The sequence below is a fragment of the Somniosus microcephalus genome, unplaced genomic scaffold, assembly GCF_052327205.1.
Source record: "Somniosus microcephalus isolate GS21.2 unplaced genomic scaffold, FLI_Smic_1.0 unresolved_chr1, whole genome shotgun sequence".
Lineage (NCBI taxonomy): Eukaryota > Metazoa > Chordata > Chondrichthyes > Squaliformes > Somniosidae > Somniosus > Somniosus microcephalus.
In genome coordinates, this window is record NW_028225179.1 from 154,829,263 (window position 1) to 154,958,333 (window position 129,071).

The 129,071-nt window shown below is 49.3% G+C and overlaps 1 protein-coding gene and 1 pseudogene across 1 annotated transcript; one reads left to right on the plus strand and one right to left on the minus strand.

The window, feature by feature from the left end:
• Nucleotides 1–30,106: 30,106 nt before the first annotated feature.
• Nucleotides 30,107–43,262, minus strand: LOC147096284 (E3 ubiquitin-protein ligase TRIM39-like; annotated as a pseudogene).
• A 745-nt stretch (nucleotides 43,263–44,007) lies between these two features.
• LOC147096285 (zinc-binding protein A33-like) lies at nucleotides 44,008–121,649 on the plus strand. Its single transcript, XM_085973885.1, has 7 exons — nucleotides 44,008–44,636; nucleotides 44,726–44,821; nucleotides 44,911–45,144; nucleotides 46,303–46,325; nucleotides 46,423–46,538; nucleotides 77,851–77,962; nucleotides 121,229–121,649. Exons 1-7 carry the CDS (start codon nucleotides 44,253–44,255, stop codon nucleotides 121,635–121,637), a joined length of 1,374 nt encoding a protein of 457 aa, XP_085830011.1. The 5' UTR covers nucleotides 44,008–44,252; the 3' UTR covers nucleotides 121,638–121,649.
• The last annotated feature ends 7,422 nt before the right edge of the window (nucleotides 121,650–129,071 follow it).

Sequence of the window (129,071 nt, forward strand, 5' to 3'; positions counted from 1 at the left end):
ACAGTACCTCCTGGATCCCCGTACCTGCCTCACTTCTAGTCACACCATCATGGCCCTGGCCACGGACTACATCTGAATTAATTAATCTAATTGGTGTGACTACCTCCTGATACACAGAGTCCAGGTAACTCTCCCCCTCCCTGATGTGTCTCAGTGTTTGAAGCTCAGACTCCAGCTCTTCAACACGGAGCCGGAATTCCTCGAACAGCCAACACTTACTGCAAATGTGATCACCGTGAGCATCAATGGTGTCCACCAGCTCCCACATATTGCAGCAGCAACACATCACCTGATCTCCCATTCTATGTAATTAATTAAATTTATTAATAGTATTCTTAAATACCCTCTGCCCCGATGCTAGATGATGAATATCGCACCTCAGAAACTATAAACCACAGAGTTTAAGCTTAAAAAGAGAGAAATACTCACCAATCACTTACCCGCTTTCTGGCGACGTCACACTTGGATTACTTTTTACCTCTCTCCTTCCCTCTGAGTTCCAAGATTGGAGATTGGTAAAACCTTACCTGGGTCTCGGGAGCCTTTATACAGCCGCTCAGCCCGCGATTCCCGCCGATTCTCACATTGAGGCCTTACCTGGGTCTCGGGAGCCTTTATACAGCCGCTCAGCCCGCGATTCCCGCCGATTCTCGCACTGAGGCCTTACCTGGGTCTCGGGAGCCTTTATACAGCCGCTCAGCCCGCCGATTCTCGCACTGAGGCCTTACCTGGGTCTCTGGGGCCTTTATACAGCCGCTCAGCCCGCGATTCCCGCCGATTCTCGCACTGAGGCCTTACCTGGGTCTCTGGGGCCTTTATACAGCCGCTCAGCCCACGATTCCCACTGATTCTCACACTGAGGCCTTACCTGGGTCTCTGGGGCCTTTATACAGCCGCTCAGCCCGCGATTCCCACTGATTCTCACACTGAGGCCTTACCTGGGTCTCGGGAGCCTTTATGCAGCCGCTCAGCCCGCGATTCCCGCCGATTCTCGCACTGAGGCCTTACCTGGGTCTCGGGAGCCTTTATACAGCCGCTCAGCCCACGATTCCCGCCGATTCTCGCACTGAGGCCTTACCTGGGTCTCTGGAGCCTTTATACAGCCGCTCAGCCCACGATTCCCGCCGATTCTCGCACCGAGGCCTTACCTGGGTCTCGGGAGCCTTTATACAGCCGCTCAGCCCGCGATTCCCGCCGATTCTCGCACTGAGGCCTTACCTGGGTCTCTGGAGCCTTTATACAGCCGCTCAGCCCGCGATTCCCGCCGATTCTCGCACTGAGGCCTTACCTGGGTCTCGGGAGCCTTTATACAGCCGCTCAGCCCGCGATTCCCGCCGATTCTCGCACTGAGGCCTTACGTGGGTCTCGGGAGCCTTTATACAGCCGCTCAGCCCGCCGATTCTCGCACTGAGGCCTTACCTGGGTCTCTGGGGCCTTTATACAGCCGCTCAGCCCACGATTCCCGCCCAGCTATTAATCACTCACTGCATGAAGAAGTACTTCCTGACATTGGTCCTGTACTTTCCTTTACCAGTTTGAACCGTGCCTGCAGTCATGACTTTACTTGAAATACTGCTCAATATTAACCTTTGCTATTCCACTTAATAGCTTATACATTAGAAAAGAGGAGGCGGGGGGGGGGGGGGGGGGATCCTGATAGAGGTCTTCAAAATTGAGGGGGGGGGGGGGGGGTTTGATAGGGTAGGCATAGACAAGATGTTTCCACTTGTGGGCGAGACCAGGGCTAGGAGCCGTAAATATAAGAAAGTCACTAATAAATACAATAGTAAAGAAGTTTCTCCTGAATTCCCTAAGAGTAGTGAGAATGTGGAACTCGCTACCACATAGAAACATATTAAAAATAGGAGCAGGAGTCGGCCATTCGAGCCTGCTCCGCCATTCAGTATGATCATGGCTGATCCTCTATCTCAATACCATATTCCCGCTCTCTCCCCATACCCCTTGATGCCTTTTGTGTCTAGAAATCTATCTATCTGCTTCTTAAATATATTCAGTGACTTGGCCTCCACAGCCTTCTGTGGCAGAGAATTCCACAGGCTCACCACCCTCAGAAGACATTTCTCCTCATCTCAGTCCTAAATGTCCTACCCCGTATCCTGAGACTGTGACCCCTTGTTCTAGACACCCCCCAGCCAGGGGGAACATCCTCTCTGCATCCAGTCTGTCTAGCCCTGTCAGAGTTTATACGTTTCAATGAGATCCCCTCTCATTCTTCTAAACTCTGGTGAATACAGGCCCAGTCGACCCAATCTCTCCTCATACGGTTGTGGCAAATAGCATAGATGCATTTAAGGGGAAGCTAGATAAACACTTGAGGGGGAAAAGAATAGAAGGACATGCTGATGGGGTTAGATGAAAGGTGGGATGAGACTTGTGTGGAGCATAAACACCAGCGTGGACCTGCTGGGCTGAATGGCCTGTTTCTGTGCTGTAAATACAGTGCTGTACTCATCTCCCAGCCCAACGTCACTCCCCTAACCAGAAGCCACGGCCTCCCCTCTTGCACCATATTCCTTCTCCGCCTCCAAAGTTTCTCTGCAGCACCTGGAGCTTAGACGTTGCCCTTGGATAAGCCTCGAAAAGGTTCCACGAGGACTCGAACCCAGCACTGTCGACACGGAAAGCAGACACGACTCTACACTATAGGGCCACAGAGGGGAACAGGTACAGCGTTCCTGAACTCTAGTTTTAGTACCTCAGTGACATTATCAAGGCAGCGAAGGAGATCGGTGGAATCATCCATCTCCTCCATCGTTTCACAGTCATAGAGGCAGGCAGCTGCAAAAAGAAAGGCGAGAGATTTAGACTGTTAATATTTTCATAGTGCAGGTAAATCCCCGCCCCGTGTACAACACACATTATGGCCTCACCCCACCTTATCCTTGCAACCTGTGTTCCAGCTTGCTATTTCCGTTATGTGGATAGACTGGAGAAGCTGGGAAGGTTGAGAGAAGATTTGATAGCGGTGGTCAAAATCTTGAGGGGTCCAGACAGAGTAGATAAGAGAGAAACTGTTCCCATTGGCGGAGGGGTGAAGAACCAGAGGACACAGATTTAAGGTGATTGGCAGAAGAACCAAAGGCGACATGAGGAAAAACTTTTTTCACGCAGCGAGTGGTTAGGATCTGAAATTCACTGCCTGAAAGGGTGGTGGAGGCAGACTCAATCGTGGCTTTCAAAAAAGGGAATTGGGCAAGTACCTGAAGGACAACTAATCTGCAGGGCTACGGGGAAAGGGCGGGAGAGTGGGACTCGCTGGAGTGCTTCTGCAAAGCGCCGGCACGGGCTCAAGGGGCAGAATGGCCTCCTTCCGTGCTGTAACCATTCTATGATTGTGCAGTGGATGGGGGAGGAAATCATACAATCATAGAATCATACAACACAGGGAGGCCATTCAGCCCACTGTGCATGTGCCAGCCCGTTGAAACAGCAATTCAATTAGTCCCATTCTCCTGCACTCCCCCCATAACCCTGCACATGTTTGCCCTGCAAGTATTTATCCAATTCCCTTCTGAAAGTTACTTTTGAATCCGCTTCCACCGGCCTCCCAGCAGCGGATTCCAGATCACCGCCCCTCGCTGCATAAAATGAATTCTCATCTTCCCCTCCGGTTATTTTCCAAATTATCTTCAGTCTGTCTCCTCTGGTTACTGACCCTCCTGTCAGTGGGGACACTTTCTCCTCATTTATTCTCATCAAAAACCCCTCGGGACAAAAGCATTCAGGCACCGCAGGCTGGAACACTCTTCCGAAAGCCCTCCGTCTTGCTAACTCTCTCCTGCCTTAACAAGGCTGCTCTAAACCGATTCCTTGGCCCACACTTTTCAATTATCTCCCAATTCATCTTCCACCGCCCCTCGAGACACTGAGCCACTTCCAGACAAGTTACAAAGGTCAATAGGTTCATTGTTCACCTTTCAAGGTTGGAACTGTGCAATGTTCCAAAGAGATTGGGCACAAAGTGTCTCTCACAGGCTGCACACAGGAAAACTAACCCACTGAGCCGATCCCGTATCCCCAAGCTGTCACGCATCACAAACCATGGTTACAAAACTTAATTTGCTCATGTGGAGCAAGAGAAGTAGAAAGTCTGCAGCCAAATAATTAAATAAAAGCTGGTATCATCTTGGCTGCCTGATTGCATTACACACCAAACAATTGGCTCGCTCACTCCGATGAGGATATACTTGCCATAGAGGGAGTGCAACGAAGGTTCACCAGACTGATTCCTGGGATTGGGGGATTGAGTAGACTAGGCCTATATTCTCTCGAGTTTAGAAGAATGAGAGGTGATCTCATTGAAACATACACAATTCTTACAGGGCTTGACAGGGTAGATGCAGGGAGGATGTTTCCCCTGGCTGGAGAGTCTAGAACCAGGGGTCACAGTCTCAGAATAAGGGGTCAGCCATTTAGGACTGAGATGAGGAGAAATTTCTTCACTCAGAGGGTGGTGAATCTTTGGAATTCTCTACCCCAGAGGGCTGTGGAGGCTCAGTCGTTGGGTATATTCAAGACAGAAATCGATAGGTTTTTGAATATTAAGGGAATCAAGGGATATGGGGATAGTGCAGGGAAGTGGAGATGGGGTAGAGATCAGCCATTATGTTATTGAATGGCAGAGCAGGCTCAAAGGGTCAAATGGCCGACTCCTGCTCCTATTTGTCATGAGACTGCAATGAGATTGCGTGCTAGACCTAGTCTGGACTGTTGCAGTAACTTACTCCAGTCAGTATGGGACACTAGTGAGCAGTGTAAATCCTTCTGGTGGGACAGTACAGCTTTAGGTTTCGACAGTTGATATCGTTTACTAGTCTTCTCAGTGAACAGGAAGCAATTACATTTGCTGCAGATTATGCAATACAAGTATTTATACAGCACATGTTTGGAATAACACTCCAAACTAGGGATAAACTTGAGAAAAAATAAAGACTTGCATTTCTATAGCGCCTTTCACAACCTCAGGACGTCCCAAAGCGCTTTGCAGCCAATTAAGTACTTTTGAAGAGCAGTCACTGCTGTAATGTAGGAAACGCGACAGCCAATTTGCACACAAACCGCAACGACCAGGTCATCTATTTTAGTGATGTTGGTCGAGTGATAAATATTGCCCCCTGCTCCTCTTTGAATCGTGCCCGTGGGATCTTTGACTTCCACCCGAGAGAGCAGACGTCTAACGTCTCATCTGAAAGACGGCACCTCCGACAGTCCTGGCGCTGGGAGTGTCAGTCTGGATTGTGCCCGACAGTCCTGGCACTGGGAGTGTCAGTCTGGATTGTGCCCGACAGTCCTGGCACTGGGAGTGTCAGTCTGGATTGTGCCCGACAGTCCTGGCACTGGGAGTGTCAGTCTGGATTGTGCCCGACAGTCCTGGCACTGGGAGTGTCAGTCTGGATTGTGCCCGACAGTCCTGGCACTGGGAGTGTCAGTCTGGATTGTGCCCGACAGTCCTGGCACTGGGAGTGTCAGTCTGGATTGTGCCCGACAGTCCTGGCACTGGGAGTGTCAGTCTGGATTGTGCCCGACAGTACTGGCACTGGGAGTGTGTCTGGATTGTGCCCGACAGTCCTGGCACTGGGAGTGTCAGTCTGGATTGTGCCCGACAGTACTGGCACTGGGAGTGTCAGTCTGGATTGTGCCCGACAGTACTGGCACTGGGAGTGTGTCTGGATTGTGCCCGACAGTCCTGGCGCTGGGAGTGTCAGTCTGGATTGTGCCCGACAGTGCTGGCACTGGGAGTGTCAGTCTGGATTGTGCCCGACAGTGCTGGCACTGGGAGTGTCAGTCTGGATTGTGCCCGACAGTACTGGCACTGGGAGTGTGTCTGGATTGTGCCCGACAGTCCTGGCACTGGGAGTGTGTCTGGATTGTGCCCGACAGTCCTGGCGCTGGGAGTGTCAGTCTGGATTGTGCCCGACAGTGCTGGCACTGGGAGTGTCAGTCTGGATTGTGCCCGACAGTACTGGCACTGGGAGTGTCAGTCTGGATTGTGCCCGACAGTCCTGGCACTGGGAGTGTCAGTCTGGATTGTGCCCGACAGTACTGGCACTGGGAGTGTGTCTGGATTGTGCCCGACAGTCCTGGCGCTGGGAGTGTCAGTCTGGATTGTGCCCGACAGTGCTGGCACTGGGAGTGTCAGTCTGGATTGTGCCCGACAGTCCTGGCGCTGGGAGTGTCAGTCTGGATTGTGCCCGACAGTGCTGGCACTGGGAGTGTCAGTCTGGATTGTGCCCGACAGTACTGGCGCTGGGAGTGTCAGTCTGGATTGTGTGCTCAGGTCTCTGGAGCCAGACTTGAACTCACGGCCTGTCTGACTCAGAGGCGGGAGTGCTGACCACTGGGCCACGGCGGACACTAAATGCTGGTATCGTGTTCATGACTAGGTGTTAGAGGAGAGGAGATAAAACGTTCTAGGTACCCAATGACCCGCAAACTTTAAAAGGCAGAACTGACCGGCCGCAATTCCATTTAACAAAAGAACCTGCCACACACCGTTAAACCTAACTGCGTACACCTTACAGATTCACGTCAACGGAGACACGTTTTCAAACTGTCGGCCCGACCGTCCAGACACACAAAAATAATACTGAAGGAAGAACGATTCTGATCAGGTCCTGCCAGCTCACAGCGACATTTGTTTTAATGGCAGGACAACTCAAACAGGCGAGTTGCCACAACAGCCCTCCTACATCGCAGTATTTTGCTGTCGGAGGCTGGAAATCCAAAACAACAACAGGAAACGCTGGAAAGACTCAGCAGGCCAGGCAGCATCGGTAGAGAGAGAGAGAGAGAGAAACAGAATTAACGTTTCAGGTCGAGGACCTTTCCTCAGAACTGGAAACAAGCAGGAAATGGAAAGCAAGTTTGGGGCTGGGAAAGGGGGAGGGGGTGAAAGAACAAAAGGGAAGGTCAGTGAGAGGATAGAAAGCTGGAGAGATTAAGAGACATTGAGAGATATTCAAGGCAAGGGGCAGTGGTAATGGGACAGGTTAAGGAACAAAGGATGGCTCGAGGTGAGGTGTGAATTGCGCTGGCAGAATGAAGGACAGCTGAAGGGAGGGGAGAGAAAACAATCCTTAACCTGTCCCATTACCACCTCCCCTTGCCTGGAGTGCTGGGAAATGAGATTAGAATAGACAGGGCTTGAAGGCCGACGCGGACACGATGGGCCGAAGGGCCTCTTTCTGTGCTGTATAATTCTATGCTCCTATTTCTTCTATAGATCACGGAATAACACTGAAGGGAAGCGAGATACAGAACGGCCTCCCCCAGACATTCCTTAGCCAGCAAATGTGCTCAACAAATTGAAGCTTTAAAACGGAAGAGAGTAGGCAACCTAGCTCTAGCTGTCCGATCTGTTATTTGTCCAATCGCAGCCCTGCCTTCGATCTAGTTTCTTTTCTTTCCAGTTTTGAAGAAGGGTTCGACCCGAAACGTCAACTCAAATTTCTCTCCACGGATGTTGCCTGACCTGCTGAGTTTTTCCAGCATTTTCTGTTGTTATTTTGGATTTCCAACATCTGCAGTATTTTGCTATCGTACTAGCTCTAGCTGCAGTGACTTCCCAGGGAGGTACGGGCCACTTTAATATCAAGGGCTGAGGCTACAAGCTTCGATAGTCACAGCCAAGGGGAGGGAGGGAGGGAGGGAGAGCTGGTACTCTCAGCTGATCGCCTTGCTTGGCATATATAGCACTGGAGCTACACCACAGTGGTGAAGCAAGGCTACACAAAATGAGGCTATGCCTTATTAAAAAAAAGAGGAACATAAAATGGGCATGGGGAATTAAATAGGACTTTGATATCTTCACCCAAGGAACTGCATTCTCAATATGGGGGGTGGGGGCAGTGAAAGGGGAAGTGGGTCATGCAATGAAGGTTCACTAGATTGATTCCTGGGATGAGAGGGCTGTCCTATGATGTGAGATTGTGTAGAATGGGCCGATACTCTCTGGAGTTTAGTAGAATGAGCGGTGATCTCATTGAAACATACAAGATTCTGAAGGGGATTGACAGGGTAGATGCCGAGAGGTTGTTTCCCCTGGCTGGAGAGTCTAGAACTAGGGGTCACAGTCTCAGGATAAGGGGTCGGCCATTTAAGACTGAGATGTGGAGGAATTTCATCACTGAGGGTTGTGAATCTTTGGAATTCTCTCCCCCAGAGGGCTGTGGATGCTCAGTCATTGAGTATATTCAAGACAGAGAGCGAGAGATTTTTGGACTCTGGGGGAATCAAAAGATATGGGGATCGAGCGGGAAAGTGGAGTGAGGTTGAAGATCAGCCATGATCTTATTGAATGGCGGAGCAGGCTCCAAGGGCCGTATGGCCGACACCTGCTCCTAATTCTTATGTTATGTTCTTATTTTCCCATCTAGTAGATTCTCAACTCAGAAGCAAGTCTGCACCAATATTATACACAAGAGCCATGGCTTCAACACAGCAGACACGCAGAATATATTCCCTCTGGTAAACGGTTAGTTCAAAACAAATCTGGACAAAGTGCCCGGATATTTCCATTAATTTAACATTGTCAGACACAAATGATTTTTTTTTTATTTTTTAAAACAGACCAATTATTTAGGAGAGAATCAGAAGGGCAAGAGAATATCACATTTAAACTTTCCATCACATCCACACTCCCTGTGGAACAGGTTTATTTGTGTGAACAAAACCACCTCACTCTCGGCCGATCTCACAGTCAAACAGTCCAAGTCTCCAAGAGAGGGTCAAAACTGCAGGTCTCGTGCCTCTGCTAAAATCACACAGCGAAAGCCCCGGGAGAGAGAGTCAGCAGAACTGCTTTTGTGGTGTCCTGCATGTTGTGTCAGCCGTGGCTCAGTGGGCAGCACCCTCACCTCCGAGTCAGAAGGTTGTGGGTTCAAGTCCCACTCCAGAGACTTGAGCACAAAATCTAGGCTGACACTCCCAGTGCAGTACTGAGGGAGTGCTGCACTGTCGGAGGTGCTGTCTTTCGGATGAGACTTTAAACTGAGGCTCCGTCTGCTCTCAGGTGGATGTAAAAGATCCCATGGCACTATTGTGAAGAGGAGCAGGGGAGTTATCCCCGGTGTCCTGGCCAATATTTATCTGTCGACCAACATCACATAAAACAGATTATCTGGTCATTATCACATTGCTGTTTGTGGGAGCTTGCTGTGCGCAAAGTGGCTGCCGCGTTTCCTACATTACAACAGTGACTGAACTTCAAAAGTACTTCATTGGTTGTAAAACGCTTTGGGACGTCTGGTGGTGGTGAAAAGCGCTGTATAAATGTAAGTCTTTACGTTCATTAGGGGCCCATCACCACTTTATGCTTTGCGCAGTGTTGCCAAGGTAAAAAAGCTCTTGCAAGACAGAGCACTATTTTTAAACCGTATACAGAGGAAATGACTCCTCGGTGCGGTGAAACCACCACACTCACCATTTTATTAAAATATTGATGCAGACACAAAGGTCAAGCCTGCTGCAGGTGTAATCTTTGCCCGGCAGCCAGCATGCTCGGTTAAAATAAAGCTGCAGGCTTTGAAATGGGCCTACCAAGGCAAAAATTCCAGCTTGAACCAATTTCCCAACACAAATTAAATGAGATTTAATGAGCTCGGGGGAAGAGGAAAGACTGCGCAAGTGGTAGAGCATTGATTCAGTGGCATGGTTTAGCTCACCACGCTGGAGTAAGTATTTAATACCAGACAAAAACATCAGCAAAAAAAGGCTCACATACAAGTTTAACTTGCTTGGCAAAGTGCTCGCAAATGAGACACGTGTTCCTTCTGAAATCGGGACAGAAATACAGTACTACGCATCACCTCACACTTGTACAGAGCTGCTTTTGAAATGGGCTTTGCACATCTCCCTACTACAGAGTTAGCGTAGAATTACAGCACACAAACAGGCCGCTCGGTCCAATTGGTCCGTGCCGGTGTTGATGCCCCACACGAACCTCCTCCCACCCCATTCGGCATATCCTTCTATTCCTGATGTGTCCTGGGTAATATTTACCCCTCAACCAACACCCCCAGAACTGCCCCCAACTCCTGCTGTCTATTTTTCTGGATTACCAATTTGTTTTTTTTATAAACTCAGAAGGTTGTGGGTGTGGTGTATGTAACCGTTCCACCTTTAAGAGAACAATTTTAAGAGTTGTACTACTTTATCTTGGCTGCTGTATACTGTAATACCGGTGGTGACCACACCGGTATATAAGTGCTGTGTAATGATTTATTGGGCAGTTCCGCTCTGACCTTCGACTAGTAAAGACCTGTTAAGATTTACTCTTGTGGTCTGTGTAATAATTCTCATTATAACACACGGACTTAACAGTGGCGACGAGTACGATCTTACCCTGCGGCAGAGATACATCCAAGGCAGTTTAATGGGCGTCGAGAGGAGGCATCCGCCCTCATCATTCTGCTGAGAAAAGACTCGGGTCTGCAGAGCAAAGGAAGAATTCTGACACGAAGCCTTCCATCAGCAACAGGCAGTGATCATCCCTTCTATCACGGTGGTGGGTAAGCCGATCAGCGACGAGCAGCAAGTCGGCCACGTTGGCTGTGAAGTAGGGGAGGGAAAAACGGAGGATATAAGGGCGGAGAACTCGACCACGGCCAGGGAAAAGAGCCGGACAGAAGTCGGGGCCAGAGGCGCTGACACTGGGGCAGCGTAAGGCACGGGAGCAGCGGTGAATGCAAACGCAGCCGGTGTAAAAGGCCGGGCTGCAAGCGGGCTGGGAGACGCAACAGCGTCGAGAGAGAGAGAGAGCTCAACCGCGACAAACGCAGCCGGTGTAAAAGACTGGGCTGCAAGCGGGCTGGGAGACGCAACAGCGTCGAGAGAGAGCTCGACCGCGACCGGTGAGAAAGGCCGGGCAGCTACCGAGGCCGCGAGGCGCAGCGACCGGGACAGCGTAAGGCACGGAGAAAATTTTAAAAAAACGCGGAGAACTCAGCCGCAGCCGGGGGAAAGGACCGGGCTGCAAGAGGGGCTGGGAGGCATGATTTGAAAACCGCTGGGATGGGCGAACGCAGCAATACGGCAATCGCCATTACAGCCAGCAAGGGGGGGGGGGGAGAAAGGCAAACGCGGGAAGCCGCCATTTTTGTAGGCGGGGAAGAAGACAAGCGCGGGAAACCGCCATTTTGAAAAAAAAAGTTAAAGAAAAATTTCTTTTTGTTTCTCAAGAAGATTGCGAGGATGCCTAAGCGTGGTAACATCAACGATTTCGATCCCGATGTTGAAGATTGGGCCACGTATGTAGAACGCATAGAGATATATTGTAAGGCAAATAAAATATCAGATGAAGATAAAGCACTAACCTTACTAAACTCAATGGGTGCGAAGACATACGGGCTATTGAAGCATCTTCTATCACCAGCTAAACCGGCGGATCAGGCTTTCGCTAAGATTGTTGCTGTCCTGAAGAATCATTTGAACCCCACACCGCTGATGTTAGCGGAACGATTTAAATTTTATGCGAGAACACAACTGAAAGAGGAAAGCAACACGGAGTATTTAATTGAACTGCGTAAGCTAGCGAAATACTGTCAGTTTGGGGAAAGCCTGACAGAGGCACTGAGACACAAATTCGTGTGTGGATTGTCGAAAGAAGGAACACAAAAGCGGCTGCTTGAAGAGAATGATCTTACATTTGATAAGGCTGTCACTATTGCAGCATCGCACAAAGCCGCAGCGAGAGGCACTGCGGAAATGCAGCTGAAGGCAGCGGTACTCAGCGTAGATCAAATGGCTTTGGGTACAACGAAATGTTATCGTTGTGGAAAGACAACACACGATCAGAACCAATGCTGGTTTAAAAGCCAGGAATATAGAAAATGTGGCAAGCTTGGTCACATAGCTAAAGTATGCCGGTCAGGAAAGAAGACCAGCAACAAAAAGTCACCGCAGGAAAAGTGCAGAAAGGTACATAAGGTGGCTGAGAAGAGTTCGGATGAACAGAATTCGGATTCAGACTCCAACAGCAAGGAACTGGGTAGTCTGAGAATTCACAATATGAGTAAGGAAGCTGACCGACAAACTATCTGGGTCACACTGCAGATAGCAGGAGTCCAAGTGAAGATGGAATTGGACACCGGATCGGCGTTGACGGTCATGAATAAACAAGATTACAAAAGGTTATTCAAACATATTCCCCTACGGGATACGAAGATAGTATTGCAGACATACACGGGGCAAAGAGTATACCCCATCGGAAAGATAAAAGTCAAGGTGGTACACAAGGGCAAAGAACACCAAGAATGGACTTATATGTACTACCTGAGGGAGGTCCACCACTTCTGGGACGGGAGTGGATCAGGAAAATAAATATGGACTGGCACTCCCTAAACGCAATAACGGTAGATTCCGGGAAAAAAGATGTCAAACCTGAACGATTGTCCAGAATATTGGATGAGGCTAAAGAGGTGTTCCAACAGGGACTGGGAACACAGGGGAATTAAGGCAAAAATCAAGATTGCAGAACATGCAAACCCAAAATTTTTCAAAGTCAGACCGGTACCTTATGCGATACGACCTGCTGTGGAAGCTGAGCTGGAAGGGCTAGAACGTTCAGGAGTACTGTCTAAGGTGGACTGGAGTGAGTGGCCCACGCCCATTGTTCCCGTCATGAAGCGTTCATCGAGTAACAAGCCAGGGGAACCGGGAAGGTCCGCATCTGTGGAGACTTCAAGATCACAGTTAATCCGGTGCTTCACACGGTGCAATATCCGCTTCCGCGGATTGAGGATATCTTTGCTTCATTGTCTGGCGGGAAACGCTTCACCAAGATAGACCTGGCGCAAGCGTACTTACAGATGGAAGTTGAAGAAGAGTCGCGCCAGTATCTCACAATCAACACGCACAGAGGCTTGTATCGATATAATAGACTGGTTTTTGGAGTGGCTTCGGCTCCAGCAATTTGGCAGAGGGCCATGGAGCAGGTATTACAGGGAATTCCAAGCACTCAATGTTACTTGGACGATATCCTGATTACAGGAGATGACGATGAGGAACACCTTGCAAATTTGAAACTGGTGCTCACCAGGTTGAAGGAATATGGCCTTCGAGTTAATCGCCAGAAATGTGAGTTCTTTCAGAAACGGTTCTCGTACTGTGGTCATGTCATTGACCAGGAGGGCCTGCACAAGTCACCTGACAAGATCGAAGCTGTTGTGAAGGCTCCCGCTCCGGAAAATGTATCCCAGTTGAGGTCGTTCCTAGGGTTGATTAACTATTACCATAAGTTTCTGCCAAATCTATCCACGGTGCTGCACCCGCTGAATGCTCTTTTGCAGAAAGAAGTACCATGGAAGTGGAGCGAGGACTGTAAGAAGGCCTTTCGCAAAAGCAAGGCATTGATCACCTCAGAGGAAGTGTTGGCTCACTTCAACCCAACGCTACCTATTCGTTTAGCTTGTGATGCTTCTCCTTATGGTATTGGAGCAGTACTCACACACAAGTTGCCAAATGGCTCGGAAAGGCCAGTCGCATTTGCATCCAGATCATTGACCTCCGCTGAGCGCAACTATGCTCAGATAGATAGGGAGGCTCTCAGCCTGGTGTGGGGAGTAAAGAAGTTTAATCATTACCTGCAGGGCCAGAAGTTTACACTGCTGACAGACCACCAGCCGTTGGTATCCATATTCAACCCTAAAAAGGGCGTTTCCATTATGACAGCGCAAAGGCTACAGAGGTGGTCCCTTTTCTTAGGGGCACACCAATATGACATAGAATACAAAGGATCAAAACAGCATGGGAATGCTGACGGTTTATCGCACCTACCATTGCCAACGGTAGAAGAGGCGCCTACAGTGGACCCAGTGGAGATGTTCCACTCAACCATAGTGGAATGTCTACCAGTAACAAATTCTACGATCGAAAAGGAAACAAGAAATGACCCGACTCTCTCACGAGTCTACAATTTAACGGTGAAGGGATGGCCAGCACATGGCGAACCACTGTTGCCAGCATTCTCGCAAAGAAGAGAACAGCTGTCAGTGTGCCGAGGAACTTTGATGTGTGGATCCAGAGTGGTGATTCCACCCAAACTCCAGCATAAAGTGCTAAAGGAGCTTCACGAGGGGCATCTGGGTGGAGTGAAAATGAAGAACCTAGCCAGAGCGTTTGTGTGGTGGCCAGGTATCGATGGAGACATCGAAGAAATGACCAAGAGCTGTCTAGGATGCCAGAAGGTCCAAAACGCCCCACCACAAGCCCCTCTACATCCATGGGAGTGGCCCTCATCTCCATGGCAAAGGGTACATATCGACTTTGCTGGTCCATTTATGGACTCAATGTTCTTAATAGCGGTGGATGCACACTCCAAGTGGCCGGAGGTAATAAAGATGTCCTCCACCACCACGGAAAAAACCATCACAGTATTAAGGACCATATTTGCCAGGAATGGGCTGCCGGAACAGATCTGTTCTGATAATGGACCGCAATTTGTGTCCGAAGAATTCAGGAAGTTCTTAAAAAACAATGGGGTTAAGCACTACACGTCCGCCCCATACCATCCCGCCACCAATGGATTAACTGAAAGGTTTGTCCAGACCTTCAAGAAGGCCATAAAGGCCATGGGTAATGAAGACATAAATCTACAACATAAGGTAGATAACTTCTTGTTGGCGTACAGGAATGCAACACATGTGGTTACAAACCAAACTCCCGCCATGATGTTTGTCAATAGAAGACTAAGATGTCGGCTGGATTTGATCAAGCCAAACATCAGAAGGGACGTAGAGAACGGCAATTTCAAGGCATGAATGAAAGGCCAACTAGAACCTTCCAGATAGGTCAACAAGTTTTGGCCAGGGACTACCGTACCAAGAAATGGCAGCCTGGAACTATTTGCACACGACTAGGACTGCTGATGTATACCGTGGACATTGGTGAAAGCATAATAAGGCGCCATGTTGACCAGATCATAGGGTCATCCAAAAAGGGACAACCTACTCCACAACTCTATACGCCTAATGATGAAGCAGAGATACCCATAGTATCTACCTCCGATCCGGTGATACTGGAATCAGATGAACCCGACACTGGCATTCAAGCCGAATCCACCTTGCCAAAAGAACCTACTACACCACCGAAAACTACTACACCACCGAGGCGTTATCCGGACCGAGTCAGGAAGCCTCCAGAGAGACTGAATCTGTGAACTGTTTTTACATGAAGTTATGTATATATGTTACTATGTTATGTTAATGGGGAATATATACTGTTAAGCTAAAAAGGGAGGATTGTGGTGTATGTAACCGTTCCACCTTTAAGAGAACTATTTTAAGAGTTGCACTACTTTATCTTGGCTGCTGTATGCTGTAATACCGGTGGTGACCACACCGGTATGTAAGTGCTGTGTAATGATTTATTGGGCAGTTCCGCCCTGACCTTCGACTAGTAAAGACCTGTTAAGATTTACTCTTGTGGTCTGTGTAATAATTCTCATTATAACACACGGACTTAACAGTGGGTTCAAGTCCCGCTCCAGAACCTTGAGCACAAAAGTCTGGGCCGACACTCCCAGTGCAGTACTGAGAGAGTGCTGCACTGTCGGAGGTGCCGTCTTTCAGATGAGACCTTAACCCGAGGCCCCGTCTGCTCTCAGGTGGACGTAAAAGATCCCATGGCACTATTTTGAGGAAGAGCGGGGGGAGTTATCCCCGGTGTCCTGGCCAATATTTATCCCTCAATCAACATCACTAAAACAGAGATTATCTGGTCATTATCACATTGCTGTTTGTGGGAGCTTGCTACACACAAATCGGCTCCCACTTTTCCTACATTATAAACGTGAGTACATTTCAAAAGTATGTCCAGATCACAACAATTCGCTGTGTAAAATTAAAAGTTTCATGTCATTGCAAACAAATGACTGTAACAAACATCATAAACCCTCCTCCTCCTCCTTACCCCAGTACCCCCCCCTCCTCCTCCTCCTTACCCCAGTACCTCCCTCCTCCTCCTCCTCCTCCTTACCCCAGTCCCTCCTCCTTACCCCAGTCCTCTCTGGTCAGCAGGCTATCGGTGAAGAAGCGACTGTCCAGCTCGCTCACCAAACAACAAGAATCCAAAGTTTGAAATAAACCCCCGAGTATAAAACCAGGCGGCGGCGGCCGCCGTGAGCCGCTCCAACTGGCCGAGACCAGAGACCAGAGACCAGAGACCAGCGCGGCGTCACTGCCGCTCAGCCCCAACTCACTACCCGAGCTCCGTGTCCGACTCCCACTGAGGCCCCGCCCGAGAACCCGCCCCTCACTCTGAGTGACAGGCGCTCCGACCAATCCGCTTCCCCGGCAGAGTCCCTCCCCGGAAACCCGCCCCCTCGCTCTGAGTGACAGGCGCTCTGGCCAATCCGCTTCCCCCAGGAGAGCCCAACTCCGGGAACCTTTTGAAGAAGGGTCAAACCCGAAACGTCAACTCAAATTTCTCTCCACGGATGTTGCCTGACTTGCTGAGTTTTTCCAGCATTTTCTGTTGTTATTTCCGGGAACCAGCCCCTCACTCTGCGTGACAGGCGCTCCAGCCAATCCGCTTCCCACGGGAGAGCCCCGCCCCGCAATCTGAGTGACAGTCGCTCCGGCCAATCCGCTTCACCTGGGTGAGACACGCCCCGGAAACCCGCCCCTGATTCTGAGTGACAGGCGCTCCGGCCAATCCGCGTCCCCCGTGATATCCCCGCCCCTCACTCTGAGTAACAAGCGCTCCGGCCAATCGGCTGCCCCCGGGAGCTCCACAACGAGGCGCCATTGGTCAATCAGTGCCGCCGGGAGGCGGGGTTTGCGGCGATAATTTGGGTTGACCTTTTATTTGGTATATACTTGTTACAATACATTAACTTCATAATAAATCCATTACATTCATTAACCATAATAAGGCTAACCTTAACAAAAAACAGCTTTAAGATTAACAGTACAAATAGAATAATACATTTTTTCAGGCAAATACAATGTCAACAATACAAGTACCCATAGTAAAAAACAATACATACCAGTCCTACTGGCAATCTGGTAACTCCTCATTTTTGCTTAGTATAACCTGTTAGAACATAACCCGCTCCCCATAACCCTTAATTCCCTTTACTTCTAGGAAACTGTCTATTTCTGTTTTAAATGTATGTAATGATGTAGCTTCTACAGCTTTTTGGGGCAGCATATTCCATGGACCTACCACCCTCTGAGTGAAGTAGTTCCTCCTCATCTCAGTTTTGAAAGAGCAGCCCGTAGTTCTAGTTTCACCCATCATCGGGAACATCCTCCCGCATCCACCCGATCCAACCCCTTCACAATCTTATATGTTTCAATAAGATTGCCTCTCATTCTTCTGAACTCCAATGAGTAGAGTCCCAATCTACTCAACCTCTCCTCATATGCCCATCCCCTCATCCCCGGGATTAACCGAGTGAACCTTCTTTGTACTGACTCGAGAGCAAGTATGTCCTTTCTTAAGTATGGACACCAAAACTATACGCAGTATTCCAGGTGCGGTCTCACCAATACCTTGTACAACTGAAGCAATACCTCCCTATTTTTTATATTCCATCCCCCTAGCAATGAAAGCCAACATTCCATTGGCCTTCTTAATCACTTGCTGCACCTGCATACTAACCTTTTGTGTTTCATGCACCAGGACCCCCAGATCCCTTTGTACTTCAGTACTTTCCAGTTTCTTGCCATTAAGATAATAACTTGCTCTGCGATTTTTCCTGCCAAAGTGCATAACCTCACACTTTCCAGTATTGTATTCCATCTGCCAAATCTCTGCCCACTTACTTAGCCTGTCTATGTCCCCTTGCAGGTTTTTTATGTCCTCCTCACTCACTACTTTCCCTCCCATCTTAGTATCATCTGCAAACTTTGATATGTTACACTCGGTCCCCTCCTCCAAATCGTTATTATAGATTGTAAAGAGTTGGGGACCCAGCACTGACCCCTGCGGAACACCACTAGTTACTGATTGCCAGTCTGAGAATGAACCATTTATCCCAACTCTCTGCCTTCTGTTAGATAGCCAATCATCTATCCATGCCAGAATATTACCCCCAATCCCGTGATTTTTTATCTTAAGCAATAATCTTCTGTGTGGCACCTTGTCAAATGCCTTTTGGAAGTCTAAATACACTACGTCCACTGGTTCCCCTTTATCCACCCTATATGTTACTTCCTCAAATAACTCCAGCAAATTTGTCAAACATGACTTCCCCTTCATAAAACCATGCTGACTTTGTCCTATTAAATTATGATTATCCAAATGTCCTGTTACTGTCTCCTTAATAATGGACTCCAAAATTTTACCTACCACAGATGTTAGGCTAACCGGTCTATAGTTTCCAGCCTTCTGTCTACTGCCCTTTTTAAATAAGGGTGTTACATTAGCAGTTTTCCAGTCTGCCGGGACCTTTGCCAAGTCCAGGGAGTTTTGGAAAATTATTACCAATGCATCCACAATCCCTACTGCCACTTCCCTCAAGACCCTAGGATGTAAGCCATCAGATCCAGGTGATTTATCCGCTTTGAGTCCCATTATTTTACCGAGTACCACTTCCTTAGTGATTTTGATCGTGTTTAGCTCCTCCCCCCCCTTTAGCCCCCTGTTTGTCCAGTGTTGGGATATTCTTAGTGTCTTCTACTGTCAAGACTGATACAAAATATTCATTCAGTGTTTTTGCCATCTCCATATTTCCCACCATTAATTTCCCAGTCTCATCCTCTAAGGGACCAACATTTACTTTAGCCACCTTTTTTCTTTTTATATAACTATAAAAACTCTTACTATCTGTTTTTATATTTTTTGCTAATTTACTTTCATAATCTATCTTCCCTTTCTTAATCAATCTTTTTGTTATTTTTTGCTGTCTTTTAAAGTTTTCCCAATCCTCTATCCTCCCACTAGATTTGGCAACCTTATATGCCCTTGTTTTTAGTCGAATACTATCCTTAATTTCTTTACTTAGCCACGGATGGCTGTCTTTTCTTTTACACCCTTTTCTTCTCAGTGGAATATATTTTTTTGAAAGTTGTAAAATAACTCCTTAAATGTACACCACTGATCATGTATCGTCTTACCCTTTAATCTATTTTCCCAATTCACTCTACTCAATTCCGCTCTCATACCTTCATAGTCTCCTTTATTCAAGCTTAGCACGCTTGTTTGAGATCCAACCTTCTCACCCTCTAATTGAATATGGAATTCAACCATGTTATGGTCACTCATTCCAAGGGGATCCTTTACTAGGACATTTTTAATTAATCCTGTCTCGTTACACAGGACCAGATCTAAGGTTGCTTGCCCCCTGGTCGGTTCAGTTACATACTGCTCAAGAAACCCATCCCTAATACACTCAATGAACTCATCCTCAAGGCAGCCCTTGTGGTTCTGCTTTTTAATTTGGCCCCTAGCTGCTCAAACTCCCTCAGCAGAACCTCCTTCCTTGTCCTATCTATGTCATTGGTACCAACATGGACCACGACAACTGGATCCTCCCCCTCCCACTCCAAGTTTCTCTCCAGTCCAGAGGAGATATCCTTAACCCTGGCACCGGGCAGGCAACACAGCCTTCGGGACTCTCGCTCTCGGCTGCAAAGAACTCTATCTATCCCCCTAACTATACTATCCCCTACCACTACAACATTTCTTTTAACTCCCCCCACTTGAATGGCCCCCTGCTCCACGGTGCTGTGGCCAGGTTGCTCATCCTCCCCGCAGTCCCTGTTCCCAACCTCACAGGGAGTAAGAGCCTCGAACCTGTTGGACAAGTGCAAGGGCTGCGGCTCCTCCAACACTACCTCCTGGATCCCCGTACCTGCCTCACTTCTAGTCACACCATCCTGACCCTGGCCACGGACTACATCTGAATTAATTAATCTAATTGGTGTGAATACCTCCTGATACACAGAGTCCAGGTAACTCTCCCCCTCCCTGATGTGTCTCAGTGTTTGAAGCTCGGACTCCAGCTCTTCAACACGGAGCCGGAATTCCTCGAGCAGCCAACACTTACTGCAAATGTGATCACCGTGAGCATCAATGGTGTCCACCAGCTCCCACATATTGCAGCAGCAACACATCACCTGATCTCCCATTCTACGTAATTAATTAAATTTATTATTATTCTTAAATACCCTCTGCCCCGATTCTAGATGGTGAATATCACACCTTAGAAACTATAAACCAAAGAGATTAAGCTTCAAAAGGGAGAAATACTCACCAACCAATCACTTACCCGCTTTCTGGTGACGTCACACTTGGATTACTTTTTACCTCTCTCCTTCCCTCCGAGTTCCCAGACCGGAGGCTGGTAAACCTTACCTGGTCTCTGGGACTTTTATAGCCCCGCTCTGCCGCTCAGGATTCCCGCCGACGCTGTGAGGCCTTACCTGGCCTCTGGGGCTTTTATAGCCCCACTCTGCCGCTCAGGATTCCCGCCGACGCTGTGAGGCCTTACCTGGTCTCTGGGACTTTTATAGCCCCGCTCTGCCGCTCAGGATTCCCGCCGACGCTGTGAGGCCTTACCTGGTCTCTGGGACTTTTATAGCCCCGCTCTGCCGCTCAGGATTCCCGCCGACGCTGTGAGGCCTTACCTGGTCTCTGGGACTTTTATAGCCCCGCTCTGCCGCTCAGGATTCCCGCCGACGCTGTGAGGCCTTACCTGGTCTCTGGGGACTTTTATAGCCCCGCTCTGCCGCTCAGGATTCCCGCCGACGCTGTGAGGCCTTACCTGGTCTCTGGGACTTTTATAGCCCCGCTCTGCCGCTCAGGATTCCCGCCGACGCTGTCCTTTTTTTTAAAAAAATGTAACATTCAAGTACAACAGCACTTATACAACTCATCAGTTACATAGTAAATCCATTACATTCATTGACCAATTATGGTCAACAATATAAATACAACAATAAATCTTACAGAGAAATCAATAATGTTTACAGTACAAACTGCAACTATTCAATAAACCAAGAATCCGTACACGCCAGTCCAACTGGCATTGTTCAATCATTCAGTCATTCATTCCTCCATTCGTCCGTTCGTTCGCTCAAGCGTAAGTTCCATGTGCATGACTGCGTACATGTGTGCCGTTTCTATCTGCGTGCATGCCTATGTGTTCGTTCATCTGTCCGGCAGACTTCACACTCACCAGGCGGCCTTTTCTTCACCTGGGGAGCGAGGGTCCTTCATTCGGTCGAACGTAAGTTCCATTGTGTATGCGTGCGTATCATTTGTCTACCTGTGTGCATGTGTGCGTTCGTTCATCCATCCGGCAGGCCTCACGCTCACCAAGTTTCCCCCATCCCGGGGAGCGGGCCCTTCATTCGGTCGAACGTAAGTTCCATTGTGTATGCGTGCGTGCGTGCATATATTTGTATCCGCATGCGTGCGTTCACTAGAGCGTTCGTTCGTTCGATTAAGGAAGGCTTTAACATTAAATAACACCACAATATATACAGTCCCACAACCATATCAAAAAAATCACGTCAAGTAAACTACTTTTAACCAGAACCCAAAAACTTCAACAAACAAGTAATACCAGTACAACGCCAATCCTATTGGCACTCTAATAACTCCTCGTCTTCACTTGATGTTATCCAACCATATAATGTCATAATCCTTATCCACAGTCTTCAACCTTTCCACAGAAAAGAAGCCGTCCACTTTCTCAAATCCCGTAAAAGAGGAAAACTACTACTGAAATTTCCTTCTTCTTGCTGTTATCACTCACAGGACCCAACCATCAAGACATTCGTTATTCCTTGCCAATATTACTTTGTTTTGCCTTTTATCTTTTTCACTTTTAATCCGTTCTCTTTTCCCATCTTTTGGCTGCTCAAGCACCATACTATAGATGCGAACAGTCTGTCTTTCCTCCACCAAAATGGCGGCACAAACCCGATTCCATCACCAAAACAAAGCCTCACAGCTGCCACCAGATGGAGCACAGGCGGGGCCGCTGGAACTCATTCAGGCCCGAGACTGTTCTTCGACCTTAGAAACCGTACAACATGCTCACCCACTGATGCGCTATCAATAACTCAAAAGACTGAGATTAAGCGAGTAACTAACAGGCTTTTATTAAAAAGAGAATGAAGGTGTGCCTCGAGTGGTCGACCGGTCCAGAATACAGAGGGACTGTGGAGCAGTCACCTTTATACCTGGACTCGTGGGAGGAGTCAGCCGAGACATGTACAGGCATGTACACAGTGGAATAAAAACAGTGGTTTACCACATTCACCCCTTGTTTAAAAATGAGTCCGGCGGGGTGAAGTGTATTAAAAGTTAGTGTATTGGAGTCTCTCCGGAGGTCTTGTCTGCCGCTGTGATCGACGTGGCGACGGCAGGGGTAGTGAAGCTTCCGCCGTCGAGTCCCGCGTAGGCTGGGGCACTGGTGTGTAGTCCTCGTAGGTGTCGAGCGGGTCGCAGGGCCCAGGCCCGCCGTCTGCTGGGGCTGGATATCGGGTCGTGGGGGGGGGGTGGTAGTGGGTAGTGGGTTACTGCGGCCCCCGAGGGTGCGAGGTCTCGTATGGAGACTGTGTCCTCCCGCCCGTCCGGGTACGTAATGTAAGCATACTGGGGGTTGGCGTGGAGGAGGTCGAACCTTTCGACCAGGGGGTCCGTTTTATGGGTCCTCACGTGTCTTCTCAGTAGGACCGGCCCTGGGGACGTCAGCCATGGCGGTAGCGATGTCCCCGATGTGGACTTCCTTGGGAAGACAAACATTTTCTCATGAGGGGTGGCGTTAGTGGCAGTGCAGAGCAGTGACCGAATAGAGTGGAGCGCATCGGGGAGCACCTCCTGCCAGCGGGAGGTCGGAAGGCCCCTAGACTTTAAGGCTAGCAGGGCGGCCTTCCAAACTGTCGCATTCTCTCTTTCCACCTGTCCGTTCCCCCGGGGGTTGTAACTGGTGGTCCTGCTTGTGGCAATACCCCTAGCGAGCATGTACTGACGGAGTTCGTCGCTCATAAACGATGAGCCCCGGTCGCTATGGATATAGCTGGGGAAACCGAACAGGGTGAAGAGGTCGTTCAGACATTTAATGACCGTGGCACTGGTCATGTCCGGGCAGGGGATGGCGAACGGGAAACGGGAGTACTCATCAATAATGTTGAGGAAGTACACATTGCGGTCGGAGGAGGGGAGAGGCCCTTTAAAATCAACGCTCAGGCGCTCGAAGGGGCGAGTGGATTTTATCAGGTGAGCCCTGTCTGGTCTATAAAAGTGCGGTTTGCACTCAGCACAGACTTGGCAGTTCCTGGTCATGGTCCTGACCTCCTCAATGGAGTAAGGCAGGTTGCGGGCCTTGATGAAGTGGAAGAACCTGGTGACCCCCGGGTGGCAGAGGTCATTGTGGAGGGCCCACAGTCTATCGATCTGCGCGCTGGCGCAGGTGCCACGCGATAGAGCATCCGGGGGTTCATTGAGCTTCCCGGGCCGGTACAAGATCTCGTAATTGTAGGTGGAAAGTTCGATTCTCCACCTCAAGATCTTGTCGTTTTTGATTTTGCCCCTCTGCTTGTTGTTAAACATAAAAGCAACTGAACGCTGGTCAGTGAGCAGGGTAAATCGTTTTCCGGCCAGGTAGTGCCTCCAATGGCGCACAGCCTCCACAATAGCCTGGGCCTCCTTCTCAACGGCGGAGTGTCTAGTCTCCGGGCCCTGGAGGGTTCGTGAAAAGAAGGCCACGGGTCTCCCCGCCTGATTGAGGGTAGCGGCCAGGGCAAAGTCGGACGCGTCGCTTTCCACCTGGAAGGGGATGGATTCGTCCACTGCGTGCATGGTGGCTTTGGCAATGTCTTCCTTGATACGGTGGAAGGCTAAGCGGGCCTCTGCCGTCACGGGAAAAGAGGTGGACTTGATCAGCGGACGGGCCTTGTCCGCATAGTAGGGGACCCACTGGGCGTAATAAGAGAAAAACCCTAGGCACCTCTTCAGGGCCTTGAGGCAGTGGGGCAGTGGAAGTTCCATAAGGGGACGCATCCGGTCGGGGTCGGGACCGATGACTCCGTGTTCCACAACACAGCCAAGGATGGCGAGGTGGGTTGTGCGGAATATGCACTTCTCCTTGTTATACGTCAGGTTGAGGAGTTTGGCGGTGCAGAGGAATTTTTCGAGGTTTGCGTCATGGTCCTGCAAGTCATGGCCGCAGATGGTCACATTGTCCAGATATGGGAAAGTGGCCTGCAACGCGTTTTGATCGACCATCCGGTCCATCTCCCTTTGGAAGACGGAGACCCCGTTGGTGACGCCAAAGGGAACCCTAAGGAAGTGATAGAGGCGGCCGTTTGCCTCAAAGGCAGTATACTGGCGGTCCTCAGGGCGGATAGGGAGCTGGTGGTACGCTGATTTCAGGTCAATGGCCGAGAAGACGCGGTACTGCGCGATCTGGTTGACCGTATCAGCTTTACGGGGGAGTGGGTAAGCGTCCAGCAGGGTGTAGTGATTTATTGTCTGGCTGTAGTCGATGACCAGGCGCTGCTTCTCGCCGGTCTTAACGACCACAACCTGGGCTCGCCAGAGGCTGGTGCTGCCCTCAATAATCCCCTCCTTCAGGAGCCGCTCCACTTCGGTTTTAATGAAAACCCTGTCCCCGGCACTGTATCGCCTGCTCTTTGTGGCGATGGGCTTACAGTCGGGGGTGAGGTTAGCAAACAGTGGGGGGGGGGGGTGACTCTGAGTGTGGAGAGGTTGCACCTGGTGCGCGGCGGGCAATTTGGAAGCTGCTGGCTGCGGACTGTGAGTGGGGGGAGGGGTCCACCGTACGCCATCGTAACACTTTTAAGGTGGCACTGAAAATCTAACCCCAGTAGAACGGCAGCACAGAGGTGGGGCAGGACCAGAAGTTTAAAATTATCGTACACAGTCCCGTCTACTACGAGTGTCACCACGCAGTAGCCGCCAATGTCCGCCGACTGGGACTCAGAGGCCATAGAAATCCGCTGGTGCGCAGGCAGGACTGGGAGAGAGCAACGCCGCACCGTGTCGGGGTGGATGAAGCTCTCCGTGCTCCCAGAGTCAAAAAGGCAGATTGTTTCGTGACCATTTACCTTAATGTCCATTGTGGACCGGGCCAGCTGGTGCGGTCTCGCTTGGTCCAGCGTAACGGAGGCCAGCATAGGGGTCGGTGTGTCGCAGCGGGTATCAGATGAGGCGGTGTTGGGAGCCTGCTGCGTCCAAGATGGCGGCGTCCATGATCCCCATGTGGCTGGAGGCGTCCAAAATGGCTGCTGTTCCGGTGGTTCGCACATGGCTGGGGAGGCCCAAGATGGCGGCCCGCACGGCCCACACGCGGCGCTGCTGGGGTTCGGGGTGGCTTTGGCCCTGCAGACGCTGGCATAGTGTCCTTTCTTCCCGCAGCCCGAGCAGATCGCATTTTTCGCCGGGCAGCGCGCTCTGGGGTGTTTGGCCTGGCCAGAGAAGTAGCATTTCTGGCCTTGGGGCACTGCTGTCTGGCCTTGGGACACTGCTGCGGTAGTTGGGCCGTTGCTGGGATGTGGCTGGGGTGGCACGGCGCTATGAGACGGTCCTACCGTGTCCCAGGCTGTCGTTCCCCGCGGCGTCCACGGTGCAGAGGAGTAGGCGTCCATGCCCCGGTAGGCTGCGTCCAATGATAGTGCGAGTTCAGAGGCCTTGTTGAGATCGAGGTCACTCTGCTCCAACAGTCGCTGTCGGGTGTAATTGGACCTGTGGCCCGCCACAAAAGCGTCCCGGATAAGTTCCTCTGTGTACACGGCGGCCTTTACATCCTTACAACCACAGGCCCGGCCAAGCACAGACAGTGCCTGAAGGTATTCCTCGGTCGATTCCCCAGGTTGTTGTTTACGACTCCCCAGGAGGTGCCTAGCGTACACCTCGTTCACTGGGCGCGTGTACTGGTCCTTGAGGAGCTTGATAGCATCCGCGTACGAGGTCGCGTCTTGGATGACCGAGTACACTCGGTGGTTCACTTTGGAGGTCAGGACATCCAGTTTGTCCTCGTCCGATTTGACCGTTTCAGCGGAGGCGATCAGAAATTTTTCAAAACACCTAAGCCAGTGAGTAAACTTGGTGGATGAGTCCGCCTCCCGATGGTTTAAGTCCAGGCATGCTGGTGTGAGGATCTTCTCCATTATAAAAAATCTTGTTAATAAAATTGATGCGCTATCAATAACTCAAAAGACTGAGATTAAGCGAGTAACTAACAGGCTTTTATTAACAAGAGAATGAAGGTGTGCCTCGAGTGGTCGACCGGTCCAGAATACAGAGGGACTGTGGAGCAGTCACCTTTATACCTGGACTCGTGGGTGGAGTCAGCCGAGACATGTACAGGCATGTACACAGTGGAATACAAACAGTGGTTTACCACACCCACAGCATCATCCGACTCCGCTTTTGGCGGCCAGCCGCTCCGCCCTAGGCCCCCCCGCCTGGGGTCCTCCATGCTGGGCCTCCCGCCTAGGACACCCTCCTCTGGGTCTTCCACCCTAGGCCTTCTGCACTGGGCCTTCCGCACTGGCGTTCCCCCGAGCAGCCGGGGTGTGGAGCAGCCCGTTCATCCAGCACCGAGCCGAGCCGAGCCGAGCTCGCACATGCGCACCTCACCCACCCGATGAGCTGCCACTTTCTCTCTGCGGCCCTGATTTGGGTTGAAAGAGGCTCGTGCTCGGAACTGGCCGGTTGGGTTTAAATATTTAATTTTTAAGGGGCGTCAATCTTTGTCCCTGTGAGCGGGCGAGGTGTCTCCTGCTGTGATGTGCGTGTGTACAATAGGTCAGTGTGGGAGCAATATTTGCTCAAGTTGGGCTGTTTTCTCCCGAAGCCCAGGAGCTGGAAAGTGGGATTAGGCTGGATGGATCTTTCCGGGCGGCACAGACACGATGTGTCGAAAGGCCTCCTTCTGGGCCATAAATTTTACTGATTCTATTCTCTGATGTCGGATACAGGGCATTCTTCATCTCCCGTATGGTAATAGCAAATCAAACCAAATGTCAATATCTCAGTCAGATATCCAGGCCAAAGCTTGCGGTGTAACAGCGGATATCTTGTGGGCTGCCTGTGAATTTCCTCTGCGGGCAGCACTCAATGATGGGCTCCAGGGTCTGATTAGGAGCTCCACAGTCACAGGATGGAGATGCTTTAATCTTCCATCTATGGAGAAGGTGGAAGCATCGACCATGAGCGGTTCTGGGGCGGTGGATGGTTGTCCACTGTTTGTGAGGAAGGTTTGATCTTTGGAGCTAAGGCGGGTAAATGGAGTTGAGGTGCAGATCAGCCCCGATCTCATTGAAAGGTGGAAAAACTCTCCAGGGGCTGAATGGCCCACTCCTGTTCCCACAACTCGCTCAGTTTGCTAATGGGCAGAGGGGCTGCCCTTCAGGTGAGATGTTAATCCAAGGCCGCGTCTGCCTCAAGTGGGTGATTCAGCTCCCACAGCAAAGAGGAGCCGGGGAGTTCTCCCGGTGTCCGGGCCAATATTTCATAGAACCACAGAATCACACAGCACAGGAGGAGGTCACTCGGCCCTTCGTGCCTGTGCCGGCTCTTTGAAAGAGCGAAACAATTAATCCCACTCCACTGCCCTTTCCCCACAGCCCTTCTCTAGTCTCTCCACGTAACTGAAGTCCCGCATCCCTGGTACCAGTCCAGTAAACTGTATTTCCCAGAATTGGACACAATACTCCAGCTGGGGCCGAACCAGTGATTTAGGAAGGTTCAGCATAACTTCCTTGCTATTGTAATCTATGACTCTGTTTATAAAGCTCAGGATACTGTCTATTATTTAGCAGCCATCTCACCTTGTCCTGCCACCTTCAAAGATTTCTGTACAAACACCCCCAGGTCTCTCTCTTCCTGCACCCCCTTTAAAATGTTACCGTTTATTTTATATTTGCCTCTCCCCATTCTTCCTACCGAAATGCATCATTTCACACTGTGTTGAATTGCATCTGCCATGTGTCTGCCCATTTCACCAGTCTATTTCCTCCTGAAATTTATTACTATGCTCCTCACTGTTTACTGCCTGTCCGAGTTTTGTGTCATCTGCAAACTTTGAAATGTTGCCTTTTATACCCAAGTGAAATGGAGTTAAGATGCAGACCAACCAATATCTTACAAATGGCGGAAGAGGCTCGAGGGGCTGAATGGCCTACTCCTGTTCCTGTGTTAGCCTAGAAACTGAGTGTCAGCAGGTAATGAGCTCTGGAAAACAAGCCGGACCCATTCTCAACAATGATCCACCCAATGCCAAGTCACCAGATAGCGGGAGAAACAGGCCCCCTGGCTGATCCTTCCCCACCCCGAACCCTGGTATGCTGAGGCCCATCTCTGCACCTCCACTGTCACTCTGCTTCAGATAGTGTGTCTCACCAGCAATCCAGCCTGGACCCTCCCTGGTCTGTGTGTCTCAGTAAACACACCAAGCAGCGCTCGGCAATTCTGACACCACCTTCTGATTTAGACACAGACTCTGCAGACAGATGAAGCAGATACTTTTATTTCTGTGTGCAGGGTACAAGGAGACAGCACTTTACAATTTATCAAACACTTTCAATACTTGGTTACAATGATATACTTTGTTTTCTATTAAACTCTGCAGGATACAACATTGAAAGCCACTCATCAAACTCTGAAACACAGATGCAACTTTAAAATATGAGATGATCTGAATATGAAAGACAGACAGACTTGCATTTATATAGCGCCTTTCACAGCCTCAGGCCGCCCAAACCGCTTTACAGCCAATGAGGTACTTTTGAAGCAACAACAGTAAACGCTGGAAAAACTCAGCAGGCCAGGCAACATCGTGAAGAGAGAAATAGAGACAACGTTTCGGGTCGAAGACCCTTCGTCAGAACTGAGAAAAAAAGCAGGAAATGAAACAGATTAAAAGGCCAGTTTGGGGGCTGGGAAATGGGGGAGGGGATGAAAGAACAAAAGGGAAGGTCTGGGAGGTGAAGAGACATTAAGAGATATTCAAGGCGAGACGAGATGGTAATAGGACAGGTAAAGAGACAAAGGACGGCTCTAGATGAAGTGTGAAATGCGCTGGCAGAGTGAGAGACAGCTGCCATGTGGGAGAGAAAAAAAGGTAAAGGCACAAACCAAAGGTGTGGATAAAAAATATATAAAAATATAATAGGGGCCGAGGTTATGATCATTGAGTCCGGAAGGCTGTAAAGTGCCTAATCGGAAGATGAGGTGCTGTTCCTCGAGTACTTTTGCAGTGTAGTCACTGTTGTAATGTAGGGAAACGCGACACAGTTCTTGCACAGCACGCTCCCACAAACAGCAATCTGATTTTGTTTTACTAATGCTGGTTGAGGGATAAATAAAACACTGATATACAACATGGGTTCAGCCCCAGCTGGAGCATTGGGTCCAATTCTGGGCTCCATCACTCCGGTTACACCAGGTGGGGGCTCTTAAAATCGGCCCGATCAGTTCGGGATGGGAATTGTAAGGAGCCAGAGTCTGGAGCAAGGTGTAAATAAAACAAACAACACGTTTAGTTCATGTTTCTAGGATGTAATTAAGCCCCGAATCGCTGTGTTTTTAATAAATGCCGCTTCTATTGTGCAGTTTAATAACAGCGCTTGGCAGCAGAGGTGTTGCACTAATTCATCTCAAACACCGCCATGTAGCGCCACCTTCCGCCTGTGGAGCAACATTACAGGCAGGAAGGTCACCGGGTTCCTGCAGCTCACAGCTCATTCCACCCAGTCAGTTCCTCTCTACAATTCACCATCCATTGGTTTCTTCTCTCCCCCTCCTTCTATTCCCCAGCCCTACACAGGCCCTTGCTGATCTTTCAGTTCCCAGTTCCGATGCAGGGTGTATTCCCGGAATGTTAACCTGTCTTCTCTCTCCACAGGTGATGACCTTGTCCACTCTCTATTCTAAACACTCCACACGCTTGAATGTTCTGACCATTTCCATCCCCTGGGTTTTCCCATGTTTCTGATACTCCCTCCTGTTCCCTTTTGATTTCACTTCTATCTGGTGCCCCTTTTACTTTGTCCTTCCCTCGGGTATTATTTAATTTGCCGTGTCTCGGATGGTCCCTTTGTCATGTCCTTCCCACTGGTGTTCTATCTCACCCCAGTTCCTCTCCCCTGCCCCTCTTTACCTTTAACTTCCCAGCTGGAGTCTCTGGTTCCCTTGGTGTATTTCTGCCCGTGTTTTAATTCTCCTCTGTCTCTGGGCCCCAATGATTCTCGATGTTCTTGAGGTTTTTATTTAATTTTACAGGAGTCTCTGGAGCAGTTGCCACGAGTTTGTTCCCCTGCACCGATTAAACAAACAAATCTCACCAACAAGACATTGTCACTCGGTTGTAGCCGCCCTGACCTCAGGTGACATTTGGACCATCCGCACCACCTGTGACTGAGACCGACGCCCATCAGTTTGCAGCTGGCAGGAGGCAGGGTGAAATTATGGGATGGACCTGTTAGTGACCTTTAACCCCGCAGATTGTCAGCGGGGCGGAGTTTTTCCCGTCATAATTCGATCCCGGATTGAAGATGGGAAAGATTCTCTCAGTGAAAGTGTGGGTGAAAGTGTGGAGATGGGACATGTTGTCCGCATTGTAAAATGACACCTGTCCGCCCTCATAGTCCAGGTACACCCCGATCTTCCGGGGCTCCACACTCGGGGTGAGGGTGGTCAGTGAGGGGGAGGTGAGGGCAAAATAGTCTCTTCCGGTTCCCAGCCCCACAATCCAGTATCCAGTCTCAGGGCTCGGGTCGAAAGCCCCTTTCCTCCCGGCAGAATCTCGGGCCACTCCCAGAAACCACCAAGTCATGTTCCCCACCTCCACCTCCCAGTAGTGTCTCCCAGATGTGAATCCCTCCGATCCCAGGACACAGGACCAGGAATCAAACCTCTCCGGGGTGTCAGGGAGCGGCTGCTGTTTGTCTCCGAGTCTCACACTGGTCCGGTCCTCAGACAGGATGAGCTGGGGATTCGCTGTGTTCGGATTCAGAGTCAGAGAGGCTGGAGCTGGGGGAAAGTTAAAATAACACAGTCAGTGATTTGATTTATTCAAACTTGCTTTTTAAAGTGCCCACTCGGGCTCTGGGTTGTATTCAGAGTGGAGTGAGGGGGAGAGAGAGCGGGAGACGGAGGGAAAGAGGGAGGGGCGGGGAAAGAGTTGGCAGGCGGAGAGAGGGTTAGGGGATAGAGGGTGGGGGAGGGGAGAGAGAGCGGGAGGGGGAGGGGAGAGAGAGGAGAGGGGGAAAGAGAGGGAGGGGGAAAGAGAGGGAGGGGGAAAGAGAGGGAGGGGGAAGGAGAGGGAGGGGGAAGGAGAGGGAGGGGGAAGGAGAGGGAGGGGGAAGGAGAGGGGGGAAGGAGAGGGAGGGGGAAAGAGAGGGAGGGGGAAGGAGAGGGAGGGGGAAGGAGAGGGAGGGGGAAGGAGAGGGAGGGGGAAAGAGAGGGAGGGGGAAAGAGGTGGATGGGGAGCAGAGGGAGAGAGAGAGGGGGTGGGGAGAGAAGGAGAGAAGACAAGGAGGGACAGATTGAGGGAGGGGGAGGGTGAGGGGAGGAGAGAGGGAGGGAAGGGGAGAGGAGAGAGGTGGGAGAGATAGGGGAGGGGATGGAGAGAGAGCAGGAGGTGAGTGGAGGGGATAGAGAGGGGGAGGGGAAAGAGTACTGGAGGGGGAGGGAAGAGAGAAGTGGAGGAGGTAGAGAGGGGCGGGGAGAGGAGAGACAGAGGGGCGGAGTGGGGAGAGAGCGGGAGAGGACAGGGAGAGATTGGGGGTGGGAGAGAGGGTGATGGGTGTACTGTCCGCGTATCAGTAATACACGGACTGCAGGAGAACAATAATAACAGGTATTTACTGAACAGAGGGTAAGCTTAAACTGAAAGTACAGAAGCCTGCTATGGCTTTATATACAGGTGTGGTCACTGCCGGTACTGCAGTATAAAGTCAGTTCTCTCTTAAAGGTACATACACAACAATTCCTCCCCTTTTAGATAAACAGTACATAACATTCTTTTAACAATTAAATAATAACTAATTACAATTACAATTTTCTCTGTACTATATACATCAACTGAAATAATCATTTATAAGTTCAGTCTTTGAGGAGGCTTCCTGATCCTGACTGGATGGCGCCTTTCTCGAGTATCCTGTTCTTGCAACGGAGTCGATTCTGGCTCATTGTCATTGGTTGGTTCGTCAGCTTCCAATACCACTGATTCTGAGGTAGACGCAATCTGTACTTCGGGTTCATTACCAGGTGCACATGCTCGTGGTATGGGTTTGGCTTGTTCCTGTGACTCTAGAATCTGGTCAGCATGGCGTCTCACGATGTTCTCTCCAACATCCACTGTGTACATTAGTGGTCCCTGCTGTGTGCATATTGTTCCTGGCTGCCATTTTTCTGTTCGGTAGTCGCGGGCCAAGACTGGTTGCCCTATCTTGAAGCTCCTGGTTGGCTTCTCATTGATGTGCTGGAATTGCTTATCCTCAACATCTCGTCTTATGTTTGGTTTGAGCAAATCCAGGCGACATCTTAGCCTTCGGTTGAAGAACATTATGGCTGGAGCTTGGTTGGTGACTGCATGTGTCGCATTCCGGTAAGCAAACAAGAAATTATCCACCTTGTGTTGTAGTGGTATGTCATCATTATGCATTGCCTTTAATGCCTTTTTAAAGGTCTGAACAAACCTCTCAGCCAATCCATTTGTGGCTGGATGATATGGGGAAGATGTGTAATGTTTCACCCCATTATTCCTCAGAAACCTCCGGAAATCCTCGGACACAAACTGTGGCCCATTGTCGGAGCAAATCTGTTCTGGCAAGCCATTCCTGGCGAAGATGGTCCGTAGGACTGCAATAGTTTTCTCCGTAGTGGTGGAGGACATTTTGATGACCTCTGGCCATTTCGAATGGGCATCCACGGCGATTAGAAACAATGAGTGCATAAATGGACCAGCAAAATCAATGTGTACCCGTTGCCATGCAGATGAGGGCCACTCCCATGGGTGTAGCGGGGCCTGTGGTGGAGCGTTTTGGACCTTCTGACATCCTGTGCATCTCTTGGTCATATCCTCGATTTCTTTATCGATTCCCAGCCACCACACAAACGCCCTGGCTAGGCTCTTCATTTTCACCCCTCCCAGATGACCCTCATGAAGCTCATTGAGCACTCTATCTCTCAATTTGGGTGGAATTACCACTCGGGATCCACACATCAAGGTTCCCCAGCACACTGACAGCTGTTCTCTCCTTGGCGAGAATGCTGGCAACAGTGAGTCGCCATGTGCTGGCCATCCCTTCACCGTCAAATCATAGACCCGAGAGTGTGTCGGGTCATTTCGGGTTTCATTCTCTATACTTGAGTTTGTAACAGGTAGACATTCGACTATGGTCGAATGGAATATCTCAACAGGGTCCAATGCAGGTGCTTCCTCCACCGTAGGCAACGGTAGGCGCGACAACCCATCAGCGTTTCCATGCTGTTTCGTACCTTGTACTCTATGTCGTACTGATGTGCACCTAGAAAAAGTGACCATCTTTGCAGCCGTTGCGCCGTCATCACCGGAACGCCCTTCTTTGGGTTAAAAATGGAGACCAGAGGCTGATGATCAGTCAGTAGGGTGAATTTCTGCCCGTGCAGATAGTGATTGAACTTCTTCACCCCCCACACCAGGCTGAGGGCCTCCCTGTCAATCTGGGCGTAGTTACGCTCGGCTGAGGTTAACGAGCGCGACGCAAAGGCTATTGGCCTCTCTGAACCATCAAGGAATTTGTGTGACAGCACCGCTCCAATGCCGTAGGCAGACGCATCACATGCCAACCGAATCAGTAGTGTTGGATTGTAGTGGGCCAATACTTCTTTTGAAGTGATTAGGCATTTACATTTCTGAAAGGCACGCTTACACTCATCACTCCATTTCCATGTTACTCCAGTTTGCAGCAGGGCGTTCAGTGGGTGCAGAATTGTAGATAAATTCGGCAAGAACTTATGGTAGTAGTTCACCAACCCGAGGAACGACCTCAGTTGCGACACATTTTCCGGTGCTGGAGCCTTGACTACTGCCTCAATCTTGTCTGGGGACTTATGCAACCCTTCCTCATCAATCATGTGGCCACAATACGAGATTTGTCTCCTGAAGGACTCGCATTTGGGGCGGTTGGCTCATAGCCCATATTGTTGTAATCTAGTGAGCACCTGCTCCAGGTTGGCAAGGTGTTCACTGTCATTTTCGCCCGTAACCAGGATGTCGTCCAAATAACACTGGGTCCCCGGGATCCCTTGCAGGACTTGTTCCATCGCCCTCTGCCAAATAGCCGGGGCTGATGCTACCCCGAATACCAGTCGGTTGTACTGGTAAGGACCTTTGTGAGTGTTTATCGTGAGGTATTTCCTAGGTGCTTCTTCCACCTCCATTTGTAGATACGCTTGGGCCAGATCAATCTTCGTAAAGCGTTTCCCTCCAGATAGTGAGGCGAAAATATCTTCTATCCGTGGAAGTGGATATTGAACTGTGTGCAGGACTGGGTTCACAGTTACCTTGAAGTCCCCACAGATGCGAACCTTCTTCGGCTCCCCAGGCGTGCTGTTCAATGATTTCTTCATTACAGGAACGATGGGTGTGGCCCAGTCGCTCCAGTCCACCTTGGACAGCACACCTGAACGCTCCAGACTCTCCAGCTCTGCTTCAGCGGCTGGGCGGATCGCGTACGGTACCGGTCTGGACTTAAAAAATTTTGGGTTTGCGTTTTCTTCGATTTTTATCGTTGCCGTTACTCCTTTTAGAGTCCCAAGTCCTTGTTGGAACACCTCTTTCGCGTCAGTTAGAATTTTTGACAGTCGTCCAGGTGTGACGTCGTCATCCTTTTTGTCAGTCACAGTTAGCGCCTGAATGGAATGCCAATCCAATTGTATTTTTTGGATCTATTCACGTCCCAATAATGCTGGTCCTCCATCTTGTAGTATATATAGATACAGTTTCTGTGTTTCCTTGCCGTTGTATTTAACTGGCACCCTTATTTTTCCTCTGGGGTAGACTTTTTGCCCCGTGTATTTCTTCAATACAATGGACGTGTCCTTCAAGGGTATGTGTGAGAATAGCTGCTCATAGTCTCGTCGATTCATGACAGTTAGGGCTGATCCTGTGTCCAATTCCATCTTTACTTGGGACCCTGCTATCATGAGGGTGACCCAAATGGTTCGGTGATCCTCCTTTGCGATCACGTTGTGTAACTTTAGACAACTTAGTCTCCTGCTCCCGGAGTCATTATCACTCTCCTGACCTTCTGAACTACTGTCTGTCATTTTTTTTACTTTCTTGTACTTTTCCTTAGTAGTTCTTTTAGTGTTGGTTTTCTTTCCCGACCTGCAGACTCTTGCTATGTGTCCCATTTTCCCACATTGCCTGCATACTTTGTCCTTAAACCAGCAGTCCTTCTGATCATGGGTTGTTCTGCCGCAGCGATAGCACTTTTCTGCTCCATACGCCATTTCGTTAGCGCTGTATTCTTCTGGTTTCTGTTGTATTTCCGCAGCTCCCCGTGCTGCTGCTTCATAGGATACTGCCATGCTGAAAGCCTGTTCTAGCGTCAGGTCCTTTTCCGAAAGTAGTCGTTTCTGGGTTCCTTCACTCTGGAGCCCGCAGACAAACTTATCCTTTAAGGTGTCTGCCAGTCCTGCTCCGAACTGGCAGTGCTTCGATAACTTGCGTCGTTCCGTAAGATAGTCAGCATTGCTCTCATCTTTGTGCTGGTTTCTTTTATGAAACTTGAATCTTTCTGCTATCAGCAGCAGTGTAGGGCTTAGGTGTTCCTGTAAGATATTAACAATCTCTTCAAAACTTTTCTCCATTGGTTTAGCTGGGGTAATTAAATTCTGCAATAGGCCGTACGTTCTCGCGCCCATCAAATTTAATAATACCGACGCCTTCTTTCCATCGGCCACCTCATTTGCCTTGCAGTACACTTCAATTCTTTCCACATACGTGGTCCAGTCTTCTACCTCGTTGTCGAAAGCAGTGATACTGCCACTCTTCGGCATCTTGGGTGGTTTAAAATGGCGCCTCCCGCGCTTTTTCTTCTTCCCCGATGGATTAAAATGGCGCCTCCCGTGCTTTTCCTTCTTCCCCAATGGAATAAAATGGCGCCTCCCGCGCTTTTCCTTCTTCCCCTTGCTGCTCCTAGTGTTCTACAGGGTAATGGCGGCGACCCGCGGCTTCGGCGCGTCTCACTTTTCCTTCCCCTCATTTTTATTTTCTCTACGCTGCCCAGTTCTTGAGCACCGACCGCGCCCTGTGCGCTCCACCCTCTCTCTCTCTCTTTTCCTCCCGACGACGCTGCACGGCCCCTTTGCAGAGCCGCTTGATCGAGCTCGAGCCCGCCGCAGTCCGGAAGGGTCACTACCTGCTACCAGCACGATTTGCTGGAACACCTTGACTGGGGAGCCAAGCCCAGCTCTCCACAGCCTCCCCTGCAATTCTCCGAACTCTGATGGATCCCTGGGCGGTTGCCCGCGGTCGACGCCCGTTGCTCTGACTTCGACCTCCAAGAAGCTTCTTTTCAGGGAACGATCCCCGTGAGGTGATGCAGTACTGCAGGTGAGTTCGAACCTGCTCGTCGCCAGTGTAGTGTCCGCGTATCAATAATAGACGGACTGCAGGAGAACAATAATAACAGGTATTTACTGAACAGAGGGTAAGCTTAAACTGAACGTACAGAAGCCTGCTATGGCTTTATATACAGGTGTGGTCACTGCCGGTACTACAGTATAAAGTCAGTTCTCTCTTAAAGGTACATACACAACAATGGGGAGGGAGAGTGGGTGGGGGAGGGGAGAGATTGCAGGTGGGGGTGAGAGAGATGGTGATGGGGAGGGGAGAGATTGTGGGTGGGGGATGGGAGAGACAGCGGGAGAGGGACAGGAGAGACAGCGGGAGGGGGAGAGAGAAGGGTGGGGTGGGGTGGGGAAGAGAGGAGGGGGAGGTGGGGAGGGAGGGGGGGAGAGAGGGGGAGGAGAAGGGAGAGAGAGGGGGGGAAAGGGAGGGAGAGGGGGGAAAGGGAGGGGAGAGAGGGGGAGGGGAGAGCGAAGGGAGGGGCAAAGAGAGGCTGGGAGGGGAGAGAGAGCGGGAGGGGGAGGGGAGAGAGAGCGGGGGGCAGGGGAGCGAGGGGAAGAGAGAGCGGGGAGGGGAAGGGGAAGAGAGAGCGGGTGGGAGAGGGGAGAGATGGGGGAGGGGAGGGGAGATTAGAGGGGGAAGGGAGAGGCAGAAGAGGGGGAGTGGGAGGGGAGAGTGCGTCGGAGAGACACGGGGAGTGGGAGAGAGAGAGGTGGGAGAGAGGAGCATGGGGAGGGGAGAAAGTGGGTAGGGGAAGAGAGACCGGGAGGGGGAGGGGGAGAGAGAGCGGGAGGGGAGAGAGCGCGGAGGGGGAGGGAGATAGAAGGGGCGTGGGGAGGGGAGAGAGAAAGGCAGGGGGAGGGGAGAGAGAAGGGCAGGGGGAGGGGAGAGAGAGAGGGGAGCAGAGAGAGTGGAGAGGGGCAGAGAGAGGAGCGGAGAGAGGGGAGGTGCAGAGAGGGGAGGGGGAGGAGAGAGAGAGGGGTAGGGAGAGAAAGGGGAGGGGAGAGAGAGGGGGAGGGAGGGGACATAGAGGTGGAGGGTAGGGGGGAGAGGGGGAGGGGAGAGGGAAGGGGGAGAGAGCAGAAGGGGGAGGGGAGTGAGGGGGGAGCGGCAGAGAGGGGGATGGGAGATAGATGTGGTGGGTAGAGAGAGGAGGAAGGTAGAGAAAGGGGCGGGGAGGGGAGAGGGATGAGAGAGCGGGGGGAGATAGCGAGAGGGGGAGGGAAGGGGAAGAGAGCGGGAGGGGAGAGACAGCAGGAGGGGGAGGGGAGAGAGCAGGGGAAGGGGAGAGAGGGATGGGCGGGCATAGAGAGCGGGAAAGGGAGGGGAGGGAGAGGGGGGGGGAACTGAGAGGGAGGGGAGAGAGTGAAGGTGAGAGAGAGTGGGAGGGGAATGAGAGGGGCGAGAGAGCGGGAGTGGAAGGGGAGAGAGAGAGGAGGGGAGGGGAATGAGAGCGAGGAGGAGAGAGGGGGGGAGGGGAGGAGAGAGAGTGGTGGAGGGGAGAGAGTGATAGTGAAGAGGAGAGATAAGGGGAGAGAGGGAGAGAAGGGGAGAGAGGGGAAGGGAGAGTGATCGGGAAGGTAGGGGAGCGAGGGAGGGGAGAGAGCGGGAGAGGAGCGGAGGGGAGAGAGAGCGGGAGGGGGATGGGGAATGGGAGAGAGAGGGGAGGGGAGGGGAGAAAGGAGGGCAGGGAGGGAGGGGAAAGAGAGTGGGATGGCGGGTAGAGCGAGTGGGAGGGAGGGGAGAGAGAGGTGGAGGGTTAGCATAGAGATAGATGGAGGGGAAAGAGAGCATGAGAAAGAGGTGAGAGAGAGGGGGAGGGGAGGAGAGAGCGCTGGCAGGGGGAGGGGAGAGAGAGGGGGATGGAGGGGAGAGAGAGGGGGGAGAGAGAGGGGGACAGAGGGGAGAGGGGGAGGTGAGGGTAGAGATAGGGGATGGGGAGAGAGAGCACAAGGGGAGGAAGACAGAGGGGGAAGGGGTGGGAGAAGGGAGAGTAGAAGGGGGTCAGGGGGAGGAGAGAGAGTGGGTGGGACAGAAGGGAGGAGGGGAGAGAGGGGGAGGTGATGGGAGGGGATGGGGGTGAGGGGAGGGGAGAAAGATCGTGGGGGAGAGAGATGGAGGTTGAGTGGAGGGGAGAGAGAAGGGTAGGGAGGGGGAGGGGGAAGCGAGAATGAGGGGAGAGCGAGGGGGAGGGAGGGTGAGGGTGAGGGAGGGGAGGGGAGAGAGGGGGCAGTGGGAGGGGAGAGAAAGCTGGAGGGAGAGGCGAGAGAGGGCAAGGGGCAGAAGGGGGGAGGGGAGAGAAGGGGAGGGGCAGAGAAGGGGAGAGAGTGGGGGGAGGGGAGAGAGTACACGGGGGAGAGGCACGGGTGGGGAAGGGGAGAGGGAGGAAGAGTGGGGGATAGAGGGTAGAATGGGGAGGGGAGAGAGAGCAGGAGGAGAAGTGGAGAGAGCGGGACGGGGAGGGGAGAGGGAGCAGGGGGAAGGGGTGAGAGGGGATGGGGAGAGAGAAGGGGGGGAGAGGGTGAGAAGGGGAGGGGGAGGGGAGAGAGAGGGTGAGAAGGGGAGGGGGAGTGGAGAGTGGGTGAGAAGGGGTGGAAGAGGGGGCGGGTAGGGGAGAGAGGGGGTGGGGAGAGAGACTGGGAGGGGATTGGAGTGGAGAGAGAATGGGGGGGAGGGAAGAGAGAAGGGGAGGGGAGGGGTGAGAGAGGGGGAGGGGTGCATTGAGATAGGGGGAGGGGAGAGAGGGTGAGGGGAGGTGAGAGAGAGAGAGAGAGGGAAGTGAGGAGAGAGAGAGAGAGAGAGAGGGGGGGAAACTGGGGTGAGGGGGGGAGGGGGGGAAACTGGGGTGAGGGGGGGAAACTGGGGGGAGGGGGGGAAACTGGGGTGAGGGGGGGAGGGGGGAAACTGGGGTGAGGGGGGGAAACTGGGGGGAGGGGGGAAACTGGGGTGAGGGGGCGGAAACGGGTGAGGGGGGGATGGGGGGAAACTGGGGTGAGGGGGGGAAACGGGTGAGGGGGGGAAACTGGGGTGAGGGGGGGAGGGGGCGAAACTGGGGTGAAGGGGGGGAGGGGGCGAAACTGGGGTGAGTGGGGGGGAGGGGGGAAACTGGGGTGAGGGGGGGAAACGGGTGAGGGGGGTGAGGGGGGGAAACGGGTGAGGGGGGAAACTGGGGTGAGGGGGGGAGGGGGAAACGGGTGAGGGGGGGAGGGGGGAAACTGGGGTGAGGGGGGGAAACGGGTGAGGGGGTGAGGGGGGTGAGGGGGGGAAACGGGTGAGGGGGGGAAACGGGGGAGGGGGGAAACGGGTGAGGGGGAGGGGGGGGAAACGGGGGAGGGGGGAAACGGGTGAGGGGGGGAAACTGGGGGGAGGGGGGGGAAACGGGTGAGGGGGGAGGGGGGGAAACTGGGGGGAGGGGGGAAACGGGTGAGGGGGGAAACTGGGGGGAGGGGGGGAAACTGGGGCGAGGGGGAGAAACTGGGGCGAGGGGGGGAAACTGGGGGGAGGGGGGGAAACTGGGGTGAGGGGGGGGAAACTGGGGTGAGGGGGGGAAACGGGTGAGGGGGCGGGAGGGGGGGAAACTGGGGTGAGGGGGGAAACGGGGGGGAGGGGGGGAAACTGGGGTGAGAGGGGGAGAGGGGGGGAAACGGGTGATGGGGGGTGAGGGGGGGAAACTGGGGGGAGGGGGGTAACTGGGGTGAGGGGGGGAGGGGGGAAACTGGGGGAAGGGGGAAACTGGGGGAAGGGGGGGAACGGGGGAGGGGGGAAACGGGGGGGAGGGGGGGAAACGGGTGAGGGGAGGGGGGGAATCTGGGGTGAGGGGGGGAAACTGGGGGAAGGGGGGAGGGGGGAAACTGGGGTAAGGGGGGAGGGGGGGAACTGGGGTAAGGAGGGAGGGGGAGGGGGGAACTGGGGTAAGGAGGGAGGGGGAAACTGGGGGGAGGGGGGAACTGGGGTAAGGAGGGAGGGGGGGAAACTGGGGTAAGGAGGGGGGAGGGGGGAAACTGGGGTAAGGAGGGGGAGGGGGGAAACTGGGGTAAGGGGGGAGGGGGGGAAACTGGGGTAAGGGGGGAGGGGGGGAGGAACTGGGGTAAGGGGGGGAGAAACGGGTAAGGGGGGAGGGGGGGAAACGGGTAAGGAGGGAGTGGGGGGGAAACGGGTAAGGAGGGAAGGGAGGGAGGGGGGAAACTGGGGTAAGGAGGGAGGGTGGAAACTGGGGTAAGGAGGGAGGGGGGAACTGGGGTAAGGAGGTCGGGGGAACTGGGGTAAGGAGGAGGGGGAGGGCAGCGGGGGAGAACTGGGGTAAGGAGCTGGGGGGGAGAACTGGGGTAAGGAGGGGGGGAACTGGGGTAAGGAGCTGGGGGTGAGATCTGGGGTAAGGAGGGGGGGGAACTGGGGTAAGGAGGGAGGGGGGAAACTGGGGTAAGGAGGGAGGGGGGGAACTGGGGTAAGGAGGGAGGGGGGGAACTGGGGTAAGGAGGGAGGGGGGAACTGGGGTCAGGAGGGAGGGGGTAACTGGGGTAAGGAGGGAGGGGGGGAACTGGGGTAAGGAGGGAGGGGGGAACTGAGGTAAGGAGGGAGGGGGGAACTGGGGTAAGGAGGGGGGGAACTGGGGTAAGGAGGGAGGGGGGAACTGGGGTAAGGAGGGAGGGGGGAACTGGGGTAAGGAGGGGCGGGGGGGGCTTATCAGAACAGGAGGCAATACATGCTCTTTGCAGAAGTTTTATGTAACTCAATAATTTACCGACATGATTACTATCCCATTTTATTCTGCCAACTATCTCAAATTAATAATCAGTGGCCATGACTATAAAAAGAAAGACTTGCATTTCAATAGCGCCTTTCACGACCTCAGCAAGTGCATCACAGACCTAGATCACGGAAACAACTGTCCAGTGCTGGTCAGTTCTGCAATTTGACCAGAGGAAACCCATTAATTGGGACTGTGGTTGTAAACGCTCACTGTGAAATTGCAGTGAATAGCAATGACGTTAGTGATAGACTAGTAACCAGCGCTTGGACTCCCTACTTTAGAGATTTTGCCTGACAAGACTGTTGTTTTCTTTTCATTTGCTTTATTTGAATTGTTAGATTAATGGAAGTAATAAAGATGGTGAGACTGCTCTAAAATCATGTGATCGCTGGTTGAATGCATTTTCATGAAGAACAGAAAAATCCAGGAAGGAATTCTGGGTGAAATTGGTCGTGGGCGGTAATGCAACATTTCCAGAACATTGGGCGGGTGTAAAACTGCCGATTCACCATCGCCTGTTTTATGCTCCCGCCCAAAGACCAATTTTACGTCCGTCCAGTCTGGTTTCCTGGGAGTGATGTGAACTTGAGGTGAAATTTCCAGGAGTCCCTTTCACCAATAGTTTGAAATAGAAGCAGAAAATGCAAACAAAATGCAGAGATATTCAGTATTAAAAAATGCGACATTCTACAAAAACGGTGCAGTGATGTATGTAAATATAATCAATATTATATTCTATAATAGACAGGTTAGCATTTCAGGTCCACACCCCGGAGCGGAACTGGGAGCTGAAAGATCAGCAAGGACCTCTGTAGGGCTGGGGGAAAGGAGGGGGGAGAAGAAACAAATGGTAGGAGGAATAAGGAGGCCTCAGACTCCTGGGGAATAAGAATCTAAATGGGTTCGAGGAGCAAAGGGATCTCGGGCTGCAGATTCACAAATCATTAAATGTAGCAACGCAAGTTAACAAGGCCATAAAATGCAAACACCGGGGTTCATGTCTAGAGGAATATAATTGAAAAGTAGAGAAGTTGTGTTATACTTGTATAGAAGCTTGGTTAGACCACACTTGCTGTGTACTGAGCACAGTTCTGGTCTCCATATTACAAAAAGGATACAGAGGCCCTGGAGAAATTGCAAAAAAGATTGACCCAGATTATAGCAGATCTGAGAGGTTATACCATCAGGAAAGATTAAACAGGCTGGAGCTCTTTTCTCCAGGAAAGTGAAGACTGAGAGGCGACCTGATAGAGATTGTGGTCGAGGACGCTGTGATGGTCAGTAACAGAGGGGAGGTAATGTGTGGGACTATTATTGATGGGGAATTGGGGTTGTGTTCACTGGTACCGCAGTCGGATGATTCTATCACGGGGAGCCCGGGAAGAAAGGAGCTGTCTGGGTTGCCTCATCTTCTGCTTCCTCCTACACCTCTTCCTCCTCCTCCTCAGCTGGTCGCCGTATGACTGGTGGAAAGGGCTGTGCCCTCATGATACCGAGATTGTGGAGCATGCAGAAGACCACGGCGAATCTTGAGACCCGCTCTGGTGAGTACCGCAGGGCTCCTCCAGAGCGGTCCTGACAGCGGAAGCGTTGATGAAGGACACCAATGGTCTGCTCTATCAGATTCCGTGGGGCAGCATAGCTCACATTATATACACGCTGCCCACGTGTAGCGTAGCAGAGTCAAGAGCCGGGTGTTCACTGGATAGCCCTTGTTGCCCAGTAGCCACCCTCTGGTTTGTCCTGGTGGCTCAAAGGCTGATGGTACCGCAGACTGCCGCAGAATGAAGGCAACATGGCTGCTGCCAGGATACCGAGCATTGCCTTGCATGATGCGCTGAGTATGGTCGCACACCAGCTGGATATTGAGGGAATGGTTGCGGTAAATCTCCGAATTGCGATGCGCTGCCCGCAGAGTGACGTGTGTCAGTCACTGGCACCCTGCACCATGGAGCCTGTTATCCTGGGGAAGCTGCATGCTCGCTCCGCCTGCTTCTCTCTGGAAAGACAGAATGAAATGTAACTGCCCAGCTGCGGAAACCAGCTGTGCATTCCCAGGTAGCTCCTAGGGTCGGGGAATTGATTCGGGAGGAGGGGCCAGTGATCGGGAGAGGGTCGCTTGGACACAGCACAGGAAGGAACATGTGGTGCAGTGGATCGTGCGCTGATAACAGAACCAGTCTGAGTTTCCTGCCAGTGATTTCAATAGTAATATATTTTGGGTTCCGCTTCTGCCCTCCTCCTTTTTCCCTCTCCCGATTCCCAGACTCAGTTAAAATTCCCGTTAGTCTCTCAGTCTGATGATGGGTGCAGCCCGAGACATCACAGACTGTATTTTCTCTTTGTAAATGCGATTCTATTTCATTCAGATGTGAACAGCGCTTGCAGGGACTCGAGTGATCTGTGACTGGGAACCGGGTCTGGATCCACCCACAGAACCATGACTCCAGCAGATTGAATCAGCAAGGACTGAAACTGATCGAGACAGCTCCTTGACATTTATGGCACTTTGTGTTTCAGGGTGAGCGGCTGCAATTATTAACACAATTCAGTTTATGGATCCATATCTCACACCGTCTATCACCAGAGCGAGTTTGGTCTGGATCAAAGTGCCCTGGAATCTCGATCCCCGCCCATCTCCGGCTCCTCCCTCCCTCTCTCCCTCTCCCTCCCCCCACTGCCAACGCCTCACGGACCTGCAATCTCCAGGCCAAGGTTCAATTATTCCCCTCCGCCCTCTAACACTGTTTGTCCTTTATACTGCTCTAGGTTTTACCTCCCTGTGTAAAAGTCGATTGCACAGAGACTAGTTTATATTAATAATAATTCCCTGAGTATTGCCGTGAACTTCATCGGGAAATCGCTGAACTGAGGCTGTTCGGCAGCGCAGTAAACACGGAAACGGAAAGCGATTTGAATCAGGAAGTGCTGAGGGTGAACATGGCTTCCAGACAGCAGGCCGAGAGTTGGACCGAGGAGGCAATTTGTCCCATTTGTCTGGATTTCTTCACCGATCCGGTAACACTGGACTGTGGGCACCACTTCTGCCGCTCCTGTATCACATGTTGGGAAAAGGAAGAGACAAACTCCTGCCCGGAATGTAGAGAGGAGTTTCCGGAAATAAACCTCAAGGTTAATCGGGCCTTAGCGAATCTGGCCGAGAAAGCGCGAAAATTAAAGCTGAATCACTGTGAGGAACATCAGGAAGAACTGAAGCTCTTTTGTGAAACTGACAAGAAATTGATCTGTTACACTTGTATAGATGCGCGGGAACACAGAGAGCACCGCTTCATGCCCATTAAAGAAGCTGTTGGAATCTACAAGGTAAAAGGAACAGATTTGATCACCTGATTATTTCATCACATTTTCATGGTCGAACACTTTTATTCTGTGATTTTCTCTCCCAATCCCAGGATCAGCTGAAATCTTCCTTAGATTCTCTCACAGAGAAGAAATCGGCGGCTCTAGAAACGGAGCGGCGGCAGAAACAGAAGATTTCTGAAATTAGGGTAAATCGCGCTGTGCTGATTTTCGAAGTTTGATTCGTTTCTTTTTGGTTTTAATGCGGAAAATGTATTTTTCCCATTTCATTTGGTAGGAACAGTCGAGCAGTTTGCAGACCCACATCACATCCGAGTTCGCTAAAATGCACCAGATTCTCAGTGAGAAAGAGCAGCGTTTAATCAGAGATCTCAGGGAACAAGAGGGGAAGATTCTAGAAACAATGGAGGAAAATCTTCGACAGATTCAAGAGAATTTAAATTCTATTCAGGAGAAACTCTCAAAGTTGCAGAAACAGATGGAGCAAAGAGACGAGCTGACATTTCTGAAGGTGAGGATTATATTTCAGTTTAGTTCAGTGAAAGTTCACAGTCACAAAATGACGGGCGAGAATTTTGACATAAATGCAGCATTTTCCCAATAATTCGGCACTGATTTAAACCGATCGATTGTTTTGTCTATCCGGGGCGGAGCTGCTATTGTCACCGAACTAATCGGCCTCCCACAAAATCTACAGGATCCCGGGAATACCTGCAACCTCCCCGGGAATGAGTTGCCGTGATCTTGATATTTAGTCTGTAATTATTTCTGTGGTGCCCAAGTTTAATAATCTCCTGAAACTCAGATTCCAATCCAGTTCCAGTCCCATGTTGTGAGTGTGTGGGTGTGTCTGGTAGGGTGGGTGTGAGAGGCACTGTGTCTGTGAGTGACACTGATGTTGATTTCTAGTATCTGATACTCTAATAAGATTTTTCAACTATATCCTGTTTCTATCAGAAGCATTTAATAATTGTTCGTGTAATTTCTGATGGCCTGTTTTCAAATATGCCGCTCATAGAATTACACAAAATTTTACAGCACACAGACCGGCCATTCGGCCCATCAGATCAATGTCAGTGTTTATGCTCCACACGAGCCTCCTCCCACCTTACTTCATCTCACCCTATCAATATATCCTTCTGTTCCTTTCTCCCTCATGTACTGATCTCGCTCCCTTTTAAATACATCGGTGCTATTCTCCTCAACTTGTGGTAGCGAGTTCCACATTCTAAACACTCTCTGAGTAAAGAGATTTCTCCTCAATTCTCCTTTGGATTCATTACTGACTCTCTTATATTTATGACCCCTCGCTTTAGACTCCCCACAAGTGGAAACATCTTCTCTACATCTGCCCCATCGAATCCTTTCATAATGTTAAAGACCTCGCTCAGGTCTCCTCTCAGTCTTCCCTTTTCTAGAGAATAATCTTTCCTGTTCACTCTTTCCTGTTAGTTGTACCCTCGCAGTTCTGGTATCATTCTTGTAAATCTCTTTTATACGTTCTCCTGTGCTTCTATATCCTTTTTGTAATATCCTCTTTCTACCTGTGTGTGGGCAGCAGTGAGAATTGGGAATTATCAGCAGCTTGGAACAATCTGGGTGTAATTTCTGCTGTCCGGATATAGACACTCAGTCTCTGTCAACTCAGATTGTGTTTTATTTATTTCAGGAAGAAACTCGTCAGAAGAGGAGGTAGGACATGCTCTTTACTGAAACTCTGCACAGTTTGGTGAAATAGCTCAGAAAAGTGTTTATGATCAATTTATAACCAATTGTTTGATATTTGCAGGATTAGTGAGGACGATAATACACTGACATTAGTAGATACCGCCCTGTCTATCGAAAAATTCAACGGCCCTTTACTATACGCGGTGTGCAGAGAAATGTTGGATGTCATGAACACAGGTAAAACTCATATAAGTTCCTTTGGCCTGATTTATATCTTATAATTTGATTCGTTATACATAAAAATATCATAGAAAGTATCTTTCAGTACTAAGTAGTTGCAAAGGAACGCAGTTAAAAGTGGGCCTGGATGGAGTTAAAGTGTTATTCACGCACCAAATCCATCTTCTAAAAAGCATCGACTGGTCAGCTGAAAATGTCAGCTCCCCGAACATGACCAACACAGGGACCCTCAGATGAACCACAGCCTCCAGAACCCATCGATACTTTGTACACTTCAGCAACAGGAAACACCGCCCTTCCCAGCTGAACCTTTTCTCCTCTACAATACTCATCTCCTGATCCATCTCCCTCTTGTGTGTCAAACTCATGTCCGTGACCAAGGTCAGGACAGGAAGCCTGGGAGCGAGGCTTTCTCTGCCTGTTGAGGGAGGAGTGGTGAGGGGTATAGAGTTAGCTGGTGCTCACTGTGGACCTGGGGAGCAAGCACTGGATTGCTGAAAGTGTCACCAAGGCTTATTCTCTCAATTGCCTTGAATTATTCCACTCGCCCTAGACAATTATGGCTTATACATCCAGGGAGAGTTTCAGGGTAGAGGTATGACAATGGTGCATCACATTGAATAACCGCTGGTGCTTTGCCTCCATGTGCGGCCCCGTATGAAGCCTATTTGTTTGCATGGACCAGGCCGGAGATATCTGGAGGTTATGATATTGGCCAATATTTTCTTGTCCGCATTGAGGAGGGATTTAATTTTCTACGATGAGCAATGGTGGTGACCTTTCTGCTCATATGTATTAACACGATTGTGACTAAGTTAAGTGTGTCTGTGTCCTTGTCTCCAGCACATAGTGCGGGGTTTCAGTAGCGGGAGAGCAAGTTCCGTGATTAGGACCTTGTAAAACCCGGTAGGCGAGCTATTAGTTGGTGTGGGACCAGGTCACTATTTTTCCCAGATTGCTCCAGCTGCTTGTCCTGGTGCCCTGTGTCCACTGGAAGCTTGTCCCGTTGGGAGTGAAGAGCACAGTTTAGGTCTCCACTCATGGTTACTGTGCTGTCCATACGTGGGGCGAGTGTGAGGATTGCTGGTGTGGGGAATGTGCGGACACCTCATTCAGGACACAGAACTGAAGCTTCACTTTGGGTTCTCCTGTTATTCGAGACTCTTTAGGATGGAGCGGCCTCCTTCTCCAGGAATGCGTGTCTCAGAGTAATGGGAAGGTTCCTGTTGATTAGTGTGACGATCCTCTGCTCTTGGGTCAGTAGAAGGCGGCCAGCATTGGTCCCACCCACTCACTCACAAACTTGGTGTGTTCTGAGGGTGGTGAGGAGGATCTCCTGTAGAAATGGTGCTTCCAGCTGTCCTTTTATGTCAGTCAGTTTTGTTTTGTCTGATTATGTGCTGGAGTTTGTTGAGATTCGTGGATATAATTTGATTGATGGACTGTATTCAGGGTGATGTCGGTTTGCTGTCTCCAGGGTGTCTTTTCCTCTTGGGGGTGTCTCTGAATCTGGGGCCTGCCCGATTGTACCACGTTTGTTTGAGTTCCTGTCCAGGCTGCTGTTCAGACTGATCGAGTTGTGGGCCACAGCTGCTTCATCCTCTTTTTTTCCTCTACTTTTTCCCTTGAATTATTTATTCACTGCCCTTCCTTACCTTTTCCCCTGTGGCAGCTCGTTTCCTCACTCCATCTGCGGGATGTGTTCTTCATCCAGTTAGGTGTTTGTCCCCTAATACACTAAATATACATTGGCATTTTACAGAATAATCTGCATTAAGACCCCTTTAAACGAGCTTGAAAACTAGGAAATAATGAGTGAACAGTATTAAACTGTTCAATCATATTAAACCACCCAATACATACAGTGACCGTGAGATTACTGGTACAGACAGATCATACAGTGACCGTGAGATTACTGGTACAGACAGATCATACAGTGACCGTGAGATTACTGGTGGAGACAGATCATACAGTGACCGTGAGATTACTGGTGGAGACAGATCATACAGTGACCGTGAGATTACTGGAACAGACAGATCATAGAGTGACCGTGAGATTACTGGTACAGACAGATCATACAGTGACCGTGAGATTACTGGTACAGACAGATCATAGAGTGACCGTGAGATTACTGGTACAGACAGATCATAGAGTGACCGTGAGATTACTGGTACAGACAGATCATAGAGTGACCGTGAGATTACTGGTACAGACAGATCATACAGTGACCGTGAGATTACTGGTACAGACAGATCATACAGTGACCGTGAGATTACTGGTACAGACAGATCATACAGTGACCGTGAGATTACTGATACAGACAGATCATATATTGACCGTATGATTCCTGGTACAGACAGATCACAGATTCTAGAATGGTGCCCGCGATTGGAAAGTTGCAAATGTATCCCCACTATTATAGATAGTTGGGAGAGAGAAACCTGGGAGTTACAGAAGATTTAGCCTGACGTCAGTATGAGGAAAAATGCTGGAATCTATTATAAACGATGCGGTAACGGGGCACTTAGAACATAATAATAGGATTGGGCCGAGTCAACACGGATTTATTGAAGGGAAATCGTGTTTGCCAAATCTGTTAGTGTTTTTTGATGATGTAACTAGCAGAATAGATAAGGGGGAACCAGCGGATGTGGTGTATTTGGAATTAAAAAGGCATTCGATAAGGTGCCTTAACCAAAATTAGGGCTCAAGGGATTGGGGCTAATATAGTAGCATGGATTGAGGATTGGTTTACTGGACAGAAATCAGAGAGTAGAAATAAATGGTTCATTTTCGTGTTGGCAATCTGTAACTAGTCAGGTACCGCAAGGACCAGTGCTTGGGCCTCAGCTGTTCACAATCTACATCAATGATTTGGATGAGGGGATCAAATGTAATATATCCAAGTTTGCTGATGATACAAAGCTGGGTGGGAATGTAAGTTGTGAGGAGGATGCAAGGAGGCTTTAAGTGGATATAGACAGGCTAAGTGAGTGGGCAGGAACATGGCAAATGAAATATAATGTGGACAAATGTGAAGTTTGGTAGGAAAATAGCAAAGCAGCTTATTTTATAAATGGTGAGGGATTGTGAAATGTTGGTGCTCATTGGGACCTGGGTGTCCTTGTACACGAATCACAGAAAGTTAACATGCAAGTACAGCAAGCAATTAGGAAAGCAAATGGTATGTTGGCCTTTATTACAGGAGTATTGGAGTATAAGAGTAAAGATGTCTTACTGCAATTATATAGGGCTCTAGTAAGACCACATCTGGAGTATTGCGAACAGTTCTGTTCTCCTTACCTAAGGAAAGATGTACTTGCCATAGAGGGAGTGCAACGAAGGTTCACCAGAATGGTTCCTGGGATGGGGGGATTGTCCTATGAGGAGAGGTTGAGTAGACTGGGCCTATATTCTCTAGAGTTTAGAAGAATGAGAAGTGATCTCATTGAAACATACAGAATTCTTACAGGCTTGACAGGGTAGATGCAGGGAGGATATTTCCCCTGGCTGGGGAGTCTAGAACCAGGGGTCAAAGTCTCAGAATAAGGAGATGACCATATGGAACTGAGATGAGGAGAAATTTCTTCACTCAGAGGATGGTGAAATTTTGGAATTCTCTACCCCAGAGAAATCTGGAGGCTCGGTCGTTGAATATATTCAAGACAGAGATCGATAGAGTTTTGAATATTAGGAGAATCAAGGGATATGGGGAAAGTGCAGGAAAGTGGAGAAGAGGCAGCAGATCAGCCATCATCATATTGAATGGCGGAGCAGGCTCGACTGGCCAATTGGCCGACTCCTGCTCCTATTTTGTATGTTCTTATGTTCTTAAGTTCTTATTATCATACAGTTACCGTGAGATTACTGGTATAGACAGATCATACAGTGACACTGAGATTACTGGTACAGACAGATCATACAGTGACCGTGAGATTACTGGTACAGACAGATCATACAGTGACCGTGAGATTACTGGTACAGACAGATCACACAGTGACCGTGAGATTACTGGTACAGACAGATCATACAGTGACCGTGAGATTACTGGTACAGACAGATCATAGAGTGACACTGAGATTACTGGTACAGACAGATCATACAATGACACTGAGATTACTGGTACAGACAGATCATACAGTGACACTGAGATTACTGGTACAGACAGATCATACAGTGACCGTGAGATTACTGGTACAGACAGATCATACAGTGATCGTGAGATTACTGGTACAGACAGATCGTACAGTGACACTGAGATTACTGGTACAGACAGATCATACAGTGACTGTGAGATTACTGGTACAGACAGATCATATATTTACTGAGTTTATTGATACAGACAGATCATACAGTGACCGTGAGATTACTGGTACAGACAGATCATACAGTGACCGTAAGATTACTTGTACAGACATACCATACATTTACTTCGGGTACTGGTATAGACAGATCATAGATTGATCATGATATTACTGGTACAGACAGATCATTCAATGACCGTGAGATTACTGGCACAGACAAATCATACAGTGACCATGAGATTACTGGTGTAGAAAGATCACTCTGACCATGAGATTACTGGTACAGTCAGATCATGCAAAGATCGTGAGATTACTGGTACAGACAGATCATACTGTGACTGTGAGGTTATTGGTACAGACAGATCATAGTGACCGTAAGATTACTTGTACAGACAGACCATACATTTACTTCGGGTACTGGTATAGACAGATCACAGATTGATCATGATATTACTGGTACAGACAGATCATAGAGTGACCGTGAAATTACTGGTACAGACAGTACATACACTGACCATGAGATTACTGGTACAGAGAGATCATAAAGTGACCGTGAGATTACTAGTACAGTAAGATCATATAGTGTCCATGAGATTACTGGTACAGACAGAACATACAGTGACCATGAGATTACTAGTACAGACAGATCATACAGTGACCGTGAGATTACTAGTACAGACAGATCATACAGTGACCGTGAGATTACTAGTACAGACAGATCATACAGTGACTGTGAGATTACTAGTACAGACAGATCATACAGTGACCGTGAGATTACTGGTACAGACAGATCATACAGTGATCGTGAGATTACTGGTACAGACAGATCGTACAGTGACACTGAGATTACTGGTACAGACAGATCATACAGTGACTGTGAGATTACTGGTACAGACAGATCATATATTTACTGAGTTTATTGATACAGACAGATCATACAGTGACCGTGAGATTACTGGTACAGACAGATCATACAGTGACCGTAAGATTACTTGTACAGACATACCATACATTTACTTCGGGTACTGGTATAGACAGATCATAGATTGATCATGATATTACTGGTACAGACAGATCATTCAATGACCGTGAGATTACTGGCACAGACAAATCATACAGTGACCATGAGATTACTGGTGTAGAAAGATCACTCTGACCATGAGATTACTGGTACAGTCAGATCATGCAAAGATCGTGAGATTACTGGTACAGACAGATCATACTGTGACTGTGAGGTTATTGGTACAGACAGATCATAGTGACCGTAAGATTACTTGTACAGACAGACCATACATTTACTTCGGGTACTGGTATAGACAGATCACAGATTGATCATGATATTACTGGTACAGACAGATCATAGAGTGACCGTGAAATTACTGGTACAGACAGTACATACACTGACCATGAGATTACTGGTACAGAGAGATCATAAAGTGACCGTGAGATTACTAGTACAGTAAGATCATATAGTGTCCATGAGATTACTGGTACAGACAGAACATACAGTGACCATGAGATTACTAGTACAGACAGATCATACAGTGACCGTGAGATTACTAGTACAGACAGATCATACAGTGACCGTGAGATTACTAGTACAGACAGATCATACAGTGACTGTGAGATTACTAGTACAGACAGATCATACAGTGACCGTGAGATTACTGGTACAGACAGATCATACAGTGACCGTGAGATTACTGGTACAGTCAGATCATACAGTGACCGTGAGATTACTAGTACAGACAGATCATACAGTGACCGTGAGATTACTGGGACAGACAGATTATACAGTGACTGTGAGATTACTGGGACACAGATTATACAGTGACTGTGAGATTACTGGTACAGACAGATCATACAGTGACTGTGAGATTACTGGGACAGACAGATCATACAGTGACTGTGAGATTACTGGTACAGACAGATCATACAGTGACTGTGAGATTACTGGTACAGACAGATCATACAGTGACTGTGAGATTACTGGTACAGACAGATCATAGAGTGACTGTGAGATTACTGGTACAGACAGATCATACAGTGACCGTGAGATTACTGGTACAGACAGATCATACAGTGACTGTGAGATTACTGGTACAGACAGATCATAGAGTGACCGTGAGATTACTGGTACAGACAGATCATACAGTGACTGTGAGATTACTGGTACAGACAGATCATACAGTGACCGTGAGATTACTGGTACAGACAGATCATACAGTGACCGTGAGATTACTGGTACAGACAGATCATAGAGTGACTGTGAGATTACTGGTACAGACAGATCATACAGTGACCGTGAGATTACTGGTACAGACAGATCATACAGTGACTGTGAGATTACTGGTACAGACAGATCATACAGTGACTGTGAGATTACTGGTACAGACAGATCATACAGTGACCGTGAGATTACTGGTACAGACAGATCATACAGTGACCGTGAGATTACTGGGACAGACAGATCATACAGTGACCGTGAGATTACTGGTACTGACAGATCATACAGTGACCGTGAGATTACTGGGACAGACAGAGCAAACAGTGACTGTGAGATTACTGGCACTGACAGATCATACAGTGACTGTGAGATTACTGGGACAGACAGATCATACAGTGACTGTGAGATTACTGGTACAGACAGATCATACAGTGACTGTGAGATTACTGGTACAGACAGATCATACAGTGACTGTGAGATTACTGGTACAGACAGATCATACAGTGACCGTGAGATTACTGGTACAGACAGATCATACAGTGACCGTGAGATTACTGGGACAGACAGATCATACAGTGACCGTGAGATTACTGGTACTGACAGATCATACAGTGACCGTGAGATTACTGGGACAGACAGAGCAAACAGTGACTGTGAGATTACTGGCACTGACAGATCATACAGTGACTGTGAGATTACTGGGACAGACAGATCATACAGTGACCGTGAGATTACTGGTACAGACAGATCATACAGTGACTGTGAGATTACTGGGACAGACAGATCATACAGTGACCGTGAGATTACTGGTACAGACAGATCATACAGTGACTGTGAGATTACTGGTACAGACAGATCATACAGTGACTGTGAGATTACTGGGACAGACAGATCATACAGTGACCATGATATTACTGGCACAGACAGATCATAAAGTGACTGTGAGATTACTGGCACTGACAGATCATACAGTGAACATGTGATTACTGGTACAGACAGATCATACAGTGAACATGTGATTACTGGTACAGACAGATCATATATTGACCGTGAGATTACTGGTACAGACAGATCAGACAACTTTAAGTTTCTCTTTTTTGCCTTTTGATCTGCCGTCTCAGCAGCTTTTCCTGTTTTCCCAATTCCCTGTTTATTTTGTTCCTTTGCTGAGTTCCCAGATACCTGGTTTCCAGCTGCTGGCATTCATTTTCCCTCTATTATTTTCTGCATTTCCAAATGTTTCCCTTCTCTTATTCTCTGTGCGGCTAAATGTTTTCCTTCTCTTACTTCACTACGCTGCGCACAGAAATGGGCTGCACAGCCTGACCAGTGCTCCCCTTTGTCTAATTCGACCTTTCCCAGAGTCCCTTGGCTCTGGACCCTCTCTATCACCTTCTGATATGACTCTGCTTCTTGACTCGTCAGAAACGATACTAAATCAGTTAAACATAATTTTCTCAACTCTTTATCTGTGAATTGCTCAACTTCTGTCAGCCCGTCAATTGTACTAACTTGTTGCTGTTAATACTGGTGGGTCGCAGTGTCCTAACCCCTCGAAGGTTTTCCTTCCTTAACTGACCAGGGCGCGCTAACCACGCCAGTCCTAGGATCTTGCCTGCACCGAATAGTTTATAAAGGAATCAGCTGTCAATCAACCTCCAGGCTGAGCTCGCCAATGTATAAGATTCCAGAGATGCCAGGGCAGGCGATCTATTACCGCTCCACCATGTGGGAGCTGGTGGACACCATTGAGGTCCACGGCGACCACATTTGCAGTAAGTGTTGGTTGCTCGAGGAACTTCGGCTCCGTGTTGATGAGCTGGAGTCCGAGCTTCAAACACTGAGACACATCAGGGAGGGGGCGAGTTACCTGGACGCTGTGTTCCAGGAGGCAGTCACACCCCTTAGATTAATTAATTCAAATTTGATGAGTGGTCAGTGACAGGTGGGTGTGACTACGAGCGAGGCAGGTATGGGGAACCAGGAGTTAGTGGTGGCTGAGACTCAGCTCTTGCTCTTGTCAAATAGTTACGAGTTATTACTCTCTGTGGGTGAGAGCAGGGACTGCAGTGAGGATGAGCAAACTGACCACAGCACCATGGTACAGGGAGCCATTCAAGTGGGGGGAGCAAAAAGAAATGTGCTAGTGATAGGGGACTGTATATTTAGGGGGATAAACACTGTTCTCTGCAGACAAGAGCGTGAGTCCCGAAGGCTGTGTTGCCTGCCCGCTACCACGGTAAAGGACATCTCTTCTGGGCTGGAGAGGAGGAGGGGACAGATCCAATTGTCGTGGTCCATGTAGGTACCAATGACATAGGTCGGACAAAGAAAGAGGTTCTGTTGAGGGAGTATGAGCAGCTAGGGGCTAAATTAAAAAGCAGAACCACAATGGTAATAATCTCTGGATTACTACCTGAGCCATGTGCAAATTGACACAGGGTGAATAGGATCAGAGAGATGAACGAGTGGCTTGAACATTGGTGTTGGAGAAATGGGTTTCGATTCTTGGGGCACTGGCACCAGAACTCGGATAAGTGGGAGCTGTTCTGTAGGGACGGGCTTCATTCGAACCAGGCTGGGGCCAGTGTCCTGGCGAATTGAATAACTGGGGCTGTAGGTAGGGCTTTAAACTAAATAGTGGGGGGGAGGGATATGCTGAGCGGAAATTTAAAAAGTCAAAGAAAAATGAGAAGGCAAAAGCGCAGGGTAGCGATAGGGGTAATGATAATCAGGGTGTGACAGGAAGGGACAGAGCGTATACACGAGTGCATCAGAAAGTGGGGTCAAAGTAGGGAAAAATGGAAAAAAGACAAAATTAAATGCTCTATATCTGTCCGCACGCAGCATTCGTAACAAGATAAATGAGTTGACAGAACAAATAGAAATAAATGGGTATGATCTGATAGCCATTACAGAGACGTGGTTGCAAGGTGACAAGGCTGGGAACTGAATATTCAGGGGTATTTGCCATTTCGTAAGGATAGGCAGAAAGGAAAAGGAGGTGGTGTAGCTCTGTTAATAAGGGATAAGATCAGTGCAGTAATGAGAAATGATATTGATTGGAAGATCAAGATGTAGAATCAGTTTGGGTGGAGATAAGAAATAGTAAGGGTAAGAAATCACTGGTGGCAGTGGTCTACAGGCCCTGAAACAGTAGCCACACTGTAGGACACAGTATAAGTCAAGAAATAATAGAGGCTTGTAAGAAAGTTACGGCTATAATCATGGGAGATATTAATCTTCATATTGATTGGACAAAGCAAACTGGCAACGGTAGACTTGAAGAAGAGTTCTTCGAGTGTATACGGGATGGTTTCTTGGAACAATACGTTGTGGAACTAACCAGGGAGAAGACTATTTTATATCTGGTAATGTGTAACGAGGCTAGATTAATTAATGATCTCCAAGTGAAGGATCCTCTTGGGAAGAGTGATCATAGCATCATAGAATAAGAACATAAGAAATAGGAGCAGGAGTAGGCCAATCGGCCCCTCGAGCCTGCTTCGCCATTCAATAAGATCATGGCTGATCTGATCCTAACCGCCAATCCCCTATCACAGAACCATCTCCTGAATCTAACCAAATTAGACACACGAAATAGGAGCAGGATCAGGCTACACGGCCCCTGGGCCCGCTCCGCTACCCACAGGGCCATGACCGATCCCTTAATTCCCTTTACTTCTAGGAAACTGTCTATTTCTGTTTTAAATTTATGTAATGATGTAGCTTCTACAGCTTTTTGGGGCAGCATATTCCATGGACCTACCACCCTCTGAGTGAAGTAGTTCCTCCTCATCTCAGTTTTGAAAGAGCAGCCCCTTATTCTAAGACTATGCCCCCTAGTTCTAGTTTCACCCATCATCGGGAACATCTTCCCCGCATCCACCCGATCCAACCCCTTCACAATCTTATATGTTTCAATAAGATCGCCTCTCATTCTTCTGAACTCCAATGAGTAGAGTCCCAATCTACTCAACCTCTCCTCATATGTCCATCCCCTCATCCCCGGGATTAACCGAGTGAACCTTCTCTGTACTGACTCGAGAGCAAGTATGTCCTTTCTTAAGTATGGACACAAAACTGTACGCAGTATTCCAGGTGCGGTCTCACCAATACCTTGTACAACTGAAGCAATACCTCCCTATTTTTATATTCTATCCCCCTAGCAATGAAAGCCAACATTCCATTGGCCTTCTTAATCACTTGCTGCACCTGCATACTAACCTTTTGAGTTTCGTGCACCAGGACCCCCAGATCCCTTTGTACTTTCTAGTTTCTTGCCATTAAGATAATAACTTGCTCTACGATTTTTCCTGCCAAAGTGCATAACCTCACACTTTTCAGTATTGTATTCCATCTGCCAAATCTCTGCCCACTTACTTAGCCTGTCGATGTCCCCTTGCAGGTTTTTTATGTCCTCCTCACTCACTACTTTCCCTCCCATCTTGGTATCATCTGCAAACTTTGATATGTTACACTCGGTCCCCTCCTCCAAATCGTTAATATAGATTGTAAAGAGTTGGGGACCCAGCACTGACCCCTGCGGAACACCACTAGTTACTGATTGCCAGTCTGAGAATGAACCATTTATCCCAACTCTCTGCCTTCTGTTAGATAGCCAATCCTCTATCCATGCCAGAATATTACCCCCAATCCCGTGATTTTTTTTATATTAAGCAGTAATCTTCTGTGTGGCACCTTGTCAAATGCCTTTTGGAAGTCTAAATACACTACGTCCACTGGTTCCCCTTTATCCACCCTATATGTTACTTCCTCAAATAACTCCAGCAAATTTGTCAAACATGACTTCCCCTTCATAAAACCATGCTGACTTTGTCCTATTAAATTATGATTATCCAAATGTCCTGTTACTGTCTCCTTAATGGACTCCAAAATTTTACCTACCACAGATGTTAGGCTAACCGGTCTATAGTTTCCAGCCTTCTGTCTACTGCCCTTTTTAAATAAGGGTGTTACATTAGCAGTTTTCCAGTCTGCCGGGACCTTTGCCGAGTCCAGGGAGTTTTGGAAAATTATTACCAATGCATCCACAATCCCTACCGCCACTTCCCTCAAGGCCCTAGGATGTAAGCCATCAGGTCCAGGTGATTTATCCACCTTGAGTCCCATTATTTTAACGAGTACCACTTCCTTCGTGATTTTGATCGTGTTTAGCTCCTCCCCCCCCTTTAGCCCCCCGTTTGTCCAGTGTTGGGATATTCTTAGTGTCCTCTACTGTAAAGACTGATGTAAAATATTCATTCAGTGTTTTTGCCATCTCCATATTTCCCACCATTAATTTCCCAGTCTCATCCTCTAAGGGACCAACATTTACTTTAGCCACCCTTTTTCTTTTTATATAACTATAAAAACTCTTACTATCTGTTTTTATATTTTTTTGCTAATTTATTTTCATAATCTATCTTCCCTTTCTTAATCAATCTTTTTGTTATTTTTTGCTGTCTTTTAAAGTTTTCCCAATCCTCTATCCTCCCACTAGATTTGGCTACCTTATATGCCCTTGTTTTTAGTCGAATACTATCCTTAATTTCTTTACTTAGCCACGGATGGCTGTCTTTTCTTTTACACCCTTTTCTTCTCAGTGGAATATATTTTTTTTGGAAGTTGTAAAATAACTCCTTGAATGTACACCACTGATCATGTATCGTCTTACGCTTTAATCTATTTTCCCAATCCACTCTACTCAATTCCGCTCTCATACCTCAATTTCAAATTCAATTTGACGGTGAGAAAACTAGGTCTCAAACTAGTGTCCTGAACTTAAATAAAGGTAATTACAAAGGTATGAAAGCAGACTTGGTTAAAGTGGACTGGGAAAATATATTACAGGGTAAGATTGTAGAGCAGCAGTGGCAAACATTTAAGGAGATATTTGATAACTCTCAGCAAAGATATATTCCAGTGAGAAAGAAAGACTCTAAGAGAAGGATGAACCATCCGTGGTGAACTAAGGAAGTAAAGGATGGTATCAAATTGGAAAAAAAAGCATACAATGTTGCAAAGAATAGTGGAAGGTCAGAGGTTAGGGAAATTTAAAAAAATGAGCAAAGGACAACTAAAAAGATGATAGAGAGAGAGAAGATAGCTTATGAGAGTAAGCTAGCAAGAAATATAAAAACAGACAGTAAGAGCGTCTACAGGTATATAAAAGGAAGGGAGGAGCTAAAGTAAATGTTGGTCCCCTAGAGGATGAGTCTGGGGAATTAATAATGGGAAACAGGGAAATGGCAGAGACTTTGAACCAATATTTTGTATCGGTCTTCACGGTAGAAGACACTACAAGCATCCCAATAATGGATAATCAAGGAGATATTTGGGTGGGCGGGGGACTTAAAACAATCACTATCTCTATAGAGAAAGTACTAGGCAAACTAATGGGACTAAAGGTGGACAGGTCCCCTGGACCCAATAGCCTGCATCCTAGAGTCTTAAAAGAGGTGGCTGCAGAGATAGTGGATGCATTTTTTGTAATCTACCAAAATTCCCTGGATTCTGGAGAGGTCCCAGCGGACTGAAAAACCGCAAATGTAACGCCCCTATTTAAGAAAGGAGGGAAACAGAAAACAGGCAACTATCGACCAGTTAGCCTAACATCTGTCATTGGGAATATGCTGGAGTCCATCATTAAGGAAGTGGTAACAGGACATTTAGAAAATCATGACATAGTCAAGCAGAGTCAGTATGGTTTTATGAAAGGGAAATCATGTTTGACAAATTTTCTGGAGATCTTTGAGGATGTAACGAGCAGGGTTGATAAAGGGGAACAAGTAGATCTCGTGTATTTGGATTTCCAGAAGGTGCCACATAAAAGGTTATTACATAAGATGAGAGCTCACAGGGTTGGGGGTTATATATTAACATGGATAGAGGATTGGCTAACTAACAGAAAACAGACAGTCGGGATAAATGGGTCATTTTAAGGTTGGCAAACTGTAACTAGTGGGGTGCTGCAGGGATCAGTGCTGGGGCCTCAACTATTTACAATCTATATTAATGACTTGGATGGCGGGACCGAGTGTAATGTAGCCAAATTTGCTGATGATACAAAGATAGGTGGAAAACAAATTGTGTGGAGGACGCAAAGAATCTCCAAAGGAATATAGATAGGCTAAGTGAGTGCGCAAAAATCTGGCAGATGGAGTATAATGTGGGAAAATGCGAGGTTATCCACTTTGGTAGGAAAAATAAAAAAGCACATTATTATTAAATGGGGAGAGATTACAAAATGCTGAGGTACAGAGGGATCTGGGGTCCTTGTACATGAATCACAAAAAGTTAACATGCAGATACAGCAAGTATTTAGAAAGGCAAATGGAGTGTTGGCCTTTATTGCAAAGGGAATGGTGTATACAAGTAGGGAAGTCCTGTTACAGCTGTACAGGGCATTGGTGAGACCACACCTGGAGTACTGCGTACAGTTTTGGTCTCCTTATTTAAGGAAGGATATACTTACATTGGAGGCAGTTCAGAGAAGGTTCACTCGGTTGATTCCTGAGTTGAAGGGGTTGTCTTATGAGGAAAGGTTGAGCAGGTTGGGCCTATACTAATTGGGGTTTAGAAGAATGGGAGGGGATCTTATAGAAACATATCGGCCTAGAAATTCAGTTGTTAGCGCCAGCTGCTAGCGCCTTAGGAGGAGAAGTGGGGCGCTAAGCAGCTAGCGCCCGGGCGCGGCGCGACCTGCGCCTCTCGCGAACTTCACTCAAGATTTAGTGGCGGCGCAAAACCGCAGCGCCCGCTCAGCTGCGCGCGCAGATCCTGACATCATTTCATGGTGCAACGCCCTTGGTGCGCCCCGAACCGGAACTTCAGTGGTGCCCCCCTTCTGTGCGCCTGGCGCCCCCAGCGACTGGTAGAGGGGAAAGGTTCCCAGTCGCTGCAGGGCGCGGGGGGCGATATTTAAAGGGGACTCCTCCTGCATTATAAGTGGCAGCCATTTTGTGCCAATCCTTCTGTGTGAGAGACAGATATTTGGAGAGAGACAAAGGGAGAGAGCTTTCTGCTTTGACTCAGTGCTCGCACCCTAACCTTCTCCATTGTCCTGGGCATTGAACTGTTGAAGCATCTATGGTCAGGCCTTGCTTCAGGGCTGCAGTGTGCAGGGCGTGGTAGCAAGCCAAATCAACCCTCCCCTTTAAGAGCTGACCGGCGCCAGCGTGTCTGCCTTCAATCAGCAACTCGCCGCACCTGCGCTGCGCCTGCCCTCGGTGGTAGCGCCTTATGATAGTGGTGCACTGCCTGCTTTAGCGCAGCAGCAACCTCTTAGGGCGATGCAACTCAATTTCGGCGAAGGTGGTGCAAAGTTGCGCCGGTCGCTAAATTTAGCGAATGCCCGGCTGCAGCGTCCCAAACGTGGCGATACTGAATTTATAGGCCATAAGATTCTGAAGGGGCTTGACAGGGTAGATGCAGAAAGGATGTTTCCCCTCGTGGGGGAATCTAGAACTCGGGGGCATAATTTCAGAATAAGGGGGCACCGATTTAATACTGAGATGAGAAGGAATTTCTTCTCCCAGAGGGTCGTGAATCTTTGGAATTCTCTTCCCCAGAGAGCTGTGGATGCTGGGTCATTGAATATATTTAAGGTGGAGATAGACAGATTGTTGAACGAGAAGGGAGTCAAGGGTTACGGGGAGTGAGCAGGGAAGTGGAGTTGAGGCCAAGATCAAATCAGCCACGATCTTACTGAATGGTGGAGCAGGCTCGAGGGGCCGAATGACCTCCTCCTGCTCCTATATCTTATGTTCTTATGTTATGTTCAGAGGGACCCTGGTTCCAAATGATTCGAGGTTGACCCGTATTGGGGACAGTGATTTAACTTTATTCAGCACAAGCAAGACTTCATTCACTACAGTATTCAAGCAGCAGTTACAGTGTATAATTGAGACTTATATTACCATTCATACTCTGGGTACAAGCCGCAACTGTGAGTAAGCTGCACCCTGTGTCTCTTGTCTCTCATCTCTTCTCGTCTCCCGGGTGTCTCCTTGATTCTTCCTGAAATCTTCTACTGTGCCCCTGGAGTCTCCTGCAATTTGTGGCTGTTACGAACTCCTTCTTATACCCTTACTCTGATTCAAAACCTATGGAGCCCTCCTGGACCAATGACTGACTGACACCCAAACACAAAATCCAATCATAAAGATGCCACGTTGGTAGCACCCTGGCTTACTCAGGCTTTTGGTCTGATGACACTCTTACATCATCTGTTTTTGACCATTAAGACTCTTTTTTTAAATTTGTTTATAGAAACATAGAAGATAGGAGCAGGAGGAGGCCATTCGGCCCCTCGAGCCTGCCCCGCCATTCAATGAGATCATGGCTGATCATCCAAATTCAGTACCCTGTCCCTGCCTTCTCCCCATATCCCTTGATCCCTTTAACCTTAAGAAATATATCCAACCCCTTCTTGAATATATTTAATGAACTGGCCTCTACTGCCTTCTGTGGCAGAGAATTCCACAGGTTCACCACTCTCTGGGTGAAGAAATTTCTCCTCATCTCGGTCCTAAATGGCTTACCCCTTATCCTTAGATTATGACCCCTAGTTCTGGACTCCCCGGCCATCGGGAACATCCTTCCTGCGTCTAGTCTGTCCAGGCCTGACAGAATTTTATAGGTTTCGATGAGATCCCCTCTCAATCTTCTAAACCCCAGTGAGTATAAGCCCAATCGACACAATCTCTCCTCATACGTCATTCCTGCCATCCCAGGTATCAGCCTGGTGAATCTTCGCTGCACTCCTTCCATGGCAAGAACGTCCTTCCTCAGATAAGGCGACCAAAACTGCACACAATACTCAAGGTGTGGTCTCACCAAGTCCCTGTACAACTGCAGCAAGACATCCTTGTTCCTGTACTCGAACCCTCTTGCTACGAAGGCCAACATACCATTTGCCTTCTTAACCGCCTGCTGCACCTGCATGCTTACCTTCAGCGACTGGGGCACAAGAACACCCAGGTCTCTGCACTTCCCCTTCTCCCAGTCTATTGCCATTCAAATGATAATCTGCCTTCCTGTTTTTGCCACCAAAGTGGATAACCTCACATTTACCCACATTATGGTGCATTTGCCATGTTTCTGCCCAATCACCCAACCTGTCCAAATCGTACTGGAGTTTCACGACATCCTCCTCACAGCATACCCTCCCACCCAGCTTTGTGTCGTCTGCAAATTTGGAGATATTACATCCAATTCCCTCGTCCAGATCATTAATATATATTGTGAACAGCTGGGGACCTAGGACCAATCCTTGCGGTACCCCACTAGTCACTGCCTGCCACTCGGAAAATGACCCGTTTATTCCAACTCTTTGCTTTCTATCCACCAACCAGTTCTCTATCCAAGTCAATACCTTGCCCCCAATCCCATGTGCCTTAATTTTGCACGCTAATCTCTTATGCGGGACCTTATCGAAAGCCATCTGAAAATCCAAATACACCACATCCACTGGTTCTCCCTTATCTATTTTACCAGTTACATCCTCAAAAAATTCCAGTAGATTAGTCAAGCACGATTTACCTTTTGTAAATCCATGCTGACTTTGTCCGATCCTGTCACTGCTTTCCAAGTGCTCTGCTATTACATCTTTTATAATGGACTCTAGCATTTTCCCCACTACCGATGTCAGGCTCACCGGTCTATAATTCCCCGCATTTTCTCTACCACCTTTTTTGAATAGTGGGGTAACATTAGCTACCCTCCAATCCATGGGTACTGTTCCAGATATCGAGTTCTGGAAGATGACCAGCAATGCATCTACTATTTCTAGGGCCACTTCCTTAAGTACCCTAGGATGTAGATTATCAGGCCCTGGGGATTTATCGGCCTTCAGCCCCATCAATTTTCCTAACACCATTTCCCTACAAATATGGATTTCTTTCAGTTCCACCCTTTCATCAGACCCTATGTTCCCCGGCATCTCTGGGAGGTTATTTGTGTCCTTTGTGAAGACAGAACCAAAATATGTCGTTAGTTGGTCTGCCATTTCTTTGTTCCCCATTATAAATTCCTCTGATTCTGACTGCAAGGGACCTACGCTTGACTTCACCAATCTTTTTCTCTTCACGTATCTATAAAAGCTTTTACAGTCAGTTTTTATGTTCCCTGCAAGCTTACTCTCTTATGGGATGTGGGCGTCGCTGGCTAGGCCAGCATTTATTGCCCATCCCTAATTGCCGTTGAGAAGGTGGTGGTGAGCTGCCTTCTTGCACCGCTGCAGTCCTTGGTTGGGGGAGTGAATGTTTAAAGTGTTAGAGGGGGTGCCAGGCAAGCGGGTGCTTTGTCCTGTATGGTGTCGAGCTTCTTGAGTGTTATTTGCGCTGCAGTCATCCAGGCAAGTGGAGAGTATTCCATCACACTCCTTACTTGTGCCTTGTAGATGGTAGAAAGGCTTTGGGGAGTCAGGAGGTGAGACACTCGCCACAGAATACCTAGCCTCTGACCTGCTCTTGTTGCCACAGTATTTATGTGGCTGGTCCAGTTAAGTTTCTAGTCAATGGTGACCCCCAGGATGTTGATGGTGGGGGATTCGGCAATGGGAATGCCATTGAATGTCAAGGGGCGGTGCTTAGACTCTCGGTTGTTGGAGATAGCCATTGCCTGGCACTTCTGTGGCACGAATGTTACCTGCCACTTATCAGCCCAAGCCTGAATGTCGTCCAGGTCTTGTTGCATGCGGGCATGGACTGCTTCATTATCTGAGGAGTTGTGAATGGCACTGAACACTGCAGTCATCAGCCAACATCCCCACTTCTGATCGTATCCAGTGCACACAGCCGTTTCTTGCTACCACGTGGAATGGAGTGGATTGGCTGAAGGCTGGCTTCTGTGATGGTGGGGATCTCAGGAGAAGGCTGATATGGATCATCCACTCGGCACTTCTGGCTGAAGATGGTTGAAAACGCTTCAGCCTTGTCTTTTGCACTCACGTACTGGACTCCACCATCCTTGAAGATGAGGATGTTCATGGAGCCTCCTCCTCCCGTTAGTTGTTTAATGGTCCACCACCATTCACGACTAGATGTGGCAGAACTGCAGAGCTTTGATCTCATCTGTTGATTGTGGGTTCACTTAGCACTGTCTATAGCATGCTGGTTCTGTTTTTTAACATGCAGGTAGTCCCGTGTTGCAGCTTCCCCAGGTTGGAACCTCATTTTTCGGTACGCCTAGTGCTGCTCCTAGCATGCTCTTCTACACTCCTCAGTGAACCAGGGTTGGTCTCCTGGTTTGATGGTAATGGTAGACTGAGGGATATGTCGGGCCATGAGTTTACTGATTGTGGTGGAATACAATTCTGCTGCTGCTGATGGCCCACAGCACCTCATGGATGCCCAGTTTGGAGCTGCTTGATCTGTTCTGAATCTATCCCGTTTAGCACGGTGGTAGTGCCACACAACACGACACAGGTTGTCCTCAGTGTGAAGACCGGACTTCATCTCCACAATGACTGTGCAGTGGTCACTGCTACCAATGCTGTCATGGGCAGATGCATCTGCGACAAGTAGTTTAGTGAGGACGAGGTCAAGTAGGTTTTTCCCTCATGTTGGTTCTCGCACCACATGTCACAGGCCCAGACTGGCAGCTATGTCCTTAAGGACTTGGCCAGCTCGGTCAGTAGAGGAGCTACCGAGGCATTCTTGGTGATGGACATTGAAGTCCTCCACCCAGAGTACATTCTGTGCCCTTGCTACTCTCAGTGCTTCTTCCAAGTGGTGTTCAACATGGAGGAGTACTGATTCATCAGCTGAGGGAGGGCGGTAGGTGTTAATCAGCAGGAGGTTTCCTTCACCTTGCTTTACCTAAAGCCATGAGACTTCAGGAGATCCGGAGTCAATATTGAGGACTCCCAGGACCACTCCTTCCCGACTGTATAACACTGCCGCCACTCCTGGTGGGTCTGTCCTGCCGGTGGGACAGGATCTGCCCAGGTGATGGAGGAGTTTGGGACAGTGGCTGAAAGGTATGATTCTGTGAGTATGAGTCTGTCAGGCTGTTGCTTGACTTGTCTGTGGAACAGCTCTCCCAATATTGGCACAAGTGCCCAGATGTTCGTGAGGAGGACTTTGCAGGATCGACTGGGCTGGGTGTGCCATTGTCATGTCCGTAGCTATTATGTCCGTGTGTAATTGAGACACGGACTGCAGGAGTTGGTTATAACAGGTCTTTACTGAGTGGAGACAAACGGAAACTAACTATGCAAAGTTACTACACAGGCTTATATACAGGGGTGGTCACTACTGGTACTGCAGTATACAGGGGCTGCAGAATATAGTTCCTTCTGCAAAGTACATACACTACAATTCCTCCCCTTTTAGCTAAACAGTACATAACATTCGATGAATAATTAAATAACATATTTACAATTACAGTTGCTAGATACATTAGCTGAAGTTAAGCAATTATTAGTTCAGTCTTTGAGGAGGCTTCCTGATTCTGTCTGGATAACGCCTCTTTGGGGTATCAGGTTCTTCTGGCAAAGTTGATTCGGGATCAACGTCGTTGTTGGGTTCGTCTGCTTCCAATATCACCGATTCTGAGGTAGATGCAATTGGTACTTCGGTTTCATCACCAGGTGTATCGGATCGTGGTGTGGAATTGACGTTTTCCAGTGACTCTAGAATCTGGTCAGCATGGTGTCTTACAATGCTCTCTCCAACGTCCACGGTACACATGAGAGGTCCTTGCCGTGTGCAGATCGTTCCTGGCTGCCATTTCTCTGTGCGGTAGTCCCGGGCCAAAACTGGCTGACCTATCTTAAAACTCCTGGTCGGCCTTTCATTCATATTCTGAAACTGCCTGTTCTCCACATCTCTTCTGATGTTTGGCTTAACCAAATCCAAGCGGCATCGTAGTCTTCGATTGAAGAACATCATGGCTGGAGTTTGGTTGGTAACCGCATGTGTCGCATTCCGGTAGGCAAACAAGAAGTTATCCACCTTGTGTTGTAGGGGTATGTCTTCATTACACATTGCCTTGATAGCCTTCTTGAATGTTTGAAAAAACCTCTCGGCCAATCCATTAGTGGCTGGATGATATGGGGCGGATGTGTAATGCTTAACACCATTGTTTAAGAACCTCCGGAACTCTTCAGACACAAACTGTGGTCCATTGTCGAAGCAAATCTGTTCAGGCAGCCCATTTCTGGCGAATATGGTTCGTAAGACTGTGATAGTTTTTTCTGTGGTGGTTGAGGACATTTTTATTACCTCTGGCCACTTTGAATGTGCATCCACCGCAATTAAAAACATCGAGTCCATAAAGGGACCAGCAAAATCAATGTGCACCCTTTGCCATGGAGATGAGGGCCACTCCCATGGATGTAGAGGGGCTTGTGGTGGGGCGTTTTGGACCTTCTGGCATCCTGTACAGCTCTTGGTCATCTCTTCGATTTCTCTATCGATTCCCGGCCACCACACAAACGCTCTGGCTAAGTTCTTCATTTTTACCCCTCCCAGATGACCCTCATGAAGCTCATTGAGCACTCTATCCTTCAATTTGGGTGGAATTACTACTCTGGATCCACACATCAAGGTTCCTCTGCACACTGACAGCTGTTCTCTTCTCGGCGAGAATGCTGGCAGCAGTGGTTCGCCATGTGCTGGCCATCCCTTCACCGTTAAATCATAGACCCAGGAGAGTGTCGGGTCATTTCGTGTTTCCTTTTCTATGTTTGCATTCGTCACAGGTAGACATTCGACTATGGTCGAGTGGAATATCTCCACTGGATCCACTGCAGGTGCTTCTTCCACCGTCGGCAACGGTAGGCGCGACAATCCATCAGCATTCCCATGCTGTTTAGTTCCTTTGTACTTGATGTCATATTGGTGTGCCCCTAGGAAAAGGGACCACCTCTGTAGCCGTTGTGCTGTCATTATCGGGACGCCCTTCTGAGGATTGAAAATGGAGACGAGGTTGATGATCAGTTAGTAGAGTAAATTTCTGACCGTGCAGGTAGTGATTGAACTTCTTCACCCCCCACACCAGGCTGAGGGCCTCTCTGTCAATCTGGGCGTAGTTACGCTCGGCTGAAGTTAACGAGCGTGACGCAAAAGCTATCGGCCTCTCTGAACCATCAAGGAATTTATGTGACAGTGCCGCTCCAATGCCGTAGGGAGACGCATCACACGCCAGTCTTATCGGTAGTGATGGGTTGTAGTGAGCCAATACTTCTCTTGAAGTGATTAGGTCTTTACTCTTCTGAAAGGCCCGCTGACATTCATCGCTCCATTTCCATGCTACTCCAGTTTGTAGTAGGGCGTTCAGTGGGTGCAGAATTGTGGACAAATTCGGCAAAAACTTATGGTAGTAATTCACCAATCCGAGGAATGACCTCAGTTGCGACACATTTTCAGGCGCTGGAGCCTTAACTACCGCTTCAATTTTGTCAGGGGACTTATGTAACCCCTCTTCATCAATCACGTGGCCACAATACGATATCTGTTTCTTAAAAAACTCGCACTTGGGGCGATTGGCTCGTAGCCCATGTTCTCTTAGTCTAGTGAGCACCTGCTCTAGGTTGGCAAGGTGTTCACTGTCATCTTCACCTGTCACTGGGATGTCGTCCAAGTAACACTGAGTTCCCGGAATCCCTTGCAGGACTTGTTCCATCGCTCTTTGCCATATCGCCGGAGCTGATGCTACTCCGAATACCAGTCGATTATACTGGTAAAGACCTTTGTGAGTGTTTATTGTGAGATACTTCCTAGAGGGTTCTTCAACCTCCATCTGCAAATATGCTTGTGCTAGGTCAATTTTTGTAAAACGCTTCCCTCCAGATAGTGAGGCGAAAATATCTTCTATCCTCGGGAGAGGATATTGTACTGTGTGAAGGACTGGGTTCACCGTCACCTTGAAGTCCCCACAGATGCGAACCTTCCTTGGCTCCTCAGACTTATTGTTTAACGTTTTCTTCATGACAGGAACGATGGGTGTCGCCCACTCGCTCTAGTCTACCTTAGATAACACGCCTGCATTCTCCAGATTCTCCAGCTCTGCCTCGATGGCTGGGCAAATTGCATATGGTACCGGTCTTGCTTTGAAAAACTTGGGAATTGCATTCTCTTCTATTTTTATCGAGGCGGTTACGCCTTTAAGAGTTCCCAGTTCTTGTTGAAATACCTCTTTGGCATTAGCTAAGATTTTTGACAATCGTCCAGGTGTGCCGTCGTCATCCTTTTTATCAGTCACAGTCAGTGCCTGAATGGAGTGCCAGTCTAAACTTATCTTTCTGATCCATTCACGTCCCAATAACGGTGGTCCACCATCTTGCAGTATGTACAGATACAATTTCTGTATTTCCTTGCCGTTGTATTCGACAGGCACCCTTATTTTCCCTCTGGGGTATACTTTTTGCCCCGTATACATTTTCAAGACAATGGATGTCTCTTTCAAGGGTATGTGTGAGAATAGCCGCTCGTAGTCTCGTCGATTCATGACGGTCAGGGCTGATCCTGTATCCAATTCCATTTTGACTTGGGACCCTGCTATCGTGAGGGTGACCCAAATGGTTCGGTGATCCTCTTTTGCGATTACGTTGTGAATTTTGAGACAGCTTAGTCTCTTGTTCCCGGATTCACTATCGCTCATCTGGTCTTCGGAACTACTGTCCGTCATCTTTTGTACTTTCCTGTACTGTTCCTTAGTAGCCTTTTTGTTGTCGTTAGTCTTCTTTCCAGACCTGCAAACTCGTGCAATGTGTCCCATCTTTCCGCATTGCCTGCATATTTTGTCCTTGGACCAGCAGTCCTTCTGGTCATGGGTTGTTCTGCCGCAGCGATAACATTTTTCAAATCCCAGTGTCATTTCGTGGGTGCCGTATTCCTGTGTCTTTTGCTGTATTTCCGCAGCTCCCCTTGCTGCTGCTTCGTACAATACTGCCACGCTGAAAGCCTTATCTAGCGTCAGCTCTTTCTCTGAGAGTAACCTCTTCTGGGTTCCTTCACTCAGGAGTCCACAGACAAATTTGTCCCGTAGAGTATCTGTCAGTCCTGCTCCGAACTGGCAGTGCTTTGATAGCTTGCGTAGTTCCGTAAGGTAATCAGCATTGCTCTCATCTTTGTTGATTTCTCCTGTGGAATTTAAATCTTTCTGCTATCCGCAGCGGTGTAGGATTTAGGTGTTCCTGTAGGATATCAACAATTTCGTTAAAACTCTTCGCCATTGGTTTGGCTGGAGTAATCAGGTTCCGCAATAGGCCGTACGTTCTTGCGCCCATTAAGTTTAGTAGTACCGATGCCTTTTTCTCATCAGCTATTTCCTTTGCCTCGCAATATACTTCGACTCTTTCCACATACGTGGTCCAGTCTTCTATTGCATTATCGAAGGCAGTGATATTGCCAGTCTTCGGCATCTTGGAAATCTAAAATGGCGCCTCTCGCGCTTTGCCGCCTTCTCCGCTGCTGCTAGCGCTGTTGCTGGTGTTTTTATGCCTTGATGGCGACGCCCTATGGTCTTCGCGCAGTTCCCCCCCGCGCTGCTGCTAACGCCGCTCTCCGCGGTTCCCGTGGCAAACTGCAGCTCCTCGCGGCTTTCTGTGCTTCTAATTTCTTTTTCCACGTCATCGGAGCAACCCTATGGGACACTTTCCTCCCTCTTCTCGGGTCTGTACGCTGCCCGGCTTCGTAGTACCGGCTGCGGCCTGTGTGCTCCACCCTCTATCTCTCTCCTCTTCCCGACAACGCTGCTCGGCCCCGTTGAAAAGCCACCCGATCGAGCTCTAGCCCGCCGCAGCCCAGGAAGGATCAGTGTACTACCTGCCACCAGCCCGATTAGCTGGAACACCATCGACAGGATAACCAAGCCCCGCTCTCGACAGCCTCTCCTGCAAATCTTCAACTCCGATGAATCAGAGGCGGTTGCCCACAGTCGACGCCCGTTTCTTCTGTTTGATTTTTTTTTTTCTTTCTTCCTTCTGGCCTCGACCTCTGACAACTTCGCTTCAGGGATGGATCCCCATGAGGTGGTGCAGACTGTAGGTAAGTTCGGATCTGTTCGTCGCCAGTATTATGTCCGTGTGTAATTGAGACACGGACTGCAGGAGTTGGTTATAACAGGTCTGTACTGAGTGGAGACAAACGGAAACTAACTATGCAAAGTTACTACACAGGCTTATATACAGGGGTGGTCACTACTGGTACTGCAGTATACAGGGGCTGCAGAATATAGTTCCTTCTGCAAAGTACATACACTACAGTAGCCGGTACCGATGTCAATGCTGGGTGGTCCAAGCGGTTTTATCTGGGGTATTTATGGCAATACTAAAGGAATATGTCTCCACAGGTTGAGATACGGCCCTTGCTATTGGCCTTTGTTTTTATAATTCACTGCGGATGTTCTAACATTTCAGCGCAATGGTAACTGCATCTGACCTTGGTTCCCAGGATAACTGCAGTCTATACGACCGTGACAATCTCTTTCTCACCCCAGGCTGTCTGGTTACAGCTTCCTCTCAGACTTTTGAGCATAAGAAAAAGGGTTACATGTTACACATCATTCAGGTTATCATTGCATACAGTGGATGATTACAAACTTCTACATTTAATCCTTACACACGATTATGGATCTCTTACTGACGATTATAAGATTTTATTGGTTACTAGCTGAAGTGCCCGGCGGTGCCGAGGGTCTTTTGAGGGCATATTGTTGTTGGGGGAGAGAGAGAGAGAGAGCGCGACTGGGGGGGGGGGCGGCGGGGGGAAGAGGGAGAGTGACTGGGGGGGGGGGAAGAGGGAGAGCGACTGGGGGGGGGAAGAGGGAGAGCGACTGGGGGGGAAGAGAGAGAGAGAGAGAGCGACTGGGGGGGGAAGAGAGAGAGCGACTGGGGGGGAAGAGAGAGAGCGACGGGGGGAAGAGAGAGAGAGCGAGCGACGGGGGAAGAGAGAGAGAGCGAGCGATGGGGGGAAGAGAGAGAGAGCGAGCGACGGGGGGAAGAGAGAGAGAGAGAGAGCGACGGGGGGGAAGAGAGAGAGAGAGCGACGGGGGGAAGAGAGAGAGAGCGACTGGGGGGGAAGAGAGAGAGAGAGCGACTGGGGGGGAAGAGAGAGAGAGAGCGACTGGGGGGGAAGAGAGAGAGCGACTGGGGGGGGAAGAGAGAGAGTGAGTGCGACTGGGGGGAAGAGAGAGAGAGAGAGTGCGACTGGGGGGAAGAGAGAGAGAGAGAGAGAGAGAGCGACTGGGGGGGAAGAGAGAGAGAGCGACTGGGGGGGAAGAGAGAGAGAGAGCGAGCGACTGGGGGGGAAGAGAGAGAGAGCGACTGGGGGGGAAGAGAGAGAGAGAGCGACTGGGGGGGAAGAGAGAGCGACTGGGGGGGAAGAGAGAGAGAGAGCGACTGGGGGGGAAGAGAGAGAGAGAGCGACTGGGGGGGAAGAGAGAGAGAGAGCGACTGGGGGGGAAGAGAGAGAGAGAGCGACTGGGGGGGAAGAGAGAGAGAGAGCGACTGGGGGGGAAGAGAGAGAGAGAGCGACTGGGGGGGAAGAGAGAGAGAGCGACTTGGGGGGGAAGAGAGAGAGAGAGCGACTGGGGGGGAAGAGAGAGAGAGCGCGCGACTGGGGGGGAAGAGAGAGAGAGAGCGACTGGGGGGGAAGAGAGAGAGAGAGCGACGGGGGGAAGAGAGAGAGAGAGCGACTGGGGGGGAAGAGAGAGAGAGAGCGACTGGGGGGGAAGAGAGAGAGAGAGCGACTGGGGGGGGAGAGAGAGCGACTGGGGGGGAAGAGAGAGCGACTGGGGGGGAAGAGAGAGAGCGACTGGGGGGGAAGAGAGAGAGCGACTGGGGGGGAAGAGAGAGCGACTGGGGGGGAAGAGAGAGAGTGACTGGGGGGGAAGAGAGAGTGACTGGGGGGGAAGAGAGAGAGCGACGGGGGGGGAAGAGAGAGAGCGCGCGACTGGGGGGGAAGCGAGAGAGCGACAGGGGGAAGAGAGAGCGACGGGGGGGAAGGGGAGGGGGGTGGGGTGTGGAGGGGGAAGGGGGGAAGGGGGGGTGGGGGGTGGAAAGGGGGGGTGGGGGAGATATACTTAAAGTACAGGAAACTTTGTGCTATCCGGCACCCACGTCTCCAGAGTTAATGTTGAGAGATACTGAGATTCTTATCTCCGTATTTGACAACAAACACTGTTGCTTAGCAACAGCTTCGGGTGTGGCCCTAAAGCTCTGCAGCTGAAGCTGTTGCTATAGCTACAGATCTTGCACAGCTTGACTGTTCAAACAAAGGAAAATAAACAAACAAAGAATAAAAAACGGCTGCTGATTTTTGCCGCTGGCTCCAGATTGCCGGATAGCTCACCTCCGGATAGCACAAAGTTTCCTGTACTTATAAAACATTTTTGGTAAATCTTTCTATGACATACACTTTACAACCTCACCAATCTTTTTATTAAAAAAGGGGTCCTCAGCTCTGTGTTGTACCACAAACAATGGCCGCCGCTTGCTTTTCAGTTGGAAAGATTAGGCCCCGCCCACACAGTCGATTGTCTGTCTCGGTCACCAGGACCCGATTTGGAGCACAGAAGCCCCACCCACTCTATGTTCCTGTACTAAGATGGCCGCGCAGGCACTCTTACACACTGAATCAAAATGGCGTCGCACTGAAACTTTTTGCCCTCCTTGACAAAGATGGCTGCCGTTAATCTGGGGCTGTCAGCAGAAGAAATTTCCTCAGCTGCAAACACAGAATCTTCAGATTATTATTCGAGGCTTGCGACCAACCCAGTTGCTTATGAAGCCTCCCCACCTACTGACCCTGGGAATGGAGCTGAGGCAGCACACCCTCTCTCCTCTGCCAGTGTTTGTCTCTGCCTAGGCCGGGAGCCTGAGTCTAGAGTTGCACTGCTGGCAGTTGGAGAAGCCTAGGAGGCCCCGGGCCTGGAAAAACGGTGAAAGGTAGGAGAATTATAGAGGTTAGAGAAAAGATTTACAAATTAATTAACTTTTTTTAAAAACAATTTGTGTTTTAAAAGCAACTTATGTTTTGCTGGAAATGTAGATTTGAAAAGAAACACGCAGAAAGCGGGAAAAAGAAATGAAAAGTTTAGAATCAAGATGGCGGCGACTCACCTCAGTTCAGAACGATAAGGCCCGCCCACACACAAGCGTAGGATTGGTCAATCGTCCCGTCACTCGACTGTAGGAGGGCCCACCCGCACGCGCCAGGAACCCGGCGTACAATTGGTCGACCTCGAGGTCACTCTCGCTAATGAGCGGATAATGAGATGCTAATGAGCGGAATGTTGAACGTTTTTTGGATACCGCGGGCGCGATTTTTGTCCGGCCGAAACGTAAATACGCTTAGGACGGTCTGGAATCGTCCGCTTTCTTTCGACGTAACGCACGTGTAGGTACGCTCTATAACTTTCGAGTTAAATCAAGACAGACAGACAAAGACACACGGAATGACAGACAGAAGTATCCTTTTATATATATAGATAAGATATCAAAACAAGAATTCAAACAAAACAACGAACATGTAATTCATAACAATCTTAGTCCCTGCCTCGTATCTCAGTCTCTGGAATTCCATTAATTCTCTCAGCTTTTCTCACAGACTGACTGTCGCTTTGCTAACAAGGCTTGTTAAAGTCTGCACCTTTAATATTTGGTCAAGCAGGCCCAAGGCCTCTTTCTTCCATTTTAAAATCTAACTGGGTCTACCCAAGGCGTATTACACTGGTTTATAAACATGATTATTCAAGAATCGGCGAGCATTGACTAACAGTTACATAATACCAACCTAAACCTACAACTAATAATGTTTATTTCATTTCGTCCATGTTAGCTAGTGGGACTCTGAAATGGGGATTTCTCAGGATTCTTACACTGGGACAGACAGATACTCACTGGAGGACTTATCAGGAACAGTTGTAAGCGTGTAGCTCTCATCTCCTTACACTGCTCGAAGCTCGAAGTCCAAGTCCCTCTGAGCTTTTGGGTGTTGTTCCATTTATTGACCCCACCCATAAAACTGGCCCCGCCGCCAGATCGGGATAATGAGCCTGGCGAGTTTCCGCTGATTGTGCCCGTTTGAGGAAGCTCTTCAAATTGAACTAATTTTTAGGGGCACAGACACTAGTAGGCACGTTTTAACAGTTTTTAAATATTAAAATATATTTAATTTACGAAGAAACTGACTAGTGTACACCAGTGAAACTAGTAAATGGTTCAGTACAGTTTTAAAGTCATTTTAGTGATTTGAAAGCAGACTACTCACAGGTGGAGGATTAGACACTCTTAATAAAATGCTTATTTTTTGTGACCATAGAATGATACAGAACAGAAGGAGGCCATTCGGCCCATCTTTGGTAGAGCTATCCTATTAATCCCAGTCCCCTGCTCCTCCCCCACAGCCTTGTCATTTTTTCCCTTGAACTATTGATCCAATACTCTTTGGAAAGTTACTATTGAATCTGCTTCCACCGCCCTTTCAGGCAGCGCGTTCCAGATCACAACAACTTGCTGTGTAAAAAAATGTTTCCTCATGTCGCCTCTGGTTCTTTGGCCAATCACCTTCAATCTGTGTCCTCTGGTTACCAACCCTTCTGCCATTCGAAACAGTTTCTCCATATTTACTCGATCAAAAACATTCATGATTTTGAACACCTCTATCAAATCTTCTCTTATCCTTCTCTGCTCTGAGGAGAACAACCCAAGTTTCTCCAGTCTCTCCACGTGACTGAAGTCCCTCATCCCTGGTACCATTCGACTAAATTTCTTCTGCACCCTGTCCAAGGCCTTGACATCCTTCCTAAAGCGCGGTGCCCAGAATTGAACACAATCCTCCAGCTGAGGCCTAACCAGTGATTTATAAAGATTTATCATAACCTCCTTGCTTTTGTACTCTATTCCTGTATTAATAAAGCCAAGGATCCCATATTATTTTAACAGCCTTCTCAACTTGTCCTGCCACTTTCAAAGATTTATATACAGACACCCCCAGGGGTCTCTTTGTTCCTGCACACCTTTAAAATTGTACCATTGAGATCATATTGCCTCTCCTCATTCTTCCTACCAAAATATCACGAAACACTTCTCTGCATTAAATTTTGTCTATCATTTGTCTGACCGTTTCACCAGTCTCTCTATGTCCTTCTGAAGTCTGTTACTATCCTCCTCATTATTTACAACATTTACGAGTTTCATATCGTCTGAAAACTTTGAAATGATGCCTTGTATACCCAAGTCCAGGTCATTAATAGATATCAAAAGGAGCAGTGGTCCTAATAAGGACCCAGGGATCACCACTGTATACTTCCCTCCAGTCTGGAAAACAACCATTCACCACTACTCGCTACTTTCTGCCCTTTAGTCCTGTGGACTTTAATTTTGATAACAAGTCTCTTATGTGGTACCTTGTTTTGAAAGTCTATATACACCACATCCACCTCACTACCTTCATCAACTCTCCCCGTTACTTCATCAAAGAACTCGATCACGTTAGTCCAACAACATTTGCCTTTAACAAATCCGTGCTGACCGTCATTTCCTCGCCCATACTTTCCCAAACGCTGATTAATTTTGTCCCAGATTATTGTCTCTACAACTTTCCCCACCACCGACGTTAGGCTGACTGGCCTGTAGTTGCCAGGTTTACCCTCTCCTCTTTTTAAAAGAGCGGTGTAACATTTGCAATCCTCCGGTCCTCTGGCACCACCCCCAGATCTAAGGAGTGTTGGGAGATTGTGGCCAGAACCTCCACAATTTCCCCCCTTACTTCTCCCAGTAACATAGGATGCATCCCATCCAGACCGGGGACTTTTCTACTTTGAGGAACACACACACACACATCTACCCATATACACCCAGTCCCACAGAGTGACTTTCCTCAGTTAGTAATCTGGTAAGGAGTATGGAATGTGTTCAACCCCCAGGTATTTTAACCCCAGTTTGTGGGGCATTAAACTGGGAACAGTATTTAGTTGTACATTGAGGCTCCAGTTCCAGCTTTTGTTTATTTTAGTATTTATATTCCCCCAAAATCTCTCAGTGCAGAGGCGGGTGTAATGTTTGATATTTTCAGAAGCTGTGACCTCCCTCCCTGGAAGTCCCGGTGTTTTCTGCTGTTGTCAGATCCTCGATTCCTCCCCTCAGGGCGGCTGTTTTCTCGAATTGAAAAACAAAAAAATCAGTCAGAAAGGGGGATCTCGGTGAGAACATCTCTCCCCGATCCCCGGCCAGTCTCTCCCCCGATCCCCGGCCAGTCTCTCCCCCGATCCCCGGCCAGTCTCTCCCCCCGATCCCCGGCCAGTCTCTCCCCCCGATCCCCGGCCAGTCTCTCCCCCCGATCCCCGGCCAGTCTCTCCCCCCGATCCCCGGCCAGTCTCTCCCCCCGATCCCCGGCCACTCTCTCCCCCCGATCCCCGGCCAGTCTCTCCCCCCGATCCCCGGCCAGTCTCTCCCCCCGATCCCCGGCCAGTCTCTCCCCCCGATCCCCGGCCAGTCTCTCCCCCCGAACCCCGGCCAGTCTCTCCCCCCCGATCCCCGGCCAGTCTCTCCCCCCACCGATCCCCGGCCAGTGTCTCCCCCCCGATCCCCGGCCAGTCTCCCCCCCCCCCCCCCGGATCCCCGGCCAGTCTCTCCCCCCGATCCCCGGCCAGTCTCTTCCCCCCCGATCCCCGGCCAGTCTCTTCCCCCCCCGATCCATGGCCACTCTCTTCTCTTTCCCCCCCCCCCCCTGATCCCCGGCCACTCTCTCTCTCCCCCCCGATCCCCGGCCACACACTATCTAATCCCGGGTGAATCTCTCTAATTCTCTGCTTTTTCTCCCAGTCTCTGTGACCCTGGACGTGGAAACAGCGCATCCAGGACTCGAGGTGTCTGAGGATTTGAAGAGTGTGAGATGGACCGGGACCGAGAGGAACCTCCCTGACACCGGGAAGAGGTTTACAAACTGGCCATGTGTGCTGGGATCGGAGGGATTCACATCGGGGAGACATTACTGGGAGGTGGAGGTGGCGGGGAATTGGGTCTGGAGTCTGGGAGTAGCCGCAGAGTCTGTGGAGAGGAAGGGTTGGTTCACACTGAGCCCGGAGACTGGACCATCGAGCGGATTGATGATGGGTTTCATGTAAACTCCTCCCCTCGATCCCTTATCCTCGACGGTCCGATCCCCGGGAAGATGGGAGTTTATCTCAGTTATGAGTCCGGGACAGTTTCATTTTACAGCGCGGACACGAAGACCCATCTCCACACCTGCACTGGGAATAAATTCACGGGGAAACTTTATCCTTTCTTTGAGACTCAGGATGAAAACAACAAGTGGCTGAGAATCTGCTCCGGCTCCGATCCGGGTCTGTAAAAGGGGCGGGGCCTCGGGCCGGCCCGCATCATCCATGACATCACAATGAGTTCACCCTGCACCATTCGGGTCAGGAGCAGAGGTCAGGGGTCAGGAGTTAGAAAATGTAATTTCCAAATTACACATTGTAAAATCCCAATGAGACTGTAAATACAACCAATAAAAATATACAATGTCAGAAGAAGAAAGACTTGCATTTCTATAGCGCCTTTCACGACCACCGGGCTTCCCAAAGCGCTTTACAGCCAATGAAGTACTTTTTGGAGTGTAGTCACTGTTGTAATGTGGGAAACGTGGCAGACAATCTGTGCACAGCAAGCTCCCACAGACAGCAATGTGATAATGACCAGATAATCTGTTTTTTGTTAAGCTAATTGAGGGATAAATATTGGCCAAGACACCGGGGAAAACTCAATCACAAAAGCAAAATACTGCAGATGCTGGAAATCTGAAATAAACAGAGAAAATGCTGGAAATACTCAGCAGGTCAGGCAGCATCTGTGGAGAGAGAAACAGAGTTAACGTTTCAGGTCGATGACCCTTCGTCAGAACTCTTCTCTGAAATAGTGCCTTGGGATCTTTTACATCCACCTGAGAGAGCAGACAGGGCCTCGGTTTAAGGTCTCATCGAAAAGACCCCTCCGACAGTGCGGCACTCGCTCAGTACTGCACTGGAGTGTCAGCCTAGATTGTTGTGCTCATGTCTCTGGAGTGGGATTTGAACCCACAACTTTCTGACTCAGGAAGTGAGAGTGCGACCAACTGAGCCACTGGCTGACACTGTAATAAAAACAAAGACTAAAATAAAAAGTAAAACCGACAGCAACTCCATCCCAGCCCTTTCTCATCACTGCCCCACTCCTTTATATTAAAAAGCAGGTATAAGTTGTGCTCTCAAAATGAGGACATTCCTCAGTTCATCAGCACCATTAGTGATGAGAAATACACAAACTATCTCTCTTCAAGATGACGGGGAGTTTGCAAATCTTCGGTTTAACGGGCTGAATGTTCACTTTTACTGCGGTGCGGGCTGTAAAACGGGCGGCCGATCCGCTAACGCTTGTTGTGGTAAAAGTGAAAATTCACCCCAGAGTGTTTGACGTTCCCTCGCAGTTGATTGTAGTGCCACTTTCAGCCAGGAGATGGTGATGGCGAGCTGTACAAAGAGCTGTAAAGTTTTACAGTGCAGTATCACCACCTGCTGGTGGAAACCGGTACTGAGGGAATATCAAAAACAGCAAATGCTGAAACACTCGGCTGATCAGACAATTCAGGCAGGACCTTCCTTCAGAACTGAAAGACGATGGGATCAGAAAAAAGAATGGAAAATAAACACGAGCCTAGAATTCCCTCTTCTGTGCTCCTGGCACACACCGAGTCCCTGTCGGGAAAATCCGTATCCCGGTTTGTCCAATGTTCAAAAAAGTACAGGTTGGGAGTTTGGAATTTCCCAATATGGGCTCTTGCTGTGTGTCAGGAGAGCGGAATTCCAAAATCTGGGCCTGCATTCCGAGTACAGAGAGGAGATTAATCAGCTAAAAAAATCTCTCAAGTGGGTGCTGAAGACATGAAATTTATTTCCAGAGGGTGCCTGGGAGATACTTTGGTCAAAAGTGAATGGAAACTAGTTACTGGATTATCCTAGGCAGCGCCCTAGGTATGTGTCAGACCGTTACTTCACCCCTTGGTCCTGGATTTGAATCAAACAACAACAACAAATTGCATTTATATAGCACCTTAAACATAGTAAAATGACCCAAGGCGCTTCACAGGAATGTTATCAAACCTAATTTGACACTGAGCCACATAAGGAGTTTGGTCAAAGAGGGAGGTTTAATGGAGTTTATTAAAGGAGGAGTGAGAGGCGGAGAGGTTTAAGAAGGACATTTCCGAGCTTAGGGCCTAGGCTGCTGAAGACATGGCCGCCAATGGTGGAGCGATGAAAATCAGGGATGCGCAAGAGGCCAGAACTGGAGGAGCACAGAGATCTCGGAGGGTTGTAGGACTGCAGGAGGTTACGGAGATAGGGAGGGGCGAGGCCATGGAGGGATTTGAAAACAAGGATGATAATTTTTAAATCGAGGCAAAGCCGGACCGGGAGCCAGTGCAGGTGAGTGAGCACAGGGACGAAGGGTGAACCGGGTCTGCCGACTGCACGGTGCAGCCGCGACCAGTCTCCTTAGGGCCAGGGTCTGGGAGCCCACTCGGTGTAACTAAAAACCCAGTAGAGTCTGAATGTTGTGGGGTCAATGCCCCCGCCTTGCTGAGTAAATAACCTGAGCTGACACTCCAGTGCGATAATGAAGGAATCAGCAGGAAAGAGCTTGCAATCATACAGGTCCTTCATGACCTCAAGACATCCCAAAACATCACAGCCAATGAATTCTATTTGAAGTGCAGTCACTGTTATTTAGATGTACCATCTTTAGGTTGAGGTGTTAGAGGCCCTGTCTACCTGCTCAACTGGGTCTTAAAGATCACGAGACACTATTGAAATAAGGACAGGCAGTTTACCCATGTCCTGGCCAACATTCCTTCTGCAATCAGTTGATGGATCTGGAGGAGTTGGGCAATGGAACATGCACTTATTTACTGTACGTCGACCTTTCCCTTTCATCATTGTAAAGACCTCTATCAGGTATCTGTAGGATAGAGTGTACCGGTAGGATTTAGTAAACATTATGAAGATTCTATAACCATTTTTATATAACTATAATATGTGAAATTGTATGTTAACAACCTATATAGCCTGTATAATATGGCGAATGGCTGAGACCAAAGCAGGATGGGAAATTATGCCAACCTGACTAAAAACCTGTGTTTTAAATGACTGAAGTAATGGAATGTGGTGCTGAATAAACACGGAGACTGTCGGAGACAGAGAATTCGGTAATGTTATGGAAAAGAGAAGAACTAGAGAAAAGAGAGAGGATTGGAGACATCCTTCATTTTAGAAACTGCAGAATAGACAAACTGTTTAGAAAACACCTCAAGGATGTTCGGTAAAGTGAAATTCTTAGATAAGAATATTTTGTTATGCACAGAAAGAGGCCTATTGGGTTAACGAGGTCATAAGATGATTGGTGAGGAGAGGAGGGACATTTACTAATGTCAGAGAGCTAATTACTGCCAGGTAGGCAAAATGGGAGAAGAAGGGTATAAAAATGCAGATACTGAACACCGAAAGCAGCGCGAAGCCAGAGGAGGAAGAAGAAGCTTCAGTCAACAGAACACAGCAAGAGAATAAAGAGACCGCACCACAGTCACTCGGAGGAATGCGAGGGTTCGATGAACAGACTGTGACTATCTCCTTGTTCAGTATTACTTCTTTGTACTGGATGTTTAATGCTTAATAAACCTGTTTTACTGATACACAATATACCTGGACCCACAGTGCTTTGTGTAGTCACGGAGAAATTATTCTAAAGAACTTTTAAAAGCGACATCATCCCTCAGTCTTCTCTTATCTAGAGAAATGAGCCTCAGCCTGGGTGCTCTCCAGTGACTCCTCCCGCTGGACGTGGCCATCAGGTGAGGACACAACCGAGCTTAGCTCTGCTGTTCCCGAGACTGGAGTTAGTGCCTTCAGGAGAAGAAGCGAGGAAATTGAGGTTTGAGGGACTTCTACAAAGAAAGCCACATTATAAAAAGGCGATTGGCTGTGCTGGTGCTCAGCTCACTGTGCCACGGTGCTCGCTGCACTCCACACATGGTGATCTCCCAGTCTGAGCTGTGCTGCCCTATAAGCGGGAGTGAAATCTCTTTTACAGTCCTCAGTGCATTGAGAAATATTGTGGTTTCCAACTTATTTTTTTCATGAGTAAGCTCTCACTGTAGTGTGGCAAATTCAGTTGCCCCCTTTTCCCCCGCCCCTCCAGTACCACACATCTGTCCCCAGCTGATGGGGCTCACTGGGAAACTGTTCCTACCGGATATAAAACACAAAGTGCTGGCAGTGCATGGCAGACCAGTCAGTATCTGTAAAGAGAAAAGAGCCGATTGATGGTTTGAATGTGAATCTTTTCATCAGAACTCGTGATGAGGCGTTATACACCTGAAACACCTTTTCCAATTCAGATTTATTGTATTAGTAGATTCTGTTTTTTATATTATTGTTCACACCATGTCTCTGCTAATACGGAAATGTAACCTGCTTCGAGCAGATACAGAAGAAGAGAGAACCTTTGTTTCATTTCTTTACCTCCCTGTCTGTGCTGGGACGCGTCTTGGCTCTGATGTGAGCACCCTGCTTCTGCTGGGATGCTGATTGCCTCTGCTGTGTGCTTCATGCATCTGCTGGAATACACCCTGGTTCTGCTGGGAAACCCCATGCCGCTGTGTGATTGATGCTCCTTTCCTCTCCTTTACCTGCCTCTGTTGACCTGAGTAAGATCCGGATCTCAATGTGTGGCCAACAACAGTGCCCGTGAACTTTCTTCCACTATATCCACGGGTATCTTGCTCCTGACAGACCAGTAAGCAGCGCCTGAACTTCCTGCTTCAGAGTTTTTGTCTGACAACATTTTTGTTCTTTTCGTTCGCTTTGTTTGTATTGTTAGATTAATGAATGTAATAAACATGGCGAGACTGCTCTAAAACCACGTGATCGCTGGTTGGATGCAAATTCATTACGAACAAAAAGAAATCAATGAACGAATTCTGGGGATAAAATAGTTTTTGGGCGGTAGTTCAAAATGTCCAGCTAAGTCCAGAATGAGGTGTGAACTGCAGGAATAAACACAGGAAATGCTGGAAATCCTCAGCAGGTCAGGCAGCATGTGTCGGGAGAGAAACCGAGTTTCAGGTCGATGAGCCTTGGTCAGAACTGCAGGAAGCCGGTGAGCTCGCTGCCTGTAATGTGGCTCCACAGCCGGAAGGTGGCGCTCCATGGCCGTGTCTCCGGTGGATTCCCGCGGTCCGGCTCACTCGAGCTGCTTTCCCACCGCGGCCATTGGCCACACTTCCCCAAGGCCCGCCAGCTTCACTCGCTCTCAGAAGGAACCGCATGAAGGTTCCGTCAATGACCAATTCCTGAGTCTGTTCCGCGACCCGTCGGCGTGCGATTCACAGGCTGAAATAGAAGAGCCCGTGTCCAGTGACAGTGACCTGGTCATTGGCCGGAGAGCCTGTCACTCAGTGAGGGGGCGGGTCTCTCCCGGGGGAAGTGGATTGGCCGGAGAGCCTGTCACTCAGTGAGGGGGCGGGGCTCTCCCGGGTGAAGTGGATTGGCCGGAGAGCCTGTCACTCAGTGAGGGGGCGGGTCCAGTGACAATGACCTGGTCATTGGCCGGAGAGCCTGTCACTAAGTGAGGGGGCGTGTCCAGTGACAATGACCTGGTCATTGGCTGGAGAGACTGTCACTCAGTGAGGGGGCGTGTCCAGTGACAATGACCTGGTCATTGGCCGGAGAGCCTGTCACTCAGTGAGGGGGCGGGTCTCTCCCGGAGTCAGTTCCAACCCTCAGCTTATCAGCTCCGTCTCATTTTAATCGGGGTTTCACTGCAGAGCAGAGGAGCGCTGCAGAGTGAGTGAAGGCGGCTGGAGAGCGGGGAGGGGGGAGCTCGGGAAACGCCTCAGAGCCCCGGGACAGACCGGCTTTAGAAAGACCCAGAGTCCAAATTCACCGGTGGAGGGTCCGGGGGACACTCGGGGACATTTCCCGATAGTCAGTCCGCCTCTGAGGGCAAGTCCGCGGGCCGGATCAACCTGTTCCAGGGTCTGATCCGACACCCTGCTGAAAACAGATGTTTCCTCTTACGATCCAGATGCTGTCACGTCTTTCCATTTACTCCTCACAGCAGCGCACATCTGGGGCACTAACAGATACCTCAGTGGCAGTAATTTACTGACTGAATTCAATCTAGTCTCGTCCTACACTACTAAAGTCTCTTTAAATAGCAGATATTATCACACAGACCAGAGGTTTACAGATTGAAATGACTGAAATATTAGATAAAATTAATCAGTGGTGTGAGAATCTCAAATTTGGCAAAGACTAACGGTGCGATTTATATAAAAATAGTTGCCAGGATAAAGTTACTCTGGGCTCAGTTGACTCTGGTAAGATTATCTGGGGATGCAATATATAAACCAGTGTAGTTTAGCATCAAATCCCTGGGCTGGGACCTTCCACCCTCCCTCTGGCAATGAATGGACACAGCTGGGGGGAGTGGGTGGAAATGTGGCTCTGGGCGCAGTCCACCTATTTCACCGCCCATTGGATTTCCTGCCACACACGGGCAGGCCCATTGAAATTATATTCAATGCACAGAATTACTTCAGTTTCAAACAGAAAAATAGTGTGAAAGCTGGAAATCTGAAATAATATCAGAAAATGCTGGAAATACTGAGCAGGTCAGGCGGCATCTGTGGAGACAGAAACAGAGGTAACGTTTCAGGTCTATGAGATTTCAAATATTGGGACTCGGTCTTCATTGGAATGTGACTGCCGAGCTGTATCAACCTTCTGCACATTGCCGGGTACGTCCTGGGGTCGGGGATGCGATTTGGAGGGAGCGACAGTTATCGGGAGAGGGAGGGACAGTGATCGGGAGAGGGAGGGGGCAGTGATCGGGAGAGGGAGGGGGCAGTGATCGGGAGAGGGAGGGACAGTGATCGGGAGAGGGAGGGGGCAGTGATCGGGAGAGGGAGGGGACAGTGATCGGGAGAGGGAGGGGGCAGTGATCGGGAGAGGGAGTGACTGATCGGGAGAGGGAGGGGGCAGTGATCGGGAGAGCGAGGGGCAGTGATCGGGAGAGGGAGGGGCAGTGATCGGGAGAGGGAGGGGCAGTGATGGGGAGAGGGAGGGGGCAGTGATGGGGAGAGGGAGGGGCAGTGATGGGGAGAGGGAGGGGCAGTGATGGGGAGAGGGAGGGGCAGTGATCGGGAGAGGGCGGGGGCAGTGATGGGGAAAGGGAGGGGGCAGTGATGGGGAAAGGGAGGGAGGGGGCAGTGATGGGGAAAGGGAGGGGCAGTGATGGGGAGAGGGAGGGGGCAGTGATGGGGAAAGGGAGGGAGGGGGCAGTGATGGGGAAAGGGAGGGGCAGTGATGGGGAGAGGGAGGGGCAGTGATGGGGAGTGGGAGGGGGCAATGATCGGGAGAGGGAGGGGGCAGTGATCGGGAGAGGGAGGGGGCAGTGATCGGGAGAGGGAGGGGGCAGTGATCGGGAGAGGGGGGGCAGTGATCGGGAGAGGGAGGGGCAGTGACGGGGAGAGGGCAAAGATCCAGACATCAGGGACCCAAAATAAATTTCACACTAGGAACAACCAAAATTGAACAAACCACTAACTACACATACTTGGGCTTAAAAATCAGTTCTACGGGAAATTTTCATCTGGCTGTGAATGAACTGAAAGAGAAAGCAAGAAGGGCTTTCTATGCCATTAAAAAATGAATCCAAATAGAAATCGCAATTAGCATTTGGCTCAAAATGTTTAAATCAGTAATTGAACCAATTGCACTCTATGGCAGTGAGGTGTGGGGACCGCTAACACACAAGAATTTGCAAAATGGGACAAACACCCAATTGAGATCCTACATGCAGAATTCTGTAAAAGTATCCTCCGGACTCAAAGGAAAACCGTAAACAATGCATGCAGGGCAGAACTAGGCCAATATCCATTAATAATCACCATCCAAAAAAGAGCCACCAAATTTTGGAAACACCTAGAAATGAGCAACCCCCAATGTTATCATTACGAAGCCCTGAAATGCCAAGAGAGGACCATAATGAAGAATACCCTCAGTCAACTAGTCCTGGGACTCAGTGAAGTAACTACTAACACTACTAACAATAACCAGCCCCAGGACAGTGACAGCGTAACACAAAGAATTCGACCCAACACAATCGTCGCTAAGCAAAAGGAAAAATATCTGTCATATTGGGCAGAAACAACAAAAACCCAAAGCAAACTCAATTGCTACTTGGCCCTAAACAGACAATACAACATGGCTGATTACCTGACCATGGTAAAGGATAGCAAACTGAGAAAAACCTTGACAATGTACAGACTTAGTGAACATAGCCTGGCGATCGAAAAAGGTAGACACAGGCAGACCCGGCTACCAAGAGAGGACAGGATATGCTCTCACTGCAGTCAGGGAGTGGTGGAGACAGAGATGCACTTCATCACAGCTTGTAGAAAATATCAGGGCATAAGGGAGAATTTCTACCCAAAATTCACAAAAATATGCCCGGAATTCAGAAATTTGAATGACGACCAAAAACTCCCATACCTACTAGGGGAAGAGAGAAGTTGCGTAACACTAGCGGCACACTATGTTACAGCTTGCCATAAACAGAGGGACAACCACTAAATATAAGAAAAGAGTATATACAAATTATACGAATGTATATTTATACACTCAGGGATATATCTGTTTATACACTGTATGGATAGATCTGTATTTTTGTGTACAACCATGAATGTTCTTCGATGCTTTGGCAACATAAGATGTACCTTGTCATGCCAATAAAGCGATTTGAATTGAATTGAATTGAGAGGGAGGGGGCAGTGATCGGGAGAGGGAGGGGCAGTGATCGGGAGAGGGCGGGGCAGTGATCGGGAGAGGGAGGGGGCAATGATCGGGAGAGGGAGGGGCAGTGATCTGGTCGGGAGGGGGCAGTGATGGGGAGAGGGAGGGGGCAGTGATGGGGAGAGGGAGGGGGCAGTGATTGGGAGAGGGAGGGGGCAGTGATTGGGAGAGGGAGGGGGCAGTGATGGGGAGAGGGAGGGGCAGTGATGGGGAGAGGGGGGGCAGTGATTGGGAGAGGGAGGGGGCAGTGATCGGGAGAGGGAGGGGGCAGTGATGGGGAGAGGGAGGGGCAGTGATCGGGAGAGGGAGGGGGCAATGATCGGGAGAGGGAGGGGCAGTGATCTGGTTGGGAGGCGGCAGTGATGGGGAGAGGGAGGGGGCAGTGATGGGGAGAGGGAGGGGGCAGTGATGGGGAGAGGGAGGGGGCAGTGATGGGGAGAGGGAGGGGGCAGTGATTGGGAGAGGGAGGGGGCAGTGATTGGGAGAGGGAGGGGGCAGTGATGGGGAGAGGGAGGGGCAGTGATCGGGAGAGGGAGGGGGCAATGATCAGGAGAGGGAGGGGCAGTGATCTGGTTGGGAGGGGGCAGTGATGGGGAGAGGGAGGGGGCAGTGATGGGGAGAGGGAGGGGGCAGTGATTGGGAGAGGGAGGGGGCAGTGATTGGGAGAGGGAGGGGGCAGTGATGGGGAGAGGGAGGGGGCAGTGATGGGGAGAGGGAGGGGGCAGTGATTGGGAGAGGGAGGGGGCAGTGATTGGGAGAGGGAGGGGGCAGTGATCGGGAGAGGGAGGGGGCAGTGATGGGGAGAGGGAGGGGCAGTGATGGGGAGAGGGAGGGGGCAGTGATGGGGAGAGGGAGGGGCAGTGATGGGGCGAGGGTGGGGCAGTGATCTGGTTGGGAGGGGGCAGTGATTGGGAGAGGGATGGGGCAGTGACCGGGAGAGGGAGCTGCGATCATGAGGACTTTGATCTTGTTTTGCCCAATCACTGTAGTGCCGCTGGGTGGCGCTGTATAGTCTGATGCCAGGTGTAAAGTGAAATGTCATTCTTTGTGAATTTCACTCTATTTCATCCAGATGTGAACAGCGCTTCCTGGGACTCAGGAGTGATCTGTGACTGGGAACCGGGTCTGGATCCACCCACAGAACCATGACACCAGCAGATTGAGTCAGGAAGCACTGGAACTGCTCATGGCTTCCAGACAGCTCCTTGACATTTATGGCATTTTGTGTTTTAGGGTGAGTGGCTGCAATCATTAACACAATTCCGTTTGTGGATCTATATCTCACACCGTATGTCTCCAGAGGGTTTGTAGTCGGCAGTGAGTTTGGTCTGGAGCAAAGATTATTTTGTGTATAAATCTGGACTTCACACTTTAGGAAGGATGTCAAGGCCTTGGAGAGGGTTCGGAGGATGTTTACCAGGATGATACCAGCGATGAGGGACTTCAGTTATGTGAAGAGATTGGAGAAGCTGGAATTGTTCTCCTTAGAGCAGAGAAGGTTAAGGGGAGATCTAATAGAGGTGTTCAAAATTACATGGGGTTTGGGTAGAGAAGGTAGAGTGAAACAGTTTCCTCTGGCAAGTGGGTCGGGAACCGGATTCATGGCTTTAAAATAATTGGCAAAAGAGCTAGAGGGGAAATGAGGAGACATTTCCTCACACAGGAAGGCACTACCTGAAAGGCTGGTGGGAAAAGATTCCACACAAACTTACAATAGGCAATTGGATTTGTATTTGAGAAAGACACATTTGCAGGTTATGGCGAATAATCTGGGGTGTGGGAGTAAATTGGACAGCTCTATCAAAGAGTCGGCCCTGGCACTGCGAGCGGATTGGTCTCCTTCTGTGCTGCAAGATTAGATGATTCTAAAGTGCACTGGAATCTCGACCCTGTCCATCTCCGGCTCCTCCCTCCCTCTCTCTCCCTCCTCCCACTGCCAACTCCTCATGGACCTTCACCCTCCCGGCCAGGGTTCAATTATCCCCCTCCGCCCTCTAACCCTGTTTCTCCTTCACACTGCTCTAGGGTTTCTCTCCCTATATAAAAGTCCACGGCCATAGACTGGTGTATAATAATAATTCACTGAGCATTGCGGTGAACTTCATCGGGAAATCTCTGGATTACAATCCACGTCCTGAAAGTGTCATCAAGGCTTATTCTCTCAATTGTCTTGAGGAACCATTTCACTCGCACTAGACAAATGTCTTTTCTGCATCCAGGGTAGAGATATGACAATGGTGCATCACATTGATTAACCGCTGGTGTTATGCCTCCACATGCGGCCCCGTATGACACCTATTTGTTTGCATGGACCAGGCCGGAGATATCTGGAGGTTAAGATCTTGGCCAATATTTTCTAGTCAGCATTGAGGAGGATTCAGTTTTCTACGATGAGCAATGGTGGTGATCTTTCTGTTCATATATATTAACCTGATTGTGACTACGTTAAGTGTGTCTGTGTCCTTGTCTCCAGCACATAGTGTAGGGGTTTCAGTAGCGGGAGAGTAAGTTCCGTGATTAGGGCCTTGTGAAACCCGGTAGGCGAGCTATTAGTTGGTGTGGGACCAGGTCACTATTTTGCCCAGATTGCTCCGGCTGCTTGTCCTAGTGCCCTGTGTCCACTGGAAGCTTGTCCCATTGGGAGTGAAGAGCACAGTTTAGGTCTCCACTCATGGTTACTGTGCTGTCCATACGTGGGGCGAGTGTTGTTGTGTATGTACCTTTAAGAGAATAACTGGTCTCAGACTGCAGTACTGGCAGTGACCACCCCTGTATAAAAGGCGCTAGTGAGCCTCTGTGTTTTTAGTTTCACTACTGACTTCCACCAGTAAAGACTTATTTTGTTCACTCCTGCTGTCCGTGTCTCAATTATTCACGGACGTAACACTGGCGACGAGTAAGAAACGAACTTACCTGCAACTCGGCAGCACCTCAGACGACGTTATCAAAGGTCGAAGCCAGAAGAAAGAAAACAAACAACAACAAAAAATCCAAAGAAACTCGAGAAACGGGCGTCGACCGTGGGCAACCGCCCTCCAAATCGTCAGATTGAAAACTTGCAGGAGAGACTGTCCAGAGCCAGGTTGGGTTCCTCGGTCTGTGGTTTCCCAGCTAATCGGGCTGGTGGCAGGTAGTGCACTGATCCTTCCTGGGCTGCGGCGGGCTAGAGCTCGATCGGGTGGCTTTTCAATGGGGCCGGGCAGCGAGTCGGGAAGCAAAGAGAGAGAGAGAGGGTGGAGCACACAGGGCGCGGCCGGTGCTTCGAAGCCGGGCAGCGTTCGGACCTAAGAAGAGGGAGGGAAGTGTCCCAGAGGGTCCGCTCCACGACGGGAAAATAATAAAAGAAAAAGAATCAATATTTAACGCACAAGAAACCGTGGAAAGCAGCGCTAACAACAGCGGGGAAGAAGGCAAAGCGCGGGAGGCGCCATTTTGTTAAATCGGGGAAGAAGGCAAAGCGCGGGAGGCGCCATTTTGTTAAATCGGGGAAGAAGGCAAAGCGCGGGAGGCGCCATTTTAGATTTGCAAGATGCCGAAGACTGGCTGTATCACTGCTTTTGATAATACATTAGAGGACTGGACCACGTATGTGGAAAGAGTCGAGGTATATTTCGAGGCAAACGAAATAGCGGAGGGGAAAAAGGCATCGATATTGCTAAACTTAATGGGCGCTAGAACGTACGGCCTATTGCGGGACCTGATTACTCCCATCAAGCCGAAGGCGAAGAGTTTTAACGAAATTGTTGCTGTCCTACAGGAACACTTAAACCCTGCACTGCTGTTGATAGCAGAAAGATTTAAATTCCACAGGAGAACTCAGCACAAAGATGAGAGCAATGCTGAGTATCTTACGGAACTACACAAGCTATCAAATGCCAGTTCGGAGCAGGACTGGCAGATACCCTACGGGACAAATTTGTCTGTGGACTCCTGAGTGAAGGAACACAGAAGAAGTTACTCTCAGAAAAAGAGCTGACGCTAGATAAGGCTTTCAGCGTGGCAGTATCGTATGAAGCAGCAGCCAGGGGAGCTGCAGAAATTCAACAAAAACCACAGGAATACGGCACCCACGAAATGACACGGGGATTTGCAAAATGTTATCGCTGCGGCAGAACTAACCATGACCAGAAGGACTGCTGGTCCAAAGATAAAATATGCAGACAATGCGGGAAGATTGGACACATTGCACGAGTTTGCAGGTCTGGGAAGAAGACCAGCGACAACAAAAAGGCTACTAAGGAACCGTAGAAGAAAGTACAAAAGATGACGGACAGTAGTTCCGAAGACCAGATGAGCGATAGTGAATCCGAGAACAGGAGACTAAGCTGTCTCAAACTTCACAATGTAATCACAAAAGAGGATCACCGAACCATTTGGGTCACCCTCACGATAGCAGGGTCCCAAGTTAAAATGGAATTGGATACAGGATCAGCGCTAACCGTCATGAATCGACGAGACTACGAGCGGCTATTTTCACACATACCCTTGAGAGAGACATCCATCATCTTGATGACGTATACGGGGCAAAAAGTATACCCCAGAGGAAAAATAAGGGTGCCTGTCGAATACAATGGCAAGAAAATACGGAAATTGTATCTCTACATACTGCCAAGTGGTGGACCACCGTTATTGGGACGGGAATGGATCAGGAAGATAAACTTAGATTGGCATTCCATTCATGCAATGACGGTGGACGGTAAAAAAGATGAAGACGTCACTCCTGGACGATTGTCAACAATCTTAGCTAACGCCAAAGAGGTATTTCAACAAGAACTGGGCACGCTTAAAGGCATAACCGCCTCGATAAAAATAGAAGAGAATGCAGTTCCCAAGTTTTTCAAAGCAAGACCGGTACCAAATGCAATTTGCCCAGCCGTCGAGGCAGAGCTGGAGAATCTGGAGAAGGCGGGCGTGTTGTCTAAGGTCGACTGGAGCGAGTGGGCGACACCCATCGTTCCTGTCATGAAGAAAACGTTAAGCAATAAGTCCGGAGAGCCAAGGAAGATTCGCATCTGTGGGGATTTCAAGGAGACAGTGAACCCAGTCCTTCACACAGTACAATATCCTCTTCCAAGGATAGAAGACATCTTCGCCTCACTGTCTGGAGGGAAGCGTTTTACAAAAATTGACCTAGCACAAGCATATTTGCAGATGGAGGTTGAAGAGTCCTCTAGGAAGTATCTCACGAAAAACACTCACAAAGGTCTTTACCGGTATCATCGATTGGTATTCGGAGTAGCATCGGCTCCGGCGATATGGCAAAGAGCGATGGAACAAGTCCTGCAAGGGATTCCGGGGACTCAGTGTTACTTGGACGACATCCTTGTAACAGGTGAAGATGACAGTGAACACCTTAACAACCTAGAACAGGTGCTCACTAGACTACGGGAACATGGGCTGCGAACCAACCGCCCCAAGTGCGAATTTTTTAAGAAACAGATATCATATTGTGGCCACGTGATTGATGAAGAGGGGTTACATAAGTCCCCTGACAAAATTGAAGCGGTTGTTAAGGCCCCAGCGCCTGAAAATGTGTCGCAACTGAGGTCATTCCTCGGATTGGTGAATTACTATCATAAGTTTTTGCCGAATTTGTCGACAATTCTGCACCCACTGAATGCCCTGCTACGAACGGGGGTAGCATGGAAATGGAGCGATGATTGTAAGCGTGCTTTTCAGAAGAGTAAGGACTTAATCACTTTAAGGGAAGTATTGGCTCACTACAACCCAGCACTGCCAATCAGGCTGGCGTGTGATGCGTCTCCCTACGGCATTGGGGCGGTACTGTCACATAAATTCCTTGATGGTTTAGAGAGGCCGATAGCTTTTGCGTCACGCTCGTTAACTTCTGCCGAGCGTAACTACGCCCAGATTGACAGAGAGGCCCTCAGCCTAGTGTGGGGGGTGAAGAAGTTCAATCACTATCTGCACGGTCAAAAATTTACTCTACTAACTGATCATCAACCTCTTGTCTCCATTTTCAACCCTCAGAAGGGCGTACCGATAATGACAGCACAACGGCTGCAGAGATGGTCCCTTTTCCTAGGGGCACACCAATATGACATCGAGTACAAAGGAACTAAACAGCATGGAAATGCTGATGGATTGTCACGTCTACCATTGCCGACGGTGGAAGAAGAAGACCTTGCAGTGGATCCAATGGAGTTATTCCACTTGACCATAGCCGAATGTCTCCCTGTGACGAATGCAAACATAGAGAAGGAAACACGGAATGACCCGACACTATCACGGGTCTATGATTTAACGGTGAAGGGATGGCCAGCACATGGCGAACCACTGCTGCCAGCATTCTCGCTGAGAAGAGAACAGCTGTCAGTGTGCAGAGGAACCTTGATGTGTGGATCCAGAGTAGTAATTCCACCTAAGTTGACGGATAGAGTGCTCAATGAGCTTCATGAGGGTTATCTGGGTGGGGTAAAAATGAAGAGCTTAGCCAGAGCGTTTGTGTGGTGGCCGGGAATCGATAGAGAAATCGAAGAGATGACCAAGAGCTGTGCAGGATGCCAGAAGGTCCAAAACGCCCCACCACAAGCTCCTCTGCATCCATGGGAGTGGCCCTCATCTCCATGGCAAAGGGTGCACATTGATTTTGCTGGTCCCTTCATGGACTCGATGTTTTTAATTGCGGTGGATGCACATTCAAAGTGGCCAGAGGTAATAAAAATGTCCTCAACCACCACGGAAAAAACTATCACAGTTTTACGAACCATATTCGCCAGGAATGGGCTGCCTGAACAGATTTGCTCTGACAATGGACCACAGTTGTGTCTGAAGAGTTCCGGAGGTTCTTAAAGAACAATGGTGTTAAGCATTACACATCTGCCCCATATCATCCAGCCACTAATGGATTGGCCGAGAGGTTTGTCCAAACATTCAAGAAGGCTATCAAGGCAATGTGTAATGAAGATATACCTCTACAACACAAGGTGGACAACTTCTTGTTTGCCTACTGGAATGCGACACATGCGGTTACCAACCAAACTCCAGCCATGATGTTCTTCAATCGAAGACTACGATGCCGCTTGGATTTGGTTAAGCCAAACATCAGAAGAGATGTGGAGAACAGGCAGTTTCAGAATATGAATGAAAGGCCGACCAGGAGTTTTAAGATAGGTCAACCAGTTTTGGCCCGGGACTACCGCACTGAGAAATGGCAGCCAGGAACGATTTGTGCACGACAAGGACCTCTCATGTATACCGTGGACGTTGGGGAGAGCATTGTAAGACACCATGCTGACCAGATTCTAGAGTCACTGGAAAACGTCAACTCCACACCACTATCTGATACACCTGGTAATGAAATCGATGTTCCAATTGCAGCTGCCGCAGAACCGGTAATATTGGAAGCAGATGAACCAAACAACAACATTGATCCCGACTCAACATTGCCAGAAGAACCTGATACCCCAAAGAGGCGTTATCCAGACAGAATCAGGAAGCCTCCTCAAAGACTGAACTTATAATTGCTTAAACTTAACCAATGTATCTAGCAACCGTAATTGTAATTGTAATTAGTTATCATTTAGTTGTTAAATGAATGTTATGTACTGTTTATCTAAAAGGGGAGGAATTGTTGTGTATGTACCTTTAAGAGAATAACTGGTCTCAGACTGCAGTACCAGCAGTCACCACCCCTGTATAAAAGGCGCTAGGGAGTCTCTGTGTTTTTAGTTTCACTATTGACTTCCACCAGTAAAGACTTATTTTGTTCACTCCTGCTGTCCGTGTCTCAATTATTCACGGACGTAACAAGTGTGAGGATTGCTGATGTGGGGAATGTGGGGACACCTCATTCAGGACACAGAACTGAAGCTTCACTTTGGGTTCTCTGTTCGAATTGCATTAGGATGGAGCGGGGTGGGGCGGATCTCTGAATCTGGGCCTGGCCGGTTGTTCCAGTTTTGCTTATGTTCCTGTTCAGGCTGTTGCAGCTATTTTATCTCCTTCGGTTTTCTTTCATTCAGTTCCTCTCCGCTCTCTCTTGGTTCCCTCTTCCCTTCTGCAGCAGTTCCACTCCTTGCTTTTATTCTACTTTTAATCTTTTTCTTCCCTTCTTTCTTTCCCTCTGGTGTTTGTATCTTTCCCCCCCTCCCTCATCAATCGGGCTGATTGGTGATGTGGGTGGAGATTGTGTCTCCAAGCCCTGTCGGAGCCCCTCGGCGCCGGTTCCTTGTGTATTTCTAAAGGCCCGTGGTTCATTCTGCCGGCGCTGAGCACCGCAGGAGACTGGGGGGCCACAGGAGACTGGGGGGTGGGGGCACAGGAGACTGGGGGCCACAGGTTTCCTTGTCGGGGTCGGGATTACAGTGACCACCAGAGGTCAGAGCGGTCCCAGGAGCGTAACCCCCCCGGGTGGGAGCAGATTCCAATAGCAGGACCGGGAGCCCTTTAAAACACTGAAGTTCCCGGGAATCCCCGAATGGGCACTTTGAAAAGGAAAGTGTTTGAATAAATCTCAGCAAGAAGCTAAATCACTGACTGTTATTTTAACTTTCCCCCAGCTCCAGCTTCTCTGACTCTGGATCAGAACACAGCGATTCCCCGGCTCATCCTGTCTGAGGACCGGACCAGTGTGAGACTCGGAGACAAACAGCAGCCGCTCCCTGACACCCCAGAGAGGATTGATTACTGGGCCTGTGTCCTGGGATCGGAGGGATTCACATCAGGGAGACACTGCTGGGAGGTGGAGGTGGGGATCAAGATTTGGTGGGGTCTGGGAGTGGCAACAATCAACAAGCTAACAGGATATTGACCCACCCGATGTCTGGAGGGGGAAACCAGAGCGGCTGTAGCAGAGGCTGGTTTTGGGGAGTCTGGGGGAGCGCTCCCGCTCCTCCCGGTCCCACAGTAATGAAGGGAAACTTTCCTTTGGGATCCTCTTTGGCCGGGCTGCCAGCTGAGAGTGCTCGGAGTGTGCACGGTGCACTCTCTACCCAGTTCAGTCAAAAATGGCAATCGCTGTACATGTGTACACCTAGAAAAGCAGGTCTTGTTCTCCTTAGAGCAGAGAAGATCAAGGGGACATTTAATAGGGTGTTCAAGATCAGGAAGGGCTTTGATAGAGTAAATAGGGAGAAATTGTTTCCAGTGGCAGGAGGGTCGATAACTAGAGACCGCAGATTTGAGGTAATTGGCAAAAGAACCAGAGGTGAGATGATTAGAAAATGTGTTTACACAACGAGTTGTCATGATCTGGAATGTTCCCTGAAATGGTGGTGGAAGCAGATTAAATAATAGCTTTTAAAAGATAATTGGATAAATACTTGAAGAGCAATAAAATTACAGGGCTATGGGAAAGAAGAGGATTATGGGTCTAATTGGTTGCTCTTTCAAAGAGCCAGCACAGGGTCGATGAGCCGAATGGCCTCCTGTGCTGTGTGAGTCTTTAATTCTATATGATCCTGATTTGCACTTTGAATGAGCCGATCACCTGATTCGGGACTGCACCAGTCACCCAGCGATCGGTCTGGGAAATGTTTCCGTGGCCACAGCACCGAGGTGGTACATCACTGCCCACCATTTTGGGGCAAAACCACCTTGTTTCCGCCAGTGGGAAGACTGAACTTTTCCTCAACGAGTCATCAACATGTGGAGTGAAGTTCTCGTTTCTTATGTATGTTTCCAAGTGTCAACGGGACTAACTTGATGTCATTGTCCATAACTACACAGAAATGTGACTTTCCAGATGTATTTTGTTTCTGTCATTGTCGCAGCGCGAATATTGAGGCGTTGCTACTCTTGCAATCACCTTGATATGATTGGTCTTGCTACCACCAGACTGACAATCTATTAAGCTCAGAACACACTCACTGTGAGCGACGGTCTCTGTTAATTAGATTAGAAGACAGTTAATACATGCTCTTTGCAGGATGGTTATGGTGCTCAATAATTTACCGACATGATTATTATCCCGTTTTATTTTGCGGTTATTGAACTACCCGATGTCTGGAGGGGGAAACCAGAGCGGCTGTAGTAGAGGCTGATTTTGGGGAGTCTGGGGGAGCGTTCCTGCTCCTCCCGGTCCCACAGTAATGAAGGGCAACTTTCCTTTGGGATCCTCTTTGGCCGGCTGCCAGCTGATAGTGCTCGGAGTGTGCACGGTGCACTCTCTACCCAGTTCAGTCAAACAATGGCAATCGATGTCAGGTGTACACCTAGAACAGCGGGGCTTGTTCTCCTTAGAGCAGAGAATGACAGGGGGAAATTTAATAAAGTGTTCTATATCATGAAGGGCTTTGATAGGGTAAATAAGGAGACATTGTTTCCAGTGACAGGAGGGTCGGTAACTAGAGAATGCAGATTTAATGTAATTGGCAAATGTACCAGAGGTGAGACGATTAGAAAATTTGTTTACACAACGAATTGTCATGATCTGGAATGCGTTCCCTGAAATGGTGGTGGAAGCAGATTAAATAATAGCTTTTAAAAGGGAATTGGATAAATACTTGAAGAGCAATAACATTACAGGGCTACGGGAAATAAGAGGATTATGGGGCTAATTGGGTAGCTCTTTCAAAGAGCCAGCACAGGGACGATAAGCAGTGTGATTTGTGAGGCTATAATTCTATATGACCCTGATTTGCACTTTGAATGGGCCGATCACCTGACTCGGGGCTGCGCCAGTCACCCAGTGATGAGTCCGGGGATATGTTGTCGTGGCCTTAGCACTGAGGTGGTACATCATTGCCCACCATTTTGGGGGCAAAACCTACTTGTTTTTTTAAAATTCGTTTTTGGGATCAGGGCGTCGCTGGCAATGCCAATATTTATTGCCCATCCGTGGGTACCTTTGAGAAGGTGGTGGTGAGCCATCATCTTGAAACGCTGCATTCGATGCGGTGATGGTTCTCCCACAGTGCTGTTTGGAAGGGTGTTCCAGGATTTTCAACAGGGACGATGAAGAATCTGTGACATACTTCGAAGTCAGGTTGGTGTGTGACTTGGAGGGGAATTGGAGGTGCTGGTGTTCCCATGCGCCTGCTGCCCTTGTCCTTCTAGGCTGAAGAGGTCACGGGTTAGGGAAATGCTGCCGAAGAAGCCATGGCAAGTTGCTGCAGTACATCTTGTAGATGGTACACACTGCAGCCACGGTACACCGGTGGTGGAGGGAGTGAAAGTTTAAGGTGGTGGATGGGGTGCCAATTAAGCGGGCTGCTTTGTCTTGGATAGTGTCGAGCTTCTTGAGTGTTGCTGGAGCTGCACTCATCCAGGCAAGTGGGGAGTATTCCATCACACTCCTTACTTGTGCAGTGTAGATGGTGGAAAGGCTTTGGGGAGTCAGGAGGTGAGACACTCGCCGCAGAATACCTAGCCTCTGACTGGATCTTGTTGCCACAGTATTTATGTGGCTGGTCCAGTTAAGTTTCTGGTTAATGGTGGCCCCCAGGATGTTGATAGTGGGGGATTCGGCGATGGTAATGCCATTGAATGTCAAGAGGCAGTGATTAGACTCTCGCTTGTTGGAGATAGTCATTGCCTGGCACTTCTGTGGCGCGAATGTTCCCTGCCATTTATAAGACCAAGATTGAATATCGTCCAGGTCTTGTTGCATGCGTGAATGGATTGCTTCATTATTTGTACAGTTGTGAATGGCGCTGAACACTGTGCAGTAATCAGTGAACATCCCCATTTCTAAACTGATGTTGGAGGGAAGGTCATTGATGAAGCAGCTGAAGATGATTGGGCCTAGGTCACTGTCCTGCGGAAATCCTGCAGCGATGTCCTGGGGCTGTGATGATTGACCTTCAACCACCACAACCATCTTCCTTTGTGCTAGGTATGACTCCAGCCAGTGGAGCATTTTCCCCCTGATTCCCATTAACTTCAATTTAACTAGGGCTCCTTGATGACACACTTGGTCAAATGATACATTTATGTCAAGGGCAGTCACTCTTGCCTCACCTCTGGAATTCAGCTCCTTTGTCCATGTTTGGACCAAAGCTGTAATGAGGTCGGGAGCCGAGTGGTCTTGGTGGAAGCCAAACTGGGCATCAGTGAGCAGGTTATTGGTGAGTAAGTGCCACTTGATAGTGCTGTTGATGACACCTTCCATCACTTTGCTGATGATTGAGAGTAGACTGATGGGGTGGTAATTGTCCAGGTTGGATTTGTCCTGCTTTTTGTGGACAAGTCATACTTGGGCAGTTTTCCACATTGTCGGAGAGATGCCAGTGTTGTAGCTGTACTGGAACAGCTTGGCTAGAGGCATGGCTAGTTTTGGAGCACAAGCCTTCAGCACGATAGCCGGGATGTTGTCGGGGCCCATCGCCTTTGCTGTATCCAGTGCACTCAGCCGTTTCTTGATATCACATGGAGTGAATCGAATTGGCTGAAGCCTGGCTACTGTGATGGCGGGGACCTCGGGAGTAGGCTGATATGGATCATCCACTCGGCACTTCTGGCTGAAGTTTGTTGCAAACGCTTCAGCCTTGTCTTTTGAACTAACGTGCTGGGCTCCACCATCATTGTGGATGGGTATATTCTTGGAGTCTCCTCCTTCCGGTAGTTGTTTAATGGTCCACCACCATTCACGACTGGATGTGGCAGGACTGCAGAGCTTTGATCTGCTCCGTTGATTGTGTGATCACTTAGCCCTGCCTATAGCATGCTGCTTCAGCTTTTTAGCATGCATGTAGTCCCGTGTTGCAGCTTCCCCAGGCTGGCACCTCATTTTTAGGTACGCCTGGTGCTGCACCTGGCATGCTCTTCTACACTCGTTGTTGAGCCAGGGTTGGTCCTCTGGCTTGGTGGTAATGGTAGAGTGAGGAATATGCCAGGCCATAAGGTTACAGATTGTGATGGAATACAATTCTGCTGCTGCTGATGGCCCACAGAGCATCATGGATGCCCAGTTTTGAGCTGCTAGATCTGTTCTGAATCTATTCCATTTAGCATGGTGGTAGTGCCACACAACATGATGGGGGGTGTTCTCAATTTTAAGACGGGACTTCGTCTCCACAATGACTGTGCAGTGCTCACTGCTGCCAATGCTGTCATGGACAGTTGCTTCTGCGACAGGTAGATTGGTGAGGACGAGGTCCTCAGGAACACAGAAATTTAACTTTCCAGATATAATTTGTTTCTGTCATTGTTGCAGCGAGAATATTGTTTACGCCAGTGGGAGGCCGTTACTTTTCCCCAAAGATCATCAACATGGGGAGTGAAATTCCAGGTAAAATAATGGAGACAAAACCCTTGAATCATTTAAGAAACAAGTCGACACTACAATGGAGGGTTGTTAAGATCTCTCGATGGATCATCATGAGCAGAATGGCCTTCCTCATCTGTAATTATCTTGGTCTCCTGGTTCTTATGTATGTTCCCAAATGTCAACGGGACTAACTTCCTGTCAATGTCCATAACTACACAGAAATGTGACTTTCCAGATGTTTTTTGTTTCTGTCATTGTCGCAGCGAGAATATTGAGGCGTTGATACTCTTGCAATCACTTTGATATTATTGGTTTTGCTGTCACTAACCTGACAATCTATTAAGCACAGAACACTCTGACTGTGAGCGAAGGTCGCTATTAATTGGATTAGAAGGCATCTTCTCTGAACAGGAGTTAATACATGCACTTTGCAGAAGTTTTATGTTGCTCAATAATTTACCGACATGATTATTATCCCATTTTATTTTGCGGATATTGAACTACCAGATGTCTGGAGGGTAAACTAGAGCGGCTGTAGTAAAGGCTGGTTTGTTCTAGTCTGGGGGAGCGCTCCTGCTCCTCCCGGTCCCACAGTAATGAAGGGCAACATTCCTTTGGGTTCCTCTTTGGCCGGGCTGCCAGCTGATAGTGCTCGGAGTGTGCATGGTGCACTCTCTACCCAGTTCAGTTCAAAAGTGGCAATCGATGTCAGGTGTACATCTAGAAAAGCTGGGCTTCCTCTCCTTAGAGCAGAGAAGGTCAAGGGGAAATTTAATAAAGTGTTCAATAGCATGAAGGGATTTGATCGCGTTAATAAGGAGAAATTGTTTCCAGTGGCCGGAGGGTCGATAACTAGAGAACGCCGTTTTAAGGTAATTGGCAAAAGTACCAGAGGTGAGATGATTAGAAAATGTGTTTACACGAGTTGTCATGATCTGGAATGTATTCCCTGAAATGGTGATGGAAGCAGATTCAAACATAATTTTTAAAATGAAATTGGATAAATACTTGAACAGCAAAATAAATTACAGGGCTATGGGAAAAAAAGAGGATTATGGGTCTAATTGGATAGCTCTTTCAAAGAGCCAGCACAGGGACGATGAACCGAATGGCCTCCTGTGCTGTATGAGGCTAAAATTCTGTATGACCCTGATTTGCACTTTGAATGGGCCGACCACTTGTCTCGGGGCTGCGCCAGTCACCCAGCGATCGGTCCAGGGAAATGTTGTCGTGGCCAGAGCACTGAGTTGATACATCACTGCACACCATGTTGGGGGCTAAACCACCTTGTTTTAAACTAAATGTTTTTATTTGTTTATATTATCAGGGCGTCGCTGGCAATGTCAGCATTTATTTCCCATCCCTAATTGCCCTTGAGAAGGTGGTGGTAAGCCACCTTCTTGAATCGCTGCAGTCCGTGTGGTGATGGTACTCTCACAGTGCTGTTAGGTAGGGAGTTCCAGGATTTTGACCCAGCGACGATGAAGGATCGGCGATATACATCTAAGTCAGAATGGTGTGTGAATTGGAGGGCAACTTCGAGGTGGTGGTGTTCCCATGCGCCTGCTGCCCTTGTCCTTCTAAGTGGTAGAGATCGCGGGTTTGGGGGGTGCTGCCGAAGAAGCTTTGGCGAGTTGCTGCACTGCATCTTGTAGATGGTACACACTGCAGCCACGGTACGCTGGTGGTGGATGGAGTAATGTTTATGTGGTGGATGGGGTGCCAATCAAGCGGGCTGCTTTTTCCTGGATGGTGTCGAGCTTCTTGAGTGTTGTTGGAGCTGCACTCATCCAGGCAATGGAGAGTATTCCATCTCACTCCTTACTTGTGCCTTGTAGATGGTGGAAAGGCTTTAGGGAATCAGGAGCTGAGACACTCACCGCAGAATACATAGAAACATAGAAACATAGAGATAGGAACAGGAGTAGGCCATTCGGCCCTTCGAGCCTGCTCCGCCATTCAATGAGATCATGGCTGATCTTCGTCTGAGATCTTAGCTGATCTTACCAGTTCAGTACCCCGTCCCCGCCTTTTCTCCGTAACCCTTAATCCCCTTAGCCTTCAGAAATATATCCAATTCTCTCTTGAAAATATTTATTGAATTAGCCTTCACAGCCCTCTGTGGCAGGGAATTCCACAGGCTCACCACTCTTTGAGTGAAGAAATTCTTCCTCATCTCTGTTTTAAATGATTTGCCCGCTATTTTTAGACTGTGGCCCCTGGTTCTGTGCTCCCCTGCCATTGGAAACATTCTCTCTGAATTCAGCCTGTCCAGTCCTGCCATAATTTTATATGTTTCGATGAGATCCCCTCTCAATCTTCTAAACTCCAGTGAGTACAAGCCCAAACTATTTAATCTCTCTTCGTAGGTCATTCCCGCCATTCCAGGTATCAGCCTGGTGAATCGCCGTTGCACTCTTTCCATGGCAAGAACATCCTTCCGCAGATGGGGCGACCAAAACTGTACACAATACTCCAGATGCGGTCTCACCAGTACCTTGTACAGCTGTAGTAAGGTATCCCTATTCCTATACTCGAACCCCCTTGATATGAAGGCCAACATACCATTTGCCTTCTTAATCGCCTGTTGCACCTGCATGCTCTCCTTCAGTGACTGGTGCACAAGAACACCCAGGTCCCTCTGCACTTCCCCATCTCCCAATCTATTGCCATTTAGATAATAATCTACCCTCCTGTTTTTACCCCCAAAGTGGATAACCTCGCATTTATCCACATTATAGTGCATCTGCCACGTATCCGCCCATTCCCCCAACCTGTCCAAATCGCACTGTAGCCTCCTGACATCCTCATCAGAGCCCACCCCTCCTCCTAGTTTAGTGTCGTCAGCGAATTTGGAAATATTGCATCCAATTCCCTGATCCAGATCATTTATATATATTGTGAACAGCTGGGGTCCCAGGACAGATCCTTGCGGCACCCCGCTGGTCACTGCCTGCCACTCCGAAAACGAGCCGTTTATTCCAACTCTCTGTTTTCTATCCGCCAGCCAGTTCTCTATCCACGTTAATACTTTGCCCCCAATCCCATGAGCCTTAATTTTGCATGATAATCTTTTGTGTGGAACCTTATCGAAGGCTTTCTGGAAGTCAAGGTACACCACATCCACTGGCTCTCCCCCATCTATTTTACCAGTTACTTCCTCAAAAAATTCCAGCAGATTAGTCAAACACGATTTACCCTTTGTAAATCCATGTTGACTCTGTCCGATCCTTTCCCCATTTGTCAAGTGCTCCGCTATTTTATCCTTAATAATGGACTCTAGCATTTTGCCCACAACCGATGTAAGGCTTACTGGTCTATAATTCCCTGCTTTCTCTCTACCCCCCTTTTTAAATATTGGGGTAACATTAGCTACCCTCCAATCCACGGGTACTGTTCCCGAGTCAATGGAGTTCCGGAAGATGATCCTTAGAGCATCTGCTATCTCCAGGGCCACCTCCTTAAGTACCCTAGGATGTAGTTTATCAGGCCCCGGGGATTTGTCGGCCTTCAGTCCCCTCAACTTACCCAACACCATATCCCTAGAGATACTAATTTCTGTCAGCTCCTCCCTCTCATTAGTCCCTATGTTTGCCGATATTCCTGGGAGGTTATTTGTGTCCTCCTTTGTGAATACAGAACCAAAGTATGAGTTTAATTGGTCTGCCATTTCCTTATTCTCCATTATATATTCTCCTGAATCGGACTGCAAGGGACCGACTTGGGATTTTACCAGTCTTTTCCTCCTGATATACCGATAAAAGCTTTTGCAGTCTGTCTTTATGTTTGCTGCAAGTTTACTTTCGTATTCTATTTTCCCCTTCCTGATTAATCCCTTTGTCCACTTTTGCTGTATCCTGTACTGCCCCCAATCTTCCGGTCTGGTGCTTTTTTTTGCCAGTTGATATGCCCTTTTTTTTGATTTTATGCTGTCCCTAATTTCCCTCGTTATCCACGGTTGAGCCACCTTTTTAGGTTTATTTTTATGCCAAACCGGTATAAACATGTTCTGGAGTTCTTCCATTCTATCTTTGAATGCTTGCCATTGTCTATCCACTGTCAATCCCCCCAGAAACACCACCCAATCAATCTTACCCAATTCCCGTCTCATACCCTCGTAATTCCCTTTATTTAAGTTCTGGACCTTAGTCTCTGATTCAATTTCCTCACTCTCCATCTCGACTGAGAGCTCGATCATATTATGATCGCTCTGACCCAAGGGGCCTCGTACAAGAAGATTGTTGATAAGTCCCTTCTCATTGCACAATACCCAGTCTAAAATGGCCTGATCTCGAGTCGGCTCCTCGACATATTGGTCCAGATAACCGTCCCGAAAACATTCCAGGAATTCCTCCTCCTCAGAATTTTTACTAATTTGGGTAGTCCAATCAATATGTAAATTAAAGTCACCCATGATGACAGCTGTGCTCTTATCGCACGCTTCTCTAATTTCCCTTTTTATGCCTTCCCTCACCTCCATATTACTATTTGGAGGCCTATATATCACACCCACTAACGTTTTCCTCCCCTTGCTATTTCTCATTTCTACCCATACAGATTCCGTTTCATCCGAGTTAATATCCTTCCTTTCCATTGCATTAATCCCCTCCTTTACCAGCAATGCTACCCCACCTCCCCTACCTTTTTGCCGATCCTTCCTAAATATTGTATATCCCTGGATGTTAAGTTCCCAGCCTTGCCCACCCTGCAGCCACGTTTCTGTAATCCCAATCAAATCATACTTGTTTACCTCTATTTCCACAACTAATTCATCCACCTTGTTCCTAATGCTTCTAGCATTAAGATACAAAGCCTTCAGGCTTGCTTTTTTCACACTCTCATTATGAATTAGTTTGGCCCTTTGTGTTTCTCTCCTTTGCTTATTGCTTCTCACCTTTCTACCATTTATTTCTGACTTCATATGACTTCCCTCTTTTCCACTACCTAGGTTCCCATCCCCCTGCCAAATTAGTTTAAATCCTCCCGAACCGCCCTAGAAAATATTACCCCGAGGACATCGGCTCCCTCACAGTTCAGGTGTAGACCGTCCCCTTGGTACAGGTCACTCCTCCCCAAGAACTGGTTCCAATGCCTCAAGAATTTAAATCCCTCTCCCTTGCACCACTGCTCAAGCCACGTATTTAGCTTATCTATCTTACTCTCTCTAAACTTATTAGCTCGTGGCACTGGTAGCAATCCAGAGATTACTACCTTTGAGGTCCTACTTTTCAATTTAGCTCCTAACTCCCTAAATTCAGCTTGTAGGACCTCCTCCCTCTTTTTACCTACATCGTTGGTACCTACATGTACCACGACAACTGGCTGATCCCCCTCCCCCTTCAGAATGCTCTGCACCCGCTCCGAGACATCCTTGACCCTTGCACCAGGGAGGCAACATACCATCTTGGAGTCTCGGTCTCGGCCACAGAAACTCCTATCTATCCCCCTTACAATTGAATCCCCTATCACTATAGCCCTATCCCTCTTTTTCCCGCCCTTCTGTGCAGCAGAGCCAGTCATGGTGCCCTGAACCTGGCTGCTGGTGCCTTCCCCTGATAAGTCATCTCCCCCAACAGTACCCAAAACGGTAAACCTGTTTTGGAGGGAGATGAACGCAGGTGACTCCTGCACTACCTTCCTGCCTTTACCCTGCCTTTTGGTCACCCATTTACTGTCTGAGCTAGCCTTTACCTGCGGTGTGACCAACTCACTGAATGTGCTATCCACAACATCCTCAGCATCGCGTATGCTCCAGAGTGAGTCCATTCGCAGCTCCAGCGCCGCCATGCGGTCTGCTAGGAGCTGCAGCTGGACACACTTCCTGCACACATAGTTGTCAGGGACAGTGTCCCTGATTTCCCACATGGCACAGGAGAAGCATGACACGGGTCCGAGCTGCCCTTCCATGACTTAACCCTTACAATACCCTTTTATTTACTACGATTTAGCTTAATTATTGAATTCTACTTAGAATAAGTTTGTGAAAGTACTCACCAACCAGTCACCTACCTGTTTTCTGGTGTTGTATTTTCACTGCCGCCTCCTGTCCTGGAACCTTCTCCACCTAGGTTAGGCTCCTGAAATAAAATAAATTGAACCTACCTTTTCAACTTCCCCTAACCCCTAAAAGGTTAGAGGAGGTGGAAGGGTGGGAGACACTACACTGTAGTGTTTCGGGTTTAGCAACAGCTCCACCTATATAAGAATTACTGGCCTCCTGCTCTCCCGACTGCACCAGCTGTGAAAGAAAAAGCCCGCGAAAGGTGAGCTTTTAAACTCACCAGTTACTGGCCTCCTGCTCTCCCGACTGCCCCAGCCCTAGCCTCTGAACTGCTGTTGTTGCCACCATATTTATGTGGCTGTTCCAGTAACGATTTTGGTTAATGGTGACCCCCAGGTTGTTGATTGTGGGGGATTCGGCGATGGTAATGCATTGACTGTCAAGGGGAGGTGGTTAGACTCTCGCTTGTTGGTATAGCCATTGCCTGGCACTTCTGTGGTGCGAATGTTAACTGCCACTTATCAGCCCAAGCCTGAAAACTGTCCATGACTTGTTGCATGCGGGTATGGACTGCTTCATTATCTGTGGAGTTGTGAATGGCGCTGTACACTGTGCAGTCATCAGCGAACATCCCCATTTCTGACCTGATACTGGAGGGTAGGTCATTGATGAAGCAGCTGAAGATGGTTGGGCCTAGGACACTGCCCTGAGGAACTCCTGCAGCAATGTCCTGGGGTTGTGATGATTGACCTTCACCCACCAAAACCATCTTTGTTGGTGCTAGGTATGACTTCAGCCAGTGGAGTGTTTTCCTCCTGATTCCCATTGACTTCAGTTTAACTAGGGCTCCTTGATGCCAGACTCGGTCAAATGCTGCCTTGATGTCAAGGGCAGTCACTCTCACCTCACCTCTGGAATTCAGCTCCTTTGACCATGTTTAGACCATGGCTGTAATGAGGCCGGGAGCTGAATGGTCCTGGCAGAACTGAAACTGGGCGTCAGTGAGCAGGTTATTGGTGAGTAAGTGCCACTTGATAGCACTGTCGATGACACCTTCCATCACTTTGCTAATGATTGAGAGTAGACTGATGGGACGGTAATTGGCCGGGTTGGATTTGTCCTGCTTTTTGTGGACAGGACATACTTGGGCAGTTTGCCACATTGTTGGAGAGATGCCAGTGTTGTAGCTGTACTGGAACAGCTTGGCTAGAGGGGCGGTTAGTTCTGGAGCACAAGTCTTCAGCACGATAGCCGGGATGTTGTCAGGGCCCATAGCCTTTGCTGTATCCAGTGCGCTCAGCCGTTTCTTGATATCATGTGGAGTGAATCGAATTGGCTGAAGCCTGGCTACTGTGATGGTGGGGACCTCGGGAGTAGGCTGATATGGATCATCCACTCAGCACTTCTGGCTGAAGTTTGTTGCAAACGCTTCAGCCTTGTCTTTTGAACTAATGGGCTGGGCTCCACCATCATTGAGGATGGGGATATTCTTGGATCCCCCTCCTCCCGTTAGTTGTTTAATGATCCACCACCATTCACGACTGGATGTGGCAGGACTGCAGAGCTTTGATCTGATCCATTGATTGAGGGATCGCTTAGCCCTATCTATAGCATGCTGCTTCAGCTTTTTAGCATGCATGTAGTCCTGTGTTGCAGCTTCCCCAGGTTGGCATCTCACTTTTAAGTACGCCTGGTGCTGCTCCTGGCATGCTCTTCTACACTCGTTGTTGAACTAGGGTTGCTTCGCTGGATTGGTGGTAATGGTAGAGTGAGGGCTATGCCGGGCCATGAGGTTACAGATTGTGGTGGAATACAATTCTGCTGCTGCTGATGGCCCACAGCGCCTCATAGATGCCCAGCTTTGAGCTGCTAGATCTGTTCTGAATTTATCCCATTTAGCATGGTGGTAGTGCCACACAATACGATGGAGGGTGTCCTCAGTGTAAAGATGGGACGTCGTCTCCACAATGACTGTGCAGTGGTCACTGCTGCCAATGCTGTCATGGACAGATGCTTCTGCGACAGGTAGATTGGTGAGGCCGAGGACCTCAAGTACACAGAAATGTAACTTCCCTGATGTATTTTGTTTGTCATTCTCGCAGTGAGAATATTGTTTACGCCAGTGGGAGGCCTGAACTTTCCCCAAAGAGTCATCAACATGTGGAGTGAAATTCCAGGTAAAATAATGGAGACAAAAACCCTGGAATTATTTAAGAAAGTATTCAACACTACAATGGAGGGATGTTAAGATCTCTCGATGGATCAAGATGGGCAGAATGGCCTTCCTCATCTGTAATTATCTTGGGTCTTATGTATGTTTCCAAGTGTCAATGGGACTAAATTCCTGTTAATGTTCATAACTACACAGAAATGTAACTTTCCAGATGTATTTTGTTTCTGTCATTGTCGCAGCGAGAATATTGAGGCGTTGATACTCTTGCAATCACTTTGATAAGATTGGTCTTGCTGTCACTAACCTGACAATCTATTAAGCACAGAACACACTCACAGTGAGCGACGGTCTCTGTTAATTAGATTAGAAGGCATCTTATCTGAACAGGAGTTAATACATGCTCTTTGCAGAAGGTTTATGTTGCTCAATAATTTACCGACATGATTATTATCCCGTTTTATTTTCCGGATATTGACCTACCCGATGTCTGGAGGGGGCAACCAGAGCGGCTGTAACAAAGGCTGGTTTTGGGGAGTCTGGGGGAGCGCTCCTGCTCCTCCCGGTCCCACAGTAATGAAGGGGACATTTCCTTTGGGATCCTCTTTGGCCGGGCTGCCAGCTGATAGTGCTCGGAGTGTGCACGGTGCACTCTCTACCCAGTTCAGTCAAAAAGTGGCAATCGATGTCATGTGTACACCTAGAAAAGCTGGGCTTGTTTTCTTTAGAGCAGAGAATGACAGGGGGAAATTTAATAAGGTGTTCAAAATCATGAAGGGCTTTGATAGAGTAAATAAGGAGAAAGTGTTTCCAGTGGCAGGAGGGTCGATAACCAGAGAACGCAGATTTAAGGTAATTGGCAAAAGAACCAGAGGTGAGATCATTAGAAAATTTGTTTACGCGAGTTGTCATGATCTGGAATGTGTTCCCTGAAGTGGTGGTGGAAGCAGATTCAAACATAATTTTTAAAAGGAAATTGGAGAAATACATCAACAGCAAAAAATATTACAGGGCTATGGAAAAGAAGAGGATTATGGGTCTAATTGGTTGCTCTTTCAAAGGGCCAGCACAGGGTCGATGAGCCGAATGGCCTCCTGTGCTGTGTGAGTCTTTAATTCTATATGACCCTGATTTGCACTTTGAATGGGCCGATCACCTGACTCGGGACTGCACCAGTCACCCAGTGATCGCTCCGGGGAAATGTTGCCGTGGCCACAGCACCGAGGTGGTACTTCACTGCCCACCATTTTGGGGCAAAACCACCTTGTTTCTGCCAGTGGGAGGCCTGAAAAATTTCCCCCCCAAGAGTCATCAACATGTGGAGTGAAGTTCCAGAGAGAGCAATGGAGACAAAAACCCTGGAATCATTCAAGAAACTATTCAACACTACAATGGAGGGATGTTAAGATCTCTCGATGGATCAAGATGGGCAGAATGGCCTTCCTCGTCTGTAATTATCTTGGTCTCTTGGGTCTTATGTATGTTTCCAAGTGTCAATGGGACTAACTTGTTGTCATTGTCCATAACTACACAGAAATGTAACTTTCCAGGTGTATTTTGTTTATGTCATTTTCGCAGCGCGAATATTGAGGCGTTGCTACTCTTGCAATCACTTTGATATGATTGGTCTTGCTGCCACTAGCCTGACAATCTATTAAGCACAGAACACACTCACTGTGAGCGAAGGTCTGTGTTTAGTAGATTAGAAGGCATCTTATCTGAACAGCAGTTAATACATGCTCTTTGCAGAAGTTTTATGTAACTCAATAATTTACCGACATGATTATTATCCCATATTATTCGGTGGATATTGAACTACCCGATGTCTCGAGGGGGAAACCAGAGCGGCTGTAGCAAAGGCTGGTTTTGGGGAGTCTGGGGGAGTGTTCCTGATCCTCCCAGTCTCACAGTAATGAAGGGGACTTTCCTTTGGGATCCTCTTTGGCCGGGCTGCCAGCTGATAGTACTCGGAGTGTGCACGGTGCACTCTCTACCCAGTTCAGTCAAAAAGTGGCAATCGACGACATGTGTACATCTAGAAAGCACATTGATTACGCCATTGGGAGGCCTTAACTTTACCCCAAAGAGTCATCAACATGTGGAGTGAAGTTCCTGAGACAAAAACCCTCGAATCATTTAAGAAACAATTCGACACTAAAAGATCTCTATGGATGGATTAGGATGGGCTGAATGGCCTTCCTCATCTGTAATTATATTGGTCTCTTGGGTCTTATGTATGTTTCCAAGTGACAACGGGACTAACATCATGTCAATGTCCATAACTATACAGAAATGTAACTTTCCAGAAGTATTTTGTTTCTGTCATTTTCACAGCGAGAATATTGGGGGAGAGCTATAGTGAAAGGGGATTCTATTGTAAGGGGAATAGATAAGCATTTCTGCGGCCGCAAATGAGACTCCAGGATGGTATGGTGCCTCCCTGGTGCAAGGGTCAAGGATGTCTCAGAGTGGCTGCAGGGCATTCTGGAGGGGGAGGGTGAACAGCCAGTTGTCGTGGTGCAGAAAGGTACCAACGATATAGGTAAAAACCGGGAAGAGGTCCTAAAAGCTGAATATAGGGAGTTAGGAGGTAAATTAAAAAATAGGACCTCAAAGGTAGTAATCTCAGGATTGCTACCAGTGCCATGTGCTAGTCAGAGTAGAAATAGAAGGATATTTTAGATGAATACGTGGCTAGAGGAATGGTGCAAGAGGGAGGGATTCAAATTCGTGGGACATTGGAACCAGTTCTGGGGGAGGTGGGACCAGTACAAACTGGACGTATTGCACCCGGGCAGGACCAGGACTGATGTCCTAGGGGGAATGTTTGCGAGTGCTGTTGGGGAGGGTTTAAACTAAAATGGCAGGGGTTTGGGAATCTGTGCAGGGAGACAGAGGAAAGGGAAGCAAGGATAGAAGCATAAGACAGGAAGGAGAAAAGCAAAAGTGGCAGTCAAAGAAATCAAGGGTTTAAATCACACATGGCCACAGTAAATAATAGTTCTAAAAGGTCTAAGAGTGTTAAAAAACAAGCCTGAAGGCTTTGTGTCTTAATGCGAGGAGCATTCGTAATAAGGTGGATGAATTAGCTGCACAAATAGATGTAAACGAATATGATATAATTGGGATTATGAAGACATGGCTCCAGGGTGACTAAGGCTGGGAATTCAACATCCAGGGGTATTCAATATTCAGGAAAGACAGACAAAAGGGAAAAGGAGGTGGGGTAGCATTGCTGGTTAAAGAGGAGATTAACACAATAGTAAGGAAGGATATTAGCTCTGATGATGTGGAATCTGTATGGGTAGAGCTGAGAAACACCAAGGGGCAGAAAACGGTAGTGGGAGTGATACACAGACCCCCAAACAGTAATGCTGAGGTTGGGGATGGCATTAAATGGGAAATTAGAGATGCGTGCAATAAGGTCACAGCAGTTATCATCGGTGACTTCAATCTACATATAGATTGGGCTAACCAAGTTAGTAACAATACCGTGGAGGAGGAATTCCTGGAGTGTATAGGGGATGGTTTCCTGGACCAATATGTCGAGGAAGCAACTGGAGATCAGGCCATCTTAGACTGGGTATTATGTAATGAGAAAGGATTACTTAGCAATCTTGTTGTGTGAGGCCCCTTGGGGCGGAGTGATCATAATATGTTGGAATTCTTCATTAAGATGGAGAGTGAAGTAGTTGACACAGAGACTAAGGTCCTGAATTTAAATAAAGAAAACTATGATGGTATGAGGCGCGAGTTGGCTAGGATGGATTGGAGAATGTTACTTAAATGGTTGACAGTTGTTAAGCAATGGCAAACATTGAAAGATCGCATGGATGAAATACAGAATTTGTTCATCCCTGTTTGGCATAAAAATAAAGTGAAAAAGGTGACTCAACCGTGGCTAACAAGGGAAATTAGGGAAAACATAAGATCCAAGGAGAGGACATATAAATTGGCCAAAAAAAGCAGCAAACCTGAGGATTGGGAGCAGTTTAGGATTCAGCAAAGGAGGACAAAGGGATTAATTAAGAGGGGGAAAATAGAGTATGAGTGTAAGCTTGCAGGGAACATAAAAACTGACTGTAAAAATATGGAATCTTCTACTCCTGGAATCTCCTACTCCTGGAATCTTCTACTCCTGGAATCTCCTACTCCTGGAATCTTCTACTCCTGGAATCTCCTACTCCTGGAATCGTATACTCCTGGAATCTCCTACTGCTGGAATCTCCTACTCCTGGAATCTCCTACTCCTGGAATCTCCTACTCCTGGAATCTCCTACTCCTGGAATCTCCTACTCCTGGAATCTCCTACCCCTGGAATCTCCTACTCCTGGAATCTCCGACTTCTGGAATCTTCTACTCCTGTAATCTTCTACAATTTGCGGCTGTTACGAACTCCTTATACCGTTACTCTGATTCAAAACCTATGGGATCCTCCTGAACCAATGACTGACTGACACCCAAACACAAAATCCAATCATAAAGATGCCACGTTGGTATCACCCTGACTTACTCAGGCTTTTGTTCTGATGACACTCTTACATCATCTGTTTTTGACCATCAAGACTCTTTCTAAAATTTGTTCATGGGATGTGGGCGTCGCTGACAAGACCAGCATTTATTGCCCATCCCTAATTGCCCTTGAGTAGGTGGTGGTGAGCCGCCTGTTGAACTGTTGCAGTCTGTAAGGTGAAGGTACTCCCACAGTGCTGGTCAGTAGGAAGTTCCAGGATTTTGACCCAGTGACGATGACGAAACGGCAATATACTTCCAAGTCAGGATGGTGTGTGACATGGGTGGTAACTTGGAGGTGGTGGTGTTCACATGCGCCTCCTGCCCTTGTCCTTCTAGGTGGTAGAGATCGTGGGTTTACGAGGTGCTGCCGAATAAGCCTTGGTGATTTGCTGCAGTGCACCTTGCAGATGGCACACACTGCAGCCACAGTACGCCGGTGGTTGGGGGAGTAAATGTTTAAGGTGGTGGATGGGGTGCCAATCAAGCGGGCTGCTTTGTCCTGGAAGGTGTCGAGCTACTTGAGTGTTGTTGGAGCTGCACTCATCCAGGCAAGTGGAGAGTATTCCATCACACACCTGACTTGTGCATTGCAGATGCTGGAAAGGCTTTGGGGAGTCAGGAGGTGAGACATGGGTGGTAACTTGGAGGTGGTGGAGATTGCAGTAATTGGTCGGGTTGGATTTGTCCTACTTTTTGTGGACAAGACATACCGCAGCAGTTTTCCGCATTGTCGGATAGATGCCAGTGTTGTAGCTGTACTGGAACAGCTTGGCTAGAAGCGCGGCTAGTTCTGGAGCACAAGTCTTCAGCATGACAGACGGGGTGTTGACAGGGCCCATAGCCTTCGCTGTATTTTTTTAATTCATTTTTGTGGCATGTGGGCATTGCTGGCAAGGCCGGCATTTATTGCCCATCCCTAATTGCCGTTGAGAAGGTGGTGGTGAGCCGCCTTCTTGAACCGCTGCAGTCCTTGGTTGGGGGAGTGAATGTTTAAAGTGTTAGCTGGGGTGCCAATCAAGCGGGCTGCTTTGCCCTGTATGGTGTCGAGCTTCCAGAGTGTTATTTGCGCTGCACTCATCCAGGCAAGTGGAGAGTATTCCATCACACTCCTTACTTGTGCCTTGTAGATGGTAGAAAGGCTTTGGGGAGTCAGGATTTGAGACACTCGTCACAGAATACCCAGCCTCTGACCTGCTCTTGTTGCCACAGTATTTACGTGGCTGGTCCAGTTAAGTTTCTGGTCAATGGTGACCCCCCAGGATGTTGATGGGGATTCGGCGATGGTAATGCCATTGAATGTCAAGGGGCGGTGCTTTGACTATCTCCAACAAGCGAGAGTCTGTGCCTGGCACTTCTGTGGCGTGAATGTTACCTGCCACTTATCAGCCCAAGCCTGAATGTCGTCCTGGTCTTGTTGCATGCGGGCATGGACTGCTTCATTATCCGAGGAGTTGTGAATGGCACTGAACACTGTGCAGTCATCAGGGAACATCCCCATTTCTGACCTTATCCAGTGCACACAGCCATTTCTTGCTACCACATGGAGTGAATTGGCTGAAGACGGGCTTCTGTGATGGTGGGGATCTCAGGAATAGGCCGATATGGATCATCCACTCGACACTTCTGGCTGAAGATGGTTGAAAACTCTTCAGCCTTGTCTTTTGCACTGACGTACTGGACTCCACTATCCTTGACGATGGGGATGTTCATCAAGCCTCCTTCTCCCGTTAGTTGTTCAATGGTCCACCACCATTCACGACTAGATGTGGCAGGATTGCAGAGCTTTGATCTGATCCGTTGATTGTGGGTTCGCTTAGCCCTGTCTATAGCATCTGCTTCTGCTTTTTAACATGCATGTAGTCCCGTGGTGCAGCTTCCCCAGGTTGGCACCACATTTTTCGGTACACCTAATGTTGCTCTTGGCATGCTCTTCTACACTCCTCAGTGAGCCAGGGTTGGTCCCCTGGTTTGATGGTAATGGTAGACTGAGGGATATGTCGGGCCATGAGGTTACTGATTGTGGTGGAATACAATTCTGCTGCTGCTGATGGCCCACAACGCCTCATGGATGCCCAGTTTGGAGCTGCTTGATCTGTTCTGAATCTATCCCATTTAGCACGGTGGTAGTGCCACACAACACGATGGAGGGTGTCCTCAGTGTGAAGACGGGACTTCATCTCCACAATGACTGTGCAGTGGTCACTGCTACCAATGCTGTCATGGGCAGATGCATCTGCGACAGGTAGTTTAGTGAGGACGAGGTCAAGTAGGTTTTTCCCTCATGTTGGTTCTCGCACCACATGTCACAGGCCCAGACTGGCAGCTATGTCCTTAAGTACTTGGCCAGCTCGGTCAGTAGAGGAGCTACTGAGGCATTCTTGGTGATGGACATTGAAGTCCTCCACCCAGAGTACATTCTGTGCCCTTGCTACTCTCAGTGCTTCTTCCAAGTGGTGTTCAACATGGAGGAGAACTGATTCATCAGCTGAGGGAGGGCGGTAGGTGTTAATCAGCAGGAGGTTTCCTTCACCTTGCTTTACCTAAAGCCATGAGACTTCATGGGGTCTGGAGTCAATATCGAGGACTCCCAGGACCACTCCTTCCCGACTGTATACCACTGTGCCACCACTCCTGGTGGGTCTGTCCTGCCGGTGGGACAGGAAATGTCCAGGGATGGTGATGGAGGAGTTTGGGACAGTGGCTGAAAGGTATGATTCTGTGAGTATGAGTATGTCAGGCTGTTGCTTGACTAGTCTGTGGAACAGCTCTCCCAATATTGGCACAAGTCCCCAGATGTTCGTGCGGAGGACTTTGCAGGGTCGACTGGGCTGGGTGTGCCACTGTCATGTCTGTAGCCAGTACCGATGTCAATGCTGGGTGGTCCAAGCGGTTTTATCTGGGGTATTTATGGCAATACTAAAGGAATATGTCTCCACGGGTTGAGGTACGGCCCTTGCTGTTAGCCTTTGTTTTTATAACTCACTGCGGATGTTCTAACATTTCAGCACAATGGTAACTGCACCTGACCTTGTTTCCCAGGCTAACTGCCGTCTATTCGACCGTGGAAATCTCTTTCTCATCCCAGGCTGTCTGGTTACAGCTTCCTCACAGACTTTTAAGCATAAGAAAAAGGGTTACATGTTACACATCATTCAGGCTATCATTACATACAGTTGATGATTACAAACTTCTACATTTAATCCTTACACACGATTATGGATCTCTTACTGACGATTATAAGATATTATTGGTTATAAGATATTAAAACAAGAATTCAAAATAAACAAACATGTAATTCATAACAATCTTACAGTCCCTGCCTCGTATCTCAGTCTCTGGAATTCCATTAATTCTCTCAGCTTTTCTCACAGACTGACTGTCGCTTTGCTAACAAGGCTTGTTAAAGTCTGCACCTTTTCATATTTGGTCAAGCAGACCCAAGGCCTCTTTCTTCCATTTTAAAATCTAACCGGGTCTACCCAAGGCATATTACACTGGTTTATAAACATGATTATTCAAGAATTGGCGAGCATTGACTAACAGTTACATAATACCAACCTAAACCTACAACTAATAATGTTTATTTCATTTCGTCCATGTTAGCTAGTGGGAATCTGAAATGGGGATTTCTCAGGATTCTTACACTGGTACAGACAGATACTCACCGGAGGACTTATCAGGAACAGTTGTAAGCGTGTAGCTCTCATCTCCTTACGCTGCTCGAAGCTCGAAGTCCAAGTCCCTCTGAGCTTTTGGGTGTTGTTCCATTTATCGACCCCGCCCATAAAACTGGCCCCGCCGCCAGATCGGGATAATGAGCCTGGCGAGTTTCCGCTGATTGTGCCCGTTTGAGGAAGCTCTTCAAATTGAACTAATTTTTAGGGGCACAGGCACTAGTAGGCACGTTTTAACAGTTTTTAAATATTAAAAAGTATCTAATTTATGAAGAAACCGACTAGTGTACACCAATGAAACTGGTAAATGGTTCAATACAGTTTTAAAGTCATTCTTAGTGATTTGAAAGCAGACTACTCACAGGTGGAGGATTAGACACTCTGAATAAAATGCTTATTTTTTGTGACCATAGAATGATACAGAACAAAAGGAGGCCATTCGGCCCATCTTTGGTAGAGCTATCCTATTAATCCCAGTCCCCTGCTCTTTCCCCACAGCCTTGTCATTTTTTCCCTTGAACTATTTATCCAATACTCTTTGGAATGTTACTATTGAATCTGCTTCCACCGCCCTTTCAGGCAGCGCGTTCCAGATCACCACAACTCGCTGTGTAAAATTTTTTTCCTCATGTCGCCTCTGGTTCTTTGGCCAATCACCTTCAATCTGTGTCCTCTGGTTACCAGCCCTTCTGCCATTCGAAACAGTTTCTCCTTATTTACTCGATCAAAATCATTCATGATTTTGAACACGTCTGTCAAATCTCCTCTTAACCTTCTCTGCTCCGAGGAGAACAACCCCAGTTTCTCCAGTCTCTCCACGTGACTGAAGTCCCTCATCCCTGGTACCATTCGACTAAATTTCTCCTGCACCCTGTCCAAGGCCTTGACATCCTTCCTAAAGTGCGGTGCCCAGAATTGAACACAATCCTCCAGCTGAGGCCTAACCAGTGTTTTATAAAGGTTTAGCATAAGCTCCTTGCTTTTGTACTCTATTCCTGTATTAATAAAGCCAAGGATCCCATATTATTTTAACAGCCTTCTCAACTTGTCCCGCCACTTTCAAAGATTTATGTACAGACACCCCCAGGGGTCTCTTTGTTCCTGCACACCTTTAAAATTGCACCATTGAGATCATATTGCCTCTCCTCATTCTTCCTACCAAAATATCACAAAACACTTCTCTGCATTAAATTTTGTCTATCATTTGTCTGACCATTTCACCAGCCTGCCTATGTCCTTCTGAAGTCTGTTACTATCCTCCTCAATATTTACAACATTTACAAGTTTCATATCGTCTGAAAACTTTGAAATGATGCCTTGTATACCCAAGTCCAGGTCATTAATAGATATCAAAAGGAGCAGTGGCCCTAATAAGGACCCAGGGATCACCACTGTATACTTCCCTCCAGTCTGAAAAACAACCATTCACCACTACTCGCTACTTTCTGCCCTTTAGTCCTGTGGGCTTTAATTTTGATAACAAGTCTCTTATGTGGTACCTTGTTTTGAAAGTCTATATACACCACATCCACCTCACTACCTTCATCAACTCTCCCCGTTACTTCATCAAAGAACTCGATCACGTTAGTCAAACACGATTTGCCTTTAACAAATCCGTGCTGACTTTCATTTACTCGCCCATACTTTCCCAAACGCTGATTAATTTTGTCCCAGATTATTGTCTCTACAACTTTCCCCACCACCGACGTTAGGCTGACTGGCCTGTAGTTGCCAGGTTTAGCCCTCTCCCCTTTTTAAAAGAGCGGTGTAACATTTGCAATCCTCCGGTCCTCTGGCACCACCCCCAGATCTAAGGAGCATTGGAAGATTGTGGCCAGAACCTCCGCAATTTCCCCCCTTACTTCCCCCAGTAACATAGGATGCATCCCATCCAGACCGGGGACTTTTCTACTTTGAGGAACACACATTCACACATCTACCCATATACACCCAGTCCCACAGAGTGACTTTCCTCAGTTAGTAATCTGGTAAGGAGTATGGAATGTGTTCAACCCCCAGGTATTTTAACCACAGTTTGTGGGGCATTAAACTGGGAACAGTATTTAGTTGTACATTGAGGCTCCAGTTCCAGCTTTTGTTTATTTTAGTATTTATATTCCCCCAAAATCTCTCAGTGCAGAGGCGGGTGTAATGTTTGATATTTTCAGAAGCTGTGACCTCCCTCCCTGGAAGTCCCGGTGTTTTCTGCTGTTGTCAGATCCTCGATTCCTCCCCTCAGGGCGGCTGTTTTCTCGAATTGAAAAACAAAAAAATCAGTCAGAAAGGGGGATCTCGGTGAGAACATCTCTCCCCGATCCCCGGCCAGTCTCTGCCCCCGATCCCCGGCCAGTCTCTCCCCGATCCCCGGCCAGTCGCTCCCCGATCCCCGGCCAGTCTCTCCCCGATCCCCGGCCAGTCTCTCTCCCCAATCCCCGGCCAGTCTCTCCCCCCGATCCCCGGCCAGTCTCTCTCCCCAATCCCCGGCCAGTCTCTCCCCCCGATCCCCGGCCAGTCTGTCCCCGATCCCTGGCCAGTCTCTCCCCGATCCCCGGCCAGTCTCTCCCCGATCCCCGACCAGTCTCTCTCCCGGTCCCCGGCCAGTCTCTCCCCGATCCCCAGCCAGTCTCTCCCCGATCCCCCGCCAGTCTCTCCCCCCGATCCCCAGCCAGTCTCTGCCTTGATCCCTGACCAGTCTCTCCCCCCGATCCCCGGCAAGTCTCTCCCCGATCCCCGGCCAGTCTCCCGCCGATCCCCAGCCAGTCTCTCCCCGATCCCCGGCCAGTCTCTCCCCCGATCCCCGGCCAGTCTCCTCCCGATCCCCGGCCAGTCTCTCCCCGATCCCCGGTCAGTCTCTCCCCGATCCCCGGCCAGTCTCACCTGATCCCCGGCCAGTCTCTCTCCCGATCCCCGGCCAGTCTCTCTCCCCAATCCCTGGCCAGTCAATTCAATTCAATTCAATTCAAATCGCTTTATTGGCATGATAAGGTACATCTTATGTTGCCAAAGCAGCGAAAACATTTATGGTTGAACACTTAAACGCAGATCTATCCATACAGTGTATAAACAGATATATCCCTGAGTGTATAAATATACATTCGTATAATTTGTATATACTCTTTTCTTAGGTTTAATTGTTGTCCCTCTGTTTATGGCAAGCTGTAACATAGTGTGCCGCTAAGGTTACACAATTTCTCTCTTCCCCAAGTAGGTATGGGAGTTTTTGGTCGTCATTCAAATTTCTGAATTCAGGGCATATTTTTGTGAATTTTGGGTAGAAATTCTCCCTGATGCCCTGATATTTTCCACAAGCTGTGAGGAAGTGCATCTCTGTCTCCACCACTCCCTGACTGCAGTGAGAGCATATCCTGTCCTCTCTTGGCAGCTGGGTCTGTCTGTGTCTGCCTTTTTCGATGGCCAGGCTATGTTCACTAAGTCTGTACCTTGTCAAGGTTTTTCTCGGTTTGCTATCCTTTACCATGGTCAGGTATTCAGCCATGTTGTATTGTCTGTTTAGGGCCAAGTAGCAAATGAGTTTGTTTTGGGTTTTTGTTGTTTCTGCCCAATATGACAGATATTTTTCCTTTTGCTTAGTGACAATTGTGTTGGGTCGAATTCTCTGTGCTACGATGTCACTGTCCTGGGGCTGGTTATTGTTAGTAGTTACTTCACTGAGTCCCAGGACTAGTTGACTGAGGGTATTCTTCTTTATGGTCCTCTCTTGGCATTTCAGGGGCTTTGATCCCCGGCCAGTCTCTCCCCCCGATCCCCGGCGAGTCTCTCCCCCCGATCCCTGGCCAGTCTCCTCCCGATCCCCGGCCAGTCTCCTCCCGATCCCCGGCCAGTCTCTCCCTGATCCCCGGCCAGTCTCACCCGATCCCCGGCCAGTCTCTCCCCGATCACAGGCCAGTCTACCCCCAATCCCCGGCCAGTCTCTCTCCCCGATCCCCGGCCAGTCTCTCTCCCGATACCGGGCCAGTCTCTCCCCCCGATCCCCGGCCAGTCTCTCCCCCCAATCCCCGGCCAGTCTCTCCCCCCGATCCCCGGCCAGTCTCTCCCCCCGATCCCCGGCCAGTCTCTCCCCCCGATCCCCAGCCAGTCGCTCCCCGATACCCGGCCAGTCTCTCCCCGATCCCTGGCCAGTCTCTCCCCGATCCCCGGCCAGTCTCTCTCCCCCCGATCCCCGGCCAGTCTCTCTCCCCAATCCCCGGCCAGTCTCTCCCCCCGATCCCCGGCCAGTCTGTCCCCGATCCCTGGCCAGTCTCTCCCCGATCCCCGGCCAGTCTCTCCCCGATCCCCGGCCAGTCTCTCCCCGATCCCCAGCCAGTCTCTCCCCGATCCCCCGCCAGTCTCTCCCCCCGATCCCCGGCCAGTCTCTGCCCTGATCCCTGACCAGTCTCTCCCCCCGATCCCCGGCAAGTCTCTCCCCGATCCCCGGCCAGTCTCCCGCCGATCCCCAGCCAGTCTCTCCCCGATCCCCGGCAAGTCTCTCCCCGATCCCCGGCCAGTCTCCCGCCGATCCCCAGCCAGTCTCTCCCCGATCCCCGGCCAGTCTCTCCCCCGATCCCCGGCCAGTCGCTCCCGCGATCACGAGCCAGTCTCTCTCCCTGATCCCCGGCCAGTCTCTCTCTAATCCCGGGTGAATCTCTCTAATTCTCTGCTTTTTCTCCCAGTCTCTGTGACCCTGGATGTGGAAACAGCGAATCCACGGCTCGAGGTGTCTGAGGGTCTGAAGAGTGTGAGACGGACCGGGACCTGGAGGAATCTCCCTGACACCGGGAAGAGGTTTACAAACTGGGCCTGTGTGCTGGGATCGGAGGGATTCACATCGGGGAGACATTACTGGGAGGTGGAGGTGGCGGGGAATGAGCGCTGGAGTCTGGGAGTAGCCGCAGAGTCTGTGGAGAGGAAGGGATGGGTCAGACTGAGCCCGGAGACTGGAGTCTGGATCATCGGGCGGATTTATGTAAACTCCTCCCCTCAATCCCGTCTCCCCGCCGGTCCGATCCCCGGGAAGGTGGGAGTTTATCTCAGTTATGAGTCCGGGACAGTTTCATTTTACAGCGCGGACACCAAGTCCCATCTCCACACCTTCACTGGGAATAAATTCACGGGGAAACTTTATCCTTTCTTCTGGACTTGGGATGTGAACAAGTGGCTGAGAATCTGCTCCGGCTCCGATCCGGGTCTGTAAAAGGGGCGGGGCCTCGGGTCGGCCGCATCAGTGACCTGACCCCCGCGCCATTCGGGTCATTAACAGAGGTCAGGGGTCAGGAGCAGGAAAATGTAATTTCCAAATTACACATTGTAAAATCCCAATGAGACTGTAAATACAACCAATAAAAATATAAAATGTCAGAAGAAGAAAGAAAGACTTGCATTTCTATAGCGCCTTTCACGACCACCGGGCTTCCCAAAGCGCTTTACAGCCAATGAAGTACTTTTTGGAGTGTAGTCACTGTTGTAATGTGGGAAACGCGGCAGCCAATCTGTGCACAGCAAGCTCCCACAGACAGCAATGTGATAATGACCAGATAATCTGTTTTTTGTTAAGCTAATTGAGGGATAAATATTGGCCAAGACCCCGGGGAAAACTCAATCACAAAAGCAAAATACTGCGGATGCTGGAAATCTGAAATAAACAGAGAAAATGCTGGAAATACTCAGCAGGTCAGGCACCATCTGTGGAGAGAGAAACAGAGTTAACGTTTCAGGTCGATGACCCTTCGTCAGAACTCTTCTCTGAAATAGTGCCTTGGGATCTTTTACATCCACCTGAGAGAGCAGACAGGGCCTCGGTTTAAGGTCTCATCGAAAAGACCCCTCCGACAGTGCGGCACTCGCTCAGTACTGCACTGGAGTGTCAGCCTAGATTGTTGTGCTCATGTCTCTGGAGTCGGACTTGAACCCACAACTTCCTGACTCAGGAAGCGAGAGTGCCACCAACTGAGCCACTGGCTGACACTGTAATAAAAACAAAGACTAAAATAAAAAGTAAAACCGACAGCAGCTCCATCCCAGCCCTTTCTCATCACTGCCCCACTCCTTTATATTAAAAAGCAGGTATAAGTTGTGCTCTCAAAATGAGGACATTCCTCAGTTCATCAGCACCATTAGTGATGAGAAATACACAAACTATCTCTCTTCAAGATGACGGGGAGTTTGCAAATCTTCGGTTTAACGGGCTGAATGTTCACTTTTACTGCGGTGCGGGCTGTAAAACGGGCGGCCGATCCGCTAACGCCTGTTGTGGTAAAAGTGAAAATTCACCCCAGAGTGTTTGACGTTCCCTCGCAGTTGATTGTAGTGCCACTTTCAGCCAGGAGATGGTGATGGCGAGCTGTACAAAGCGCTGTAAAGTTTTACAGTGCAGTATCACCACCTGCTGGTGGAAACCGGTACTGAGGGAATATCAAAAACTGCAAATGCTGAAACACTCGGCTGATCAGACAATTCAGGCAGGACCTTCCTTCAGAACTGAAAGATGATGGGATGAGAAAAAAGAATGGAAAATAAACACGAGCCTAGAATTCCCTCTTCCATGCTCCTGGCACACACCGAGTCCCTGTCGGGAAAATCCGCATTCCCGGTCTGTCCAATGTTCAAAAAAGCACAGGTTGGGATTGTGGAATTTCCCAATATGGGCTCTTGCTGTGTGTCAGGAGAGCTGAATTCCAAAATCTGGGCCTGTATTCCGAGTACAGAGAGGAGATTAATCAGTTAAAAAATCTCTGAAGTGGGTGCTGAAGACATGAAATTTATTTCCAGAGGGTGCCTGGGAGATACTTTGGTCAAAAGTGAATGGAAACTAGTTACTGGATTATCCTAGGCAGCGCCCTAGGTATGTGTCAGACCGTTACTTCACCCCTTGGTCCTGGATTTGAATCAAACAACAACAACAAATTGCATTTATATAGCACCTTAAACATAGTAAAATGACCCAAGGCGCTTCACAGGAATGTTATCAAACCAAATCTGATACTGAGCTTGGTCAAAGAGGTAGGTTTAATGTAATGTCCATGTAATGTAATTAGCGCCACAGTCACTCGGAGGAATGCCAGGGTTCAATGAACAGACTGGGACTATCTTCTTGTTCAGTATTACTTCTTTGTACTGGATGTTTAATGCATAATAAACCTGTTTTACTGATACACAATATACCTGGACCCACAGTGCTTTGTGTAGTCACGGAGAAATTATTCTAAAGAACTTTTAAAAGCGACATCATCCCTCAGTCTTCTCTTACCTAGAGAAAAGAGCCCCAGCCTGGGTGCTCTCCAGTGACTCCTCCCGCTGGACGTGGCCATCAGGTGAGGACACAACTGAGCTCAGCTCTGCTGTTCCCGAGACTGGAGTTAGTGCCTTCAGGAGAAGAAGCGAGGAAATTGAGGTTTGAGGGACTTCTACAAAGAAAGCCACATTATAAAAAGACGATTGGCTGTGCTGGTGCTCAGCTCACTGTGCCACGGTGCTCGCTGCACTCCACACATGGTGATCTCCCAGTCTGAGCTGTGCTGCCCTAGAAGCTGGAGTGAAATCTCTTTTACAGCCCTCAGTGCATTGAGAAATATTGTGGTTTTCAACTTATTTTTTTCATGAGTAAGCTCTGTCACTGTAGTGTGGCAAATTTAGTTGCCCCCTTTTCCCCCGCCCCTCCAGTGCCACACATCTGTTCCCAGCTGATGGGGCTCACTGGCAAACTGTTCCTACCGGATATAAAACACAAAGTGCCGGCAGTGCATGGCAGACCAGTCAGTATCTGTAAAGAGAAAAGAGCCGATTGATGGTTTGAATGTGAATCTTTTCATCAGAACTCGTGATGAGGCGTTATACACCTGAAACACCTTTTCCAATTCAGGTTTATTATATTAGTAGATTCTGTTTTTTATATTATTGTTCACACCCGGTCTCTGTTAATACGGAAATGTAACCTGCTTCGAGCAGATACAGAAGAAGAGAGCACCTTTGTTTCATTTCTTTACCTCCCTGCCTGTGCTGGGACACGTCTTGGCTCTGATGTGAGCTCCCTGCTTCTGCTGGGATGCTGATTGCCTCTGCTGTGTGCTTCATGCATCTGCTGGAATACACCCTGGTTCTGCTGGGAAACCCAATGCCGCTGTGTGATTGATGCTCCTTTCCTCTCTTCTTTACCTGCCTCTGTTGACCTGAGTAAGATCTGGATCTCAATGTGTGGCCAACAACAGTGCCCGTGAACTTTCTTCCACTACATCCCCGGGTATCTTGCTCCTGACAGACCAGTAAGCAGCGCCTGAACTTCCTGCTTTAGAGTTTTTGTCTGACAACATTTTTGTTCGTTTCGTTCGCTTTGTTTGTATTGTTAGATTAATGAATGTAATAAACATGGCGAGACTGCTCTGAAACCACGTGATCGCTGGTTGGATGCAAATTCATTACGAAAAAAAAATCAATGAACGAAATCTGGGGATAAAATAGTTTTTGGGCGGTAGTTCAAAATGTCCAGCTGAGTCTAGAATGAGGTGTGAACTGCAGGAATAAACACAGGAAATGCTGGAAATACTCAGCAGGTTTCATACTCGGGGGGTTTATTTCAAACTTTGGATTCTTGTTGCTTGGTGAGCGAGCTGGACAGTCGCTTCTTCACCGATAACCTGCTGACCAGTGAGGACTGGGGTGAGGAGGAAGGGGGGGACTGGGGTGAGGAGGAGGGGGGGACTGGGGTGAGGAGGAGGGGGGGGACTGGGGTGAGGAGGAGGGGGGGACTGGGGTGAGGAGGAGGGGGGGACTGGGGTGAGGAGGAGGGGGGGACTGGGGTGAGGAGGAGGGGGGGACTGGGGTGAGGAGGAGGGGGGGACTGGGGTGAGGAGGAGGGGGGGGACTGGGGTGAGGAGGAGGGGGGGGACTGGGGTGAGGAGGAGGGGGGGACTGGGGTGAGGAGGAGGGGGGGGACTGGGGTGAGGAGGAGGGGGGGACTGGGGTGAGGAGGAGGGGGGGACTGGGGTGAGGAGGAGGGGGGGACTGGGGTGAGGAGGAGGGGGGGACTGGGGTGAGGAGGAGGGGGGGGACTGGGGTGAGGAGGAGGGGGGGACTGGGGTGAGGAGGAGGGGGGGGACTGGGGTGAGGAGGAGGGGGGGGACTGGGGTGAGGAGGAGGGGGGGACTGGGGTGAGGAGGAGGGGGGACTGGGGTGAGGAGGAGGGGGGGACTGGGGTGAGGAGGAGGGGGGGACTGGGGTGAGGAGGAGGGGGGGGACTGGGGTGAGGAGGAGGGGGGGGACTGGGGTGAGGAGGAGGGGGGGACTGGGGTGAGGAGGAGGGGGGGACTGGGGTGAGGAGGAGGAGGGGACTGGGGTAAGTCGGAGGGGGACTGGGGTAAGGAGATGGGGGGACTGGGGTAAGGAGATGGGGGGACTGGGGTAAGGAGATGGGGGGACTGGGGTAAGGAGATGGGGGGACTGGGGTAAGGAGATGGGGGGACTGGGGTAAGGAGGAGGGGGGATGGGTAAGGAGGAGGGGGGATGGGTAAGGAGGAGGGGGGGATGGGTAAGGAGGAGGGGGGGACTGGGGTAAGGAGGAGGAGGGGGACTGGGGTAAGTCGGAGGGGGACTGGGGTAAGGAGATGGGGGGACTGGGGTAAGGAGGAGGGGGGGATGGGTAAGGAGGAGGGGGGACTGGGGTAAGGAGGAGGGGGGACTGGGGTAAGGAGGAGGGGGGACTGGGTAAGGAGGAGGGGGGACTGGGGTAAGGAGGAGGGGGGGACTGGGGTAAGGAGGAGGGGGGACTGGGGTAAGGAGGAGGGGGGGACTGGGGTAAGGAGGAGGGGGGACTGGGGGTAAGGAGGAGGGGGGACTGGGGTAAGGAGGAGGGGGGGACTGGGGTAAGGAGGAGGGGGGACTGGGGTAAGGAGGAGGGGGGGACTGGGGTAAGGAGGAGGGGGGACTGGGGTAAGGAGGAGGGGGGACTGGGGTAAGGAGGAGGGGGGACTGGGGTAAGGAGGAGGGGGGACTGGGGTAAGGAGGAGGGGGACTGGGGTAAGGAGGAGGGGGACTGGGGTAAGGAGGAGGGGGACTGGGGTAAGGAGGAGGGGGACTGGGGTAAGGAGGAGGGGGACTGGGGTAAGGAGGAGGGGGACTGGGGTAAGGAGGAGGAGGGACTGGGGTAAGGAGGAGGGGGGACTGGGGTAAGGAGGAGGGGGGACTGGGGTAAGGAGGAGGGGGGACTGGGGTAAGGAGGAGGGGGACTGGGGTAAGGAGGAGGGGGACTGGGGTAAGGAGGAGGGGGACTGGGGTAAGGAGGAGGGGGACTGGGGTAAGGAGGAGGGGGGACTGGGGTAAGGAGGAGGGGGGACTGGGGAGGAGGGGGGACTGGGGTAAGGAGGAGGGGGGACTGGGGTAAGGAGGAGGAGGACTGGGGTAAGGAGGAGGAGGAGGACTGGGGTAAGGAGGAGGGGAGGACTGGGGTAAGGAGGAGGGGGGGACTGGGGTAAGGAGGAGGGGGGGACTGGGGTAAGGAGGAGGGGGGGGACTGGGGTAAGGAGGAGGGGGGGGACTGGGGTAAGGAGGAGGGGGGGACTGGGGTAAGGAGGAGGGGGGGACTGGGGTAAGGAGGAGGGGGGGACTGGGGTAAGGAGGAGGGGGGGACTGGGGTAAGGAGGAGGGGGGGGACTGGGGTAAGGAGGAGGGGGGGGACTGGGGTAAGGAGGAGGGGGGGACTGGGGGTAAGGAGGAGGGGGGGACTGGGGTAAGGAGGAGGGGGGGACTGGGGTAAGGAGGAGGGGGGGACTGGGGTAAGGAGGAGGGGGGGACTGGGGTAAGGAGGAGGGGGGGACTGGCATAGACGATAGGAGCAGGAGTAGGCCATTCACCCCCTTCAGCCTGCTCCGCCACTCAATGAGATCATGGCTAATCATCCAAATTCAATACCCTATCCCTGCCTTCTCCCCATATCCCTTGATCCCTTAAGAAATATATCTAACTCCTTCTTGAATATATTTAATGAATTAGCCTCTACTGCCTTCTCTGGTAGTGAATTCCACAGGTTCACCACTCTCTGGGTGAAGAAATTCTTCCTCATCTCTGTCCTAAATGGACTACCCCTTATCCTTAGACTGTGGCCCCTGGTTCTGGACTCCCCCGGCATCGGGAACATCCTTCCAGCATCTAGTCTGTCTAGTCCTGTTAGAATTTTATAAGTTTCAATGAGATCCCCTCTCATTCTTCTAAACTCCAGTGAGTATAAGCCCAATCGACCCAATCTCTCCTCATACATCATTCCTGCCATCCCAGGTGTCAGTCTGGTGAATCTTCGCTGAACTCCTTCCATGGCAAGAACATCCTTCCTCAGATAAGGCGACCAAAACTGCACACAATACTCAAGATGTGGTCTCACCAAGGCCCTGTACAACTGCAGCAAGACATCGTTGTTCCTGTACTCGAACCCTCTCGCTACGAAGGCCAACATGCCATTTGCCTTCTTAACCGCCTGCTGCACCTGCATGCTTACCTTCAGTGACTGGTGCACAAGAACATCCAGGTCTCGTTGCACTTCACCATCTCCCAATCTATTGCCATTCAGATAATAATCTGCCTTCCTGTTTTTGACACCAAAGTGGATAACCTCGCATTTATCCACATTATCCTGCATCTGCCCAATCACCCAACCTGTCCAAATCATACTGGAGTTTCTCGGCATCCTCCTCACAGCACACACGCCCCACCCAGCTTTGTGTCGTCTGCAAATTTGGAGATATTACATCTAGTTCCCTCATCTAAGGAGGATGTGGGGTGGGGGTGGGAGTAAGGAGGATGTGGGGTTGGGGGGGGTAAGGAGTATGTGGGGTGTTTAGGGGGGGTAGGAAGATGTGTGTTGTGGGGGGGTAAGGAGGATGTGGGGTGGGGGTTAAGGTGGATGTGGGGAGGGTAAAGAGGAGGGGGAATAATGGGGGGGGTAAGGAGGAGGGGAGAATAATGGGGGGGTAAGGAGGAGGGGGAATAATGGGGGGGTAAGGAGGAGGGGAGAATAATGGGGGGGGTAAGGAGGAGGGGAGAATAATGGGGGGGTAAGGAGGAGGGGAGAATAATGGGGGGGTAAGGAGGAGGGGAGAATAATGGGGGGGTAAGGAGGAGGGGAGAATAATGGGGGGGGTAAGGAGGAGGGGAGAATAATGGGGGGGTAAGGAGGAGGGGAGAATAATGGGGGGGTAAGGAGGAGGGGAGAATAATGGGGGGGTAAGGAGGAGGGGAGAATAATGGGGGGGGTAAGGAGGAGGGGGGAATAATGGGGGGTAAGGAGGAGGGGGAATAATGGGGGGTAAGGAGGAGGGGGAATAATGGGGGGTAAGGAGGAGGGGGAATAATGGGGGGTAAGGAGGAGGGGGAATAATGGGGGGTAAGGAGGAGGGGGGAATAATGGGGGAGGAGGGGGAATAATGGGGGGTAAGGAGGAGGGGGAATAATGGGGGTAAGGAGGAGGGGGAATAATGAGGGGTAAGGAGGAGGGGGAATAATGGGGGTAAGGAGGAGGGGGAATAATGGGGGTAAGGAGGAGGGGGGAAATAATGGGGGTAAGGAGGAGGGGAGGAATAATGGGGGGGTAAGGAGGAGGGGGAATAATGGGGGTAAGGAGGAGGGGGAATAATGGGGTAAGGAGGAG

What these genes read in the sequence shown, in the direction of transcription:
- LOC147096285 (XM_085973885.1), top strand. Translation starts at nt 44,253, where the DNA reads ATGGCTTCCAGACAGCAGGCCGAGAGTTGGACCGAGGAGGCAATTTGT. An exon ending in AGAAGATTTCTGAAATTAGG is followed by an intron (nt 44,822 to 44,910) that starts GTAAATCGCGCT and finishes TTCATTTGGTAG; the next exon opens with GAACAGTCGAGCAGTTTGCA. An exon ending in GTTGGATGTCATGAACACAG is followed by an intron (nt 46,539 to 77,850) that starts GTAAAACTCATA and finishes TTTTTCTCCCAG; the next exon opens with TCTCTGTGACCCTGGACGTG.